Source organism: Haliotis rufescens, unplaced genomic scaffold, assembly GCF_023055435.1.
Source record: "Haliotis rufescens isolate VD_foot unplaced genomic scaffold, xgHalRufe1.0.p SCAF_3, whole genome shotgun sequence".
Lineage (NCBI taxonomy): Eukaryota > Metazoa > Mollusca > Gastropoda > Lepetellida > Haliotidae > Haliotis > Haliotis rufescens.
The window spans coordinates 12,944,904-13,057,871 of NW_025964001.1; the positions used below are offsets into that span (position 1 = coordinate 12,944,904).

General features: G+C 40.1%; 3 protein-coding genes and 1 long non-coding RNA gene across 9 annotated transcripts; 1 reads left to right on the top strand and 3 right to left on the bottom strand.

Annotated features, from left to right (window-relative positions):
* Positions 1 to 18,112: 18,112 nt before the first annotated feature.
* On the bottom strand, positions 18,113 to 20,656 carry LOC124134768 (toll-like receptor 13). The gene has a single exon (XM_046499805.2). The coding sequence runs from the start codon at positions 20,654 to 20,656 to the stop codon at positions 18,557 to 18,559; it is 2,100 nt and encodes a 699-aa protein (XP_046355761.2). The 3' UTR covers positions 18,113 to 18,556.
* Positions 20,657 to 26,604: 5,948 nt separating this feature from the next.
* On the bottom strand, positions 26,605 to 83,606 carry LOC124134808 (zinc finger FYVE domain-containing protein 26-like). 2 transcript variants are annotated; one of them, XM_046499852.2, is made up of 43 exons: positions 83,258 to 83,606; positions 81,819 to 81,909; positions 80,663 to 80,752; positions 79,143 to 79,820; positions 77,947 to 78,114; positions 76,813 to 76,901; positions 74,966 to 75,144; positions 73,183 to 74,550; positions 72,339 to 72,562; positions 70,639 to 71,564; positions 68,378 to 68,481; positions 66,900 to 66,999; positions 66,515 to 66,633; positions 66,266 to 66,385; positions 65,291 to 65,520; positions 62,949 to 63,073; positions 62,168 to 62,247; positions 61,155 to 61,255; positions 60,093 to 60,185; positions 58,345 to 58,504; positions 56,874 to 57,838; positions 55,486 to 55,734; positions 54,910 to 54,978; positions 53,255 to 53,437; positions 52,759 to 52,854; positions 51,572 to 51,728; positions 50,930 to 51,061; positions 50,558 to 50,736; positions 49,340 to 49,470; positions 47,163 to 47,367; positions 46,489 to 46,649; positions 43,587 to 43,763; positions 42,537 to 42,702; positions 41,658 to 41,753; positions 39,451 to 39,510; positions 38,431 to 38,577; positions 37,678 to 37,875; positions 36,042 to 36,295; positions 34,988 to 35,162; positions 34,049 to 34,108; positions 31,241 to 31,423; positions 28,925 to 28,975; positions 26,605 to 28,391 (listed from the first exon to the last, which is right to left on the bottom strand). In XM_046499852.2, exons 1-43 carry the CDS (start codon positions 83,479 to 83,481, stop codon positions 28,230 to 28,232), a joined length of 9,525 nt encoding a protein of 3,174 aa, XP_046355808.2. In that variant the 5' UTR covers positions 83,482 to 83,606; the 3' UTR covers positions 26,605 to 28,229. The 2 variants fall into 2 exon arrangements, with proteins under 2 accessions (XP_046355808.2, XP_046355810.2); XM_046499854.2 differs by lacking the exon at positions 39,451 to 39,510.
* A 114-nt stretch (positions 83,607 to 83,720) lies between these two features.
* LOC124134809 (serine/threonine-protein kinase Nek2-like) lies at positions 83,721 to 98,988 on the top strand. Of its 2 annotated transcripts, none has more exons than XM_046499856.2 (9): positions 83,721 to 83,974; positions 85,008 to 85,110; positions 85,763 to 85,980; positions 86,912 to 87,149; positions 89,434 to 89,643; positions 89,955 to 90,150; positions 90,452 to 90,506; positions 91,288 to 91,394; positions 95,349 to 98,988. In XM_046499856.2, exons 2-9 carry the CDS (start codon positions 85,015 to 85,017, stop codon positions 95,642 to 95,644), a joined length of 1,416 nt encoding a protein of 471 aa, XP_046355812.1. In that variant the 5' UTR covers positions 83,721 to 83,974; positions 85,008 to 85,014; the 3' UTR covers positions 95,645 to 98,988. The 2 variants fall into 2 exon arrangements, with proteins under 2 accessions (XP_046355812.1, XP_046355811.1); XM_046499855.2 differs by lacking the exon at positions 83,721 to 83,974 and adding an exon at positions 83,981 to 84,271.
* Positions 98,989 to 102,044: 3,056 nt separating this feature from the next.
* Positions 102,045 to 106,032, bottom strand: LOC124134810. 4 transcript variants are annotated; one of them, XR_006861148.2, is made up of 3 exons: positions 105,894 to 106,032; positions 103,581 to 103,767; positions 102,045 to 102,367 (listed from the first exon to the last, which is right to left on the bottom strand). It is a non-coding gene; the product is annotated as an uncharacterized LOC124134810 (long non-coding RNA). The 4 variants fall into 4 exon arrangements; XR_006861147.2 differs by lacking the exon at positions 105,894 to 106,032 and adding an exon at positions 105,744 to 105,853; XR_006861149.2 differs by lacking the exon at positions 105,894 to 106,032 and adding an exon at positions 105,679 to 105,700.
* Between the last annotated feature and the right edge of the window lie 6,936 nt (positions 106,033 to 112,968).

Consider the following 112,968-nt stretch of genomic DNA (forward strand, 5'->3'; position numbering starts at 1 on the left):
GTCATATAGCTGGAATATTGCTGAGTGCGGCGTAAAACAAACAACCAAACCAAAACCATAAACCCGTCACATTCACGTAAAACGCCAGAGAATAATTAGCGTTGATTATCTGCCGAAACAGATTCCATTGGGCTCCCATGACCGAAAGCCATTAACACACAATACCATTTAGAAAGTGGTCAAATGTAACAAATGTTATATTTGGGATAACGCTTTCTGTGTGTTCATAGCTTTCGGCCATGGGAGCCACTTGTCAGAGGGATACACGTGATTTAGACTACCAGTTGTCGGACTTTCATTTTGTGGAAGTTTCGGTGGCTGAGTGGGTTAGATCGCTGACTTTGTGTGCTGGCGATTCGGTGCCTCACTCTGGCAGTATGGGTTCGAATCCCGGATGGGACTCAACCCCCAAAAGTACTTTACTAAAAAAGTGTTATCCCACATATAACATTTGTTACATTTGACCACTTTCTTTGTGTGTTTATAGGTTAGAGTTTGTTTGTTTGTTTGTTTGTTTGTTTATGGTTTAACGCCACACTCAGCAATATTCCAACTACTAGTATATGACGGCGGTCTGTAGATAATCGAGTCGGGGCCAGACAATCCATGAGCATCGATCTACACAACTGGGATACGATCACCTGATCCCGTTAATCGCCTCTTGCAACAAGCATAGTCGCCTTTTACGGCAAGCATGGGTTGCTGAAGACCTTTACTCTACCCGGATCTTCACGGGTACAAAAAGTTAGAGAGTAAAAATGAAGTGTCTAAATAGTCCTCCCTGCGAAAACAGGGAACCACACAGGACACCACCCTTGTCACCGATGCGTCAAAACGGAAATGTCCCCCACAATCCATTATTGCACACAAATGCTGAACTTATATACGTTTGAATCATGCTCGAGGTAAAGAGTAGTTTCCATATGCTCAATATAACGTTGTCGTCTAAAAAGAGCTGCAATTTGCCAAAAGTATGCTAAGTTGCGTTACATCTATGTCACCTGGTGATACTTTTAATCAATAATTTGACTTAGGCGTGATAAAATCCTGAGATCGTTGGTTCGAATCAATACCTTAACATACATACCTATGCTCGTGGGTTTCACCAAGTGTAAATGACTTAAACTATAGCTATAGCCGCATACCTTCAACACACACACACACACACACACACACACACACGCACACACGCACACACGCGCACACGCGCGCACACACACACGCACGCACGCGCACGCGCACGCACACACACACACACACACACACACCGCATGTTGTGCCATGCTAAGAATAGTTGCAAGATTATTGATGCCTCGTTGAGCAATAATCGCTCACTCAGTTAGTTGTGCCACACTGTTAACGGTAATATTAAGCTTTTATGTATGCATGTTTCCACAGTTCACCCTTATCGTGTATAACGCTGTCAACGTATTGATACGATAAGTGACGGGGAAGGATATCAGCATAACACCTAAGACCTGAGTTCATGCGCAAATCACAAAGAAGATCATCAGTATTGTGTTGTTTTCCTTGTGTTAAAGCATTTATCAAGCCATTGACAATGCCATCTATGTCAACTAGTGAAACTTTGAAGCAATGTGTTGAATTAGGACTATGAACAACATAACTGCAATTCATGTCTGGTTAGATACATTGTTACTTGTTACATTGTTATTTCCCGTTTGATGTCTGTGGCAATTTACCGTATAACAGCTCTATGACGGCGACCTGTATATTATCGAGTCCGGACCAGACCAACCAGGGATTGTTGTGAGGAGTAAAGAGTCACGCCATCCGGAACGATGACATTCAATCAATCAAGAAACCGAATCGGACTACCTGTTCCACAACTTGTTATGGACCAATTCTAACCTGGAATCCCTATGGGGTTGATCAGTATTTACAATCCTACTGTGCACAAATAGGGTTAAGTACGGTAGTAAAGACACATACCCACCTCTCAGATGTGTTTTTTTTACCTGTGTAGGGACCACACCAATATCCTCATACGAATAGTGTGTTCAAGCCATACATCACCTATCACAACGTACCGAATGATTGTGGTCTGTACAAGAGGATTTATCAGATCTTGAAAAAACTCAAGATTGAAGTGAGGATCTTTTGCAGTGAGTCCTAATTTATTAATGTTTAAAATGAATCATGGTTATATTCTGAACGCGATATTGTGGCAAGCTGTCATCAAGGGTGCTTAGGGGGTTGTTTTATTCTTACTTTGTTCGCTCCCCATGGAAATTCCAAGCAATAGGTCTTTAGTATTTCATGCTTAGTGTAACCACTGACTGAACTATAGATATGCTGAGTTATACTTGGATGGCGCGGGTCATTGATTATGGTAACAACCCTGTTTTTTTCTTGTCTTGACTCAATTATTTTCAGGCTTCCTTGGTATGAATGTACTACTCATGGCATTATTCTGTCATATGATAAAATTCACTGATGACATATCTCCTTGTCTATCCATCACGTTTCCAAGTGTTGCAGCCATGTAACAGAGGTATTAAGTTGTTGTTTAGACAACTAGCCAATGCCCTGGTCCTTGATTTCATTTTCCATAAGGTTAACGTAAATACCTAAAACAGTATTAGCAGATATGCAAAAACGGAAACAGTCTCATCACGTTTCCGAAACCTACCATCACTTTTGGTACATACTCTTTAAACATTAAGACACCCATCAGTAGTACAGACGATGGGGGTACGGTGACACCCCACTCTGACCAGTTCCAGGCCCTGAAAATCCTTCCATGGGGCATGAAGTTTTATCAATTATGCGATGACGAATATTGGATCGTCATGTTTCAAGATGCCGTCCAATATCGAGGAAACCAATGAGCTAAATTGTTATGAAAATATTCTCTATTATTTATTTTTTTCTCATACGCATACCATTATTTCGAATATATTTATATTCAACATTTCTACTAAGTTCTTAGTTCCTTTCACTAGAACACTAGACTGTATACTCTTCTTCATAATTGTAAAGAAACAATTGTTAACCATACTTGGATGCCTTGACATCCATGATAAGATATATGCCTTGTGGTAATTCTCGCCTTTTGATAATTTTGCCACGGTGTATAAATGCTTCGATACCCTTTTCCAATTCTTCTTTTGTTGGCTTGTAATCATCGTCTGTTGTTACACAATTATGGGAACACTTTTCCAACTGGAAATGTTTCATTGTTTTAAAGGAACATCAATATTAATTAATAATGGATAAAATTTACTATAGCCCGTGAGGATATTTGAAAGGTAAAGGAGCAATACAAAAACTAGCTGCAGCGGCTAAGGTATCTAATGATGTTGATAAGGACTGGTTAAAAAAACAAGCAGTATGGCACATATACCTGCCGGCCCCGTGTGATATATATTGTGGAAAAAGTTTGATGTTTCCATAACTAATGAAGTTCATCAGGTTTCTTCTGCATGAAAAGGTAAGACGCAAAACAAATAAATATGCTTTAACTGTAGTAGATGTAGCTAGTCAGTACAAAGAGGCTAAACCATTAATTGGTTCGGCCCATGATAATTATTGGAGGGATACAGAATTAGGAGGTCAACGTCACCAGATTGTCCCATGAGCCACCGCCGTCTGGGCATAGGACTCTAAGCAAGTTTATAGATTGATACATATATAGTGGACAATTAGAATACATTTATTTTATAATACCAAAAGTTTGTACGAAATAGTGTATGCACAAGGCATGACATGACCAGCCGATTGATAGAATCGGGCCCATTCTACCGCCCGTCTAGGCAAAGTTAGGGTCGAAGTGGTGTGTTAGACTAAGGAACACTATTGCCCGCTCCGACGCCCTCCACCATCAGACTCCCTTCCTCATCCGACTCAGGGTCGCAGCCCAGGGAAACAGGCTTCCCAATTCGATCGCCTCTTACGACCAGCAATGGGGTGCTTGGAACACATTCTACCCTGGGTCCCCACGGGGGGAATGTAGTGTGAAGGGATGTGTCTGTATCAGGTGAAAGGTTTACCTGGTATGCATTTGTTTGGTAGTGGTGCATGTGATGTATTGCCTAGTTTATGTATCAGCAATAAAAGGTGAGTTAAATATGGGGTTAATGAGGTGTTTCTGTTAAAAACATCAGTTTTGATTTATTAATGTTGTATTATTTTTAGTTGAGATTGTTTGATATATAGGGATCTGTTGTGCCCCGGCCAAGTAATTGAGGCTGATTTGTCGTCTACGGAGAAGGATGGATGGGTGGATGCCTGATACCATTAAGAAGGTAGTGAGGGAGGTACCAAGTCTGGTCCCCACAGCTATTTCTGAGGCATTAAATTAGATGGAGTTTAGTTTATTGTTATTAGCAATAGATATGGAGCTTAATACCAGAGCGGCATAGTCAAGCTAAGTGTATAAGTGGATAAGTGTATTGTATATATTTAGAAGTGTTTGTTTGTGGGCTCCACAGTCAGAGCTGCTGATGTCTCTCATGAGATTTAGATCTTTTTGGCAAGAGTTGACCAAATTAGAAATGTGGGTTGATCATTCCCGAATTGTGACGTCAGCAACCGATCCCTAGCGGCCTTCGCCCAACCTTCCAGACCATGACGTCTTTGGCATCACTTCCGGTTCTGATGACGTCACTTCTTATTACACAGTCACTTCCGAGGACCTTGACGTCATTCCCGTGACTTATGGTCATTTGCCGCTAACCTATGTCCTGTCCTACACCTAGTAGACAATATGGTACAAAAGGTTTTATTTAACATGCCTTCCAAGGCTGTCGCTGTGGAAAGCACCTCAACCAGACCCCCCTTTTCCCAGGCAAGGTTGAGGGAGCTCCTAGGTGATGTTCGACTGGGCAGCTAACACCCGACCGAAGCTGTACTGAGATACCCTGTAAATCCGTCCTGTTGTATGTGACTAGGATAAAACATGGTAAACGAATTGTGAGCGCGCCACTGACAACTGAAGATGACTTGTTCTACTGAGACAGCTTTCCATGAAGCAAGGGTGGTAAACTACACCCTGATGTCATGAGCAATGAAATAACCCAACACGGCAGTTGCCAATTCCATATGTCTGTAACTCTCGGAGATTGCAATTTTGAGCCATCCAATGACTTCTCTTTGGTAATGAGAAAACTTGGAGAGCCAGATAAGACAAAAATGCCGATTCGGTGCTTCCTTCAGCGATTGGTGGCAAGTCAATGCTACGCTTGGCAGTGGAGGACATCGTGGACAGCCCGCTCGAGGCAGATAAGGGCATTACGGCCGCAATCACAAGTGGGTTCAACGACAACACTGTCTGTTTGGAGTAAGATGTGAGCAGCTCCTTATAAACCTACTCACTGAAAAAGACTCCTGGCTTTGCCCAATCTCATTAAAATCAGACCTTAGTTCTCGCTACCGCTAAACAAAGATCTGAAGACATCCCATTAGGGGTCACGTCAGAACGACTTTTCATCCGACCAATCAGAGCGTCGCTTACCAGATCATGAAAGTGACAGTCGGAATGTGATTTCTAATCATACAACCTCGAAAACTTTAACACAGGGTATTCCGAACGATAGTTACGGGTTAAACGACTGAATCCATACAATCTAGACCATCTCTTAGCCATTCCGGGATGTTTTTTGGTTCAGGTTTTAAATTTGTAATCGAGAATTTGTCAAAATATGTTGCGAAGCGTAGTCGCCAATTTGAAATTAGTGCCGTAAAGCACGAGAAAGCTGCCTTCTGATTGGTCATTCCGTTCGTCAGTCAAAGTTCGCGCAAGATCGGTCTGGCGTGACTCGTAATGGGATGTCCTCAGATCTTTGTTTAGCGATAGCGAGAACTAAGATCTGATTTTAATGAGCTTGAGCTTTGCCAGAATGTCAGAAACAAGAACAAAATGTAGGAACTCCTCTGGAAACTGTGATTGAACGGAGACTGGCAGCTGAATCCCACAGGTCATCAAACGAGGAGCCTGGTCGTTAATGGCTGTCAGGCCTAATACAATCTGATGAGGCAAGAGGAAATGAAAATCAGTTTACTATGGCCTTCACTATAATAATGACAATACTTCTCAGCTGTATTTGATGATTAGGCATTTAGGCAGTGAGATAACGAAATCTCCTAAATCTTAGACCGCTAAATATATTTCATGTACAGAAGTGAAGTGAAATAGCTGTGACAGCAGGCTACATGATCTAAAGGTTAACACTTGAAAGCAATCATGTGCCAACCTTCACAACTTACATCTACAAATTCAAATTTTGATGTTTGGAAGTCAAACACTTTGTAGCAATAAAATTACGGATCCTGACAGATGTTAACTGACATAAGTCTCATGGACTGCTGTATTCACAAACCCTGGTCATACTGTAAAAGTTGTCACTTTTTCCTTTACCGAAAATTATGTTTTTTCCCTGTCCACTGTGGAGTAGTTACATAGAAATATTCATAACTGCTTAAATTTCTTCCGTTTTGCAGATGCTTGGTTGGAGTTGACATCAGCCGCCTTCTGCCAAAACAACGAAAAACAACAGGTTGAAACAACATTAACAACATCAACAACATCGTCAAACCAACGAAGGACCACAGTTTGCAGGATAACAAGAGGAGGGGCCATGTAGAGCTCACAGTAACACCTCCGGCCTAATTCAACAACCAGTTAATTCCAATGTCACAATGTCAGAAGTAAAACATTGAATTCTAGAACAATAATCATAGCGAACATCACTATGCAATGAACCATTAAACTGCCAACATATCTCAACTGTAACCTGGAGGCTATTTAAACCCATCAATGTACCACTTATAATCAAACTAATTGCCAAACCTTATCCGAAAAAACAAAGGAGTATTACTAAATGCAGGTTCAATATTATTCAAATATAACCCTAATATTATATATCTTTGTGTGAACAAGTGCAAGGAATGATAGTAAACGTGAAATCTCATCTAAGTTTGAACAGTAAGAGTTGAATGGTTGTGTTTAATTCAAACTGAATAAATTGTATTCCTCTATTTGATATTGTTTCCCTATCGATATTGCTCAGCAGGGAATCCCTTTTGGTAGTATTCAGATTATCGCTATTGGTAGCATTCAGCTATTGTTTCACCATTGGTAGCGTTCAGCTAATATTACCCTGTTTGTAGCGTTCAGCTAATATTTCCTGTTGGTAGCGTTCAGCTAATATTTCCCTGTTGGTAGAGTTCAATGAAAATTCCCCTATTGGTAGCGTTCAGCTAATATTCCCGTTGGTAGCGTTCAGCTAATATTCCCCTATTGGTAGCGTTCAGTTAATATTCCCCTGTTGGTAGCGGTTCAGCTAATATAGCTTAATTGGTAACATTCAGCTAATATTCCACTATTGGTAGCGTTCAGCTGATATTCCTCTATTGGTAACATTCAGCTAATATTCCACTATTGGTAGCGTTCAGCTGATATTCCACTATTGGTAGCGTTCAGCTTATATTCCTCTACTGGTAACATTCAGCTAATATTTCCCTATTGGTAGCGTTCAGCTGATATTCCTCTATTGGTAACATTCAGCTAATATTCCACTATTGGTACCGTTCAGCTGATATTCCTCTATTGGTAACATTCAGCTAATATTCCACTATTGGTAGCGTTCAGCTGATATTCCTCTATTGGTAACATTCAGCTAATATTCCTCTACTGGTAACATTCAGCTAATATAGCTTAATTGGTAACATTCAGCTAATATTCCACTATTGGTAGCGTTCAGCTGATATTCCACTATTGGTAGCGTTCAGCTTATATTCCTCTACTGGTAACATTCAGCTAATATTTCCCTATTGGTAGCGTTCAGCTAATATTTCCCTATTGGTAGCGTTCAGCTAATATTCCACTATTGTTAACATTCAGCTAATATTCCACTATTGGTAGCGTTCAGCTGATATTCCTCTATTGGTAACATTCAGCTAATATTTCCCTATTGGTAGCGTTCAGCTGATATTCCTCTACTGGTAACATTCAGCTAATATTTCCCTATTGGTAGCGTTCAGCTAATATTCCTCTATTGGTAACATTCAGCTAATATTTCCCTATTGGTAACATTCAGCTGATATTCCTCTACTGGTAACATTCAGCTAATATTTCCCTATTGGTAGCGTTCAGCTGATATTCCTCTATTGGTAACATTCAGCTAATATTCCACTATTGGTAGCATTCAGCTAATATTCCACTATTGGTAGCGTTCAGCTGATATTCCTCTATTGGTAACATTCAGCTCATATTTCCCTATTAGTAGCGTTCAGCTGATATTCCTCTATTGGTAACATTCAGCTAATACTTCCCTATTGGTAGCGTTCAGCTGATATTCCACTATTGGTAGCGTTCAGCTGATATTCCTCTATTGGTAACATTCAGCTAATATTCCACTGTTGGTAGCGTTCAGCTGATATTCCTCTATTGGTAACATTCAGCTAATATTTTCCCTATTGGTAGCGTTCAGCTAATATTCCTCTATTGGTAACATTCAGCTAATATTCCTCTATTGGTAACATTCAGCTAATATTCCACTGTTGGTAGCGTTCAGCTGATATTCCTCTATTGGTAACATTCAGCTAATATTCCACTATTGGTAGCGTTCAGCTGATATTCCACTATTGGTAGCGTTCAGCTTATATTCCTCTACTGGTAACATTCAGCTAATATTCCACTATTGGTAGCGTTCAGCTGATATTCCTCTATTGGTAACATTCAGCTAATATTCCTCTATTGGTAGCGTTCAGCTGATATTCCTCTATTGGTAACATTCAGCTAATATTCCACTATTGGTAGCGTTCAGCTGATATTCCTCTATTGGTAACATTCAGCTAATATTCCACTATTGGTAGCGTTCAGCTGATATTCCTCTATTGGTAACATTCAGCTAATATTTCCCTATTGGTAGCGTTCAGCTAATATTCCACTATTGGTAACATTCAGCTAATATTCCACTATTGGTAGCGTTCAGCTAATATTCCTCTATTGGTAGCGTTCAGCTAATATTCCTCTATTGGTAACATTCAGCTAATATTCCTCTATTGGTAGCGTTCAGCTAATATTCCCCTACTGTTTGTGTTCAGGTAATGTTCCCCTATTAGTTGTGTTCAGTAAGTAATCCCCTTTAGGAAACGTTCAGCTAATATTCCCCTCACTGGTACATTTCAGATTATATTCCACTAATTGGTAGCGTTCAGCTGTTGTCCTGTTGGTAGCGTTCAACTGACCTCCTGTTGGAAGCGTTCAGCTGTTCTCCTGTTGGTAGCGTTCAGCTGTTCTCCTGTTGGTAGCGTTCAGCTGTTCTCCTGTTGGTAGCGTTCAGCTGTTCTCCTGTTGGTAGCGTTCAGCTGTTCTCCTGTTGGTAGTGTTCAGCTAATGTCCCCCTGTTGCTAGGTAGTGTCTCCTACTGGTAGTGTTCCTAATTTACCATGTTCAACTGTGTTTTCAAACCTAGGCTCCGGACCAAAGCTTTGATAGTGTCAGCCATTTTTGGGTGTCTTGTGTTTGTATGGGTAAAAACCAACTACAGCGATGAAGAAGTGCTCAAATGGATAACGGTGTCAGACAACAAACTTAAGGATCCATTGCTCAATCACCACCAGTTCTCCTACTCACTAAACACAGACATCTGCCAGTCAAGAAAAGCAGACATAGTTGTTATTGTCCACACAGCCGTATATAATTCGCTTCGCAGGATGAAGTCACGTGATACATGGGCAGGCCATTCCATAGTGACTATCTTCATGATAGGGCAAACCATGGACTATTCTATGCAACGACTGTTAGTACAGGAGTCCCGATACCACAATGATATTGTACAGGGTAGTTTTCTAGACTCTTACAGAAATTTGACATATAAGCACATCATGGCATTAGGCTGGGTTAATACCCATTGCCCAGATGCTAAATTAATTGTGAAAAGTAGACGATGATGTGTTGGTGAATTTATTCAATTTAGCCACGTATATTTACAAATATGGATTCCCGAACGACTTTCTGTATTGTCTGTCAAACACTTTTTCCTTTCCGAAAAGAATCCCCGGTGACAAGTGGTTCGTGGGATACAACGATTACCCGTTCATGATGTACCCTGTGTACTGTTCAGGTGCAGCATACCTTATCTCGCCCAATGCAGCTATTAAGTTATTCCAAGCATCAAGTGATATCCGATTTTTTTGGATAGATGATTTATATGTGACTGGATTTCTGGTGTTGAAAGTGGGCCTACGACACAAGCAGATGATCCCCGGCCATGATTTTGTGAACACGTCAACACTGACCAAGGACTCCATGTTTCTGGATGCTCAGCATGTCTGGTATTCTCAGTGGGACTACATCATCAAGTCTGTTCCAAGCACACTCTTTTACAAAGCAGCATATGGAGTTTTAGACGGAACAACACAGGGGACAAAACATCTCCAGTGAGATTTCCACGATGATGATATTGATATTTTCACGTTGGATGTTTCCACTGCCTTAACTGTTGTTTAGTTTCTGTCAGATAGTGGTGAGCCCAAGGCTCATCCACAAAGGCTTTTGTTTGGCCTTAGCACAACAGTAGTATTGCTTGGGCACATTAGTTACGCATAAGTAAATGATATAGGTTCAAACATTCTTTTTCACATTAAACCTCATTTCCCCTCAGCTCACCTCTAATATTTATGCTCGAGACGCAGCAAGCCTGCCGAGAATGGAAGAGAGTGAGTTGGGTTTAATGCCGCTTTTAACAGTATTCCAGTTATATCACGGCATGTGACCTTTATGTGGAAGGAAAGCCCGAAATGGTGCAGGTCTAGACGTTTACCACTTCGGTGAAACCCACGAGCACTGGTATGGTGCTGACAAACCTAATAACATAATCGGGGCGAACCGGGATTCGAACCCACAATCATAGGTTTCTGCCGTGACCAAGGGACGCAACTCTGCACAGCGAATCGCGGGGCCTTAGACGACTGGGCCACCCGTGCTCCCCTAGAATGAAAGAGAGGTTTGTTTGGCATATATTTTTGACTTCATGTCAAACTGTCATATAATCACCGATCTTCCCACCGAATTTATACGTCTTTTGAAAAAAACATTTTATTATTCTATTAATTTCTACCATCAAACTCTGGAATACTATAAAAAAAAATAAAAAACGGAATTTAAAAATTGAAACTTATTTGTAAACAAGTCATTTTTAAAAAAACCTTACAAATTCCACACAAATTGTGTTTTTACGAGGTTTGTCAGCTAGTCTTTGTTGCAGCTAAGACAATTGCTGTTTTGCATGCAAGCAGTCCGACTTAAGATAACCTGTCATGTATTGATGTTGGTCTGATTGCCATTTGCTCAATTACAAGATGTACTTTTATATTTTAACATTCCTGCAAATAGTATTCCAGTAATATCACGGTTTGTCAATTTGATGTGGGAGGAAAACCCGAAGTGATGCAGGTCTCAGACGTTTACCGCTTGGGTGAAACCTGAAAACATAACAAGGTGAACCGATAACAGGTTTCTGATGTGCCTGAAGGATGCAATTTGTGGTGCCTTAGACACGTGCCTCCACCAGAGTGAGTGAGTCTGATTAATGTCAGTCATGCCAGTGAGTGCGAGTGACTGATTGTCATCACAAATTAATTAGCTTCATTTTTAGAAAAGTTACCTAGAAGGGTTGACAGTTTATTCACTTCTTTGCTTTCTTTCTTAAATCATAATGGGGAGTTGGGTAGCTGAGTGGTTAAAGCGTTCGCTCGTCACGCCGAAGACCCTGGTTCGATTCCCGACATGGGTACAATGTGTGTACACTTCACAGTGTACCCTGACTTCACACAGTGTACCTTGATTTCACACAGTGTACTCTGACTTCACAGAGTGTACCCTGACTTCACAAAGTGTACCCTGACTTCACACAGTATACCCTGACTTCACACAGTATACCCTGACTTCACACAGTGTACCCTGACTTCACACAGTGTACCCTGACTTCACTTAATGTACCCTGACTTCACACAGTGTACCCTGACTTAACACAGTGTACCCTGACTTCCCACAGTATACCCTGACTTCACACAGTATACCCTGACTTCAAACAGTATACCCTGACTTCACACAGTATACCCTGACTTCACACAGTGTACCCTGACTTCACACAGTATACCCTGACTTCACACAGTATACCCTGACTTCACACAGTGTACCCTGACTTTACAAAGTGTACCCTGACTTCATATAGTGTACCCTGACTTCACATAGTGTACCCTGACTTCACATAATGTACCCTGACTTCACACAGTGTACCCTGACTTCACACAGTGTACCCTTACTTCACATAGTGTACCCTGACTTCACATAATGTACCCTGACTTCACACAGTGTACCATGACTTAACACAGTGTACCCTGACTTCACACAGTATACCCTGACTTAACACAGTGTACCCTGACTTTATACAGTGTACCCTGACTTCACACAGTGTACCCTGACTTCACACAGTGTAACCTGACTTCACACAGTGTACCCTGACTTTACACAGTGTACCCTGACGTCACATAGTGTACCCTGACTTCATATAGTGTACCCTGACGTCACATAGTGTACCCTGACTTCACACGGTGTACCCTGACGTCACATAGTGTACCCTGACTTCACACAGTGTAACCTGACTTCATATAGTGTTCCTACTACATATGGTGTAACTTGACTTTATTTAATGTAGCCTGATTTCATATTGTGTCTCTGACTTTATGGTATAGCCTGATCATATGTAATGTACCCTTTCTTCACAGGATATACCCTAACTTCACACAGTGTAGCCTGATTTCACACAGTGTACCCTGACTTCACACAGTATAACCTGACTTCACACAGTGTACCCTGACTTCACATAGTGTACCCTGACTTCCCACAGTAAACCCTGACTTCACAAAGTGTACCCTGACTTAACACAGTATACCCTGACTTCACATATTGTACCCTGACTTAACACAGTGTACCCTGACTTCACACAGTGTACCCTGTCTTCATATAGTGTACCCTGACTTCACATAGTGTACCCTGACTTCACATAATGTACCCTGACTTCACACAGTATACCCTGACTTCACATAATGTACCCTGACTTCACATAGTGTACCCTGACTTCACATGGTGTACCCTGACTTCACATAATGTACCCTGACTTCACACAGTGTACCCTGACTTCACATAGTGTACCCTGACTTCACATAGTGTACCCTGACTTCACATAGTGCACCCTGACTTCACATGATGTACCCTGACTTCACACAGTGTAACCTGACTTGAAACAGTATACCCTGACTTCACACAGTGTACCCTGACTTCACACAGTATACCCTGACTTCACACAGTGTACCCTGACTTCACACAGTGTACCCTGACTTCACACAGTATACCCTGACTTCACATAGTGTACCCTGACTTAACGCAGTATACCCTGACTTCACACAGTGTATACTGACTTAACACAGTGTACCCTGACTTCGCATAATGTACCCTGGCTTCACACAGTATACCCTGACTTCACATAATGTACCCTGACTTCACATAGTGTACCCTGACTTCATATAGTGTACCCTGACTTCACATAGTGTACCCTGACTTCACATAGTGTACCCTGACTTCACACAGTATACCCTGACTTCACATAATGTACCCTGACTTCACACAGTGTACCCTGACTTAACACAGTGTACCCTGACTTCACACAGTGTACCCTGACTTCACACAGTGTACCCTGACTTCACACAGTATACCCTGACTTCACATAGTGTACCCTGACTTTATACAGTGTACCCTGACTTCACACAGTGTACCCTGACTTCACACAGTGTAACCTGACTTCACACAGTGTACCCTGACTTTACACAGTGTACCCTGACGTCACATAGTGTACCCTGACTTCATATAGTGTACCCTGACGTCACATAGTGTACCCTGACTTCACACGGTGTACCCTGACGTCACATAGTGTACCCTGACTTCACACAGTGTAACCTGACTTCATATAGTGTTCCTACTACATATGGTGTAACTTGACTTTATTTAATGTAGCCTGATTTCATATTGTGTCTCTGACTTTATGGTATAGCCTGATCATATGTAATGTACCCTTTCTTCACAGGATATACCCTAACTTCACACAGTGTAGCCTGATTTCACACAGTGTACCCTGACTTCACACAGTATAACCTGACTTCACACAGTGTACCCTGACTTCACATAGTGTACCCTGACTTCACATAATGTACCCTGACTTCACACAGTGTACCCTGACTTCACACAGTGTACCCTGACTTAACACAGTATACCCTGACTTCACACAGTATACCCTGACTTCAAACAGTGTACCCTGACTTCACATAGTGTACCCTGACTTCCCACAGTAAACCCTGACTTCACAAAGTGTACCCTGACTTAACACAGTATACCCTGACTTCACATATTGTACCCTGACTTAACACAGTGTACCCTGACTTCACACAGTGTACCCTGTCTTCATATAGTGTACCCTGACTTCACATAGTGTACCCTGACTTCACATAATGTACCCTGACTTCACACAGTATACCCTGACTTCACATAATGTACCCTGACTTCACATAGTGTACCCTGACTTCACATGGTGTACCCTGACTTCACATAATGTACCCTGACTTCACACAGTGTACCCTGACTTCACATAGTGTACCCTGACTTCACATAGTGTACCCTGACTTCACATAGTGCACCCTGACTTCACATGATGTACCCTGACTTCACACAGTGTAACCTGACTTGAAACAGTATACCCTGACTTCACACAGTGTACCCTGACTTCACACAGTATACCCTGACTTCACACAGTGTACCCTGACTTCACACAGTGTACCCTGACTTCACACAGTATACCCTGACTTCACATAGTGTACCCTGACTTAACGCAGTATACCCTGACTTCACACAGTGTATACTGACTTAACACAGTGTACCCTGACTTCGCATAATGTACCCTGGCTTCACACAGTATACCCTGACTTCACATAATGTACCCTGACTTCACATAGTGTACCCTGACTTCATATAGTGTACCCTGACTTCACATAGTGTACCCTGACTTCACATAGTGTACCCTGACTTCACACAGTATACCCTGACTTCACATAATGTACCCTGACTTCACACAGTGTACCCTGACTTAACACAGTGTACCCTGACTTCACACAGTGTACCCTGACTTCACACAGTGTACCCTGACTTCACACAGTATACCCTGACTTCACATAGTGTACCCTGACTTAACGCAGTATACCCTGACTTCACACAGTGTATCCTGACTTAACACAGTGTACCCTGACTTCGCATAATGTACCCTGGCTTCACCCAGTATACCCTGACTTCACATAATGTACCCTGACTTCACATAATGTACCCTGACTTCATATAGTGTACCCTGACTTCACATAGTGTACCCTGACTTCACATAGTGTACCCTGACTTCACACAGTATACCCTGACTTCACATAATGTACCCTGACTTCACACAGTGTACCCTGATTTAACACAGTGTACCCTGACTTCACACAGTATACCCTGACTTCACATAGTGTACCCTGACTTCACATAGTGTACCCTGACTTCACAGTGTATCCTGACTTCACACAGTGTACCCTGACTTGACACAGTGTACCCTGACTTCAAACAATGTACCCTGACTTCACACAGTGTACCCTGACTTCATATAGTGTACCCTGACTTCACAGAGTGTACCCTGACTTCACACAGTATACCCTGACTTCACACAGTGTACCCTGACTTCATACAGTGTACACTGACTTCACACAGTGTACCCTGACTTCACACAGTATAACCTGACTTCACACAGTGTACCCTGACTTTACACAGTGTACCCTGACGTCACATAGTGTACCCTGACTTCACATAGTGTACCTTGACGTCACATAGTGTACCCTGACTTCACACGGTGTACCCTGACTTCACACAGTGTAACCTGACTTCACATAGTGTTCCTACTACATGTGGTGTAACTTGACTTTATATAATGTAGCCTGATTTCATATAGTGTACCCTGACTTGATGGCGTAGCCTGATCATATGTAATGTACCCTTTCTTCACACGATATACCCTAACTTCACACAGTGTAACCTGAGTTCACATACTGTTCCATGACTTTCACACAGTGTAGCATGATTTTGTATACTGTACCCTGTTACGTGTCGAATTCCAAGTTGAAACCATGGGTTAACCCAGAAATCTTCACGCCGAAGAATTCAATGTGAAACCAACAAATAACAAAGAAAATTGATATAATAATAATGTAACTAATATATTTCAAAATTTACAAGGTTTACATATAAATACAAACTACTGTTAAGTAATTACAATTGCTGTACACAATAGAGTGGCAGTAAAAACGTCAGTGGCAGCACAATTGCAACGGCAGTATATAATATAATAGCAGTAGTAACAGCAATAAAGTAAATGATAATAATATTCACCTAGAGCAACAGTGGTCAAGCTTTTAAAATAGGCCCCGGCACAACCGCTGGTCTTGATGTTTTGTTTGTTTGTTGTTTTACGCCGCACTCAGCAATATTCCAGCTACATGACGACGGTCTGTAAATAATCGAGTCTGGACCAGAAAATCTAGTGGCTGACATGAACATCGATCGACGCAGTTGGGATCGATGACATGCATCAACCAAGTCAGCGAGCCTGACCACCCGATCCCGTTAGTCGCTTGTTACGGCAAGTATGGGTTGCTGAAGACCTATTCTATCCCGGTTCTTCATGGGTCTGGTCTTGATGTAATGTGAGATGAGAGAGGCATTCTCTTGCCCACTTACATAGTGTAAATACCTTCGAGAAAGTTCCAAACCATGCTGCATTAGCCTATAGCTGTTCTAGCAGATTCCATATTGCACTTGACTCCAAAATCATCAAAAACTAGTAACATTCACGGCAACTGCTTACATTAAATAGTAATACACTCCTGGCAACTAATTATTGTTAAAACACAATACAGTACACTGCCATTGGGGGTAATATACCAAAGGGTGAAAAGCGTACATGGAAAAACAAATTGGAAACAAAGTCATATTTTAGCACATTTGGGTCCGAAACCTCAGGGCCCATTACCCAATAAAATAAATATTATTCCACATCATAACTACCTCTGTTAATAATATAATGCACGTATGGTCGACAAGACACTTTTGGCAGAAAAAAACGAAAGAAATCGAATAAGTGTATTTCTGTAGGGGTGCCCATTTCATGTTGGCTTACGAAGTAGTTGTGCTAGAAAATACAAATGTCTGTCACATAGACGTTTAAAGTATAATGTGAAAAACAATGTTTGAACCTATATCATTAACTAATGTGTAACTATAATGCAACCTTTCTCAGCTCGCTGACGCTGTCTCCGATGACGTTATGTAAGGTGAGGTGAAATGGGGTTTAACGTCACGTTCAAGATTATTGCACTTTTATAGCGACGTGCATGCACATGTGTGGCTGCCTGTACTAGTCTGATGCCGATTTTATAGTGCTAGCCCACTGATATACCATGCCGCAGTTTTTCATGAATACCCCACTCAGACACAGTATACTGACAGTACACAGCCGACCAGTCCTTGTTTAAGCCTCTTAATGCCGACTTCCAGGCAGGATAACAACAAGTATCATCTTTTAACCTCTTTGGGCATGGCGCGGCCGGGGATCGAACCCCGGACCGTCCGCTCTCCGGGCGGACGCTCTACCACTAAACCACTAAGGCGGACGACTATACGTACGTGTCAACTGAGACATAGTGCATGTTTTAGACACCCTCTATTAGCCCAACTCATCGTCTGAGGCTCTGTCACTGACCAGGCTGAGTGGTGACACAACGTGTTCCACAGACCATCCTTGATTCAATATTCAGTGAGTGAGTATGATTTTACGCCGCTTTTAGCAATATTACAGCAATATCAAGAAGGGGGGGGGGGACCTGAAATGGGCTTCACACACTGTACCCATGTCGGGAATCGAACCCTGGTCTTCGTCGTGACGAGCGAACGCTTTAACCACTAGGCTATCCGACCGCCCGAACTCAGTATTCAGACTATATGAACTTAACATGCTCGGCGCACCTTTCAAACTTTCCAATACCAATTTTTCATTGGGTTCTCAAGACGATTTTTTTCATATAAGAAAGATGTTTGTCTCCCACACCTGCGTAGTTAATATTAATTGATAGTTATATAATAGTTAATATTACATATGTACACACAGTAAGATAAGGAGATGTTTTCAAAGTAATTTTGTTTTCTGCAATATGAAAGATATCTACTGATGTTCACTTAATTGCCAATCAGCCTTTGTCACAACGGTCACGATTGTTTGTTTTAGTAGTAACAGTCAGATAGACAACCTTTTTGTTACGTACAGCGAACAGTCTTTATATCTGACTTGGGTAAGTTGCCAAAGGTGTCCATACAAACTTCTAGAAATGTGAAATCAGTTTTTGAACTGGCAAACAAAATAGGGGCTGCACTTCATTACCTGACAAACTATAGGCATGTGTGAATCTAATTACGAAAGTGTCCTAGCAGTTGTTCCCAGAACATATCTCGAGCAGTTTCATCTTCTTGCGGCGCTGGCCATATTACACACGGATGTTCCTCAAGAATGGCGTTTATGGAGGATGAGAAAAGCCTCCCAGGGATGTCGCTCAAGAGGACCACAACGATCGTATGAGTTCCGCCAACGGCTCGTCTTTGGGCAAGGTTCATTTCAAACTGACACCATTCACTTTGGAGTGTATTGATAGACAGTACAATGAGGATCTTCCTACTCGTCTCCACACTCTCCACAATGTTGTCAACGATTGCACCTCCAACATCGAAGTCTCTCTCATGTATACACAGTTTTAGTGCATTTCTTTCCTCCATGCAGGGAATTAAGTGCTCAATAATCCATGTTGTGTCACTGGGGGAATAGACCACGAATCCGTCATAGGTGCAATTTTGGTCATCCCTCAACTTAGAGATTTCAAGGTGGTTGATGAGGTACAGAAGGTAGCGTAACTTCCAGCGACATTTGTAAATAATAGAGAGTACAGCCACAAGCACCACACCCAAAGAGACGAACCCAAGCAGCATTACATATACAGTCTTCCGGAACAGACAGTACTGTTCAGAGAAAGACAGATCAGATAATTGGGCATATTTGAACTCAGGGGGATATGCACATGTATAAGAAGATGGGTATCCGGGAAATTTGTAATAATCTCTCTGAATCCACTGAACAAACCATTCCATGTCACATGAACAGGAAAATGAATTATTTCTAAGGTTAATATATTTCAGAGTTTTTTGGTTTTGTTCCGGGAATGTATCCTCGTGAATCGTGCTGATAAAGTTGAAAGATACATCAAGATGTGTAAGCTTGCTCAGGTGATATAACATGTTTCTAGGTAGGCTCTGAAGTTTGTTTTTGTTCATGTAAAGTATCTCGAGTTGGAACAAGGCTCCAGGAATAACAGTTGGTACTGCCTTAAGTTGTGTGGACAAAAGACCTAAATACGTCAATGAATGCAAGTCTCTAAACATCTGGTTAAAGAAGGAATCGTTCATGGTATGGAGCTGGTTGTAACCCAAGTCAAGAATCTGTAGACCGTAGCATCCTGCAAACGCGTTTGCATCAATCTCATTTAATATTATGCGGCTGCCTCGCAGATTCAGCGTACGAAGGTTGGTGTTATTAAAAGCATAGCCGTCAATAAAATGTACATTTTCCATGTGATGCATGAATACCTTTTGTAAGTTTGGTAAAAAGGCCAAGGTACCCGAGAAAATATGACGGATGGGGTTTCCGTTCAGGGACACGAGCTCCAGCTTATCTAGACATGCAAAGAACGAGGAATTTATTTTGGAGAGAAGGTTGTGATTGAAAAACAACTTTTTCAAGTTTGGAAAATAAGATCCATTTGCAGAGCAAAAAGTGGGAACATCTTGTATGTTGCAATCATCAAGCGACAGCTCTTCAAGGGCAGGATAATATTTCCACTGCACTGTCTTTATTCTATTATGGCCAACTCGGAGACTCTTCAGGTCATGAAACTTCGTAAGAATATCAAAATTCAATTGTCCCAGGCAGTTATGGCTTATATCCAAGTATTGAAGTGACAAGGTAGGCATATGTTCGAAGAAACCACTTGATATATTGTTTAAATGCATATCCTTCAGATTGAGGCTGGTGACATTGCTGAGGCCAAGGAAACTTTCTGATAAAACCCATATGGGAATTATGTTGCTTCTCAGACATAGATTTTGGAGACAGCGTAGAGTGGAAAACGCCTTAGGGGATATATATCGAATGTTATTGTCAGAAAGATCCAGGTCCTTCAAGTTCAGATGACTTATATTTGAAAACTTTCCTTCAGTAATTGACGGTAAACGATTCCCTGTAAAGGTAATATTGTATATACCTTTCGATAATCGAGGTATATATGTAAGACCTAAATTGTCACACAAAGCAGTACCGTTCTCACATTTGCAGGGGAAACACGGTTCTTGAAGCCTTAGAGATTGGTCACTGATCTCTGGGTGGTCACTTCTGCACACGGTCAGCCTGGCAGACCACAGTACTATGAATGGTAAGGAGACGAAAATAATCCACGTATCCATTTTGCCTGTATAAAAGAATGAATATTTTGTACAAAAAACGTTACTTAGCGTCAGGTCATATATACATACTTTATGCAAATTTTGTGAATGGCGGGTATTACCGGTAGGGCAGGGCATGCTTACCCTTTTCGCGAACACCTGGCGTCATCACTGATTTTAAGTGGTCCATTCATATTATATACTTTACACAACTATTTTGCCCTTTACGCCAAATGGAATCTGTTTCAGCGGATAATCAAGACGGTTATTCTCTTGCATTGACATTTTAGCATTTTTTGTAACTAAAATAAGCAAGTTAAGTTCTAAATAGAAACAAAAAGCAGATTCTATTATTGAATATATACTTTCAACAGGTGTTGTTTTTGTCATTTACAGGCATTATTACATGCGACCCTTTAATAGATGGTATAAACATGATAACTATCATGGACATTGATAACATTTCAGGATCTTATGGCAATTCAAAATGTTGAGGGAGGGTGGCTTTAAGTTGGAGAAAATTGTAATTTTAAGAATTTGAAAACCGTTTCTTGTAACTGGACAATTTTAATTTGTTTGGATATCACCTATTTCAGATAGTGCAATTACCCTACACGTGTATACCATGCCTTCACTGCAAAACATTCACAATCTAATGTCAGGCCAAACGGGAAAATATGGATTGTGAAGTAAATAATAATGTTAAATAGACGTGTCATGGGTTGTTTTGAATAGAGGAACAGCATTATACAATAGTTTATCAGAATACAATTTAACATGTCTACGGTTCCAATGTAAGCCATGCTAATGAGAGGCATGATCTGATTTGAATAAATCAATTATCATTCAATATTTCATCTATAACGCAGCGATATCCCTTGGTTTACGAATCCGCCGACATAAATAAATTAATGTGATTTTTGTTTTTAAAGCATTTGGATTTTTATTCCGCCGACCAGAAATAAATTAAATGGTTTCAAAATCACTAGCGCTATCAATATTTAACAAACTATTTAAAATACTATATTGAAACCTGTTGAAAACCTCTTGCAAACTTCAAAACACAACTAATCAAAAGCAAGTTATGAAATTGGATTGTAATTTTGTATATTCGACCTACCGTCCTTAATATTTAGGCAAACATTCTGTCTTAACAAAGCATATTCATATTGTCTTAGATATATTAAACAGATTACCTCTCCGATCAGTTCTGACGGCAAACAATGTGTATCCAGCATTCCAGTTGAACTGACGCCATGTAGCGTGATAGTTTTCTCAAACCTTCCTTTCGATGCAAGCGGGACATATTTCACTTTCGAAACGGAATTATTCTGACAAAATCCACTTTTGTTGGTATTTACACTTAAAATTAATAAATAGCAGTACTAACCATCATATATTCACTCAAAATGACATCATCACAAGTTCAGTTAAAAAGCCATCATTTGTAATACTCAAAGGTTCTGATGCACTACCAGTTCTGAAGTAGGATTCCCTTTACAACAGAATCTCTTTGAGAACATTTTCAACATTTTCACAATCTCGTTTTTTCTTGGGTAGGGCTCTATCCTGCACTGAACTTTTCAACTGCTTCCGAAACGGAGTTCGTCCGTCAGTCTGTCCGTCCGTCATTCCGTCCGGTTCTCAAAGGGGACAAATTTAAAATCAATTTAAGTCAGAGAAATGAAATTTTCCATACTGGTGTTACTGGTCATAATGTCAAATGAGTTCGAAAATTGATGTCGTAAATTCAATTTTTACAGAGTTATGACCCTTGGTCCGTGATTTTCAACTTCGTGCATAGTATATGTGTGCGCAATGGGAATATGTTTTCTCAGAGACTAGTGAAGCTACATTAATGAAAGTTTGCATGCTTACCTAAGAGATACTTGTCAAGACTGAGTTCGAAAATTGGTCCCGTAAATTAATTGTTCACAGAGTTACAGACTTCAGACAAATGTTATTTGTGCAATGGGGGGGGGGGGGGGGGGCGGCGCAAGTTTTTTAACAGAAACAACTGAAGTTAGCTTATCCAAAGACATATAGCGAGAATACTACACTCGAATTCTCGTTAGATACCACAGAAAGTTCACGGGTTTCGTAACAATGGTATCTAACGAAAATGAGTGTGGTATTTTATCTATTACCCACCTTAAATATATATTTAAGTGTGTAAATACATAACAACTTTCATTCGTTGACAGACCAAATTGAAACCGGTTGCTAAATTTGGTTGTGCATGAATATTGATATATGCCCAATCATGGGCATTGTTGACATGTTTATGGATACGCATTAACAACATGCGCCTGCAGTTGTGTTTGCAAACAAAACAGCACCGACTCAAATTCAAACACTAGAAATCTCTGGAAATGCGATAAGAAAATACATGAAATATCAGATAAAACAGTTTAATAATGTTCAGAAGGATGACACTTGGACACATGGTATAATGTAACTGGACACACAGACATGTAGTACAGGAACTAACCTTGAATTCACAACATAAATGTTCTCATTAGGACTTTCCTTCAGTCAACTTAATGATGCCCTTTCATTATTCTATATATAATGTAATGAGCAAAATCACAATAAAAGTACCTTACTGTCCTGAAAATTTCAAATTCAACACTTCATAGTGCATGATGCAGACTTTTTGTCTTAAAACAAAATGATACTTTTACTTGAGCAAACATTATGTTGGTATAACAGGTTTTGCGCCCATTTCATTGGCTGTGGCATGAATTGCTTCTGATTGGCTACATCACAATGTTATCCTAGATTTGATGTTCAAACATTGTGATGTCACAAAGGTGACGTCAGCACACACGTCATAGGCAAAGTAAGGATTATGAATTAAAGGATATAGTCATGTTAAAAAACATAAACTTCATCTCTGGAAAAGGAAATTACCCTTGTCAATCAGAATAATAGATTATCTTTTGTGAATGTAAATATAATGTGTATTTCCTTATAGTTGTTTTTGTCTGAATCAATTATCAACACACTTGTAAAAGGTAGTCATCGCAGTACGTATGAAATAAGCCTTATCTCTTAAGTGAGTGAGTGAATGAGTGAGTTTGGTTTAACGCTGCTTTTAACAGTATTCCAGTTATATCGCGGCGTGTCAGCTTAATGTGGGAGGAAAGCCTGAAGTGATGCAGGTCTCAGATGTTTACCACTTCGCACAGGTGTGGTGCTGACAAACCTAGAAACATAATCGGGTGAACCGGGATTCAAACCCACAATCATAGGTTTCCAAAGGGACCCAACTCTGCACAGCAAATCTGCAAATCGCAGCACCTCATACTACAACTTGTTATCTAAGATATATCACTGGATCACTCATATTCAAACTTGTTATCTAAGATATATCACTGGATCACTCATACTCTATTTTATTGAAATAGCACTATCAAAAGCATTTCATGCATTAACACAAAAAACATGTGCTTCACATGCCTGACTTAGATATGAACTGTTAGCAGTACAGAAATAAAGTGCTAAAAATTCATATCGCTATTCATATAAACAATCCCTGCACAACCTTGCATATCACTGCATGTAGGAATCACGTGTGTCTGTGTGTCTGTGTGTCTGTGATTCTCCCTGAGTGGCATGCAACTATCATTAGCTGTGGATTCGACCACACAATGACGCTGGCTATGTCGGCATCGTGCAAGTCTTTGTGGGTTGCACCCTATGGCTAATAACCCAACCACTAAGCTGACACCATGATATTAACTGAAGTACTATGGCACTGGGGTTCAACACAACTAACTCCACTGTGATTCTCCCAAAATGCTATAATATTCCACAAAAATAATTCTTTCTGTTTCTATTGAACAAACTAGGCAATAATGGCACTAGATTCCTACGAATCATCTACAAAATGTATTCATTAAAGTTTTACATTAATATCCTCACAAAGCGTTCAAAAACCACTCAAAACTTATGCATCTGATTGGTTGCTACTGACATACCATGAAACAAAAGCAAACTCATACATACAAATAGATGTCAGAAAAATAACTACATTTATATTGTAGTCACCTTGATGTAGACATCAATGGACCTACCAGGCACATGGAATTTAGGCTTGGCCTTTTGAGCTCTGCATGAAATTCAACATTTCATAGGTTTTAAAAGAATTATGTGTTCTAACTACCTGTACCAAAAGCATATCGGGATGCCATCAATTATTTAACCTAAGATGGTGTGATGTACTGGCCCTCCCAAGCCCATGACTCTCCGACCAATGCATTAAAAATGAGACATCATAAAACTTTGTCAAACAGGGTCTTGTCACAAGTTCAAACAAGCTGAAACAAACACGCAGCTCAATCCATCAGATGCCTGACTACATGAAAATGGAGAAAATAAAATACTTACAACCCTCAACCTAATCAAACACTGGTAATTATTTTCATCTTCAGCAATTTTTACATAAACGCCTCATTCAAGCATTCATTTGTCCACCAGAATTATTTTTTTCAGCATTAATTTTTTTCAGCAATGTTAGATAATGACACAAGTAGGGTTAGAACTTAACACTAGCACACTAGCCTGCTAGTCCGGGGCCAGTACAAATTCATGAGGGCCAGTACAAATTTCCCAGTGTCCCTATTGTTTTAACATTACAGGGGGATTATATCTTTACCCAGGCTAGTGAAGCTTCTGAGTTTAGTTCTAACCCTGACAAGCCGAATGTAATGAATGGTGGTGTCGCTGCACACAAAGAACTACAATGAAGTCATGCCATTTGAAATCTGTTGCCGATTTATTACATCTCTGCGTGTGTATATATAGATATATATTGCCACTATTTCTGTATCACAAAATAAACTTGTCAAACAAGCATAATTTGATTCTGCACTTTTAAATAAGGTCTTGCTTACCTGGTTTATTTATGTACAAAACTATCCCTTGAATTATGTCAACGATACGTGTGACATTCAGTTAATGTACAGAACATAAAATATACACATCACAAGTTTCAAATGTGTTTTTTAAATGATAAATACAATATATACAAGCCTTTTCTTTCATAAAACAATTAAAATATATGAACATATAAGTCATACTTAAAACAAAACTTCACAAAAAGGAAAATCGATTCAGGACCTAGACTTGAACCTGGCATAAAATATTTATTCAGTAAACTGAAAGCAAGAAACTGAAACGTCTATATTATAACTTCAAATAATAGTTCAAAATTAGCACACACAAACTAAATGACAGCATTGGAAAAACTTGTAATGACTGATGCCACCTTGTCATTGAATTGAAAGAACATGGAGTTATTGTCAAAACACACGAAATTGAAAAATCAAAAGATTGTTCTTCAGAGTCATATTTCTGCTTCATATCACATATACGGCCTCCGTGGTCTAGTGGTAGAGCGTCCGCCCGGAGAGCGGAAGGTCCGGGGTTTGATCCCCACCCGCGTCATACCAACAGACGTTAAAAGATGGTACTTGTTGTTACCCTGTCTGGCGCTCGGCATTAAAGGGCTAAAACAAGGACTGGTCGGCTCGGAGTCAGTATACTGTGTCTGAGTGGGATATTCATGTTAAACTGCGGCATGGTATCTCAGTGAGCTAGCACTATAAATCGGCATCAGTCCGGACTAGTACAAGCAGCCACACACACACACGTACATGCACGTCGCTATATAAGTGCAATAATCTTGGATGCAACGTTAAACCCCATTTCACCTCACCTCATATCACATATTACATGTTCTCTTTGTACAAGCAATCATTATTATTTACAAGTCATGTATCTATAACATAATGGACATTTTACAAATTGTAGATTTAAACTAAAATCTACCCACAATTTAAACAAACTTTTTCTAAGCACAGGGACAGTAAGGAAGTTTAGAAAATACTATTTCCTCAAACAATTGCATATTTTTACATATATTTTCTGTTCCATAAAACACAAAACTTGTTTTGCTTTTTTTACAGCTTAAACACAAGGAAACATTTAGTTACCCTTTCACATGATAGTAATTTCTATACAATAAAATTAGATATTTACATACATCTTCAATTTGTTTGTACAAACAGATTACAGGCAACATACATATTTTACCTCAGAATTGGGTGTTTTATGAAAGCCTTTGCACATAAAAATCACACAAATGTACAGCAAATATTTTAAATATTCATGAATGTGATTAGGCATTGTGAAAGTGAAGTGAAACCTTGCTAACTGCATTAGCTTGATGTCCCATAAGACAATGTAACTTTCTGTTGGTGACAACATACTTCATTATTTATCCCTGTGTAATCCTGCTCAAGTCTAATATGTCGACAAGCGAGCATTAGCTTGATCTCCGATAAGACAATGTAACTTCCTGTTGTCGACAACATACATGTATGTCGATAAGTCGGATAAGTCACAGGCTGCAACTGTATGATGCTCTTCCTTATACACTTAATTTCAGCCACTTCATGGAACAGTCACAGGGCCACAATGACATAGTTATTAGATATTCATTCAAATCTTATAACATTGCGAAGCCGGAAGTATTTCATGTTTTACTTTCTAGAAACTGCACAAGGCATCTCTATACGTTAACAGTGACTGAAAAGTCACATGAAGCAGCAATGTTGGGTAGGACGATGTGGTGGAGTATTTCATTAAGTACAGAAACAAAACTTCAAACATAGCAATTTTCTCCATATAAAATACTTGCATATGAGGTGTGTGTTTTGTAGTGAGGCATTTGGGGATGAAACTTAATAATTATTTTATACAGGCCTGATCCAGTAAGGTATAGTTACATTACTTGGGGTTGAACATGTCTGAGTAATTAATTTGCATTAATTAATGATCTTATGGCATAATAGACAATTTGGTCCCTCATTATATTCTTACTTTGTTCATTTTCTTGCTTGATACACAAAGTTTGTGTCAAATATTAGCACTACTAGTAAGAAGTCTCTAACTTTGAACAACAAAAAATACTTAAGTTAACAAAGTTTCACTGAATTTCAAATATATCAGATGAAAAAATATATAAGTATATAAAATACTTTACCTATCTCTTTTAATGTTCAACTCATAACCGGACGATAGCCAACTTTCCTCAACCAGCAGAAACTAGATGTCTAGTGTTGGAAGAAGGGCCTATATCCGTGCAATGTTTGTATACTCTGACATACACTAAAGACAACCACAGCACAAAGGAAGCCTGGGACATGAGTCATCCATATGGTAGGGTCATCAGTAACAAAGCAACACATTGTCCAGCTTGGGCCTGAAACCAGGGCCTCCAGAGATATCACTTCTTCTGTATGACTCTATTATTGTGTAGCAACTGTACCAACAAGAGATCTCTTGTACTACATTGTAACAATGAGAGATGTCTTGTACTACATTGTATCAATGAGAGATGTCTTGTACTACATTGTAACAATGAGAGATGTCTTGTACTACATTGTAACAATGAGAGATGTCTTGCACTACATTGTAACAAAGAGATCTCTTGTACCACACTGTAACAATGAGAGATGTCTTGTACCACACTGTAACGAAGAGAGATGTCTTGTACCACACTGTAACGAAGGGAGCTGCCTTGTGACTACTTCCTCTGCTGCAGCCACTTGTTGCAGATGTTCCTGACTGCGCCCTGGTTCAAGCGCTGCGCAGCCCCTGCGATTCGCTGCACGTCTTCCACTCGCTCCCCCTTCACTGCCAGCAGGTATGCCGACCGCAGTTTCCCACAAAGGATAAATGCATTGATCTGAATAATAAGCCAATTTGTATTACTTATTAATGATCACAAAATACTTTCTCCAACAGATTTCAACGGTGTGTTTTTTCAAACTATGAAAACATATTTATTTTTAGGTTATTTACTTGAAATGTGATTTGGTTGGGACAATTCAAGGCAGTCATTAACCCTTTCCAAGGCCTTGTTAAGACAGATCTCAATTCAAGGTCTTTTCAAGCCTGTGAAAACAAATCTGGAGTATTTTGTTCTGTTCAACTGACATTCATTGTAAATAATGGCATATTGATCAAACACAAGTGATGGTGGCCTCATGTTATAAGACAATGATCATACATTCTGCTTATCAGACAGTAGGGACTAATAATGGGGATGCTATTGTGTAAAGGTTAAACAGATTCATCTTCAATTCAGGGAAAACTAGGAATGGGAATAGATATTTAAAAATTAAAGTCTGTACTGCTGCTCTCAAATTCACAATTCTTTCTCTATTCAAGTGAATTTGCAGGGGAAGAATCTTCTCAGAACTAGAGCGAGACACAAACCTTGTTAGAATCCTTGCGCAGGAGTTTGATCAGATTGTCAACTTCTTTAACCTGAGAAAACGTCAACCATGTCAAAAGTGATTCCTTGAAAGGCATTTAGAAGCGATACACATGAGGAAAAGAATTTATGGATGTCAACTTCTTTATTATGAGGAACACAATGTTTACTGATGAAGGAGTAAGTACATACGTTGTGTTCCTCATAATAAAGAACGGAGGTGGGGTGGTAATATTAGTTAAAGCGTTGGCTTGGCACGCCAAAGACCCGTGTTCGATTCCCCACATGGGTACAATGTATGAAGCCCATTTTCGTGTGTCCCCACCAAGATATTGCTGGAATATTGCTAAAAGTGGCGTAAAACCATACTCACTAACTCATAATAAAGAAGTTCACATCCATAAATTCTCTTCCTCATGTCACAAGTGCACTGGGTGTGTTCTGACAATATACACTAATAAAACATTGACAGCATGGTTTCTTTCTAGTGAATCAGAGAACTAATTTTCACTTACCGTATTCGACATAATAAGTGCCCCGCTCTAATAAGCACCCACGGCGATATTTGCTAATATATTGGCTAGTGAACAATCCCAATTAGCACCCCTTCCGATTGATCAATGTACACAACACTTATTTATTCGCGTATAATACGCACTCGTGTGTTATATGCACCCTTAAAGGGGAAGTGTACACGCAAAAATCACTTTCTTTCTTTTTCTAAACAAAACGCAATTTTAGAATTAATTAGTATCTGTGTTTGAAAATATACACTCATTTTTTTCACAGTGAACGTAGGAAGCTCACAATAGTGTGAAAATGATATGCCGTTATGAGGCCTTCGTTTTTCGAGCTAAACAGGCCTGAGTTATCCCCCTTAGATTATGACGTAATTGGTGCCAATTCAACTGGGTCCCTGTCTATTCTCAACGCAAAAGATATCAAGTACCAGTTTGCGGTAAAACAACATGGCCTACGACACACTACGGCGCAGTGGTGACTCAGCATAACACTATGCTGGCTGGCATCTGAGACGCTAGAATCACACACCTGGACATACACCACGTGAAGCGGCTCTAACAAAGCATGATGACGTCATAATGTTTATCAATTGGCACCAATGACGTCATATTGCAAGGGGCATAAGCCATGGTGTTTTTGTTGTGGAAATAGAACACTTGGTAAATGTGAAAAATATAAATCGTTTTAATGCGAAAAATATGTTAATTAATTGTGATATTTTTATATGTTTGTCTATGACACTTCTATGTTAACACTTTTAATGTGGAAAAAGTACAAGAAAAATAGGTTCATTTCCGTGTGAACTTGCCCTTTAACTATGGGCAATTGAATTCTGGAAAAATGTATCTCTCGTATATAAACATTTCAGGCTTTCTGCATAAAGCACAAAATTTATCTTTCAACACTGTTTTTCTTTCCCCGAAATAATATTCTCATAAGAGCCCCCTATTTTTAATTTTGAGAGCGCCCTTGTTGCTTATTATGTCGAATACGGTAGTCTTACTAAGAAGTAGTTAATTTCACTTCGAGATGATTGTCTCAGTCATGTCTATTGTCCCATTGCTTGGTTGTTTGTGAAGCAGCCCTTAGAGTCCAGGGCCCACTTGCACAAAGCAATCTTAGCGCTAAGACTATCTTAAGCCTACGTTAAAGAATGGGAGTTACGATCATCTTGGCGCTAAGATCGCTTTGTGCAAGTGGCCCCTGGTGTCATATTGTTGATGACTACACAGGCATTTCAACATGACTTTGTCAGAACAATTGGCTTACTTAGCCAGTCTCCTAACGTGAGAAATTTTCTTCAGTTTCTTATAAAACAATAATGGGTCATACATAGGATATACACAAGAAAATATGGTAATCAAAATTCAGACTAACACTTTATAGGTCCCCTGTGAATTATTGTTGAAAGTCACCCACGTTTGGGATTTACAAAATTAAATAATTTCAGACGTAATGCATAATTTGTCTAACTAGGAGTGAGTGAGTTGGGTTTAATGCCCCTTTTAACAGTATTCCAGTTATATCGCCGCGTATCAGCTTAATGTGGGAGGAAAGCCCGAAGTGATGCAGGTATCAGACGTTTACCACTTCGGTGAAACCCATGAGCATGGGTATGGTGCTGACAAACCTAGAAACATATTCGTGGCGAACCGGGATTCGAACCCACGATCATAGGTTTCTGGTGTGTCCAAGGGATGCAACTCTGCACAGCGAATCGCGGCACTTTAGACGACTGGGCCGCCCGTGACCCCTGTCTACCTAGGAACTAACTGTGAGGCAAACAGTTCACCTACCTCACTCTCCTTGTCTGCCAGGACAAGTAATGAAGCCCTGATGATCTCGTCAAGCGTGTCATCGTTGCCGATCCCTGACCGCTCCACACAGTCCAGCATGCGTTTGATGAGGGCATAGTGCTTGTGCTTGGCCATCTCACGTGCAGTGTGGGTGAAAATACTGCTTGATGTCAGGCGACATTCCTACACACAAACATGAAATACTGTATTGTCATATTAAGCCCCCTGCTCTACTGCACCTCTTGACCAAACTCTAGACCTGTCTGTAAGTAATCTTCATAAGCACACCCTACTAACAAACAACATTTACATAACAGTCCATAGTTCTTTGTCTGTATTGCAGATTTCTCTCACAAAAAAACAGAAACATAGAAGGAGAATATAACTGCCTTATAACAATAATCAAAAGCATTTTAGTTCCATCAGCGTTCGAACACTACTGCTCTTTCTCTGGAAGCAAATTTAACTTGTTTATGGTCATAATAAGCACCCAGGCAGCTATTACAGCCAATATGTTGTTTTACAATGGTAGACAAAATGCTAAGCAATATGGCGATTTCTTTTATATACATGAGGGTACTAAATTAATACAAAACGCCTCTATATGTACAGGGTTGGTACTGATTTGTCCTCAACAATTTCATGAAGGCCTTTTCAAGACATTTCAAATACAAGGCAAACATCATCCTGGACTGCAATGGCATCTATTTGGTAAACCAAACAATAAGGCAAACCAGGTATGCAAAATAAACTACGGAGTTATAATTTTCTCATTATCATTGCATACAGGTGAGGACATCCATTAGCATGTTTGTATTTCATGTATAAGTAGTAAGAACAATTAATGTGTAGTTAGGGTGTAATTCAAGGTCTTTTCAAGTTTTATTGTCTCTTTCAAGGCCATATCAAGGCAAATGCCAATTTCAGGCCTTTTCAAGACTAACTCGAAAACTTACGGTAAGTGTTTTTAAGCCCTGTGCACACCCTGATGTAAGTGATTGTGCTTTTTCTCATGGCATTCCATATAAACCTTTTTACCAATGATATTTACATATTGATCATATCAATATTTTAACAGTAAATTCATAAACAAATGTCCACCACCATGACCCAGGTTATCTCCCATTAGTTGCACACCTCCATATTCCCATTTGTCACACACCTCCATATTCCCAGTTGTCACACACCTCCATATTCACACTTGTCACACACCTCCATATTCCCATTTGTCACACACCTCCATATTCCCAGTTGTCACACACCTCCATATTCCCACTTGTCAGACACCTCCATATTCCCACTTGTCACACACCTCCATATTCACACTTGTCACACACCTCCATATTCACACTTGTCACACACCTCCATATTCACACTTGTCACACACCTCCATATTCACACTTGTCACACACCTCCATATTCACACTTGTCACACACCTCCATATTCCCACTTGTCACACACCTCCATATTCACACTTGTCACACACCTCCATATTCACACTTGTCACACACCTCCATATTCACACTTGTCACACATCTCCATATTCCCACTTGTCACACACCTCCATATTCCCAGTTGTTATAAACCTCCATATTCCCACTTGTCACACACCTCCATATTCCCAGTTGTCACACACCTCCATATTCACACTTGTCACACACCTCCATATTCACACTTGTCACACACCTCCATATTCACACTTGTCACACACCTCCATATTCACACTTGTCACACACCTCCATATTCACACTTGTCACACACCTCCATATTCACACTTGTCACACACCTCCATATTCACACTTGTCACACACCTCCATATTCACACTTGTCACACACCTCCATATTCCCACTTGTCACACACCTCCATATTCACACTTGTCACACACCTCCATATTCACACTTGTCACACACCTCCATATTCCCACTTGTCACACACCTCCATATTCACACTTGTCACACACCTCCATATTCACACTTGTCACACATCTCCATATTCCCACTTGTCACACACCTCCATATTCCCAGTTGTTATAAACCTCCATATTCCCACTTGTCACACACCTCCATATTCCCAGTTGTCACACACCTCCATATTCCCAGTTGTTACACTGGGAGGAGGCCAGGAGGGGACTAATTAAGACACCACCTACTGAGTAATGGACTAGTCCTAGCTGGAGTACATAGGATTACCACAGAGACCAAGGTATATAACTAGAATGTCAAGACCATGCCCCAGCCCGGGCTAGGTTAAAACAAGAACTGCAGTTAGATCCGCTATCTGTCATAGATCTCCTAAAGTCAAGAGATGCAATAGCGAAGGCCAAACTAACTCTATTTCTGAGAGATGGACAGCTACTCAAAAGTATATAAACAGAGCAGCCAAGGATAAAAATGAAATCATATCAATATAAGAAAATAGAAATCATATCAATACAAAAACAGAAATTATGTGAACACCAAAATCACAATAGATATGTGTACCCTACTCACACACAGGAGTCCCAAAGAGGGACAGGTCAGCCGAAATTGCTTAGGCGACCTCTTAAACACTTAATGCAACAACAACCAAGGTATACATGCTGATTGCCAAGCTGGAGTTTTAGCACAAATGTTATTGTGAAATGTTATGATCTGGTTGAAAGGCATAAGATATCACTCCATTCTAATGCTTAGGTAACATAGGGTAGACCAGTCAGCGCCTCCAGCCATGACCTATGTTGTTTTAAGGAGAGTGACAATTGGGACATGTTACTGATGGGAGGATACCATGACCCAACCAAAGTGAACAAGCTTTAGAGCCTTCTCACCTGAATTATTCTTATTGCCAGGTCAAAGCTGACTGAGATGTCGTTTCCACTCAACAGAATCTGTAACAAACATATGTCATATTACCTTCACTAATCTTAAATAAAAAAACTGAAAATTTGAATTCATGGTTTCGAAAATGAGCTACATGTTTTAGAAGCTTGTGATAAGGAGACAGGTAACATAATTGGAAGAATGACCATCTAACATGCAATTATTAGGCCAATAGCAAACAAGCCTAGTGAGCGAGTATGTGAATTAAGAAATAAAAGAGGGTGGTTTATTGTACAATAAAACACTGCAGGGAGAATAAACCATTAAAGGTGCAGCTTCAAGTGGTTTATTCTCCCTGCAGCATTTTATTGTACAAAAAACAATGACCACAAGTCTTTTATTTCTTATATGAGATATCAACATTATGTACAGCTTCTTTGAGGATGTTAATAAAATGTACAAGCTGTAAAATATTTACCCATATTTTAATTTATCTGCACTGCCTAGCTACAAGTATTGGGAACAACACACTTGACACTCCCCACTCTAAACAGTGTCAAATATACAACGTCATCAAGTTGCAAGTGCATGTTAGAATCTCAAGAAATGACGTCATGATAGAACAAAGTTTTATCGTGAACTAAACCACGCTTTGTTTTTTATTGTTCTTTGCTATTTATCTTGCTTGTAGCCATCTAATATTACTGCATAATGCATTAACAGCAATGATGCAGCTGTTCATTGTGACAATGGGGTCTACGAATAGAGTTACATCTACACAAGTGAGAGTATGCGTGAAGGGTCTGATGCCAATTTTATAAATATTCCAGCCACATCACGGCACGGGGGCATCAGAAATGGGCTTCACACATTGTACCTGTGTGTTTGGCATGATGAGCCAAGGCTACCCCACGAGCCCAGGGTTGTGATAAGTGCTCCCAACTCACCATGCTGACTAGGTCAGCTCTAGCTTTACTGTTACCAAACATTGTTGGTAGATTGCAAGCCTGGGACTCCACTACATAGCTGGCGGCAAGAGCTGTGGATTCTCCCTCCTGGTTGGTCAGGCACTGTTCCAGGAACTTTGTCACCTCAGTTTGAAGTGCGATAGTTCGGATGTGTCTAAAATATAAGAATGTACACTTAATATCTTAGAATATATTTTTTTAGTTTGGCCCAAACATTTGTTAACGCTATGTACCCTGTACATTACTCATCTTAACCTTAAAGTGCAAGTCTCATGGGTATATACAACTTTGCAGATGTGGATGGACTGTAACATCATTAATGCAAATATTGTTTTCAAAACAACGAAAGCGGCATGTAAATAATCTTATTTGCACTATATAATATTACTTGTCCCGTCTTTCAATTTCAAAGGCTGAAATGAAAATACATCGGAGGCAGGCCTTTATAGACAGACGCTTCATATATAGTCTTGTTTGAGGGAATTACCTCAAAACTTACAGGCTTGATCACACAAGCCACCCAAAAATGACACGCTTGATTGCACAAGTCCACCCCTCCGTTCACACCTTTGCAAGGCAAGCATCCGTTCACAGTTATGGTCGGCTGCACACGTTTTTGGCAAAGGTAACCTATTCCTCGCCCTTTTTAACCCTTAGACATTCTCCTTTCCACAATTAGCAGTGACAATTTGAACACTTACTTTCATCCGTATGAGTGAAAGGATTAAAATGTAAACCTTTTCCTTCCTTTCAACAATGAACATGTGAAAAAGGCCATTTACTATTCAGTGAGAAAATGATGTGCAAATACATGTATACTATTTCCTCAATACTCATCAAGACTCTTCTTTGTTTCAAATATTGGCTGATTTGTCTATAAAATGATGAAGAAAGGTACTTTTCGCAATATTGTGAGCTAAAATCGATCATAACGTCTTTATGACGGCACAGCATAATTGTTTCCTAGCACCCATAAGGTCCCTTTTCTCCTGGTGGGTCACATATGTAAGAGCACATAACCCTTGCAACTCACTTGGTGACCTCATCAGGGGTGAGGACAAGCCTGACAGCCGATTCAGTCGAGTGTCCACTCCAATCTGGTCCCTTCCTGATCGACGGGCTGCTGTTTGGGTGGCGGACACTGTCCCACTTGGAAGGGTCCAGGAACGCCTGCATGTGCTGCTGGGCCATGAACAGGAACTGTAGACGGCCAGCAAGGTCAACATAACTCTGAGCCCTACGTTGGTAGAAGTGGGTGATGCAGGTCATGGCGGCTCGTATGTAATCCTGGTCAGAAAACAAACATCAAATTATAATGCATTCGACTGAGAGATTGATGAAGTCTCATAACAGACAGTGTCCATGACATGTCAACCTCATTTACTTAGTGTATTGTATCACCGTTCTATCAAACACCCTGGAGAAATTCAATACACATCTTCCTGAGGCAAGGGAGTTAACTGACTTTAAAAGTCCAGTTTCCACCCTTGCCGAACTTGGCTGGAATTATGGAGTTATATTTTGGCAGGACTATCGAGTCTATGTATAGTCCAATCAAAACTCCGTAACGAAATCGACATCCGGTTCATAAATAACATGGCAACTGCCGTGCTGAAGTCGTTTGACTGCAGGATTTGCAGAGCATGTGTACTGTCAACTGGGTGTTGACAGATATTTTCCCAATCTTTTCATGTTTCTAATAAAGGTGATTTGATGCACTTCGTGAGGCAAAACCCCTTTTAATATCCAATAAAGATCTTAATTATAATGACATCGTCTTGACTGGATACCACCATTTTGTTTGAAGCAATGCAAGTGATATGAGAGATGGAATTTGATTGGTCAGTATGGGGGACATAGAAGGGACATAATGCATAATAGCAACCGGTGGCTCTAAGATCAAGATTAGAAATTCCAGCATATTTCAGCAAGGGTGGAAAACTTGACTTTAAGTCAGTTAACTCCCTTGCTTCAGGCTTCAGGCTGAATCAAATGGCATGACTCTGTGAAGACATCAATCAGATTATAATTAGAAATTCTGTACAAGCAGGAGACACAGAGATGCTGACATCACTTTTAAGGGGAAACTATGAAGATGGAAGGGTCCAGGGTATTTATTATAAAAGAATGGAGATAAAATATCCTGGATAAGGGAGGATGGTGAAATTTATGAAGGAACTACACAAACCTGAAAGTCATCGACGTTAAACAAAAAATAAACTCCAAAGATAGACAAGAAGCATCTGAACTTTCAACTTGATGAGGAAAGGAAGTTGCTTAGTTCTGTCATTTTATTTCATTTGGGAGCGCAGTCAAACATTGCCTCATATATTTAGAAGTGACGTTAACAATGAGCCTACTCAATGATTGTCCACAGCATCATGAAAAGGACATGTCCATTGTTGTGATAAGTTGAAGAATATACGATGCGGATTTACTGCACATAAAACTCGATAAACCTTTTTCTACACTATAAATCATAAACAACTACAATTCTAGGCTCTGAAACGTGGGGCGTATATCCTGTTAGGTAGGCAGAGCATGTACTGTTGTGTTGGTCATCTACCCCCTACGACACCACCTAGGTTAAACCGCTGATCGTCTATAACGCTCATCAATTATTTGGACCCCCAAGGCAGCTAGGGATCGATCACTGTAGATTGTGTCACCTTCATGAAGAGCTGGACTTGATGGAGGGCATTGACGAGCTTGTGCTTCAGGAGATATTTGCAGGTGGCAGTGAGGTAAGGATTCCACTTCTCCAGGCTAGCATCCAGCATCAACATCTGGTCCAGCAACTTGCCCAGCTCCCCGGATGTCAAGGCCGAAGTCAGCAGGGCCTCGACAAACACCTCGCTGGAGCATCTCTGCACAAATATACAGCCAATATTGAATTAAAGAAAGAGACCAATTTTATCTATTATTTTCTTAGTGTTTGATAAATACATTCTAATGGATTTGTCAAACAGTAGATCATATCCAAACAAGAATTCATGGGAATTATTATTCATCAGCATTTCAAAGATCATGATAGATTTTAGAAAAGTCATTATAGTATAGGAGTTTGTTATCGCCAACATTTATCATAATCAATACTTTTGAACCATAGGTCTTTACAAAGACAAATTTACAAACAGTGCTGACAACATACAAAATATCTTAATGAAACTTACATAACCAGGTTAAGAAAATGTTTTTAAACTGAGCTGCCTTCATCCAGTAGCCATGGTGACGGAGGAATGTCAGATGTTCAAGGAATATGTCAGGATAACTACCAGTAGTCACTTACACACTGACTCTACTCACATATTTGAGGACAAACTGAGCTGCCTTCATCCAGTAGCCATTGCGACGGAGGAAAGTCAGATGTTGAACGAATGTGCCAGGATAACTACAGTCACTCACACACTGACTCTACTCACATATTTGAGGACAAACTGAGCTGCCTTCATCCAGTAACCATTGCGGCGGAGGAAAGTCAGATGTTCCAGGAAGGTGCCATAGGTGCGGAGGTAGAAGAGACACTCCTGGAACTGTGTTGTCTCAATGCTTCCTTCCTCGCTGTGACTCTGTGACCAGACATGACGAGCACATGGAATAAACATCATCTTGTATGTATATATCGGAGAATTCATCATGTTACTTTCATATTGAGGGGTAATTTTAACATCTTGTATTTGTGTTGGTGAACATGTGCCATCTTGCAAGTTCACTGGGGAACGCATAATCTTGGCATACAGTGGGGAATATATATCATCCTTTAATTATATTTGGGGACATATTATGTATGAATAACCTTTGGGAATAGATTTTACATTTAAATCTGCAAAAACATGACTTCTATGACACAACCACCTCATTCACTAATGATTATGTAAAAAGATTGCAATCATTTTCTCATACAAGAAGGCAGTCACAGAGGTAATGAACCCTCTGATAAGAAGAAATGCTGTCAATATGTGAGACAAAAGAATAGTCCAATCCTTAAATCAATCAATTTACACACAATAATGAGTGCATTTTTAAAGTATTTCATCTTCATATTCTACTCAAAAAAAGTTAAGGATCACCCGATTCTTTCATATTGGTAATGTTAATCTGTCATGGCATGAGAGATTAACCATTGTAATATGGAAGAATCAGGTGAGCCTTAACTTCTTTTGTGTAGTATATCATTCTTACTTACATTAAAAACAGTATCTTGAAATATACATTCTTTAAATGAACACAAAAATTGTTAATTTTTTATCATGATTATGCAAACAAAATTTTTGTTTGTTGAAGGTGCTATTCAGCATGAACAAATTATTTATCAGGCAAATGCTCAACAATGGAAGTTAAACAATAATGACCTGTTATTAGTAAAGCAAGGATTAAAGCATGGCAGATATTGAGGCGAGGATCCACACTAACATGCACGTGGCATGAACGGTAAGACTCACAGCTGATGGCAGGTTGATGAGACTCTTCATGGAAGCAGGACTGGACAAAAGCATCTGGATCTGATGAAAGACTCACACTACTCAGAAACTACAGACACATCTCGGTCATACTTCTCCTCATGATGGTTGGAGGGAAGAGGACCATGAAGTTAAACGCTTGGTTTTGACCTTTGTTTTCTGCCCCTTTGTTGTGTACTTTTCTAACCCATTCAAAATAAACAGTCGGTCGAATAGAGATAAATTTGAATTATCACAAGTATCATCATTTGGGTTGGAAAGCTCTCATGCAAAATGTGCATATATTTCTCACGAGAGCCACTGAGAGTTTTCAACTATTGACATATAGACTATAGAAATGCACCATGTTGAAATAAATTTTGTTCAATTTGTTCCAAGTTGAGTGACAAAATGGCCTAGATTGCCTGGACTAAGAAGAAGAAATTACTGACACTTACACAACCACGTTATACTTTATCATCATATAACAATCACAATGAGCTGTAATACTAGTAGCATACATGCCACTTTTAACATGCATACTGACTGAATATCAGTACAAGACATCAAAATATCATCCGAAAACTAATGCCTTCAAATCATGATAAGGACCAATCTGATTTAGATATTTTCAACAAACTACACTACAGTTGCATCAAAACCACACTTAAACATTCTGCCTGTAAAACATCATGAGGGGAAAGACGGTGTCATATGGCTAAAGAAAGTCCCATGTTTCCCAACAATGAGGCGCACCAACCTTCCACACACTTATATGGGTATTAGCTGCCATGCTGTAACTAGAATATTGCCAATCTCATTCAAATCAGATCTTAGTTCTCGCTATCGCTAAACAAAGATCTGAGGACATCCCATTACGGGTAAAGTCAGACCGAACTTGCGTGAACTTTGACCGACCAATGGAATGACCAATCAGAAGTCAGCTTTCTCGTGCTTTACGGCACTATGTTCAAATTGGCGACAACGCTTCGAAACATATTTTGACAAATTCTCGATTAAAAACATCCTTGAATCGCTAATAGATGGTCTAGATTGTATGGATTCAGTTGTTAAACCCGTAACTATTGTTTGGAACACCCTGTGTTAAAGGTTTCGAGGATGCATGATTAGAAATCACATTCCAACTGTCCTTTCATGATATGGTAAGCTACGTTCTGATTGGTCGAATGAAAGGTCGTTCTGACGTGACCTCTAGTGGGATGTCCTCAGATCTTTGTTTAGCAGTAGCGAGAACTAAGGTCTGATTTTAATGAGATTGAGAATATTGCTGACTGCGATGTCAAACAACATTCTGTCACTATAGAGGCACTGGTTCACCATCCAGCAGCATATCAATCATGCAAAGTCAGCCAGAAACTAAAATGCTCAACAAAAACCATCATGCAGCCAGCTTAAATAACATCTTTCAAGTTCAGTGCCACCAGAAGAACCCCCTTTCCACCAAATGTTTAAACTAAAGGCAATCATCAATTAACTGTTTGTTTGTTTGTTTGTTTGTTTGTTGTTTAACGCCACACTCAGCAATATTCCAGCTATATGATGTCGGTCAGTAAATAATCGAGTCTGGACCAGACAATCCAGTGATTGACATCATGATCATCGATCCACATAATTGGGATACTATGACATGCATCAACCAAGTAAGCAAGACTGACCACCCGATCCCGTTACTCATCTCCTATGACAAGCATAGTCGCCTTTTACGGCAAGCATTGGTTGTTGAAGACCTATTCTAATCCGGATCTTCACGGGTCATTTGATTGGCATTCTGACAGTTGGTGAGTAAGTAAGAAAATGTACAACTTTACGGACAACAACTTCTGGTTTATTGCATAAAGCGACATTTTGATGTAGATCAAACTTATTAACTGTGTAAGAATTTACATTGAAGCGTCGCTATATGCAACAAATCCATAATGTTGTACGTTTTCTTAGTTAATCATAAATTAACCATGGAGGCTTTCACTGGAATTATTAATAGTGACAAGCAATTATAAAATGACAATATGTATTGCAAGTACATGCCATGCATTTAGAAAAATAATTGTCAATTATTAATAACAGTTATAAATAAATAAAAGATAATCCAAGCCAAGTGCAGTAGGTATTAGGAACAATTAAACCATCTCCAAGGATACATTCTAGATGATGCTGTGTTATGAAGGTTGCTTCAGTATAATGTGACCTACCTCTGTGGTACCAGTGATGGGCATTGATTCCAAGTAGTCAACTATCTCCATCAGCAGACGTGATGAAGTGGTCAGCTGATTCTTGTCATTTGGACACTGTTGGAAAAAACAGATAACTTTCAATGATGGAGTGCCCAGGAAATGTCTTCATGCATTACATATGATTAAAATACTATTGAAGACGAAATAATATTAGAAATATTTCAAAACGTTACCTCTGTACAGTGATAGATATTATTTTATTAATACACTGCTTTGCAAAAATATGTCATTCTCAACAAATTGCTCAAACTATGTTTGAGATACATTGGCAATGCGCTCTTTGTATATGTGAGTTAAAAGTTAACGTCACACCAGCACTATCTCAGCCATGTAGTGAAGAGCTACATTAAATATGCCTCTGCCTCAAAAGACTGTTATATTATACTCTATATGTGGTCCCTTGGCCTTATACTATGATTGATTGATTGATTGATTGATTGATTGATTGATTGATTGATTGATTGATTGATTGATTGATTGATTGATTGATTGATTGATTGATTGATTGATTGATTGATTGATTGATTGATTGATTGATTGATTGATTGATTAATCCATTGATTAATCCATTGATTGATTGATGCCTTTATTACACCCATCTACAAAGTTTATTTGTTTGTTTCTTTGTAGTTTAACACCACACTATTCCGCAATATTCCAGCCATATGATGGCGGTCTAAAAATAATCGAGTATGGACCAGACGATCCAGTAATTGACATCACAAGCATCAATTGGATTACATGACATGCATTACCAAGTCAGCGAGCCTGACCACCCGATCTCGTTGGTCTCCTCTTACGACATGCATAATCGCCTTATTTTCAAAGTAATGTTACCTTGAGTGTGTGGGAGAACTTCTCCTTGGCCCCAGCATAGTCCCCTGTGTGCAGACGGGCCAAGCCCCACGCAGCCCACACCCCGCCCGTGTCCAGCCCACACTTGGTGGACACCTCCATAGCCAGACGCAGACGCTCATCTTCTATAAGCTTGTCACGCAGACGTCTAAAAACATCAAAGATGGATGTCACAACAGACTAAAAAGAAGTGAGCTCTGAAGCGACTGTTAAATACCAACCGTACTGTCCCCCAAAAACTGTTTGATGTCATTTTATCATCCATGTTTTTTTCAGGTGATTTCAATATCCTCAGACATTAGGTGCATGTCAACCTGTGCATTATAAATAAACAGAAACAACACAGCCAGTATTCACACGATGAAGATGCTCAACATTCAACACTTATTATTGTCTATGTATCCATGAAACTGTACAGTCCTTCTCTGTCTTTAGTTCCCATTATCGTGATTATACATCTCTTTGTATCCAGTGTTCCCTCCCTATTGTGCCCTTCAATATACCGCTAACTCAGTTATAGCGCGCAGTAACGTATGGTTCCCAAAATTTACTTACATTTTAATAAACTCAAGTTTTGCACTGACACAATATTTTTTTCCCCATCGCATGTTTTTATACTTCTCGACAACATGTTCAATATGATATTGTTGATTTACCACTGTCTACACTTAAATTTGCAAGTCCTCCAATGGATAATAGTTCATGTAGTTTTAATCTTTTAAACATCTGGATTTTCCTTCATTTTTGAGGCTTAACAAACAATAACTAAACTACATAACAGCGTGTTCACAAGTTGTCCTTCAAATCAATGCTATTGTCTTTCCAATTCAATTAATATTTATGGAGGGTGCAGCAATTCAAATAATGTCCCTTAGGACATACATAGCATACAAAGTGGTGCAAACTACAACTAACTCTTGATTTTCAAAAGAGGCTTGTTTGAGGTAAGCACTCATCAAATAAACATTTTCCAAATCAGATTGTCTTCAGCATATAATGTTCTACAGTCTTCAAAAAAATGTTTACACTGACCTGACAGTGTCGACCTTGGTGAGTTCCTTGATAGATGGCAGATCTTTATAGTTGTCCCCAACTAGTATCTTGAGCAGGTCGACCCGTGTCTGGTACATGTCACACAAGCCCACGCCCTGGTTCTCTCCACAGTGGAGGAACTTCAGTTTGGCTTGGAACAGCAGCTGCCGCATCATGCTGAGAGAAGAGTGAGTGAGTGAGTGAGTGAGTGAGTGAGTGTGGTTCAACATATCTTATAGCAATATAGAAATGGGTGTATCCATAAGACCCATGTAGGGAATCGAACTCAGGCTTTCGGTGTGGCGTGCGAACGCTTTAACCACCAGGCTACCCTACAGCCCTGCTGAGGGGAGAGCATCCATCAGGGTTGACATGTCTAACTTGATGTGTTTATTTATATGCAAAGCTGCAGATAAGCTATGTATTCGCGTAAAATATGTAAAATAAACCCCTATTACCCAATTAACTGAAAGTATTTTGCAAACAAATACACATGAAAAATTTGAAAAAAACAATAGTATAACAATGCTCTGTGTAATTACCCAATGTAGCCTTTTCAACTTGTGTACCTGTATTCCTCTACAGATCTTAATTACCTGACGGAATGCAGGCATCACACATACCTGAACTCAACAAACAGGGAGGTATGTCTCACATATTGTTAACCAGACAGTTATATCACTGTCGTGAGTTCATGCAGCATGTTACACACTGGGGGCATCACACATACCTGAACTCAACAAACAGGGAGGTATGTCTCACATATTGTTAACCAGACAGTTATATCACTGTCGTGAGATCATGCGGCATGTTACACACTGGGGGCATCACACATACCTGAACTCAACAAACAGGGAGGTATGTCTCACATATTGTTAACTAGACAGTTATATCACTGTCGTGAGTTCATGCAGCATGTTACACACTGGGGGCATCACACAAACAGATACAAAGTAGAAGACACCTGATGCATTAAAGCAGAATCATTAAAAAATGTCCACTCACTGCTATGAAAATACACAGACTGGACCCAAGGGAGTAAAAATATATGGAACAACCAAGATTTGTTTGTTTGACTGTTTGTTGTTTAACCCCACACTCAGCAACATTCCAGCCATATGATGGCACTCTTAAATAATCTGTCTGAACCAGATAATCCAGTGACTGACATCATTAGCATCAATCTAAGCAACTGGGACACGATGACATGCATCAACCGAGTCAGCGAGCCTGACTAGTTGCCTCTTACAGTAAGCATGGGTTGCTGAAGACCTATTCTAACCTGGATCTTCACGATGACATGCATCAACCGAGTCAGCGAGCCTGACTACCCAATCCCGTTAGTTGCATCTAACGACAAGCATAGTTGCCTCTTACAGTAAGCATGGGTTGCTGAAGACCTATTCTAACCTGGATCTTCACGATGACATGCATCAACCAAGTCAGCGAGCCTGACTACCCAATACCGTTAGTTGCATCTAACGACAAGCATAGTTGCCTCTTACAGTAAGCATGGGTTGCTGAAGACCTATTCTAACCTGGATCTTCACGATGACATGCATCAACCAAGTCAGCGAGCCTGACCACCCAATCCTGTTAGTTGCATCTTACGACAAGCATAGTTGCCTCTTGCGGCAAGCATTGCTTGCTGAAGACCTATTCTAACCTGGATCTTCACGATGACATGCATCAACCAAGTCAGTGAGCCTGACCACCCAATCCTGTTAGTTGCATCTTACGACAAGCATAGTTGCCTCTTACGGCAAGCATGGGTTGCTGAAGACCTATTCTAACCTGGATCTTCACGATGACGTGCATCAACCGAGTCAGCGAGCCTGACCACCCAATCCTGTTAGTTGCATCTTACGACAAGCATAGTTGCCTCTTACGGCAAGCATTGCTTGCTGAAGACCTATTCTAACCTGGATCTTCATGATGACATGCATCAACCAAGTCAGTGAGCCTGACCACCCAATCCTGTTAGTTGCATCTTACGACAAGCATAGTTGCCTCTTACAGTAAGCATGGGTTGCTGAAGACCTATTCTAACCTGGATCTTCACGATGACATGCATCAACCGAGTCAGCAAGCCTGACTACCCAATACCGTTAGTTGCATCTAACGACAAGCATAGTTGCCTCTTACGGTAAGCATGGGTTGCTGAAGACCTATTCTAACCTGGATCTTCACGATGACATGCATCAACCAAGTCAGCGAGCCTGACCACCCAATCCTGTTAGTTGCATCTTACGACAAGCATAGTTGCCTCTTACGGTAAGCATGGGTTGCTGAAGACCTATTCTAACCTGGATCTTCACGATGACATGCATCAACCGAGTCAGTGAGCCTGACCACCCAATCCTGTTAGTTGCATCTTACGACAAGCATAGTTGCCTCTTACGGCAAGCATGGGTTGCTGAAGACCTATTCTAACCTGGATCTTCACGATGACATGCATCAACCGAAGCAGAGCCTGACCACCCAATCCCGTTAGCTGCATCTTACAACAAGCATAGTTGCCTCTTACGGCAAGCAGGGTTGCTGAAGACCTATTCTAACCTGGATCTTCACGATGACATGCATCAACCAAGTCAGTGAGCCTGACCACCCAATCCTGTTAGTTGCATCTTACGACAAGCATAGTTGCCTCTTACAGCAAGCATTGGTTGCTGAAGACCTATTCTAACCTGGATCTTCACGATGACGTGCATCAACCGAGTCAGCAAGTCTGACCACCCAATCCCGTTAGCTGCATCTTACGACAAGCATAGTTGCCTCTTACGGCAAGCAGGGGTTGCTGAAGACCTATTCTAACCCGGATGTTCTCGGGTCCAAAGACAAATGTGAAATAGATATGACATTACTTTGGTGTAAAACATTTGTTAACTCATAACAACTATACCTGATGATAAGGCTGTAATCTACTTCAGGGTTGGGGACGCCGGGAGATATGGGCTGCAGGAACTCCGACAGATAGTCACACATATTCAGCATTTGCTGCCCACACTCTTTCTGATGGCTATGGTTACCCAGGATGGAGATGCAGAGCGAGACACTCGGCGCCTTAAAAACAGAAATGGATACTATAGGTGATATAGCTTATATATCCATATAGTTTTAGTTGTTGAAAAATATTTGGAGTCGGAGATTGGGGCATTTTTATATAGATATGGATGTACTATGGCAGCCAAGTTTAGAAGTTCACAACCTGAAAACCATCATATTTTTCAGAAAATACCCATATCAAAATCAAACTTTGCACTGCACCTCTTCTATTAGTATGGAAACTGTTCTCTAAATTGAAAAGAATCCATGCAGTAGTTTTCAAGTTATAGGTCGCAAAAATGTTTCAGAAAAGAAATCTAAGAAAAAATCTGAAACAAATCTTTATCTTTTTAGAAAATCCAAATACTGAAACCAAACTTCGCACTGCACTTCTCCTTAAGGCATAAAAAGTGTTCAAGTTTGAAAAGAATCTATGCAGTAGTTTTCAAGTTTTAGGTCGAGGGTATAATAAAAGTACCGGGTACATCTTTTATCAAACAGCAGTTTAGCAACACATAAGGTATGACATACCTGTTCATAATAGAACTCTTCTCTGAGTTCATGGTCATACGTTTCATCATTACGCAGCATCCAGCTGTCAGCTGCCACTAAGTCTGACTGCCGGCCCCCGCAAGGGAAGGTAACTCCTCCACTGCTAGAGCCATACAGTGAGCCCCCCGGACCCATCACACTCTCTCTGCGCTGACTGTAGAACTCTCCCTGGCTCTTGGAATCACTGGGCCAAACAGAAAATACACTCTAGTCTACATTTGTGAATTTCAAGGGAGGATGACCAGAAGTGTCTGAAGTTTCTGATATTTGCATACTGCATATCGCTGTGTATAAAGTGACTTTTTCATACCTAGAATTTTTGTAAAAAAAAATTGGGGGGGGGGGCGCCTTATTCATAGGGTTGAAGAGTTTTGATTTTCTTTTTCTTAAATTAGCACTGATTTTGAAGGCTTTTACAGGGTGGTCACCTAATAGGCTGGCTCCCTTTATAGACTGCGATATACGAGATGTGCAAGTGATTCCCATACCAGATGGTCAGTTGAAAAATGTCTTTTGTTCTCTTAAGACCAGAGGCAATATTCCCTAAGATATGGTCAGTGAGTGAGTGAGTGAGTTGGGTTTAATACCGCTTTTTAACATTATTCCAGTTGTATCATGGCATGTCAGCTCAATGTGGGAGGAAAGCCCGTGTACCTCTTCAGTGAAACCCACGAGCACGGGTATGGTGCTGACAAACCTAGAAACATAATTGGGGCAAACTGGGATTCGAACCCACAAGAATAGGTTACTGGTGTACCCAAGGGAAGCAATTCTGCACAGCCAGTCTTGGCGCCTTAGACGACTGGGCCACCTGTTCCCCCTCACCTCGACAGAGTTGATCATATCGGATGTTATCAACCACTGTTTTATCAACCAATACTTGATTATCCAAGAAAATTGTGTTTGTTTGTTTGTTGTTTAACGCAGCACACAGCAAAAATCTGCCTATATCACTGAGGTCTGTAAATAATCAAGTCAGTGATTGACATGATGAGCATCAATTTCCATCGATGAAAATGGTACGCCAAACGTTTTGACAGTTTCAGCATGGTTGACAGGTTTGCTGGTCCCCAGAACAGACAATGTTATAATTCATTTCTAAAACATTGAAATTTGATAGGTGCGTATTATAATGTTAATGTTTGTGTCATGCAAATATAGATTCCTAATGGTTTTTGGCTCTGTATGAATGAAATTGTCAGACTATTCTAACAACATAATTTATACTTTTACATGGAATAAGTGTAGAAAATATTAGTTAACTTGATCTTTGATAAATTAACATAATCTACACAGTCTTATACAGAAATGAATTCTGGAGACTGGAGAAGAAGTATGCTGGAAACATGAGCAGTTATTAAATTAAATATAATGTATAGAAAACCTCTTGTGTTTGGACGGTCGGGTAGTCGAGTGGTTAAAGCATTCGCTCTTCACACCGACAACCCGGGTTTGATTCCCGACATGTGTACCGTATATCGCTGTGTATAAGGCGAGTTTTTCGTACCTAAAATGAGGGGGTTAAGAAGGGGGGTCGTCTTATACACGGAGTCGAAGATCTCACATTCTTTTCCACTGGCGATGTCAACCGGCGTCCGATAGCCAGCCCAGCATTTGACAATAAAACTTCGCATTTCGTCCTAAATAACTGTTCCAATAACTATTTCCATACATAAACATGATTTGTATCTCTTTTCCTTGAATAAAGTTTAATAATTTCTGCAAATAAAGTTGAAATGACCCTCGCCTCGATGCAGATTGTCAAACCACCTGACACGGTAAAACAATCAACATCCGTGTGTAGAGACCCGGAAGTACCGGTAAGCATTTGCATATTGCACATGTGACCTAACATGTGATAACCGGTGAAGCTGAAATCAATTCCCGCTGTTTTTCCAGGTCGCCTTATACACAGAGTATAGGATTTTGGGTTGATTTTGAAGGCGTGTACAGGGGGGTCGTCTTATACGTGGGGTCGCCTTATACACAGCGATATACGGTACATGTGAAGCCCATTTCTGGTGTCCCCCGCCGTGATATTGCTGGAATATTGCTAAAAGCGGCATAAAACCATACTCACTAACTAACACTAACTAACCTCTTGTGTTATTGTTGTTATCATTGTTGAAAAGCCAAAGATATGAATAAGTTTTCACCTGTAACCAAATCTCTGCTTGTAGCATTCATCACAAGTCCTGGAAGATTCACCATCAATGATTGTACGCTTGGTGGAGCAAGTAGCACAGACCACCCGGCCACATCGACGACAGTGGTGGCGTCGGTTAAACTGATGGAAAAAAATGTAGGAGAGAGTAAATATTGTCATCACTCTCCCATCATCCTAGGCTCCCAAAGACAAAGGACTATCTTAAATACTATAAATCTTGAAATTAACGAGAGCGTGAATTAAATGCGAAAAATGCAAGTGGTCTTTGCTCGTATTATTATAAATTAACTTCGCATTAATGTCTCTAAAATGACTATCAACAATAAGACGGCCTCACTGCACACTTTGGATAGCAGAAATACCAACTTGAATATTAACACACACTGGTGCACTGCTGGGGTCAAGAGTTTTACCCACTCGTGTCAAGCTTGTTGACACCTTCTACGCATACCAATCAGTGAACCGTTTTTGGTTCATTTATTTTATTGCCTTTGAACTTCCGTAATGCCAGTCAACAGAGTAAACATGAGCATTTCTGATTAAATGCAATGTTTTTATACTTACCTGACACTACACAGTGCTAAAGCAGAACACTGTGTAGCGTCAGGTAAGGTAAAACATATAAACTGCGTGTTGTTTTTAGGAAAACACTGTTTATTTTATTGATATTGAGTCGCATTTTTGGCTAGGGGTCAGCAGTCGTATTAATTTGGAGACCCATTAACTTCCAGATTTACAGTATATCATCAAAAGTATATCAACAATAACAGCTGTTGTACATAAACTTCCAAATGGAATGAGTGATTGGGTTTAATCAGTGTTTCATTCACTTTACTACATGTCGGTTTAATGTGAGGGAAAATTAGCTGAAGGTGATGCAGGTTGTAAACATTTACCACTTTTGTGCTTTTGTATCAGCAGATAATGGCATGGCCATGACACAAGGGATGCAACTCTGTGACATGCAAACCTTGGATCACTGGGCCAGCCGTTCTCCCAGGTACCAACTAACACTGACATTACTTGATTAAGGGAAAAAATGAACTTCAGGACTACTTCTTGCTACTTCAACAGGTCAATGAATCAAACAAGGCTTCTTCACAAGAAAGTCCATCAGCGCCTTGCACTAGTACACAACTATCCAACCCATTGATTTGAGCTCAGCGCCTCACCAAGACCTGGATAATACTCAATGGGACATACGTACCATACTGAATCGCTCATTGCACACCATACAATTGGATGCTGCTGAGTCTGGCACCCAGTCTTCTTTGGCTGGAGGATGAGCAGGCATCACAAACTTGCTGGGTGCTGCTGGGTGGGGCAATGCCGACCGTTTGCTGGGGCTTGTTGCTATAGGGGATTGTCCTCGTGGCTTCGGTGACACTGAAAACAGAGCAAAAAAGACATGGAAGGTGAAATGGTTGTTTCAGTTTTAGAGATGTATACACATTGCCTAAGTAATAATCATTCAAACATGTAAAGTGACCTTTGTACTCTCTACATATTCTACTGCACACTCATGCCTCCCGACTGACACGGATGGACTCTCACTCACTCACACATCAGATTAACGTACCTGCCCCCTCAATACCCCTTCTCCTGACACGGATGGACTCTCCCAGGAATCTCTGGCCTGGGGTCAGGGAGGCATCAGTCTCATCCGTCCTGCCAGAACTACCAGATCCTGCACTTTGACTTCTTTCCTTGTCTGTAAGAACACAAACACACACCAACTACAAGTCACTGTTCAAAGCGTATGGATCCAAATACTCTATTGTAAACATGGCGGGCTGTCACATATTTTACAGGGTTGCTACCATGAAATATTCAGGACTTGATGCCGGCAAGTGCAGTGCCAGGACATACATCTAGGGCCCCGTTCCACTAAGCAGTTGTACGACTGTCGTAAGTCTATGTTAAAGTATAGGAGTTACGATCAATTTAGCCCTACAATCACTTTGTGGAACCCTGGCTTCTATTACTCTGAAAATGTCAACAGTAACTGTTTGACTGGCAATCTTTAGGGATGTAGAATTAAAACGTAGCTAAATGCAATATTCCAGAAGTTGTTGTATGTTTTCTTGTCAACAGTTGGGTTTAATCAAACTTTGCCATCAGTCCTTTTAACACTGAGGTATCTACAGGACATAGCATTTTTCAAATTCTTTTTGCATTAATAACAAAACAACATTGCTGTGCTGAAACAGTCCACTCATACCTGACTCCACACACTGGACTACCATGACCTCCACAGCCTTCGTGGCATACGTCTCCAGCAAGTGGTTGAACTGGTCCACACTGTAGCGAAGAGAGGCAGTCTTCACAAGGAAGTAATCATGTTTTATCTTCTGAAAGACTTTTCCTGCCAGGTCCGACTGAAACAGTAATGTGAACATTCACTTAAAATAATTTTCTATACAAATCAGACATATTTAAAACATTTCAACATTTTCAGTTATTTCCACTATTAATTTCTTTTCGTGGTATACGTTATGATTTTGCAGTCAGTGAGCATATTGGTCTTCATTCCGCTTTGAACACTGTTCCAGCTATATCATGTGGAAGGCTCAACATCACTCTGCTTGAAACCCACGAACATGATATGGTGCTGACAGACCAGGGAGCATAAGTGGGGGCAATTTTGGATTCAAACCCGCAACCAGTGCATCCTGGCACAGCTGGGGGACACAACTCTTCATAAATAAATGTATTGCCTTAAATCACTGTATATTGAGTTAGGACTGCCACAGATAGTGGAAGGTTTGTGGTAAATCCCTTGGTCGTGTCATGCCAAAACATGTTAAAAGATGGTACTGGTACTTGTTACCCTACCCGGCAAGTCAGTATAATGTGTGTGTCTGAGTGTCTGAGTGGGGTATCCATTAGGACTACATTGTGTTACCGGGATACCAGTATACTGCAATATGCTTTTCAAAAGAAGTCTTGCAATATTTTTTTTCTGTTCCCGAATATTGGGTAATAAAAATATGACAAGTTTTGTAATTATTTGTATCGCTTAACCTAAAATCTTCTCAAACGTTAATTTTCAAATGATGTGTCCCTTCGTAACTGATTGTCAAAATGGCGGAAATGCGAAAGTAATTTTTCTCTCACATTATTACCTCCAAGTATCCATGAATACACAATGGGGGCGACCGACCATGCTGACTCTGACAATAGGATCTCTAAGTACTGGTACCTGCTTCCTAAAATATTGCAACATAGTGTTTTTTGCTCGTACACAGCCCTAGTATCCATGTTAAACTGTGGCACTGTATTTCAGTGGGCTCGCACTATAAAACTGGCATGCACCTGGACTCGTACAAGCAGCCACAAATACATTTCGCTATATAAGTGAAGTTATCTTGAACCCCATTTCACCCAACCCCTCACTTGTATACCTACTTTCATGTTCATGAGGAGCTGCTCCAGGATCAGGTGAGGTGTTGAGATCAGGTGAGAGTACTCGTGCCTTATTGAACTCGGTAAACACAACAAGGCCTGAAGGAACAAGAAATCAATACAATGTTCATAAGTTGCAATTAGAAATGTAATATCAATGAGTGAGTGAGTGTGGTTTAACGCCGCTTTTAGCAATATTCCAGCAACATCATGGCGGAGGACACCAGAAATGGGCTTCACATACTGGACCCGTGTGGGGAATCGAACCCGGGTCTCCGGCGTGATGAGCAAACGCTTTAACCACAAGGCTACCCCACCGCCCTGTAATAGTGAGTGTGAGTATGGTTTAACGCCACTTTTAGCAATATTCCAGCAATATCATGGCGGGGGACACCAGAAAGGGCTTCACACATTGTACCCATGTGGTGAATCGAACCCGGGTCTTTGGCGGGATGAGGGAATGCTGTAACCACAAGGCAGTTAGGCAGATTACCCTCACCTTGGCCCCAATGTGTCTGAGTCTGAGGTCTTCTGTCTGGCTGTCTGAGAGCTCTGTCTCCAGCTGGTTCAGCATGTAGCTGGTGAGGAACTGGATGTCAAGATGGCTGGTGAGCTTCTTCAGCAGGCTGTTGCAGATGGACAGACAAATCGATGACTGTCTTTCTCTCATTTCCTCCAAGATCTGGAAGTACAAGTTCCAGCTGCTACAATACATAGTTCTCATAGGGGAAACAGATACATGAAACGCATACCATATTTTCTTGTGTTTAGTGCACACTTTTCCAAAACACAGCTGTGTAGAGGAGAGAGTGCATTATACATGCCATAGTGAGTTTTGATGTTTTTCCCAAAAAACACAAAGACATTACTGTGAGCACGTAACACCGGAAATACCATGTCAACAAATCCGTACTGGAGTACACAGATCTTATCGTGTAATTACACTGTCTGGTTATAAAATGTGTTTATTGCATGTCCGGACATGATTGTAACCTATTTTATTAATTTTACATAGCTGTTAAGTACTAGTACACTTACAATAGAAACTGTTTTGTGTGACTGTTATCATCAGATAATTCATTTATTGAACTGAATGATTGCATGTACACATTTGGGGGGAAAAAACCCCTGCTCCAATGATATGAGCAAATATTTGTAAACAAATGGACATATGCATCAAGTATTTAATTTGGATGCCTTGAAACAACAAATAATCTTAATTGATCAAAGTCAAATGTCTTATTTCTTTCCATCAGTGTGTAATGTTACATTCTTTTGAGTGAGTGATATTTTGAAAGGCTTTCAGCAATATGGTGGCATATCATTAGGGATTGGTATTGGAGGTTTAAAGTGTATCAAATATTTTGTGGTGCACAAGGCAATACTGCGATATGTTTCACGATATATTGTAATATTTCTTAATTTTGAATTCAGAAGCAATCAGATACATTAAGGTATGAATTGAAGATCCGGGGTAGAAATGGTCTTCAGCAACCCATGCTTGTCGTAAGAGGCGACTAACGGGATCGGGTGGTCAGGCTCGCTGACTTGGTTGATGCATGTCACCAATCCCAATTGTGTGGATAAATGCTCATGACATCAATCACTGGATTGTCTGGTCCAGACCCGATTATTTACAGACCGCCATCATATAGCTGGAATATTGCTGAGTGCGGCATTAAACAACAAACCAACCAATCATAAATGGAACAAAACAATATGTTTACTCGGTAAATAAATACGCAGCATGCATGCATGCTCCAGGTCAACGAGGGCATTTGGTAAGTGTATAACATTAAACACAACATAAAAATCGTTATTTGAAATCACCTGATGAGCATGAAAACAGGGACATCGTGATACATTTCGTGGAAAAAATGTACCTCAATTTACCGATAATACCTCTCACCCTCATATCATATCATATATTGCACATCAGCATGAGAGAGAGAGAGAGAGAGAGAGAGAGAGAGAGAGAGAGAGAGAGAGAGAGAGAGAGAGAGAGAGAGAGAGATTTACCACTTTAATGAAACCCACAAGGAGGTGTATGGACGTTTATAGAAACATAATTGGGGTATATAAGCATGCTAAGTTTCACAGATTGCACCACAATGTGGGGAATGAAAGGTGTGAAGGTGACATTTGAGGATGTACCTGAAATGCCTTGGCTGTGTTTGGTTTGTCTGTGCCAAGTAGTGACATCAGGTGTTTCTCCTCTATCTCCTGTAAGTACAAACATGTCACACATACAGCAACACAGATACTTCCCATGGAACTGCTTCACACAGAACATACAGTCACACACATGGACTGATTTATGTTTAATACAGCTTTGAACATGAACAGAACTTCAGTCTCACAAGAAGAAAGTGAAGCAGGTTGTAGTTGTTACCATGGTTACCACTGACAGGTGACACCCATGTTTAGTTTGTTGTTGAACGCCGCACTCAGCAATATTCCAGCTACATGACGGTGGTCTGTAAATAATCAAGTCTGGACCATACAATCCAGTGATTGACATCATGACCTTCTGATCAGAGGTCGGACGCCTTGTCCACATGACAAAGAGATTAACCCTGTCAGGAAGCTGACAAGGTAAGGATGAAATCTGTTTTATGACTCCACGTCCTGCTACAATATAGGGGAAGCAACTTTCAAACTCAAACACTGGTCTCACATACAGAATAAATATATTAAAGCAATGAAAATTTCTAGACACTGAAAACGTACCAATTTAAGATCCTGAGGAAGAGGATGGAGTTTACTCCAATCTCGGATCATTTCAAAGTCACCAGTCTGAAGCAGGATGCTCAGCACTTCCTTTGGGGAGGTTCCAGAACATGTGACCACTCTCCTCCAATCAGTGAATTTTTCTAGAGCAGAATGATTCTCCCTAGCTGACTCAATGTCTTCTCCTCGAACAAACTCTGCTGTCCGCTTTGACAACTTGAACTGCAGGTTCTTTACACTGTCTGTCATCTGTTGGGAAGAATTTATACAATCTTACTGGTCAGCCTACTCTTACTTTTGCAACAGTTTCACACAAAAAAAGTTCTGACATTATTCTTATTTCTAGACGTTCTTTGGGAATATTTTCCTCAAATGAAACTTGAGAGTATTTGTTTCATATTTTACCTTCAGACCCTACATTAACATACTTAATGAAGAAAATGTGTAAAACAATAAATTATACTGATATGGCCTCACCATAAAACTTACATCAGAGATCACAATAATGGTCCGTTTGGATTGTTGTTTTACGCCGCACTCAGCAATATTCCAGCTATATGACGGCGGTCTGTAAATAATCGAGTCTGGACCAGACAATCCAGTGATTAATATCATGAGCATCAAGCCACACAATTGGGATCAATGACATGTATCAACCCAGTCAGTAAGCCTGACCACCCGATCCCGCTAGTCGCCTTTTACAGCAAACATGGGTTGCTGAAGACCTATTCTACCCCAGATCTTCACGTGTTTGTTCATATAGTAGTGAATATAAACTATATTTAAAAAAATTGTCTTATAAAGCCTTAATAAGAGATATGCACTAGGCTTGTTTTGTGTCATCAGAAAAAATGATTAAATGCGATATTAATACACACAAAAGGTCCCTTCTCTGGAAAATATAATTTATGGCCCCAATTCTTGAACTCTGACAAAACTTGTCCCCAATGCAGGCACTATGCACTTTGTAAAATAACATGGGTCAAGGGCAGTAACTGTGTATGCTCAAGCAAACTCATGCAAGCTTTCATTTATGTATCTTCAGTGGTTTCTGAGAAAACTTGTCCCCATTTCATGCAGTATGCACTAATTTGAAAAGCACAGAGCAAGGGCCATAACTCTGTAAAAAATATATTTAAGACACCAACACATTTAAGAACAAGACCAGTAATATCAGTGTGTAAAATTCATTTCTCTAACTTAAATACTTTTTGACAAAATCTGTCCCCTTTGAGAAACAGACGGCCGGAAAGATGGAAGGACGAACTCTGTTCTTATATATCCCCCGCCCTACTACGTGGCAGGTGATGACAACAATTAAGGAACTAACATGTCTGGTGGCATAACATGTACAAAGCATGCAACATGTCAAAAATCAGATTACTCACCCTAAGATATACTTTTAGTTCCTTCAGCTTGTTTGTCAAAGCCGTCTTCAGTTCTCCACTCACTGTCTCAACCATGCAACTCTCCACAAGATCTATACCATAATCCACCGGGAGGCGACTGCACACCGACAGCACAGAGCGAGCATGTGAGTCCGGACAGAAGAACCGCCTCAGCCTATTGACGATGTCAGGGCTGTTTGCGTTGTGTTCCGACTCTTCTTCTGCCCAGCAGCCTAGGACAAAGTCATGGAGAATCTGCCAGTCACGGCGCTGCTTCATGGTAATCTCAGGGATACTCTTTAGGATTAGCAAGATGGCTGACCACTTGCGTCCAACCAGAAGCCTGTTGATGATATCCATGACAACCTGCTGAAACTGTATGCTGTCATGAAGGCTAAACATACATGTCTTGACACTGTCATCAATCTCATTGGTCACGAACTTCAACACCCGGTCACTACTGGACAGAATATCTGGGTTATCTGCCGCTGCTAGAGGAATGATATAGTTGAGCAGGTGGCGCTGTAGGATGGGGTAATCGTCCATCAGTCGCTGGTAACGGTAACTGCGGATGTCGACCAGACTGATGTCGGACATGCTCGTCGTGCGACTCTTTACACTGCTGGACTCAAAGTTGTCGTCCTGCAACTGATACTCAAGGTCGTCCAGTTCATCAGCACACACCAAACTGACCATGGTTGCCACCAACACCGAGTCCGTTTTCACATAGTCCAGAGTAATGGGGGTGAGCTGGTACGAGGGTGTCTCCACCACGAAGCTGCGATCACTCTGCTCCAGCAAGCTGTCCAAGGAGGAATCCAGCCCCCGGGGTGGGGACAGAGAACCGTGAGGCGTGGAGTGCACAGAGTCCTTTGGCAGAAGGGACATCTCAAATACAAAGGAAAACTCAAAGACATAATCACTGACTGTGAGGATAAATGGTTGATCCCCTGGTCCCATGTCACCTGAAAATGAAGACAGTATTTATCAATTGATTGTACCCCTGGAAATTAGTCAACAAATATTTCCAAATAATAGTATAATGTTTATTTTGCGATTAAAATTTAAAGTAACATAAGTTTACCCATGCTGGATGATTCTGCAAGAAACTCATTCATAGATTGGTTAAAATCAGATAAGACTACAGTAATTAGCTTTTTAAATGTTTCGACTTCATGGATATAATTTTGTTTAAAATGAAAAGTGAGTGAGTGAGTGAGTATGGTTTTAAGCTGCTTTTAGAAATATTCCAGCAATATCACTGCGGGGGACACCAGAAATGGGCTTCACACATTGTACCCATGTCGGGAATCGAACCCCGGTCTTCGTCGTGACAAGCGAACGCTTTAACGACTAGGCTACCCGACCGCCCTCAAAACGAAAAGAATATCAGTCATAAAAAATGACACCTTGCAACTTCATGTTAATTATTTAAACTACAGAGTCAGTTCCTTTCTGAAGTTCTGCCCACCTGTGCTCTCATCATCCAACAGCTGTTGAATATACTCTCCCTTTGTTTCCTCCAGAGTGGATACAATGAAGTTAATGAGGCCGTCTATACCAACAGTGTCTTCATCAGAACCCTGGCTGAAGTCCTGCTTGTACCATGATAACAGTGAGGGTATTGTCACCTGTAACAGAGTGAGCTGGGTTTATCACCACCTTGGTCAGTATTTCAGTTATATCACAGCTTGTCAGCTTGAGGTGGGAGGAGAGTCCAAAGTGATGATGTTTACCACTTTGTTGAAACCCATGAGCACGGGTATGGTTCTGACAATGTGACGACTGAATCACACGTGCCTCGTAACAAGGGATAAGAAACGCTGATCACCCAACTTTGTAATAAATGTAATGGGGGTGTTGGTATAAAGAAATATCGTTTAATATAATAAACAGCATTCTCCCGAGGCAAGGGAGTTAAGTGACTATAAAAATCCACTTTACACCCTTGCCAAACTAGGTTGCAATTATGGAGTTATATCTTGGCTGGACTAACAAGTCTATGCATAGTTCAATCAAAATAGTGTAATGACATCCGTTTTGTCAACTGTCATGCAGATTTCGGTCAACAGCAGGATTTGTAAAACATGTGTACCATCAACATGCCGTCAGCAGCAATTTTCCAAATCTTTTCATGTTTTCAATCAAGGTGCTCACATGATTTGATAGACTCCGAAAAGTAGGACCCGTTTTATTACAATATAGAACTTGATTATCAATCAGATAGCCTTGACTTGAAGGTGCCATTTTGTTTGAAGAAAATGCAAGTGACATGAAAGGTGGAATCTAATTGGTCAATAGGAGGGACATAGAAGGGACATAACTCGTAAAAGCCACTGGTGGCGGTACGGTCGAGACCAGAAATTCCAGCTTAGTTCAGCAAGGGTGGAAACTGGACACATTCAATTAACTCCCTTGCCTCGGGATGATGAATAAAAAGTAAATTGTAGTTTAGATGGGACCCGTTCCACAAAGTGATATCAGTGACACAACCAATTTGGAGGTGTGAGTGACAGAATCATGTGTCATGCAGAGGAAGCAAATAAACAATCATTAATAAGATAAATAATTAGTCTGGGTCAGGCAATTCAGAGGTTGATTGCATGAGCAATGATCCATTCCATTGGGTACAACGACACACAAATCAGCCTGGCCACACATTATAACCACCCTATTCCTATAAGGCTATTTTCAAGACAAGCATGGAGAACTGGAGACCTATTTTGCCCTCGAATCCTCATTGGGTTGTTGAAGGAGAATGTTGAGTCAGGTATAAACATTGCATTTAGTAGGTCATTGTGTTGATGGGAAAACATCATGCAATATTTAAACTGAGGTGAAATGGGGTTAACGTCACGTCCAAGATTATTGCACTTATTCAGCGGCGTGCATGCATGTGGTTGCTTGTTCTAGTCCGAACTGATGCCGATTCATACTGCTAGCCCACCGAGATACCATGCTGCAGTTTAACATGAATACCCCACTCAAACAGAGTATACTGACTCCAAGCCAACCAGTTCTAGTGTTAGTCCCTTAAGGCTGAGCGCCAAACAGAGTAAAAACAAATACCATCTTTTAACGTCTTTTGGTATTACGCAGCTGGGGATCGAACCCCAGACCTTCCACTCTCCAGGCGGATGCTCTATCATTTGACCACGGAGGCGAACAGCATTATATAAAGGGAGGCATTTGCCAGTAAGGACATCTTAACTTTGGTACCTTTCGAGAGTTGACATCCACTTCCACTGTGTGACTCAAGTAGTCTTTCATGGCAGACTCCAGCTGGGAATCCATAGACTCAGGACTCAATACCTGTGAGCACACAAACAGGAGACAAGTCAGTTAGGACATTTAATATATCAACTTCAACACATCAACAAAAAGCACAAAATGTTTCACTTATAAATGGCCTGTACTAACCACTTGAGTAACTCGTGTGTTTGTTGTTTAACACCCCATTCAGTAACATTCCAGCTATCTGACGGCGTCTGGAGTCTGGACCAGACAAACACTTGACTGATGTCTCACAGTATCAATTAAGAGGTTCATAGGAACCTGGGCCAAAAATGTCGATGAGGTCCAGCTTGTCTTTTTTAACATTTTCAATAAATAGTTATATATGGACTAACTGTTCTTAGCCACAGCATCTGTTGTTGGCCACAGGCAACTGTTGTTGTCCTTCAACAGCTTTATGGAAACTACCAGCTGTTGTTGGCAACTTGAAGCTGTTTACCTGGTCCTATTACACTTTGTAGGCTACTGTGAGTGAGTGAGTGAGTACGGTTTTACGCCGCTTTTAGAAATATTCCAGCAATATCACTGCGGGGGACACCAGAAATGGGCTTCACACATTGTACCCATGTCTGGAATCGAACCTGGGTCTTCAGCGTGACGAGTGAACGCTTTAACCACTAGGCTACCCGACCGCCCTTAGGCAACTGTGACCCAGCCAAGTATATTACAGACTATGTATGTGACACTCCACTCACTCACAGCAAAGCTTGCCACTGAAATATACCTGTTTTGTTTGTTTGTTCAGCAATATTCCAGCTATGGGACGGCGGACAGTAATTAATTGAGTCAGGACCAGACAATCCAGTGATTGACATCATGAGCAACGATCCATGCAATTGGGTTACGATGGCATGCATCAACCAAGTCAGCAAGCCTGACCACCCGATCCCAATAGTTGCCTCTTACGACAAGCATAGTCGCCTGTTACAGCAAGCATGGGTTGCTGAAGACCTATTCTACCCCGGATCTTCACGGGTCAAGACATACCTGTATTGGTGGGGAGGAGACACAGCCTTCACTCAACACATACAGCAGGCGAGATTCAAGAGGAGGGGCAAACTTCATCCATCTATCATGAACATCCAAACCTGGCAATATAGGAACACATATATAAACCGGTATGCTAAAAAGTAGACCTCACGTCTGCCATTCTTTACATAGTCTGGCTGAATAAAAAATTCGGAATAGAAAATTCTAGCATAGAAATCCCTCTTTGAAAGGTGCCTGGGGTGTGTCATGTAAATTAAACAATGTATGGTGGCAAGACAGACTGATTTTCTTGTTTGACTGATGAACCTTCCAGAAATGAAACAGTAGCAAGGATGAATGTCTGATATGCCTGCTTGTTAGGAGAAGCAAATGAATTAATGTTGTCTAATGTTAATCAGCATATCACAATGGCCAGGTAACAATCAAGTCTGTGACAGGCAAACCGGTGGTTGACAGCATGAGCATACATTCAGGCCCTCAGTGCATGTCACACCCTGAACCAGCAACAAGCTAGGGTACTGGGATCTAGCCTGTCCAAGAGTCCCCACAATGTATAAGAAATCATCTTTGATTGACATTATGAAGTTGGCAGGAAGACATGACACCTTGTGTGATGACACTATCTTTATTAGAGTGCATGTGTGTGTGTGTGAGTGTGTGCGTGCGTGTGCATGGCTGTTTGTACTAGTCCGGACTGATGCCAATTTATAGTGCTAGCTCACCGAGATACCATGCCACAGTTTAACATGAATACCCAACTCTGAGCCGACTAGTCCTTGTTTTAGCCCCTTAATGCTGATTGACAGGCAGGGTAACAACAAGTACCATCTATAAACGTCTTTTGGCATGACGCGGCCGGGGATCGAACCCCGGACTTTCCGCTCTCTGGGTGGATGCTCTACCGAAGACATGAAAGCTTAGGTGACAACAATATCATTATTGTTTCTAATTAGGGCTCCTTGTTTTCCCTCCATCAGATGGCAATTGAAAAGTCCTGTTAATCTACTTACTTTTGTGTGAAATGAGTTTTCTCCAGTTGACAGGTGCAGGTAGTCCGATGCGGCATATCACGTGCTTCAGCTCAAACAAACTATTAGACAGATACATATATCATTGATAACGATACCATATAACATGGTAACAACAAATAATTCATTTTGCCAATGCAACTTAAGCCAAGATTGAACTGGCTTAGTCTAGAACACTCTCATTAGAACACAGCTAAAGGCTTTGGACACATAGATGTGTGACACATAGGTCACAAGTAGTACAATTATATAGAGACAGGGCTTAAAAAATAAGTCTTGGTTCTGAAGCACCGCCTGCATCATCATAAAGTCTGCCAAACTTTTAGTTTTTATTTCCATTTTTTTTTAAAGTAAAAAAATCCTAATAATATATGTGTTATTCCTGGGATTCCAGTAATTGGGTATGCCATTTCAGTTTCATATGCTGAAACAGCTCTGAACACCAAGATTTGTTTAAAATGTCTTAGCCCAATATACAGGAACAAGAAAATACACTGATCTGGCCTAGAAATGTTCACAAATATAATGTTTATGCATGTTTGAAGTAGTTTTGATGAAAGTGTAAACTAAATCAAATAAATAGAGTTTACTGGAATAAAATAAACACAAAAAATTCATTAAATATTTTTAATCCTGATATCTGAATAATAACCTACATAACACAGACTAAACTCAGAATGACAAGCACATTTTATTCAAGGGGGATAATTCGTTAGTTTGGTTTGTAACAGAAGCAGTATGTGAAACATGTTAGTGAGCTCACCTGACAACTCCAAGCTGTCCTACCCTGTAAGTGAACTGTTCCAAATGTACGATACTGTCTATTGTAGAAGCCAGGACAAAGTCATTGATGGTGTGGGAGGTATCGTCACTCACATCACTGGCAGACTGAAAACAGTATTCTCATGTCAGAGTTGCTGCAATTTGTTAAACATACTTTTCATTATGTGGCAAACGTGGTATCTCCTTCATAAGACTTTGTACAAAATGTGATTCTGTTCATCCAGCAGTGAATGAAAATATATGAGCACTAAACAACATGCCTAGTTTTATACTTTCCATGCAGCTGAGAATGCAATTTGAGTGAGTGAGTGAGTTGGGTTTAACGCCGCTTTTAACAGTATTCCAGTCATATCACGGCGTGTCAGCTTAATGTGGGAGGAAAGCCCGAAGTGATGCAGGTCTCAGATGTTTACCACTTCGGTGAAACCCACGAGCACGGGTATGGTGCTAACAAACCTAGAAACATAATCGGGGCGAACCGGGATTCGAACCCACAATCATAGGTTTCAGGCGTGCCTAAGGGACGCGACTCTGCACAGCGAATCGCGGCGCCTTAGACGACTGGGCCACCCGTGCCCCCCGAATCCAATTTGAAAGCATGTTGATTTGCTGAAAGGGTAAGGACATGTCTTACACCTTGAGAACGTAAACAATAAAGCAAGATCAGTAATTCCTATTGACTTTGGACAGAGATTAACTTGCTGTGGCCTTGTTCCAAATAGGAATCTTAATGCTGCAACAATTGTAAGTCAATCCCAAAATATTTGAGTTATATCGCAACTCTAAAATCCAGTTGTGGAACAGCACCCCAAATTAAAATTAAAGAGACTGAAAGCACTGTGGGTACTCTGTGGTTACCAAATTTTCTTTTTCTGATGTTGTCTATTTTTGTTTGTTTGTTGTTTAATATAGCACGCAACATGCTCAGCAATAAATATCCCAGCAACATGATGGTGGTCTGTAAATAATCAGGGTTGCTGAAGACCACTTCTAAACCAGATATTCACTGGATTTAACCTTTGATGCTATCAAATCTCACAAAGTGGAATTATAGTGGAGTGAGTGAGTCAATGTTGTTCTGCGCTACTGACAATTGTAACACTAGAATGTGCTTTTACTCAAAACATATGCCTCCCCCTCTTTTTTGGATACACTAGCTAAGATGTTACTGTAAATGTGTTTTCAAATCTGAAAAACAATAAAGCAAATCATAGCCTAGAAAGATAATGGTTTCATGCAAGAATATTCATTAACTGTAGAGTTTTGAGATGAAACAAACACTACTTGTTTGATACTTAATCCACATTGTTTCCATGGAAACACAACAAATTAAAAAATTAAAAAGGCCAAATTGAGCATATGGTCATTGCACATGCATAATTTCATGCAAAAATATTCATTAGTTTGAGAGTCATGGCTCAGAAAAAGCCAAGAATTGCGAGACACTGAGTCTAAATTGTTTCCATGTAAACATACAAAAATAGAATAAAGAAAAAATTCAAAATAGCAGAAGGCACCAGTGAGGCTTATGTTCAGTTTTGTAGAAAAACATTGAACATTTGTAAATTTTCTCCCAGAAATGAACCATACCCTCGTTTGAGACTTAGTCGTAATTCTTTCCATGGAAACACACAAAAAATAAAATTTTGACAGATTTCAAAATAGCAAAAGGCACCACTTAAGCTGATGAGCAATTCATATCCCAAGATTCATTGGAAAACACCGAACAGTTTTTAAGTTATGGTTCAGAATAGGATGTGAATGCTGAAACCAATGCCAATGGGAACCAAGCCAAAAGCACTACCGGTTTGTCTCCCCTCATTTGGGGGTGGGGGGTGACATAACAAGGGCAAGAAAAACCAGGGGTTGAAAGCATGAGCAATGATCCATGTTGAGGCACAGTGTCCCACAGTTGTAACATGTCACTCATTGTAACCATCTGGGTCAGTTTGGATCATGTCTGTCCTGGAATCGACCAGTGAAGATTCCGGGGTAGAATAGGTCTTCAGCAACCCATACTTGCTGTAAAAGGTGATTATGCTTGTCGTAAGAGGCGACTAACGGGATCGGGTGGTCAGGCTCGCTGACTTGGTTGATACATGTCATCGATCCCAATTGCGTGGATCGATGCTCATGCTGTCAATCACTGGATTGCCTGGTCCAGACTCGATTATTTACAGACCGTCGTCATATAGCTGGAACATTGCTGAGTGCGGCGTTAAACAACAAACCAACCAACTGTCCTGGAATCACCAACAGGCATTTCTATGATTTCCAAGACACAGACAATATTTCTTCTGACCACAGACGTGGCTGACATACCTGATTGAGAGTCCTCTGCCAGATCTGATGCAGGAACAGATGGATGGTCATGAGGTTCTGGAGATTGGCATAGAAGCACAATGACATCTGCCTGGTGTGCAGCTGCGAGAGGTCGACCTCCTGTAGCTGGCTGGTGGAGGCCAACAAGTCTCGGTACTCTTCTGATTTCATAGCAAGCTTGGCACATGATGTGTCAAATATACTCTGTGCATTGGACTTAGCAGCAGTATCTACAAAGAAAATCGGGAATTGTTTAGCTAAGTCTGACAGATGATCTCAACATTTCCTGCAGCTACTAATCAAGTCTTCATGAAGCCAGGTAAATATGTTGTCAACATGGCCAACATGGAATGTGTTGCACCAAGGTTGTGGAACTACAACTTTTCTATTAGAATTGATGTATTGTGTTTCACAGGGCCTATCTAAAAAAATAGAAATGTTCTTATAAATTGTCTTCTTATATACTTATCCTATCTCACAGTATGCATTTTTTTTTCTTATTCCTACCCGTATATGGAAACATGCAAGTTCCCAGCTTCTTAAAAACACTTCAAGAAAAACACATCCCAGCATGACCATGTTTACTGTTTTATTATTCAATTTCAACCTGTAGACACTATGGAATTACAGCTGAAATGTTTGTTAGCATTGGTAACAATGTTAACGTAAAAATATAATGAACAAATGGAAGTTTACAAACATAATTCGTAGGCCAGTTGAGTATTTTTAACCATTCAAATTGAGAATGATATTGCAGTCTACAAGAATAGGTCAGACACAGTTATAAAATGCAGATTGGAGTCAGAGGTTCTTTTGCAAGCAATGATACAAATCTTGATAGTCGTTATTCCTAAAGATGCCATGGCTAAGTGTAATTCCATCAGGTGAAAATCCAAAACATGCACTGTGTAATTTCATGAGCAAATGCGCTAAGGTTAACCTGGTGAAGGAAAATATACTCTCCAAGTCTTTCACCTTTCATTAAAGTGATAAGCTTGTCCAATAGATGGCGTACAATCTCTTCAGGGTGCGGTGGGGATTGGGGTGGAGGCTGACTGGAGTTGTAAATTAATCTTGGTCCAAATACTTCATAATCTGAAAATAAGCAGAGTTCCATCTTACAGTAACTTACAACAACAAAATAGAAGTCAGAATAATCATATCAACATAACTGAAAGAAACACAAAATTGAATTGTGGGATACAATGATAGGATGACCTTCACCTTGGTTCAGTTGCAAGGCAAGCAATGGTGGCAGGTGTTTGCTAGGGATTCGGGGGCAGCAGCTGTGGACTATGATGTGTGTTAGGTTGAGGCTCAACTTTTGGGCCACAGTCTCCAATCTGGAACAGAAAATACCAGGATGTATCATTGAAAACAAAGTATATTCCATCCCAATATCACAACAAAATGAACTCTCTGCTAGTGCTTACCTTTGACAATATTACGAATAAAGAGTACAGAAGAACAGAAGGACAGACAGACAAACAGACAGACACGCACACCCACAAACACACACACGCACAAACACACACACGCACATGCACATGCACACGCACACGCACACGCACATGCACACGCACACACACTATTATCATGTATCAATTACCTAGATGGAATCATTCTCTTGGCAAACATCAGCCTTCCCAAGATGGTGACTGGTCCTTCCCGCAACATCTCAAAGTAGTTCTGTGGCACGATCAGTGTCTCTGAAAGATGCAAAACATGTCTCTACTTTAATACCACAATGAACACATGCCATGGGCAATTACCCAGACAGCAGTTTCTTCTTGTGCAGATCTCCATCAAACATAGTGTTCCCGAATATGAAATTTTACAGAGGCTTCTGATTTACAAGACCGCCTCCGTGGTTGGCACTAAGGGGCTAAAATAAGGACTGGTCGGCTCGGAGTCAGCATGGTCAGTATAGTGTGTCTGAGTAGGGTATTCATGTTATTTCAGTGGGCTAGCACTACCAATCGGCATAAGTCCGGGCTAGTACAAGCAGCTGCACGCATGCACATCGCTATATAAGTGCAACAATCTTGAAGGCGATGTTTAACCGCATTTCACTTCACCTCACCTCTGATTTACACTACATGTTCTCATCCTTGCACATATAATGAAATCATCATACTTAAATTTAATACCTGCTGCTGCCTTTACTACTAGTAGTGAGTGAGTTGTGCTTAACGCCACTTTTAACAGTATTCCAGTTATATCGCGGCGTGTCAGCTTAATGTGGGAGGAAAGCCCGAAGTGATGCAGGTCTCAGACGTTTACCACTTCGGTGAAACCCACGAGCACGGGTATGGTGCTGACAAACCTAGAAACATAATCAGGGAGAACCGGGATTCGAACCAACAATCATAGGTTTCTGGCGTGCCCAAGGGACACAACTCTGCACAGCGAATCGCGTCGCCTTAGAAGACTGGGCCACCCGTGCCCCTCTACTACTAATACACTTACACAGCATTGTAAAATAATTACAGTTGGTTGGCGCGTGTTGGGTTTAACAATGTGAACAACACTTTGACTAGTATCATATTTCAGTTATGTCACCAGATTTCAGCTTGATGTCGAAGGAAAGATTTTTGTGAAACATATGAGCAGGAGTATATGCTGACAACTCTAGAAACATAATCAGGGCAAATATGGGATTCAAACCCACGACCATAGGGTTCTGGGCTGCCTAAGGGACACAACTCTAGACAACAAATTGTGGCTTCTCACATGACAGGGCCACATGTAACCCCATCATTACAATGAATCATATATACATCACTATTTCATGTCATAAATTATCATTTTAAATAATGTTCAAAACACATGATCAGTGAAGTTGAGTATCAATCATGCCATCAGGGTATGTCACTTGACCGCAGCCGTTTCGGTCATTTAATCCATATCTAAATTGCTGTTACCATTAGCATTCAGTATTTGGGACCAATTCTGCCCTTCAGAGCCACATGTAACCCCATCATTACAATGAATGATATATACATCACTATTTCATGTCATAAACTATCATTTTAAATAATGTTCAAAACACATGATCAGTGAAGTTTGTTGACTGTCGATGCTCACCTTTGGTTCTGCCGTCACATTCTGCTACAAGTATTGCAAGTTCCCGTACATGTTCATACAGACTATGAAGGTAACTCTTGTCATGAGATGCCTCCACGCCATACCTGGAAGGTGAAGCAGCCCATGACATCACTGCTATAAACAGGCAGCAAACAAACGGAAGAGGTTTACTTCCATAGCAACAATACAGACACATCTGAGGTCTGCAAACTACTACCTCTAAAAGTACCAGGGCCCTGTTCCACACAGCAATAGTACGGCTACGGTAATTCCCATACTTCAACACAGACTTACAACAATTGTAGCACTATGACCGCTGGGTGGAAGTAAATGTAACGTGAAGAAGGAGGAAAAGTTGCAATAGTCAATGTGCAATAATTGCTTTGTGGGAGTCAGTAAGATCAGGACCCACGTGCACAATTTGTTTGTTTGTTGTTTAAGGCCGCAATCAGCAATATTCCAGCTATATGACGGCAGTCTGTAAATAATCTAGTCTGGACCAGACAATATAGTGATTGACATCATGAGCATAGATCCACGCAATTGGGATACGATGGCATGCATCAACCAAGTCAGCGAGCCTGACCACCCGATCCCATTAGTTGCCTTTTACAACAAGCATAGTCACCTTTTACGGCATGCATGGGTTGCTGAAGACCTATTCTACCCCTGATCTTCACAGATGAAACCGATCTTAGCGCTAAGGTAATCGTAACTCCCATACTTTATCATAGGCTTACAATAGTCTCAGCGCTAAGATCACTTTGTGCAAGTGGGCCCTGATACCTGGACCGTAGTCATCCATCCAAGGACCAGAGACCCATTCCACAAAGTGATCTTAGTGCTAAGACAATTGTAACTCCCATACATCAACTTTAATGGAAAAAGCAAGCAGATTCAATTACAGGTCAAATTGAATTGGTCCCCAGTACCATGCTGTAAGGATGAGGGAGTTGGGTTTAGCATGGCTTTGAACAGTATTTCAGTTACATCGGAGTGTGTCAGCTTCATGTGGGAGGAAAGCCCAAAGTGATGCAGGTTTTAGATGTCTACCATCCTGTTGAGATCCACTAGCACGGATATGTTGCTGACAAAACTAGAAACATGATCAGAGCAAACCGGAATATGAACCCACGATCATAGATTACTGGCAAGCCTTAGGGACACAATTCTGCACAGCAGTTACAACAGAGTCAACTATATCCCCTGTGACAAAGCAAACTTAGCGCTATGATAGTCATAGAAATAAGATGGTATTGTACCCGCCTACAAAGTTCCATCCAAAGAGATGAAGCAGGGTGACCTGTGGTTGAAACTGAGCATCAACATTGCCATCTGGGTATGTCACTTGACTGCAGCCATTTCGTCCATCTAATCCACCTTTAAATTGCTGTTACCATTAGCATTGAGTATTTGGGACCAATTCTGCCCTTCCCAAGGCAAGAGCGTCAAACAGCCTTTTTTATCAAAGACTTGTTTCAACCCTAGCAACATCAAGCCCTATTTCCTGTGCTAAATATGATTAGACTATTGCACATAGTCAACATCCACAACTGGTACACATTTGTATGAAAGTGATTTACCAATGCCTGTCTTTGTTGACACAAATATTCCATATTTAAAACCCACAGAGCCTATGTTTTGTGTCAGGGGTGAAGTCACAAATGTTTTCGTTATCTGATCGACTAGGTCGTCGCCTATGGTAGTCGCCATCTTTGTGAATCATACGAGATCCGAGAACAACGATCTGATTGGATATCTCATTTTCATTACAAGGGGCACAACTCTACGTAATGTGGCACCTGGACCGTGCTAAGAAAAGTGGCCTTGATCTGGCAAGGGTAGAAAGTAGGCTTTGATATAGGCTAGTGGACACGCTTGCCTCAGGTAGAAACTAGACTTTGATATAGGCTAGTGGACACGCTTGCCTCGGGTAGAAACTAGACTTTGACATAGGCTAGTGGACACGCTTGCCTCGGGTAGAAACTAGACTTTGATATAGGCTAGTGGACATGCTTGCCTCAGGAAGATGATGCTGGTAATGAGTTGTGTTTCTGGCAGTCTCTTGTGGTTTCAATCATCAAACAGAAAGTAACACATACACATACCAGACACACATAAGTGTAGTTAACTTTCAAAATCAATTTTACAATTACGAAATATTTAACTACAAAATGATGACAAGCATACCACACACAAATATTAAACATACAATGGAGATCTTCTGTGTCTGTGATGACACTAATGGAACTAGATCTCACCGTTTGAGGAGGTACACCAGGCCACCTTTCGGTGCACATCTCTCTAGTGCTGTACAAAACTGCTTGTAGGCAATGTGTATTGGAGATGACCTTGGAGTGTCCTTGGCCTTAGGTGATGAGTCCTTGAACTTGGGTGATGAGTCCTTGGGAGACACCTGAGGCGAGGTTTCTGGCAACTGCAAACTATCACGCCTGTTCACATTTTCAAAGGCCCTATTAATTTTGTCAACCCACCTTCTAACATCCTCAACAACACTAACAAAAGTGTTCACTTTTTCAGATACAAGAGGACAAGTTCCAGTTCTCATTTGCCTCTCTAGGCTTGGCTTTGATGATGTCATTGGCCCACCGTCTGTGAATATTTTCCCAATATTAGAATCATCTGCAAAACTATGCACTAATTTCTCAACTTGTCTAAGGAATGTTAGTGCCCCTTTCAGCCCACCGTCGCTCTTTGATTTTCTACTTGAGGTACTCAGACCAGCACTGTCCCTCCAACCAATGTCTTCACTCATCTCATTGTCAATGGTTACTTTAGTCTTGATAATATCAAAGAGTTTATTACACAAGTCCCATGTCCTACATGAGGTACACACAAGGTCTAAAAGTATTGCAGTACTGACATCAATTTCCTTGAATAATCTCATAATGTTCTCAGGCATGTTTGAGGTGGTCTTTGGCTTTGGCAAGCTGGGGATAATCTGGCCAGACAACAGCTCATCTGTCACATTTGAGAGCGAGGCTGAAGCAACTCCTGCAGCTGCTACTTTAGCCAAGGCCTTCATGCTAGGTCTGCCTAGGTTAGATGAAGCACCAGTTCTCTCCCTTGTTGAACTTTCTAGGGTTGCCACTTTGTTTGCAGCTTTGTGATACGCCTCAGAAAATGACACCTCTTCTGCTGCTTCTGACTTCTCAAGCTTAAACAACTGAAATCAGAATGAATATTTCTTCTACTGTGACCTTCGAAGATACTCAAAAAAGGACACTCTGGAGTCTATAACCTACCTCTGATTGAACTGAAAGCACCAATGTGAAAGAATATTTTGATAAGAAAACACTTTCTCAAGCACGATTACTAAAAGTTATTGAAAACTTGATATTGAAGTTTTTCCTAGACTATATAAAGCATCTTAGGCATATTCCTCAGAGAGAAAATATATGTGACTAATTTCATGTATTGTTTTATTAGCACACAATTTATCAATACAGTTATTTAATGCTTTGTTGTAGCACTTGTGTTCATAATGAAAAGGAAGACCAGCAGAACAGAATCCAGTTCTGTAGTCTAAAGAAAACAAGAGTTTCAGTGCATGACCCATTTGGGTGGTGACCATGGTGATGCTAGGATGTGTTCGCTGATTCGTTTTTAGAAGCTGGAAACCTTGTTCAAGCATGTTTTCCACATAAGATCAAAAGAAAAAGAAAGAAATGCATAGTGTGAGATAGGATAAGTTTAAAAATTTAGATCTAACAAGACACCCCCTTTGACATCCTCAGTCTGCAGCATTGACTTCAACCGTTAGCTCATCCAGACTTACAATTCACAGTGAGTTGTTAAACATTGTGGGACAATCTCCCAGTTGTCTAGTTGACATATCTATTAAGTAATACAGTTGATTTGTCTGTTCTTCAGACAAAAACAGTTAAAATTAATTCTTTCCATCACAGATTTACTTCAAACATTTCCAACAAGAACTCACCTTGATAACTTGGGCTGCCTGTGCAAAGTTTCCCTTTGATAAGCTCATAGTCAGCAGGGTGTCTGGTGTTGACAGCATCAGTGGAATTATCTCCAGACCTGCTTGCACTAGCCTGCTCTGAGTGCCAAAGCTTGCCCTAGACACACCAGACGATCGCCTATGTCGAACTTCAACATCACCTGGGCTACCCTGCATCTCATTCTCTCTGTTCAACGTCGGTGATGCTTCAAAATAAAAACACCTTGTCACTGACTGCTAATTTTTGTGAAAGTAGGTTATTGATCAAAACAATACTTTCTTTCTGTGGTATGCTGGTAATCTATCAGTTGCTGTAAACAAGGTAGAAAGCCATCCAAACATTGCCATAATAGAATACAATTGTATGCCTCTCTGCTTAAAATATCCAACTTGGCAAGTCATTGCTATGAGTTTAAAGGGTTCCTATAGATTTGAAATATTCAAAATGGAAAACAATTCAAATTTAATCAGTATCTACTTTCTTTATGAACAGAGGTCAATATTGAAAATCAAAAGAAGACACAGAGTAAAGCCAATACTTGAGCAATAAAAGTATTCACCGATTTAAAATTATAAAACTCCTTAAATTTTTTTTAAATCCCTTTTTTTTATTGACTGTTATCGAAGTGCTGAAACATTACCTGGGCCCGCTTGCACAAAGCGATCTTAGCGCTAAGATAATTGTAACTCCCATTCTCCAACATACGATATCTCTTACGATAGTCTTAGCGCTAGATCGCTTTGGGCAAGTGGACCCTGATCTTGAATTTCGCTAACCTGCTCTAACCTGTGGAAACCCTCATCTTGAGAATGCTAATACAAATACCTGATCTCTTGTCCTTATTTGGACTTCTGGATCTTCCCTTTCTCCATCCATCTGACCTGCATACATCAAAGTTATCATCTCCAGGAACAAACACCGGCCTCTGAAGAACCTGACCTGGTTGCTTGGGCAACTGGTCATGTGACACCAGCTGGAAACGCCACTGCGCCTCATGTATATACTGGGTGAGTCTGGTCAGCCTCTTCTGTAATGTTTCTGGAACAACACTCGACTTGACAATCTGTGTAAGAGCCTCCTCCATGGCAGGAGTAACATGCAGTGTATCTGAGTTTCCCTTCTGCTCCGACTTTTTACCTAAATCTGACTTCTGTCCAGTCAGTTTATATCTGACAGCATTGATATTAAGAAGGGACTCCTTCAGCATTGCAAGAAGGTCCCGTACAAGATATTCATTTGCTAGAAATCCTAGCTTGAAAACCTCACATTTATCTATTTCCTGTCCAGCCACAGGAACTCTTTTCCCAGTGGAGTTGATCGTCATCTTGGTGTTGTCTGAGTTGAGTAGAGCAGATGCTGACTTCTTCACCTCCTCAACCAACTGATCCTGAGGAACTCGGACTTTCTTGTGGACAGACTGAGATACTTGTACAGGGGGATCTTCCCGGAATGGTTCATCATAACCTGACCCACGTGCAGGGACACTTTGACTACTTAGTGGCGGTGGCTGGCTTGAGTAAAAATCCGTCTTCAGGGCCAGTGGTGACGTATCCTCCTCTGAAATGAGTGAAGTGTTGAGGGACATATTCTCCTGGCTGTTCCTCTTGCTCCCATCCTCGCCTCCTTCATCACTATCAAAATCGGCTGTGTTGGAACATTCCTGGACATCCCGATGTGTGGCAAACAGTAAAGAAAATATATCCTCCAGCACTTCAACCCTGTATGTTAACGGGTGTAGTTTCTTCAGGTGGTTCTGGGTGTCCATCAGTTTCTGAGTCACACACTGATCATACAGATCCTGAAAGCTGTCCTTATCAATCACCTGACTGATGTTTTCCGAGGTAGACCTGGTGAAGTTGGCCGAGACAGACCTGCTGATGTTTTGAGGGTACTGGCTGCTGCTGTCTTCTCCCTCACTGCTGCTGACACTCACTTCGCATGTGAAGGATTTCGAGAGACTCCGCGGCCGAGGGGCTTTCCTCACACAGATAGGGTTCATTAATTCAAGATCTGCGTTGTCAGAACAGAAGGCGATGGCATCCATGATGTTCCTGATAGCACAAAAGCTGCGATAAATGGAGAGATCTCGCTGCTGCTCAATACTGATATCTGGTCCGTCGTCTGCTTCACTCTCACCATTCTGGTCATGTCCAGCAATGTTGAAACGTACACTCTTCTGCTTCTTATTGGACTCTGAAGGACATAGAAGGTAATAGAAATTGCAAGCATTGTCGCAATTTATCCAAAAGTTCACAAAGCATTACATAATGTTCGGACAAGAATTAGATCTGCCGAAAACCATCAAGGCTGCCATGGAGCACCATGGCAACATTATCATAAACACTGATTTTCAAATTTAGGATACACAAGAGAAAACATTCAGTCAATACCTGACATTTTATCAACTTTGTACAATACAATTTATCTCGATGTCCTCACAGATTCTTTTATCCTTATCTCTCTCATTCTGTCTGGTGTCAAATGAGATGACATCAGCAAAATAGGTGTCATTTTTATCTTATCTTTCAAAATACATATATCAAGTAATGTTGTATTCGGTTCCAGTAAAACGTCACTGGGTTATGGTGTATGTCCAGTCCGGACTGACCTGGGTCCTGCCTCCTGGCCGTGTTCTGGAGCAGCTGGAGCACCTCCTGCTGGTCAAGGGAGGCAAGCGTTGTGGACTGGTGCAGGACAAACAACACTGAGTGGGCCTCCAGGCCCTGCAGGAGATGTGTGGCTCGCTCCTGGTTTGTTACACCAACACCGCTCGACTCCAGCAGGGGTCTGACAACACACACGGCTCATTCACAGCTCGGGAGTACTTATAATTGAGGGGGTGGGGGATGGGGGTGGGGGATGGTGGTGGGGGTTTGTCTGTTGTTTATCGCCACACTCAGCAATTTTCCAGCTTATGGCGGCGGTCTGTAAATAATCGAGTCTGGACCAGACATTCCAGTGACTGACCTCGTGAGGATCGATCTACGAAACTGGGATATGGTGACATCCATAAAGCAAGTCAGCAAGCCTGGCCACCCAATCCTCTTACGACAAGCATAAGAAAACTTTTCAAGAATAACATTGAAACATGTGAGAATTCTTACTCTTAAATAACAAAACCTGACACAAAATCACAGGTAAGGTCAAATGGGATTAAACAGCACGTTAAATATTATTTCACTCATGTAGCAAAGTGCAAGCATGTGGGTGTGTAGTCGTTTGTCAGGTATAGTGTGGAGTTAAAGACGGTTTTAAAGTGCTAGTTCGCAGAATATCATGCAACAATTTCACATTATGCCAACCAGTCCTTATTTTATAAGCTTATTGCCGAACACCAGGCAGGGTAACAACAAGTACCATCTTTGAACATCTCAACAAACATAGAAATAAGAACTGTTAAAACTTCATATTTTATTCCATCGCCAGGAGCAACTCATGTAGTCAGTTGGTTGGTAGCAATCTCATCCTTACTAATCACTTCATTTACACAAGAATTAGTCATTTCTTGAAAGTAAAGCACCTTCCTATTTCTGGGCATCAAAAACACTCAAAGACTGATTCACCATACTCCAAAATAATAATTATGGATAAAAACTGAAGTATTTAAATAAATGTAAACCCTGACTGACAATTGTATTACATGTTACTCAGCCACAGTGCTCATCTGATGGCTTTCCACAACATCACTTCAGGATGAACACAAATATTTTCACAAACCAGCATGGCGGATTTTCTGTCTCTATGTAGTTATCAAGCCTCAATACACACAAATTATCTCCCATGATCAAACACATATTTACTCTTCAATTCTCAAGAATATCATTCACATCATTTGACTATCAAATATAACCTGTTGAGTCATCTAAACACAAGCATGAATTACAATTCTTTCTCTACACCTTGACAATTTTTTGTTTCATAAATTTTGCATCAGACATGTAACCAACATTTGTGCTTACACCACAGGCTAACCTCAAATATTGTTATCAATACACGCAGCAGTGTGTATCATGGCTAATAACCAGCGAAGGCACACATATCGGGGTTCATATAAATCATATGTGCCCTAGGGTCATATCACGTCACAAGACAACAGCGTATTGTTTCTGTCATCCGGACGGGATTGTTGACATCATTCGAATCTTATCTTATTGTGACGTGAGGTCGGAATGACGTCACACTAGACACAACGTCATAGCTGAAGATTGTTGACGCCATTCGACAAATTGTGGTTCCACTGCTGTTATCACTTGCAACACTAAAATTTATCTCTGTATGTAGACATCTTCTTCGGTAAAAAATAAAACATTATTTTTGTTTTCACATCATACTATGTTTACGACATTCGTGCCCAAATTCCAGTATTAAAAGTCTTGTGTCGTAAACATAGTACGGTATGACACGAACACTCATAGAATATCCTGTATGTATGGAACGGTTAACTACTCCACCTACTTGGTTCTATCAAGGCACCACTGAATGAGGTCAATCTGGTATGCCAACTTGCGGCAGCCAGCAGCCAGGGCAGGATGCCGACACGGCGTCTGGAATATAAACAATGAGTTGATGGAGTTCTAAGATATGATAACAAAAATCAGAATTCAACAAAATGTCAAAATCAAACATGGGTTGCAATTAAACACATGGAATCAATACCCGGGACAATCATCATAAGGATCAGTAATTCTAAACAACTTTAATTTTCAGAAAAAATATATATCATTTTCTGTAACTTTCCCTTGATGATTTTTGATACAATACGGAATAGGAAGAAGTATGCCTAATTGTGACAGTATTTCCATAGATCTAAAAAGGCAGTAGGGCTGGGACGGGTAACTCGGGTACTAGGGTCGTGTGGGTCCTGACTAGGGACCTGGGTACCCACAAGACTACCTGGACCCGTGGTTAGTCATGTGATATATGGTTAAATGACAATAAATAAAATTCCATGGTTACACTAGTACAAGTCGCTATAAATGTTCACAATTCTTTCTGACTATGGGCACATTTCTTCTGACTTTTATATGTTTGAGGAAAGACAGTATGTTTGAGTTTCAGTCAACTCAAGTGTATACACAATCAGATCATTTTATACTATATCTAAACACTTTTTGCCAAGGCTCCAGTAAAACAATTCCCAACTGAACATTTTGTTCCCAACTTATGACCTACAGCAGGTACCCGGGTAGGGGCGGGTAATAGGTGAACAGGTACCCACGTAGTAAATTTGGACTCACCCAGGCCCTAAACATGCTGAAAGGCAGGATATTGGAACTGAACATCATTTGAGACATTCAGGCTGTTAATGAGTGAATGAAATTCCTGACGATTTGCTTACTTCAAACTGAATCCATATGGAGTTCAATTTCTTCACAATTATGCCCAAACATGTCAAAATAACACAAATGGACTATCTAGGCATTATCTGACGCTGATATTCAAGAAAGTCTGCAGCAAATGTAAAACTTCTCAATTGGAATTAGTATATGAAAAATGTTAACTGTAGTAGCAACTAATAGCCAAAATATGTTTTTCCCCACTATGCCTTGTTCACATACCATTATCTAGAACATTGTTTTGTGTAAATACCTTTTCATCCCAAAGAACATCCAACAGTTTCCTGGCAACTGTTGAAGTTGTACACAGTGACCAGCCGAGCAGCAAGACGACTGGCTTAAGGGGGTGTAACTCTGTCGGTCTCAGTAAGTCCTTAAGCTCTTCAAATTGTCCACATCGTATCAAGCTAAGGGAGGTTTCCTTAAAGAGAAGCAAGGGGATATTAAGTTTCTTTACCATGTTTACAGAGTGAGTGAGGCCCCTTTGAACAGTATTGCTGTTATATCACAGCATGCGGGAGGAAACATTAAAGTGATTCGGGGCTATAATGTTTACCTCTTTAGTGAAACCAAGGACCATAGGAATTTCATACAGATATTAATATCAATACACTTTTCTCAATACATTTATCAGAGGTAAAGAAGTATTCATAAAAATAAAATATTTAAACTGAATGATTGGTTTGTTTGTTGTTTAACACCACACTCAGCAATATTCCATCTGTATGTCAGTGGTCTGTAAATAATTGAGTCGGGACCAGACAATCCAGTGATTGACATCATGAGCATAGATCCACGCGATTGGGATACGATGACATGCATCAACCAAGTCAACGAGCTTGACAACCCGATCCTGTTAGTCGCCTCTTACGACAAGCATAATCGCCATTAACGACAAGCATGGGTTGCTGAAGATCTATTCTACTCCGGATCTTCACGGGTATGAACTGAATGAAGTTCATTAACAGAAATTGAAATTCATTAATACCCCCAATTCTAGAAAAGAACATTCACCATCCAAATTGGCTGCCACAAAAGATATCACTTGTGTGAGATCAAGTGACATCTCTCAGGAGATATCGCTGAAATGAAATTGCATCACAATTCCTTTCAGACTATAATAACGTCATGACATCACAATCAAATGACATCACTCATCTCTCTCACTCAGACAGGTTAGCTGTACTGTTTACACTCAAGAAACATTTTTGATGATACTGTAGCACACAAAGAATCTTACCCTCATGTCTTCCGATATTAAATAAATCAAAACTTATCTATAATGTTTAAAACTCCTTGGCAAGCTTCAGGAGTTTTAAACTGTTATTGTCTGATGTTGATATATCAATATCAAAAGACACTGGGGTGAGATTCTATATTTGCGACAGTACATGACCTACAGCTAGAGAAGTCAAATAAGAATGAATGTTTAGTTTATAAGATACTGACCAACACCATCTGCAGGAAATGCCTCTGTCTCTGAGTGGAAAGCAAAAAGAGGTTCCTCCAACACTCTTCACTGTCGAGACCTCGAAACAAGTGAATCACATCCTTCTCACTATCAGTCAGACGATCAGTTCCACCATGCTTGACTTTTGATGCCAGACTCAGTTCATGGTCTAACTTACAAAATGTCTCCACCAGATATGGGCAATCCCTGCCCAGCAACACAGAGAGTATCTTGTCCTTCCTGATGCTGCAGTCATGTTGATGAGACAGCTGCAGCAACCGTGTGAACAACTGCTGCAGCTGAGAGTAGTTCCAAAACGGTACCGGGTTGTAAAACGACAGCAGGGTGTATACCTGGACAAAAATCTGTTCACATTTTGTCCTTTCCTTGCTGGAACACTTAGACAGGGTGTCAAGGTGTTTGTTGATACAGTCGAGGTAAACACCTTGCAGGTTTTCGCTGTTGCGTTCTTCATTACTCCGTTGTTTTTGTTGTTTCTGTTCTTGTCTCTCATGTGTTTGAGGAGGTGTGAGGGCTGTTATGAGGGCAAACCCTTGTGATGGCCAGGTCAGGAGAACATGCTGAATGTGGGTCAGAGTGCCCTTGGGCAGAGGAGATGCTCTCTGTGATGAGGTTGGTGGAGTTGAGTGGATGTGCTTGAACCACAGATATAGTTCCTGCAACATAACATTTCATGTCAAGCTGATGTAGCAGTCATCAATGTCCTAGCTCAGCATAGAATTTTGATTTCCAATTACATGGCCGTGTTCAGAACCCTACCGAAAATACAAACTTAATTTGACACATAGCTATGTTCACGGACATACATATACGTCTTTGCTATGTTGAAAATTAAGCATGAAAATCAAGGGTTCCTTGTCCTAACCCTAATGTTAAAAGTTAAAGATTTGGGGCATTCACAGATTAAAATATACTTCTCAAAAGAAGTTAAAGGACACAGGATTTTTCCATATGATTATTGTCATTGTAACTTCTTTTCAGGAGTATACCACACCAGCAAACCTCAAGGACACTACCCCCCACCCACCCACCCACACCCCCACCCCCACCCCCACCCCCACCCCCACCCCCACCCCACCTACAGTATAGGTATAACTCTATTTCATTCTATCATATAAACATGATAGACAATGAAACAAAAGCTTTGAAAGAACCAGAGGAACTCAAGGATTACAATACATTTCTAAAGACAAGAAATAACTTGAGATAGTCTTTTGTGATTGAGTGAGTTTGGTTTTACGCTGTTTTAGCAAAATTCCAGCAATATCACGGCAGGGAACACAAGAATTGGCTTCACACAATGTACCCATGTCGGGAATCGAACCCGGGTCTTCGGCAAGATAGTCTATAGAAAATTAAGATATGAATGGTCAAAAGTTTCATTTAAACATTTCCAAACAAAAGCTTCATTAATAAATCATGAAATTCCCCAGTTGCACAAATAAACAGAATTACCCAATGAAACTAATTCCAATGAGTTACAAGAAAGATCACTTACTTTAATGACTTCTGAATCTGCCTCCTGACATGTTTGGGTCAGAAGCAATCTAAACTGGATCTCTTTGGACAAGTAACTGGGGGATTCATTCTGAAAAGGGAAAAAACACAGCCCAGCATCAGTTGTCACCATCTAGTAAGGAAACTGTTACTTATCATGATTCACATAAAAGAAAGGAATGTAGTACCCATCTTCCCAAGGAGGGGGTCCACTAGCCTATACCAAAGCCTACTTTCTCCCCTTGCCACATCAAGGCCACTTTTCTTGGCTCGACCCTGGCGCCACCTCACGAAGATCATGAGTTGTGCACCTTGTAATGAAAATGCAATATCCAATGAGATCTCTGTTCTTATCCCGCATAGCTTCACAGAAACAGTGACTACATTAGGCGACGACCTCGTTGATCAGATAACGAAAACATTTGCCATTTCATCCCTGACCAAAATACATAGGCAATCGTTGAAAAAGATGAAAAAGACATATTCGTGTCAACAAAGACAGGCAGCGGTAAATCACTTAAATACGAAGGTGTACCAGTCGTGGATGTTGATTTTGAGAAACGTTCCCTGATTGGACTATCGATATGTGCGATAGTCCAATCATCTTTAGCACAGGAAAGAAGGCTTGATGTGGCAAGGGTGGAAACAAGACTTTGATAAAAAGGCTAGTGGACGCACTTGCCTCGGGAAGATGTGTAGTACCAAACATTCAATTACTTCAATTCTAGATGACAACACAAAAGATTTTATCTGCATTTTTATTGACATCATTATCAACATAAATGGCAAATACAAGTTCCACTTAATATACAGTGACATATCACATGCTACAAAACATGCCAAATGACCAAAATGTTGAATTTAATGCAAATGAAACATTTTTGTTTTAGACCTCATTACACATGTTACATTAGGTAAACTAGGCATTGTTATGGTGTGTAATATAGTGGAAAAGGCAGGAAATGATTGATCTATCTAACAAGTCTTACACATGCTAAACTGGGCTATTATTACTATACAAAAGACTACAGTTGCTCTAACAATCAATCACTTAGTTAATACATATGCATGATAAGAGGAAAAACTATCATCTAGATAAAACAATCATTGACAAACTCAGGCCAATGTTGGTCAAATTGAACGTGCTAATTGTGTACCTTATCTTCACTCCAGTCTTCCAGTTGTTGGCATTCAAGAAGACACAACCATGACAATTCATGAGGACTGCTGAGCGACGCTGAACCGTAACTGTAGATAAATAAACCTTGCGAATAATACAAACCTATAAAACTATTGTTTCATTGAATATTCTAATGGTGCTAACATTATCACAATTGAAATAAGGTAGGTGATCATCAATACTATCTTGCCATTAGCATGATTAGTTACTTCATTTGTGTCTGAGAATCTCATATTTCCACTTTCCTCCTCAGGGATATGTTTTTCTTTCAGTGAGTGAGTGAGTTGGGTTTAACGCCGCTTTTAACATTATTCCAGTTATATCACGGCGTGTCAGCTTAATGTGGGAGGAAAGCCCGAAGTGATGCAGGTCTAAGACGTTTACCACTTCGGTGAAACCCACGAGCACGGGTATGGTGCTGACAAACCTAGAAACATAATTAGGGCGAACCGGGATTCGAACCCACAATCATAGGTTTCTGGCGTGCCCAAGGGATGCAACTCTGCACAGCGAATCGCAGCGCCTTAGACGACTGGGCCACTCGTGCCCCCTGTTTTTATTTCAAACTACAAGAACCTGAGAAGATGTACAGGGGCATGAGTCTCTAGTCAGTAGGCAATCCTAGCAGGTTGGATTGAAGTTATTCAATAACAGCTTAACAACTGTCTACTAATTGAAATCCTATGATCAATCATGCAGTTACAGAATATGCTAATTAATGTATACAGTACCAGTGTCTCAGTTTCACACATGGCACTGACTATGATGTCTAGGCTGTGGATCCACTTACATTGAGCATGTACATATGGATCCATTAATACTTGGCTAAATGTGAAATATACTCACCGCCAAAAGAAAAACGAAAAATAGAAACACATAGAGAAGTTTGTATGTTAAGAAGAGATGTTTCCAATGTGTGCCAATAATGACAAAACTAACAATCAGTCAAGTGTTACCACAGAGTGTCTTTATTCTTATCACGATATGCTGCACGTGATTTCCAAACTTTACATGCTAATCCTGTACAAGACAAATGGTGCACCTTGAGTCAAAGATCTATGACATCACATGTGATGCGTTCATGAGCATCAGTTCATACAACATACCAGTCTGTTCGTTTGTGCATCAAACCAATTATATATCTCCGAATATGAGTAAGTCTTCACATATGAACCAACATGTATGGTATTCCCATTTCTTTTGGCAGTGAGTGTGTAAATGGAGAAGGTCATTGAACAGTTTATCAAAGGTTCATGCTTCATGTGTATCACTAATTAACACTTATCAACAACAGCATATAAAGGTGTATGTACAAATATCATAAGATATCTGCCAAACTGACAGTTTGGAACTATATTCTTTGAAATATAATACACTTCTCTGTATCAATATGTTAAATTCAACAGCATGAAATACCTTGAATCAAATGGATATGCAGCTACTTTGCGTAACACATCCTTGATGTTAACGCCAATTTGATGACAGTCCTTGCTAAGTTGAGAAAGGCAGGCTCGTGCCAACTCCCACTGTCCCAGAAGTAAATTGTTGCTGAAGCTCTTGTACAACATAGCAATAGTTTCCTCCCCCTCTCTGTTTATGGAGGAGGGGTGTGATCGAGAGGATTGCGATATTGAGGCCATGCTTCCCAATGAATGACTCTCGATCGCACATGTCTATTACAGTAGACGGCTACGGGTTATCTTGTAAATTTCAAAATAAAAACATTTCTGTTATGGTTCTTATCATGTGTGCGCTGCCATTTTGACTAAATCACATGACCTCGAATAAACTTTGCCCTCTACTCCTTCAACCAATAAAATACGTCGTTACGTTTAGTCAGGTGACCAATCAGAAAACGTGTTAGATGAGTGCGGCAGTTTCGAAGCCAAGAAGTGAAAATGATACAGCGATATCAAAACAAATCTGTCAGCACTTATGCACCGTATCCCAAGTTTTCTCTTGATTTTGTAATCAAAACAACAATTATCGATGTTTCATACCATGTGGTTTGTTGGTGCTAAATAGTCAAATTATGAAGTAGCCCCGCTTCTGGCTGAAGCGTGTTCAGACACAACATCACAATCTGCATGATTGGGTGTTCCATTGGTCGAAAGTCACGGCAAGTTGAGACAGGTAGATCAAGAGTGTCCGTGTATCGATAGCTGTCCCAATTTTATGACAACATGGTGTACCTGTGTTGTTTTTTGTTTGGCCAGATTTGTTTAAGTCCTCATATATGAGTTCAGAAATGGATACTATCAATTCAGTAAAGCAAGAACAAGCTACATCTTCCGGGCATCATGTGTCTGGAAAAGCAGAAAGTAAACATTCTAGGCAGAGTAAATCTGCAGAGAAATCTAATCACCAGCTGGTAGCTGATGTGGTGCATAGTAAAATTGTACCAGCGCAATCAATGAATTTGTTAAAAACGTAAGTCATAATATCACTCCAGGAATACGTCTGTGAGCTACCTCCTAGATTTTGGATGTTATGTGTTCATGTCATTCTGAGTAATAAAGATTACTGACAACATGAGAGTGATGTGCTGCAGATCAGTGCTGTGTCATTTGTCACATCATAGTAGGTTCTGGCTTCATCCAGATTAGATTTAGAGAAGACTAGATACAGGACAGCTTGTTATCCTGCATGACAGTCATGTTTGTTTTATCGTGTTTTGAAGGGGAAAAACAGACATTGTAATGTTACTGTTAGTAGATGCAATTGCATGGAATAACACTGAAACCCATATTTATTTTAGTATATGAAAATTAGTTGGAAACGTTAAATAAGCTTCAGACAAGAAGCCTACAACATTAATAGTGTGTGTTAACCCATTATCATTTTGTACATTCTCTATTTTGCAATTGTAAAAAGTAAATTCTTTGCATGCATATTTGATACTGTTGATTACAGTTTACAATGTTTGAACATGTTAAAGTTTTGAGAAATTGAAACTTACTCCTATGACTATCATATAATCCTAAATATACATACTAAAATATAAAAATGAATCACTAAGGCCTTAAAATTCCAAGAAGGCCAACAAATCTACCCACCCAATTTACTAAAATCCCATACATATCCATTTATCCAGGTTTCATTGCTTTTGACAAACTTTTATCTTCTGTCAGATTTGTCTGATTATCCAACATTCTTTATCCTTTAGTCCTAGGATGCCCTCAACTCTTGATGACTTTGAAGTGGTCACAACAATAGGAACAGGTTCCTATGGAACCTGCAAAAAGATCAGGAGGAAAAAAGATGGAAAGGTATAATGTCTGTTTGTCACTAATAACTTATCACTTGAAACAATTGGTTCACAGGCAATGACCTTGCAAATTTGGGCTTTTTAAGGTGTGAAACAGTGTGTTTCAAGACATGCCCGTGGTTCACAATTTTATGTTTTCTTTTTCATGCCTGAGAACCAAGAACCAAAGTTTTCCTTTTTTGCATAGTTTGGTCACATGAAGATAATCAAGTATAATATTACACAGTAAACAGGGATGGTAATTAGCACCAGCCGTATAGCGCAAACCAGTTTTGTTAATGTTAAAGGTATCTTAAGAGTTAGTTGAATTTCAAACATTTCTGGGTTTATTATTATGTGTGATCACAATTCGTGATAGTAGACATTCTTGGTATTGCGATATGTCATCACTATTCAGACTACCAGACCTTCTTGGTTAATTTCCATCCCTGAGTAAATGACTTCATTTAACAGGTTTAGTGACATATCTTGAATGTTTCCTTGTAGAAACTTATGATCAGATTAACCAGTTCTTTTCTTGTATTTTTACCTGAGACTTGTTTGAATTGCTATATATCATCACAATTCAGGCTACTAGACATTCTTGGTTAATTTCCATCCCTGAGTAAATGACTTGATTGAGTTTAGTTTAAATTAACACTGATCTATTTCAGGTACTTGTGTGGAAAGAGATGGACTATGGTTCCATGACAGAATCAGAAAAGCAGATGCTTGTGTCAGAGGTCAACTTGTTACGTGAACTTCGACATGAACACATTGTCCGTTACTATGATCGCATCATTGACCGCAATAACACCACCATCTACATCATCATGGAGTTTTGTGAGGGTGGGGATCTTTCCACACTCATTGCTAAATCCAGAAAGGAGGGGTGAGTTATTTGAAGATTGTAATGGCAGTAACAATCTCCTGTTATAACTTGAACAAAGTGAAATGGAAGTTTGGAATTAATATTATGAAAGCTTTTAAGTTCTTAAATGGATATTCCTATTTTGATTTCACAGTAATGTATGTACTTGTACCCGATTGAGCCATCCACTCAATTATTTAGACTGGTACTAGCTGCACAACGATACAGAACCAGTTTTGTATGCTACTTTGTTAAGTAGATGTTATGCAGAAGCAGAGACAAAGTAAATAAAATAAAGGATTTGTTTACTTGAACATGCCTTTCCTCATTCCAAACACACTAGACAGAATACCAATGAGAAACAGGAAAGTAGTTTTGGTAAGGTTAATAGAACCAGCAAAACAGAAAATGGAACTATGGCATGAAAGTAACGTCACAGTGGTCAGGTGTCGAAGATATGACTAGGCCAAGCCTTTTTTGGCTGACTGCTATTTAACTGTGCCCCAGGCCTGGGAACATATGCTAATAATGTTTGGTCTTACGAGAATTACTAATTATTGGTCCTGGTGAATGAGTGGTGTAAGTCCAGAGCCAGCGAGCCAGAGTTTTGAGTCGGCTAGCCCATATATTACCCATTGTCAAGAGGGAAAATTAATTTTAAAAATATGACATGACAGCCCTGCAAAATTAACCTGTTAAAAAATGATAACATGATGAACAGTTGTTCACGTCATATATTTTCTTCAACAATGGAACAATTTGACATATCAATTAGCCCAACCAACTAGCATTGAGAATCGCTGAAATGCACATTCTGGTATCAAAATGTTAAGTCCTTCCCTTTTACCCCTATGGTTAATTTTGTGTGTAATATGTGTGAATTAAACATATGTTTTTAATATTTAATCTATTATGTTCTTCGTGTAGTAATATGAGCTATTTCGATTTGCAGTTTGCATGTTGACGAAAACTTTGCATGGAAAATTCTCATACAAATGACTTTGGCTCTACAAGAATGCCACAGACGAAAAAATGGCAAAGCTGTTCTTCATCGTGATCTCAAGCCTGCAAACGTGTTCCTTGATGCAGACAGGAATGTAAAACTTGGAGACTTTGGACTAGCCAGAGTACTGCATCATGAAACAAGTTTCGCCAAGACCTATGTTGGAACTCCATATTACATGTCTCCCGTAGGTATTTTGACAATGTTTAATTTTTAAACTTATCCTATCTCAAACTATGCACGATGCATTTCTTCCTTTTTTTCAATCTTTCTGTGGAAACATGCTTGAACAAAGTTTCCAGCATCTAAAAACATTTCCCCAAAACACATAGCATCACCATGTATTGATTATCTTTGTTATAACCTGAGGGAAGATGGGTACCGAACATGAAAATCGCCTGGCATGTCTCATGTGATGACAAACTTTCTCCATTCGGATCCTCTCTGTTGTGATTGTCGCGGCCATTGTAGTAAAGACAAAAGATGTACCCATCTCACATAAAAATCCTTTACCGTCTACCTACGCAACCGCCACAAGCGGGATGTTGACCAGCAGTCTAAGTCCAAAGACGTGGAACATGGTTTTCCTCTACTAAGAAGCCTAAGAGGGTGATCGAGCCAGTTGTCCCCTTCTCTGTGTCTGTCATCAAACCATCTTCAGTGTCCCCCCGGTTCAACAGTCTCTGTCCCCATTGCGTCTGTTCCCACCTACGGTGGAGCAACCAGCCGCCTCAGACGTCCGCATGGTTCTACAGACGACTCATCCAAGCCAGCTTCAACCCTGCTAGCGTTCCATGATCATCAGCTACCAATCGATTGTCTTCCCCTGCTCCTTCATGCGATGTTTCCGTCATTGTCAAGCTCACCTCTTCGTCTAAACGTACAGTCATTCCTAAATCGACTGAAGGATTCGACTATGCCTCAGAATGATCGTACACGTTGGTCCTCTAATCTTCACAAGGATCGCCATAGCTGGGATTGCTCACTCGCAACTACCAGGGATTGCCGTTCTTCATCCAGGAATCACAGCTCCAACTGGGAACTTTTGCCCCCAGTTGTACCAATTGTAGAGACTCCTGTAGGTGGCAGACTTAGTCTATTTGCAGCAAACTGGTCCATCCTTTCATGATGGTCCTCCTGCAGAATGGTTACAGTCTGCCACTGATTGGAACTCCACCGATGACGTCCACACCCATTCAGTGAGTGTATCCGGCCAGCCAACTTCTGGCACTGAAAGAAACCATTGGTACGTTGCTTTCAAAACATGCTAAAGAATATAGAAAGTCCAAACCCAAGTGCCCTAGGATTTAACTCCCTGATCTTCCTTATCTTCCTTATCTTCAATATGAAGACAAACAACGCGGTGTATCGAGAGGATTTTCACGTGACATCAATCATGCTCCCTCAAACTTTCATCAAACCCACCGACCACATGTCTGGTCTCAACCAGCAGGACGTGTTTCTACACATACCCATCCATCAGGAGCATCGCTATTTCCTTTGGTTAATTTTCCAAGGCCGCCTCTACCAATGAAAGGTGCTCCTGTTTGGAATTTCTTCGGCCCTATCCGTATTTTCAAGCCCATCATGAAGTTCCTACACATTCGAGGGATTGTGTTAGAGTTAATCATCGTTGATTGTATTCAGGCCCACACAGATCCAGACGTTGTGCGCTATCTTCCCGAGGCAAGAGAGTTAACTGACTATAAAAGTCCAGTTTCCACCCTTGCCGAACTAGGCTGGTATTATGGAGTTACATTATGGCTGGACTAACGAGTCTAAACATAGTCCAATCAAAATCGCGCACCAAAATCGAAATCTGGTTCGTAAACTGTCGTGTAGATTTCGATCGATTGCAGGATTTGCAAAGCATGTGCACCGCCAACCCGTTGTCAGCAGATATTTTCCAAATCTTTTCATGTTTTTAATCAAGGTGCTCACATGATTTGATGCATTTCGCAATGTAGGACCCGTTTTATCACAATATAGATTTTGATTATCGATCAAATAGTCCTGACTGGGCACCACCATTTTGTGTGAAGCAAACGTAAGTGATACGAGAGGTGAAATCTGATTGGCCCATAGGAGAGGCTTAGAAGGGACATAACTGGTGATAGCCACTGGTGGCACTACGATCGAGCCCAGTTATTCCAGCCTTGTTCGGCAAGGGTGGAAACTGGACTTTTAAAGTCAGTTAACTCTCTTGCCTCGGGAAGATGGGTGCACATGGTGATGCTGGAATGTGTTCGGGTGAATTGTTTTTAGAAGCTGTAAAACTTTGTTCAAGCATGTTTCCACAGAAGGATCGAAAGAAGAAGGAAGAAATGCTTAGTGTGAGATATGATAAGTATATAAATATACTGGGTTTTTTAAATAAAATTTACAGTTGTGTATTAAATGGAACCATGTTGTAGTACACAGCTAAATGTAAAAATTCAAAGGCACAAACCTATCCAATTCTGTGGTTCCAGGAACTAGTCAACAATATGTCGTACAACGAGAAGTCTGACATCTGGGCTATGGGGTGCATGCTGTATGAGCTGTGTGCCCTCTACCCTCCATTCACTGCCACAAGTCAAACAGAACTTAATCGCAAGATCCGCATTGGTGACTTCGCTCGTCTTCCAATTCGGTACTCAGACCAGCTGGACCAAGTGATTAGGAAGATGATTAGAGTTGAGGTGGGTGGTATGACAACATCATGCCTTGCAAGGTTTTCTTCCTGTCGAGTGTTAAATTAAGTTGAAATATGAAATAAATTCAAAGTTGATGTGTGAAACAAAGAAATCATTTTACCTGCCATTCCGTAAAACACTTCTTAATGTTTTTCTTTATTTCACCTGACAGACAATTCTTGTAAGAAATCACTTTCAAAACAATATCATTATATTTTTATTGTGACGAACAAACTCTACATTGTGGAGGGATCTGTGAACCAAATTATCAATAGAATCCAAGGTGCTAACTAATCTAAATTGTATGTTGTTTGTAGGTTGTTCGAAGGCCAGGCATTGAGGATATTCTGAGTGACAGTCTTGTGGTGTGTATGAGAGATAGATTATCCCGCCGCAGTTCTCGCAGTGAGAGTGATACCTCAGCACCACCACCAACAGATAGAATCTCACGCCAGGAAGAGGAACTACGTGCTAAGCTCAGACAATTGGATCTTCGTGAGAAGGAGCTTGATAGTAAGTCCAATGTTTTCCTGATGTTTCATTTCCTTAAAGATAAAGCATAAAACCAATATGTTTCAGTGCTGATCATGATGTCCCCAGCAGTTTTATTGATCTTTTACGTCACACCACCAGTATTGTTTTTCTTGATGAATATATTGCTTTTTCAAGTCGACGAAATTGCCTACTGATATAAAAAGTTGTGTACGAAATGGAAAGGCCCAAAGGGGATCAACTGTAAAAGGTTTCCAGATATGTTCATATATATATGTGTAACGTTTGGTCATAAACAAGTATATAAACATGATTCTTTCAGGTAGAGAGAGAAGTCTTGCATTAAAGGAGAAACTTGCAGATGATAAACTGAAAAGGTAAATCACATAAGCTTCAGATACTATTAGTTTATGAGTGACTATTTTTTTCAGTTATTTAAGAGAGTTATGTATGCCCTTATGACGTGTGATTTGTGCATACAACGTTAGACTGATGGTGTAAAAGCTTACAATCTTTCATTGGGGTACAACCACCTCCGTGGTCTAGTGGTAGAGTGTCTGCCTGTAGAGCGGAAGGTCAGGGGTCATACCACAGCATGCATGGCGCTATATGAGTGCAATAATCTTGAACACAAAATAAAACCCCATTTCACCTCACCTCACCTCACCTCACCTCACCTTATGGGGATAAATCTTTTTGTCTAACGGGATCGGGTGGTCAGACTCACTGACTTGGTTGGTGCATGTCATCGTATCCCAGTTGCATGGATCGATGCTCATGATATCAATCACTGGATTGTCTGGTCCAGACTCAGTTATTTACAGACCGCCGTCATATAGCTGATATATTGCTGAGCGCGGCGTTAAACAACAAACAAACAAAACAAATGATATGAAGTTCTGTGGTACACAGGGAAACTTGATGATCAAGTTGTTTTATTCACTCACACACACCGTACCTTAAGCATGGGTAAATGCTCTCTTAGTCTTTACTTCTCATGCGATATATATATATATGTGTTGCAACTAAATGGTAAAACTTCATGTCAACAAAAAGCCAATTCGCCAACTATTCATATGACTTCATTTACAGACACTTAAAACTTGAATCAAACAGCTTTATGCAAAATCAAGACACCAACGATGTTTATGTTTTCAGAGCTATGGATCTCCTGTCTCAGTGTAAACGTCAAGGAGGGTCTGTGATAGACGAGAATCTCTACTGCAGCCCCAGGGTGGCGGAGGGATCCCCCACCCCTATGCCAGGTAGGAAATACAGCCTACAGAATGGAGAGAACATCTCACCTGTGTGCCTTCCTGCTGGCTTTGTTGTGCCACCCCCAAGACTGCCCACTAACAAGCTTTGTCATGTCCGCTCTAAGCCATCTCGCTCTCCACTTCAAAGAATCAACTGACTGTCTGACATGTTCATACATTTCTGATCGTTACTTGATATGCATGATATTTGGTCCATGATATGGTTTTCATCACAATGCAGTGCATCTTTGTATTCAAAATTTAACACAAGATTGATAATGTTTTGTACAGTATAGATACCTTTAAACTATGTAATACGTATTACATTATCATATCTTTGGGGTTAATAGTAAGCGTTAAGCATGAAAAGTCTTTGGCAAGTTCGACAGAATTTTAAAAAAGCCAATTAAATGGTCTGCTTTTTCACTTCAGTCATAACCAAATGAAACTTTATCTTCTATCATATCATGGACTGATGTGATGTATACATCCTGGCATTATGCATCATTTCATCCTATGTCTGTGGCTCCTGAATGTGCAATATATAACTGTCCTGCTTTGTAGAATTTAGCATCACCAGTCAAGAAAAAGGACCCACCTGGCAAATTCTTTATTCTTTCAATATGACATTTTGATATTGGAGCTATTACCTCTATCAAGCACCTTTCACATAGTGTCCCAGTGACCTAATAAAGACCCTGAAATCCAGAAGTCAACTCTCCACATCCGTCTACAGGTTCTACAACATCAGATTGTGGCAAGGAGTCAGTAATGTCCTTCTTCTTGACAGATGACAAGTAGCTAAATTATCAAACTATCCACTTTTTCTGTAGATGCTTCTAGTTGTTTCCTGTCATGCTCTTGTAATGTTATGTGATACAGATATTTATCATCAATGTCTACTTCAATGTGAACCCTACTTTTTTTATGTCCAAAACAACAAAAATATCACTGGTTACCCTTTGCTGATCATTTGTGTTATGTTTATTGGTCGGGGCGGTCGGGAAGCCTAGTGGTTAAAGCGTTCGCTCGTCACGCCAAAGACCCGGGTTTGATTCCTGACATGGGTACAATGTGTGAAGCCCATTTCTGGTGTTCCACGCCGTGATATTGCTAGAATATTGCTAGAAGCGGCATAAAACCGTACTCACTCACTCACTCACTCACTCACTCACTGTTTATTGGTCATGCCTAGCTGACATAGTGCCTTCCCTTCATCAGCAGTGTTTGAATTGTATGATCCATTCTGTAGTTGATCTTGTCATAGTGGAGCATGATTGTACATGCCATTCAGCAAGTATCAAACCTCACTATCCTAAAGCTTACATAATGCATATGGATTGTAGTGCAATCCTGTCCACATGATGAAATAGCATGAGATTTATAAAACTTTGCTTAATGAACAAATATCTGTAACATACAATGTCTTAGTCTCATGAGAATGGTGTTACTTCTTCAGAGCCACAGTGTCAATGTTTTGAATTTTTTATTCTCTCTTCCAACTTCTGATCTTGATTTTAAAAATCTGTGATCCAACATATATATTGAAATAAATTACCTAAGTGCATTTCAACAGCACTGATCTGGTGACATCATTCAACCTGGTGTCATGTCAACTTGGTGTGCAACAGATACAAATCATGAGACATTAATAATAAAGAAAGATATATCTCCTTTAAAGTGAGTGATTACGCTATTGCGCTGCTTGTAGCAATACACCATCACGAGCAAGTACTTTGACAGTGGCGGTCAAGATTGAAGTACAACTAGTATGCATTATGTAGTCTTCTGACACTTCTTTCATAGTCACCCTTCATATCAATCTCATTAAATCAGCTACCGCTAAACAAGGATCTGAGGACATCCCATTAGGGGGCACGTCAGAACGACCTTTTATCCGACCAATCAGTGTGTCGCTTACCAGATCATGAAAGTCACAGTCGGAATGTGTTTTCTAATAAAGCAACCTCGAAAACTTTAACTCGGGGTATTCTGAACGATAGTTACAGGCTTAACGACTGAGTCCATACAATCTAGACCATCTTCTAGCCATTCCAGAATGTACTTTTGTTCAGGTTTCACTTTTCAAATTGAGAATTTGTCAAAATATGTTTCGAAGCGTAGTCGCCTATTTGAAATTGGTGCCGTAAAGCACAAGAAAGCTGCCTTCTGATTGGCTAATGTAGACTTCTTGTCAGTTATTCCATTGGTCGGTTAAAGTTCGCAATAGGTTGTTCTGACATGACCCAGAATGGGATGTCCTCAGATCTTTGTTTAGCGGTAGCGAGAACTAAGATCTTATTTTAATGAGATTGGCTTTCATATGTATATACCAGTACATTTAATTGGCATGTGTGTCTGTAGAATGTGAGTGTATAGCACTTGTAAACAGTCATCAGAATATATCACATCCTTCACAGAGATGAAGTTCTTTTATGTCTCAGGCAGCTTGGATGTATAAATATTTTCACAAACAAATATTTAAGACAATGTTGATCATTTACTACTGGTATGTTTTAAAGGGCAAGTAAAGTGAAAGAAATTATTGCGATTGCTTGCTTGCTTAGAGGGAATTCCAAGAGAGTATCTAAAGTGCTGAAATTACAAAACAAACATGTTTTGGGGCATTGCATACATTGTTGAATGTGTGAAACGTCAACTTTGATCTTGATATTGTGCATAAAAATTATTAACTATTCACAATCTGTAACTTGCATTTTATAACTAACATCCTGTTGGGTACCTCAGACAGTGACTTCTTACTTGTCCAGCAGCTGACCAAGGGATAATCCCCATCGTGTTCGTTTAAGCTGGGGGCTCCTATCAAACACTGTATGGGACCGATGGATGCTTTCAAAACATAGATAATGATTTGCGACCCAACAATGGGCATGGTCTAGATTTCGAAACTTCTTTCAGCCCCCTAAGTAGCAACCATTTTGGTCACCAATGTGTCTTAAGTCTATGATTGGGGACCATAAAAGGTGTTTCATTAATAGCTAGGGTAGTTTGTACCCTGTTGCATTTGCATGAAGTGATAGTGCACCGAAACGAAATATTTACATAATTAATTTACATAATTAAGGTTACCGGTCTATTATTACAACAGAATACCCATCTTTAGATTTCACACATTGAAGCATATTACAATCTGCAAAGTTGGTATGTTGACTTTACTTTCCCTTTAAGACCATCTGACATCAGATACAGCAGCAAGAATATTTTTATACCGCAGGTTCGGTAATGTGCCAAGATAAAAATAATGTGTGTGTTTTTTGCGCTATTTTTAGGCATTAAAGTTTCAGAAAAAATCATTGTTGTGTTGTTTGTACTGTCAGTAGTACCATTTGTATAAATAATCTTCAGAAAAAACAATTTCACAACAGAGAAGGGTAAGTATCGGAAAGCATTGTAATACCACATCACTTGCAACTCATATTGTAGCATCTGTATATGTTTCTGCTTAAGGTGAAAAATATTCTGCATTTGCGTTTCAGATGGGGTTTGTTTCAGGTATACCTTGGGGAGACCATTGATCTTTATATGTTAAGCAATATGACAAGAATATGTTTTTGGACCCTGATTGGTGGTATCCATGATTGCATCTTGGTCTCCAAAACCACTTGATCTATACTCAAAGGGTCACAGGTGGCCCAAACATCCGAGGCACCTCAATTCACTGTGCAGAGTTGCGTCCCTTGGGAATGCCAGAAACCTTTGATCATGGGTTCGAATCCCTTATTCGCCCTGATTATGTTTCTAGGTTTGTCAGCACCATATCCATGCTAGTGGGTTTCACCAAAGTGGTGAATGTCTTTAACTTAAATTCCTTTAACTTGATGCATCGTAAGGAAATGAAACATGGTCTGTGCAAAATGTAACAGCACCTTGGTAAAATCTCAACACTCTTCTTGTCTCAAACCTCATGCCGTAATGTCTAACATTGTCATTGTATATTTTCAGAGTTAACTGATCTAGAGTCTCCTCAATCTTGTCTTTCCAAAGGAAAGAAGGAGGCAGACACTCCAAAGAAACGTGTTTCCTTCGACATGTACGGCAAGGAGAATCTTCGTCAACGCCAGCGTTTCCCTGACTACGTGACTGAAGTGAAAGATTATGATGACATGTACACAAAAGAATTGGTAAAGCGCCAAGAAATCAAGGACCGATTGATCAAGGCAAAAGTTAGGGCCTTTGACTATGGAGGAGTTGATTTAGATACAAAATATAAGACCCGCAATTTGTTATACTTCCGTTAATATCTATTGTGTGAAATTAATCAGGTTGTTAGCCATCTTGAATCATGTGTTTTTAATTGTGGCCTAGGGCTATTTATATAGAGAGAGAACTATCAGAGAAGTCATCTCAGGAATTTTGATGATTTGTAAATCTGATGCTTAAACAGTTCTTTGTAAGCAGAATCTATATTAGAATTTGCTTGCCGAGGCCAGCCAGTTAAAGTGATTTGAATGTCGTGTGATAATGGCTGCCATATTGTTATGAGAGCTTTCATTCACTTGTGATAATTTAGTTTTGCATCTTGTTTTTTAAAAGTAATGACAATATCATGCTGTTGGAATTCCTTATTCCAAGTTTAAAGATCCAAGGCTGAGCTCTTCTTGGGACTACTTGTTTTTGTATGTGAGAGTACAAATACATGTTTAGTTCTATCAAGAATTTCAATTAATTGGCATTAGAAAATGTTTGGCTTGATGTTGGTGTATTAACATTGTGGACAGTGTGGTACAGGGGTATAATTTGAGATGGGTGAAAACATTATTAATTATTCACAATGCTAACTTAGTGCTACATGAGTTTTGAAGCATAACAGTTGCAAATGTCAGCACAAAGACCTGGAAGTCTGAAGTTGATTTACCTGTGTTTCCAAGGTAGTTTTTTTGTGTGTGTGTGTTCCAGACGTCAGGAATGGTATTGACTCAGTACAGCTGTTAAAGAAATCCTACTTTCATGTGTTAGATATATGAACTGCTTCATGTGAAGTGTTAATTTCACCTCACTCGGAATGCTGAGTTTGTAAGATTGAGGAACAGAACACAATCTCATTAGAATCAGGTCTTAAGGCTGGCTACTGCTTCCTAAAGGTCTGAGGAGAACCCATTACGGGCTATGTCTACAGTCAGAATGATCTTCCGCAAACTTTGACGGACCAATGAAATGACTATTACAGGAAGTCGACAGGAGCCAATCAGGAAGCAGCTTTCTGTAGCTTTATGGCACTAGTTTCAAAATGGCAGCTTCCATTACAGACTTTGCTTTGAAAACAAATTGACAAGGTTTTCAATTCAGAATTCAAAAACTGAACAACAGGAGAATCTGGAATGTCTAATTGATGGCAGATATTGTATGACAGTACTTCCACAGACCATGGAAAGTGTTTTGTTTCACATATATTTATCCCATTGAAGCGAGAGATAGACGATGATTTCGTTTGGAATGCCCAATGTGAGGTTACAGGATCAGAAAACACATTCAGACTTTCACTTTTGTGATGTTTAAGCAATGCTCTGATTGGTCGGCTGAAAGGTCGTTCTTGGATGACCTGTAATGGGATGTCTTTGTGTCGCCGTAGCGAGGACTAAGATCTGATTTTAATGAGATTGAAACAGAACATTTCCCAAACTAAATTTGCAAATGATTTTCACAGATTTAGAAAGGATACTAAGATGGTACAGATAAAAACAGTTCTGAAAAATATTGTTCTCTTTCTTTCTGAAATAATAAATTTTGAGTTATAGATAATGAGAATTTGATATGAAAAAGTGAATTTTGAGTGCTATTCTACTTGAGTTTTGTGTTTCTGGGTAGTACTGTAGTGTTACCAGTTTAGTGTGATAGCGGTAGCCACTACTACAAGTTGTGTTGCGTGTGTTTACAAAGAAGTATTTTAGATTCATCAATCAGTATTTCCTTTTTTTTCATATCAAAGTTGAAACTTCCTGTGAAACTATTTGTTTATCATGTCTTTCGTTTTTTCTAACGTTTGTTAGAATTGTCTGTATTGAATGAGTAGTGTTGTTTCCCAAAGAAAGGCCATTCACTTTATAATAATTAGTTATTGCTTCAGTCAAGTACACTGTCAAGGGACAACAACATAGAATATAGATGTTTACTAGTGAGCTTATTAGGACCTATTTACCACGCTTGAACTTTTCTAATGTAGAATACCATCATAGAACTTGTCTTTTCAAGCTCTAGTCAGCTTTTCGTGGCATTTTCATTGTGTCAATGTTAGTAGTAGAAAAGTTCAAATTTGTCTTGTTGATATCAGATACTATGCTTCATAACAATGTGTTTGATATTTGAACACCTTCGATATTTCCAAGAAGTCTTTTCCTTCATCCATTTTCTCAAGTTCAGACAACGAAATATGTAACTAATAAATAATATGATTGATGCGTGAGTTCTCTGTAAACCTGTAAAGTGCTCAAGGTTGATTTCAAGACAGTTATCAAGTACATTCATTTTCATGGTTATTGTTCATTGATACAAAAGAAACTTGGATTCCAAGTTTTCAATAACAACGAAAGGAGTGTAAATTATGAGTATTGTTGGTACCAAAAGGTACGCTTTGTCTGTATTGTAAGCTGTGATCTCATGTTGGCTTTGATTTGTTAGTTTGTTAGGTTGTTATGTTCATTGGTGGTTGTGATTTCAGTTGATCAGTTGTAATTTATTTTGTGTATGAATGTTATTTATTTATATCATCATGTGCATTTTTTGCTTCCATGAAATGTCCATAATTTACGCATAGTTTTCAGGCCAAACCTTTTTTTTAAAATTGGTTTACAATTCTGCTGAATGCAAACTTGTATTTTAACAATGAAAAACACTACATATATGTTTCAGTCCAGGACTGACTTAATGAACACTTCACACATTGCATACTTATTTATGTAACTGTATGAATTGTATTTTTAGTTTTTAAATTATGATTCTTTGTCATGAAATTAACAGGGTAATTAACCAGAAAAACTTGTAAAACAAAAGGAAAAATGTGTGGCCTCAACTTCGCAGTCCTGACTTCCTTGTTTGAGCAGCAGCTTCCCATAGTGCCTTTAATCACCATCATTAGGACTGGAGAAAAGGGGCAACAGTTAAAACCTCTCTTATAGACGCCATGCAACAACGGGTGTCAAATGTAACAAGTCAACTAATCTGGGAGTTGTAAGAATCCATGGAGGACTGTTGATGAGAGTAGAGAGTGAGCTCTGCGATACATGATGTAGTTTAATTTTTCAGAACTGATATCATGCAGACCACATCTTCGAATGGGAATACAACATAAACAGACTTAGAAATTTACGTTTATCCCGTTGCCCTCCTTGTTAGTTCATACTGCTTTGTATGTTATTGTTATTCATATCATAATAATCATTTGAAGTCAAATGTGGCATTGATCTTATGACCAACTTGTTGGATTGTTTCTATCAGGCTTCCTGAACCGACTGTAAAATGTCACTGTTGACTACAATCCCCGCACTAGGGTGAATGGCATGTCTGAATGGCATGATGTCTTCCTACACTGTGATACAAGAAGACAGACATATCATACTGGTTTCCTTTTATAATAAACTATTAAAAAAAAGTATTTATTTTTTTTATTCACTCCTGCAACATTAGTCATACATCCCATTACTGATGATGCAGTGTTAGCAATAGTCACGCTCCAAAACAATGATCCACTCAGTGGATCCCGTGCTGAATGCTAAACATTGATCAACTCAGTGGATCCTGTGCTGAATGCTAAACAGTGATCAACTCAGTGGATCCCGTGCTGAATGCTAAACAGTGATCAACTCAGTGGATCCCGTGCTGAATGCTAAACAGTGATCCACTCAGTGGATCCCATGCTGAATGCTAAACAGTGATCCACTCAGTGGATCCCGTGCTGAATGCTAAACAGTGATCCACTCAGTGGATCCCGTGCTGAATGCTAAACAGTGATCAACTCAGTGAGTCCTGTGTGGAATGTTTGGTTGTTTGTTGTTTGTTTAATGCCTCACTTGGCAATATTCCAGCTATATGGTGCGGCCTGTAAATAATCGAGTCTGGACCAGACAATCCAGTGATTGACATCATGAGCATCGATCCACGCAATTGGGATACAATGAAATGAATCAACTATGTTGGTGAGCCTGAACACCCGATCCCATTAGTTGCCTCTTACGGCAAGCATGGGTTGCTGAAGACCTGTTCCCTATCCGGATCTTCACGGGTCCCTGTGTGGAATGCTCAACGTTGATCATTTGAATGGGTCCGTGTTGAATGCTAAACATTGGTCAGCTGCTCGTCATGAATTGTGTAATATAATCAGCAAAAGTTATTGACTGGCTGCACTGTCTATAACCTTCCAACATCAGAAAGAAGAATGGGAACCATGTCCTGCATGTCCTCAACGGTTACCTGTGTGGATTGCAGGGCAAAATATAGAATATTGTAATATAGGACATACTTTGAGTTATAACTCTTGGTATGGGCCGGTAAGATAAGACTATTTCCAGACTGAAATGGGGACACTGTTCCGACATGGTTATTTACAGGCTGCTGTTATGATGACTATACAGCGTGAAACAGCTTTCACTCACTCCTAACCTGCCTAAGCAGAGTACTGTTGATGAAAAACATCTGTTTGAAAAAGAAGTACAAAAGTGATTGTGTACTGTGGTGTACTGTGAATGGAATTATTGTTCATATGATGTCCATGCCCTTCAATATGTTCAAGCCTTTTAATTTAAACCCTGATGTCAGGGTTCGTGGTGAAAACGTGACATATCCCTGCAGAAATTCTTAGCAGAATCTGAAAATCTCATACTTGTCAAAGAAGCCAACTAAGAGGAATGGGTGGTTGATGTGTGTCATGCCATGGATTATGGTTGAAGATGTGGGGTGATGCTATCAACCACGGAGTGAGTGAGTATGGTTTTACGCCACTTTTAGCAATATTCCAGCAATATCACGGCAGAGGACACCAGAAATGAGCTTCACACATTGTACCCATGTCGGGAAACAAACCCGGGTCTTCGGCGTGATGAGCGAACGCTTTAACCACTTGGCTACCCAACCGCCCCCACTGACAAGATCAGTAACATCCAGGCAATATGTAGGTGTCATATTGTCAACTGCAGCATTCAATCAATCCTTCACACAAATTTTCAACTCTCTGGAACTCATGCTTTTTTCTCATAGTTACGAATTATTCACAACACTAAATGTTGACAATCTAACATTCATGCAAAGTTCCAACATATACCCTTCTCATTTTCAGACAAATAGTTTTGGACATGAAAGCACATGTCTATTTTGCAATACCATCGGCAACTTTGATAGGGGCCAAATTGAATTCAGATCATGAAAAGTATTAAATTACTTATCATCATTATCATTCACGTAGAGTCTCAACAGGCTGCGCTTCGTGGTTTCAAAATACTTACAAACTGTTTATTAAGTAGGAATATATTTTTTCAATTGATAAAATTCATCAGCAATGTGTTCAGAAAAATCTTTCTGCAGCACTGTCTACAAGTACAATAGCCAAGGTATTGGCCTGTGCAAATACTTGAAACCACTTCCAGCTGTCATCCTTTCCACAAAGTATTATCTTTAGATGTTTTGAGAAGAATATTAATATAGAATACTAAACTCGCTACGGTGTAATACCAATTTTATGAAACGAGTGATTAGTTGTGGTATCTGACGATACCACAACTATTCACGAGTTTCATGAAATTGGTTTTACACGGTAGCGAGTTTAGTATTTTATTTATTACTTGCCATTTAAAACGTTTTCAGAATTATACTGTCGAGTGTGAATAGGCTGACACCTACACGATCCACGGCATAATACAATTGAGTTTAACAGAATAATACTTCAAACACGTCAAAAGTTGAAACGTATGAATTTAATACCATACAACGGTCTACCTTTAGAATTCAGGCGTCCGTTCCTAAAAATTATCCTAGCGTTAAGGTTATCGCAACTCACATACTTAAACTTAGACCGACGACTGTCGTTGCGCTACAGCACGATCGCCTTGTGGAACGGGGCCTTGCACCTCAAAGTTTACAATCACGTCCCAATACCCGATGACGTAATTTGTGGAATTTTGTTGCAAGATCCTTCCGCGAAACAATGCCATGTGACGTCAGCCTAGCAACAAGGTTGCTGGGGTCATCGAGTGTGCTTAAGCTCCTCTCAGTGATCTATCATCTCCACATGCAATGTTGTTGAATAAGCCAAGGGATGTTGAGAGCTTTCAATATTTTTCGTGAAACGTGTTCCGAGAGTACATAAGCACGCGTTTTGGTATTACACAATGTGTAATACAGCTGTATGTTTATTAAACGGGTGATCTCTTCACGGGCAAGTAATAAAACCTTTTCCAAACATCGGAACAATTTTGAAGAAATATTTGGTGGCCACAGTGGTGGGTGTATGTATGCCAAGCTTTAGTGGAGAACATGTCTACAGATGAGAACAAGGACAAAAATGTCAGATGTGTTCAATACGGCTGCTGGTCCAGCAGTCTACTGAAAAAATTATTTCCAAAATGAATTGTCAGAAGTGAGAAAAAAGCAATGACATCAACTCCCTTGGGTGTATACTACATGGAACGTTAAAAAATGACCGTCGAACACATGAATTACTAAACCCTTTATTTCTAGTTTGTAGAAAGGATCAATAATTTACAGTCCAATTCAAAATACCGTGGGGTTATGTGATAAAGTCTAAGTCCCTGTTCTACACAGCACACATTCATCAGTCTTGCATCCATCACCACGCCTTCTCTCCCTCAGCTAATCTGCGGCCACCAAACAGTCGACTTTTGTTTCGATACAACGTCTGCGTCTCGTCAAGCTGCCCTTGGAAGTAGCTGCCAACAAAGTAGGCTGCTGGTGGTATCAGCAGTGCCATGTAGTACGGCAAAAACCTCCCTCTTAGCATGGAGAACTTCATCTTCAGTCTGAAAACATAATAGAGTTGATGTAGAACAGTGCAATTACAAACCATCCAATCATGACCTTCAATCTAGCAAAAGTAACATGCAAATAAATCAGCCAATGGTTGGGACTCGGGCAGCTTTGTAGCATCTTCGCGAGGCAAGGGCGTTAACTGACTATAAAAGTTCCTTGCCGAACTAGGCTGGAATTTCCAGGCTTAATTGTAGTGCCACCAGTGGCTATTAAGAGTTATGTCCATATCACTTGTATTTGCTTCAAACAAAATGGCGGCGCAAGGTCAAGATGATTTGATTTGTAATCAAGATCCATATTGTAATAAAACGGGTCTTACCCTGCGAAGTGCATCAAATCACTAGAGCACCTTGATTAAAAACAATAAAAGATTTGCAAAATATCTGTCAATACCCAGTTGACGGTACACATGCTTTGCAAAAACAGCAATTGACTGAAATCTGCACGTTGAAATCCATGTTGTTTACAAACTGGATGTGTACTTTGTTACACGATTTTGATTGGAATATGCATAGACTTGTTAGTCCAGCCAAAATGTAACTCCGGAATTCCAGCCTAGTTTGGCAAGGGTGAAAACTGGACTTTTATACTCAGTTAACATCCTTGCCTTGGGAAGATGGCTTTGTAGCTAACAAATAGAAAACTGGAAAAAACATTTACTTGCATTGCACTTTGATCAGTATGTCAGTTTATCAAGGTGTGTCAGCTTGATGCGAGAAGAAAGCCAAAGTCATGCAGGCCATAAACCTTTACAACTTCGGTGAAACCTACAAGCACAGTTGTGGTGCTGACAAACCAAGAAAGATAAGGGCGCTGTTCAAGTGATTCTGCAATATTCCTGCTATTTCATAGTGGCTTGTAATGGCCAGTCAGGCCATTGGAACAGAATTATCCATGACCAACAAATGTTCCACAGTAGCCCTATATATTTATATTTAACAAAAGGGACATTAATATGCACCCTTCATCTAGATATTTGTTAATACAATTGATTTCTGGAAAGGTTACGAGTTACATTTCATTGTGGATTACCCTTTATCAACAGATAGATGGCAAGTCTGGACCGTATCATTTTGCGGACAAGCAAGATTATATATTAGGTTCTGACCCTGTTAAGAGTGACACACTAAGATGTAATATATTTGCCAATGTGAGACATACCAAATGCAGCAACATTTCAATGCCATTTCAGCAGATACTCACCCTGAGCTCTGATCTCTGCTTGTTTAGCTAGAAGGGCTTGATTAACCTTGAACCGCCTTGTCCTTGACAAATCTAACAGGATGGCGGTTGATGCAGCTACTGGGAAGAAGAGTGACCAAAAATTTCTCCTTAGGAATTTGCTGGACTTCTTCCAAAATGTCAAATTTCCTGAAAGTCCATCCATCAACTAAAAAAGAAAGAACAACAATCCTTAGACTTATTTTTGTTTTAACTGAAATGTAATAGGCAATAGGACTATAACTTGGACATGTTAGTTTTCTAACTTGATATCAGACCTGGGGTATTCGTATTCAGTATTTGTACTCGAATATTATTCAATACAAAAATATGAGTATTCAGTATTCATAACAACTCATGAATACAAGTATTCCTATTCGTATTCAATACAAAATTAATGTATTCACCCCAGGCCTGCTTCATATGACACCTGTTTGATCTCCTTAAATTAACAGTTTGTTGAATAATAATCTTGTTTTTCTTGTTTATGTTAAGCTTGATGACATATAAATATGGAGCTTTCTTAACTTAACACAACATCATAAGAGATGAAGAAAAGGCACAATGTGCAGGCGTCACTTACTTGACCAAAAACAACAGCAAGCTTTACATAACAAGATAAAAGTATATATATTTGTATCATGTTTAGAGGTAGCCCACAGGACCATACAGTATCAAAGAAACACAATGACCCCACAGACAATCTGTTTCATAACAACACATCCATTGTAAATAATTTTATAAAGGTCTTTACATCTTTGGAAATATAGTCAGGCATTTTCCATTTGTTTTCTCTGCCACAGGTAAACAATTTATAAATGGAAATAATTTCAGATTTTTAACTGGTCGGTTAGACCATCTGAACAGTATTACTCACATAAGTCAAATTGTCTAGTCTATTTCTTCAAAACTCAATGCATATAGATGGATATGTGGATATATCATTGTGTAGGTAGAAGTTATTTGTATCTGAAACAGTCAAGCACACGTGACTTGTAATAAAATTAAAGTCACAGTTTCCAAAGGTGCCTTTGGCAACTGCAGATAGATTATAGCTGTGTTAACTAGATCTTGCTTTTGATTACCAGTTGTTGAAATTGAGCATGAAAGTCATGGGGTCCTTGTCTTAACACTAATGTCAGAAGGCAATCGGGGCAAACTGGGATTCGAACTCATGATCATAAATAGCTGGCATGCCCAAATGATGCAACTGCACAGCGAATTGTGGCGCTTTTGACAACTGGGCTAATAAGAGTTATTGACCCGTGAAGATCTGGGGTAGAATAGGTCTTCAGCAACCAATGCTTGTCGTAAGAGGCGACTAACGGGATCGAGTGGTCAGGCTCGCTGACTTGATTTGATGCATGTCATTGTATCCAAAATGCGTGGATCGATGCTCATCACATCAATCACTGGATTGTCTGGCCCAGACTCGATTATTTACAGACCGCCGTCATATAGCTGGAATATTGCTGAGTGCGGTGTTAAACAACAAACAAACTATACCCAATAAGTACTGTATATACATTGTATCACTCAAGAATGCAGTGTCCAACATTATGTGGGGTCATAGGATCCATGAGGTCTTTCATTGTCTCTCAATCTGAATCTTTATCTAACATCAGGGTTGTGACCAGGGCCACTTGACGTTCTTCATAAATATTAAGTGCACTTCAAGAAAGGTTCTCCATCCGGCATTGTTTTTGTTCTAAAGTAGAATCTAACATGCTTGTCAAAATTTAATAACATCCTTCACATTTCATAAGGTTTATATAATTAAAGACCTTCACAACTATTTACAAATGATGAGAAAGATAAATCATTTCTATATCTCTCCTACATGTATACAGCAGATAATGTATCCTTTTGAGATTAGTCGGACAACACGTGATGTCTCTTTGTAATTGTGATTTCATGTGAAATGATCTTGACTTGGGAATGGAAACGAGAAACGAAACAACTAGGCCTATATTGAGCACTGTATGTGCCTGAAGTTCACTGAAAACAGTGGAATTGGCAATGCCATATTTGTTTTGAAATAGAAATATGTTCTAATACACAAAATATGTTTACCGCATACATTTAAATGACACAACTAAGTTAAAATCAGAAAGTCATGAGGTTTAGATAGAAATTGTGAACAACCTCAATGCATCTCCAGCCAGGTGAAGGTCATATGAATCGTGTGTTTTCGGCAAATGTCGTTTTCAAAACTTCCGGTAAGATAACACGTGCGGTAAGTCGCTGAATTTCTGAATATTGGACATTGAACAAAGTTTGCTTTCGTTTACTTACGTCAGCTCATGTAATTATTTCCTAGGCAAAGAGTAATTCGACACAATCATTCAGTGACTGTCAGTGTTGGTAAGCTGCTGATCACGAATAAACTCAATCTGCGATTGTGAATCGGACTGACGAAGATCAAGCTTTGCTGCTCGATTTGCTGTAAGTTTGACTTCGTTGTTCTCAAACTGACTACAGTAACTAGAGGTCATTCACACCCAAATTCTCATAATCACTATGGCTAGTAATGGATGGCGACTCTGGGGCTTAGCAAAGCCTGGGTTTCATAACTGCTAATTCATTTGATTGTGACCGTCATCGAGAGGCCCTTTTGAGGTTGACATTAATTCAAGCATATGTTGAATGAGAGCAGATAGCATGAAACTTTGTCTGAATATGCATAGTCTTTAATTAGAGTAAAAATAAATAAGTTATAACTTCTTGTAGCATTTTAATAAATGTTGAACACATTATAGGAATCTTGTGTATGATTACGTTTTCATAACCATGCAGTCGAATCCGTGAAGATCCGGATCTGAATAGGTATTCCACCACCCACGCTTGCCGTAGGAGACGACTATGCTTGTAAGAGGGATCAGGTGGTCCAGCTAGCGGACTTGGTTGATGCATGTCATCGTACCCCAATTGCGTGGATCGATGTTCATTGTGTCAATCACTGGATTGTCTGGTCCAGACTCGATTATTTACAGACCGCCGTCATATAGCTGGAATATTGCTGAGTGCGGACAAAGATAACCAGTCGGTCAAATATTGCGGCAAATCGTATATCTGCACATTTATGCTCTCACACAGACAAGGAATCTGTTGTTTTTTTGTTCCGATTAACTATAGTTGTAAAAAAGGGAAAGGAAACATCGAATTCCTATTTTAGACAGCTAGTTTGTAGGAAGATGCAAAAATATTGTACACGTGCTGTCTATGCCAAACTGGAACTACATGTATATTACTTGGAAGAGCTGCAAAAGACACTGCGTGCAGTTGTTGTGAATTACTCAAGTCATTTCTGCATGTAACATTGTGAACATGGTGAAATTGTATGTGCATTGAACATGTAGAGTCATGCCCAATAACACTTTTTTACCATTTTTATTGTGTATTTTGATTTCTAGCGTCGTAAAAATCGTCAAATCTCCACTGGTTTGTGATGATAGTATTAACGATGCGTCTTGAGCTGTAGATGTGTGGTGTTGTTGCCATGATGTAAAATGTCATTCTGGCTTACTACACTGACATTTATTCATGTCACAGTGGCTACATACTAATTTAAGGTACACGAAGTTCAAAGTATGGTGTATTCCTGCTATACTTGTATGACTTTTCGAGCTCGATCTTGGCTTGTGCTTTTTTTTTCTTGAAATATCAGTGGCTCATTTAGAGCGCAGATATGGCACAATCACGTGGTAACGTTAGAAACGGGGACTGAATTCAAGAATTAAGAAATTATGCTAACAATTTAACAGTGTGTATAAATGATTAATGTGTAATATGAAACACAAAACCAAGTCTTTATTGAAAACCTGTTTAATCAATGTTGTTGTTGTTTTCAGAAGCGATTGTAAATATTATACAAATTTTCCCAATTTGAAATATCATGCCTGGGTCATTGCTACAGGTTAGAGTAGAAGTGAATGATGTTTATAATGATATGAATTATCATTGTGTACGGATTCACTTTTTGGGGTATGAATCATCCAGTTGATTAGGTACGAGTGGGTACACGTTATCCAACATTTGTGTACGAGTCCGCTAAAGGAATACAACTGGGTACAAATTGTCCAGTTCCTCATGAGACGCTTCATGGTATGGGTGGTTCAAGTAATTTTCAACACACATCATGTATGGAACATGTAATCATTAGTCTTTGTAGCTACTTGAACAAAAATACAACTCTCACAAAATTATTCCATTTGCTTTTATTGAATATGTAGCAGGGCGTGGAGTCATCCCACAGATGGCATCCTTACCTTGTCAGCTTGCTGACGGGGTTAACCTCCTTGGTCATGTGGACAAGACGTCCGACCTCCGTCCGTGGTTCGAATCCAATCACAGGACTCGGAAATTTTATGGCCGCTACATTGGCGCCCAACGTGGCGCAAGGTAAGGATGTCATCTGTGGGATGACTCCACGCCCTGCTACAAATACATAATACCATATAAATCTAGTGTCACTCATCACTCATCTTTTTTGATACATGTTATTTAATTGATTGCTTCAGAACATGCATATGCGACCTATACTGGGCGTGGTGTGACAGGACGCAACGACGATGTCATCCCTCAAGGTGAAAGGCATAGCACATTTATGTTTCACAGAAAATGGATCAACATTTTATGGACTCCTTGTAACCGAATCACGAGAGCAATATTCAGTTAGAGGGCGATGTCACATCTCGCATGACCACGTGGACACCCACGAGTGTTGTTTTGACGAACATGCATCTCTCATGGAACTGACTGTCACAGATCATATGAACTTTGACGACGAATACGTCATACCTGACGTCATGAAATCAGGGGGAGACAACTGTTCTCTTACATCAAATCACGTTGAGTTTCATACAGATCAACTCTTAGTAGATGCCAAAGCTGATAAATGTATAGAGAAGTTCTTTTCGAAGTCATTGCTTGGGAAGAATTGTGTAGTGTGTGTTGGTGAAATGAACATCACTTATCACAAGCCTGATACAGACATTGAAGTTGATAAGTAATATTAATATGATGTGGCTACACTAAAACTCATACACCTGCACACGTGTTTTACCTGTTTCATTATTTCTTCCTGCCAGGTCACAATAAATATGAACTCTAACATGGGTAATGTTTGTTATATATATTTGTTACATGAAATTAGTGTTATTACCTTCAACATGAAGATCTGGAGTAGAATAGGTCTTCAGCAACCCATGCTTGGCGTAAAAGGCGACTATGCTTGTGGTAAAAGGCGACTAAGGGGATCCGGTGGTCAGGCTCGCTGAGTTGGTTGATGTATGTCATCGATCCCAATTGTTTGGATCAATGCTTGTGATGTCAATCACTGGACTGTCTGGTCCAGACTAGATTATTTACAGACCGCCGTCATATAGCTGGAATATTGCTGAGTGCGGCGTTAAACAACAAACCTACCTACCGTCAACATAGATATGAACGTTTTAGATCCTCTGGTGCTATACCGGAAATGAATTATTGTTGGACGTATGTTCTGTAATAGTATTTTGTGCGCACCAGGACGTACTTTAAGAAAGTCGAATCGGGAGTGAGGCTGACATCAAGCAGGATAACTTAGACATTTTTTTTAAATGCACTCAGAAAGGATTTTTTCTGGATAACAACTTTGTTCTTTGTAACGCTTCAGTGCTACTTTTACCTATTCACTGACAGGGGCGGTCGGGTAGCCTAGTGGTTAAAGCGTTCGCTCGTCACGCCGAAGACCCGGGTTCGATTCCCGACATGGGTACAATGTGTGAAGCCCATTTCTGGTGTCCCCCCGCCGTGATATTGCTGGAATATTGCTAAAAGCGGCGTAAAACCGTACTCACTCACTCACTCACTTCACTGACGAAAGCCGAGCAAGCTCAACAACGTGCTACCTTTGACATTGATACAACTATGAGGTGAAGTGGAGGTTTAACATCGCGTTTAAGGTTATACATCCGAGCATGTACGTGGGTGTGGCTGTTTGTACCAATCCGACTTATGTCGGTTTTAAAGTGCTAGCCCACTGAGATATGCTGCAATTTAACATGGATACCCCACTCCGACACATTATACTGACCCAAGTCACATGTCCTTGTTTTATCCCTTTAATGCCGAGCGACAGGCACTGCAACAAGAAGTGCCGCCTTATTACTTTTGTTGGTATGACGAGGTCAGCGGATCGAACCACCGACTTTCCGTTCTCGGGGCAGAACACCTTTAAAGTCCTAGTCTCGTCGTCAATACTTCACCGGTTTGCCTACATCACGGATGATGTAGAAAGAACGTGGTGAAAAGCATCCTGTGAAGTGTTGACGATGCTCTTGTCTAGCGTTGTAGTGAAATCTGGGGTATTGGATGAGCCGGATCTGGTGTGAATAATTTTATTCCACGTTGCTCAAAAGACCAAAAAGAAAATGCTGCATCAAAATGTAGCCGCAAATAGGCATTATAATTATTTGTTTGTTGTTTAACGCCGCACTTAGCATTATTCCAGCTATATGACGGCGGTCTGTAAATAATCGAGTCTGGACCAGACAATCCAGTGAGTGACACGATGACATCCATCAACCAAGTCAGCGAGCCTGACCACCCCATCCCGTTAGTCGCCTCTTACGACAAGCATGGGTTGCTGAAGACCTATTCTACCCCTCATTATAATTACGTTTGACACAAGGTATAAACATGGAAACGTTTCCTTCCTTTTTGGATTACACTGTACTCTTCCGTTTGTATAATAACACACGACCTTCACGTGAGAGGCCGTCTGAATCGATGGAAAGTGAAGGTGAGTGGAATTGGTTAATACCTTCCAAACAGTAACAGGACCCTACTAGATTCATTCATACTACTCAAAACAAGTTAAGGGTCAAACGTATATTTCTGCACGACCGTTAATTTGACATAGAAAACATAGGAATTGGACATTTCTGATCGCAAATAAGGTTGGGTTTAATGTGTCTTAAAGCTTAGCATTGTGTGCAAATCAAATGTTTAATTCCTATGTTTTCTATGTCAAATTTACATTCGTGCAGGAATATACATTTGCCCCATAACTTGTTTTGAGAAGTATACAAAAGACACAAAACCTTGTTATTTGTGCAAATCGCCCCAGAGCAATAGACAGTTTTGAGAGATAAACACTTGAAACAAAACCTACTCACGTTCAAACTTTAAGCCCATTTCTCAAAATGTGAAGGTATACACACATTCTACAAATCCCCCCAAAGCAGTACAGAAAATGTTGAGACCTATACTACTGAAACTAAATCTACTCCCTTTTAAACTTAAACCCAACTCTCAAAATGTGAAAGAATAATCTCATTGAGCTTATGCTTCTTTCTGTCTTTGTTTTTTAACACCGCGCTCAGCAATACTCCAGCTATATGATGGCGGTCTGTAAATAACCGAGTCTGGTCCAGACAATCCAGTGATTAACCTCATGACCATCGATCTACGCACCTGGATTACGATGACGTGCATCAACCAAGTCAGCAAGCCTGACCACCCGATCCCGTTTGTCACCTCTTACGACACGCATAGGTTGCTGAAGACCAATTCTAACACGGGTCTTCACGGGTGTACGCGTCTTTGAGAAATACCGAAAGGTGAAAAACATGTTTCTGATTGTACGGCTATCAACTATCACAACAGACAAACAATGTACAAATACCACGCAGATGTACAAATACGCACAATTCAAAATGTTTTTATTTCATCTATTAATCACTTTGATATAATGTTTGGCAATATCTGTATTAAATGTTTTTAAACATGTCGATGGGTTATCGCAGGTTCCCTTTTAAGACAATCGTGATGACTTTTTTCATATGCGTATATACTTAACTGAACTGTTCTATACATGATACAATCAAATAGGTTCCATAAGACTAAGTTAACAATCAATACCAACTAATACAGGGTAGAATAAATTATGGATCTTTTTAACCAAGCAACAAGTTCATCAATACTAATGATTATCCGCTGAACGGTTTTACAACTACCTGATGATTTTAACATCACTTTCACAAGCTAGTACAAGATTTGCATACACCTTTACCGTACAAGTGTCTATTTACACTTCTCAAGGATACACGCACGAGTCATTGTGTTACCATCGTCTCCATTTCACTGGTACAGGATTTACACACGCCTTTGTGCTACCACCGTGTCCATTTCACTAGAACAGGATTTACACACACCTTTGTGCTACCACAGTGTCCATTTCACAAGTACAGGATTTACACACACCTTTGTGCTACCATCGTCTCCATTTCACAAGTACAGGATTTAAACACGCCTTTGTGTTACCATCGTGTCCATTTCACTAGTGTGGGGTTTACACACACCTTTGTGCTACCACCATGTCCATTTCACTTGTACAGGATTTACACACATGCCTTCATGCTACCACCGTCTCCATTTCACTAGTACAGGATTTACACACACCTTTGTGCTACCACCGTGTCCATTTCACTAGTGTAGGATTTACACACACCTATGTGCTACTACCGTTTCCACTTCACTTCTGTTGGATTTACACACGACTTTCTGCCACCACAGTGTCATTTCACTACTACAGGAATTACACACACCTTTGTGCTACCTTTGTGCTACCTTTGTGTCACCCGATCCCGTTTGTCACCTCTTACGACACGCATAGGTTGCTGAAGACCAATTCTAACACGGGTCTTCACGGGTGTACGCGTCTTTGAGAAATACCGAAAGGTGAAAAACATGTTTCTGATTGTACGGCTATCAACTATCACAACAGACAAACAATGTACAAATACCACGCAGATGTACAAATACGCACAATTCAAAATGTTTTTATTTCATCTATTAATCACTTTGATATAATGTTTGGCAATATCTGTATTAAATGTTTTTAAACATGTCGATGGGTTATCGCAGGTTCCCTTTTAAGACAATCGTGATGACTTTTTTCATATGCGTATATACTTAACTGAACTGTTCTATACATGATACAATCAAATAGGTTCCATAAGACTAAGTTAACAATCAATACCAACTAATACAGGGTAGAATAAATTATGGATCTTTTTAACCAAGCAACAAGTTCATCAATACTAATGATTATCCGCTGAACGGTTTTACAACTACCTGATGATTTTAACATCACTTTCACAAGCTAGTACAAGATTTGCATACACCTTTACCGTACAAGTGTCTATTTACACTTCTCAAGGATACACGCACGAGTCATTGTGTTACCATCGTCTCCATTTCACTGGTACAGGATTTACACACGCCTTTGTGCTACCACCGTGTCCATTTCACTAGAACAGGATTTACACACACCTTTGTGCTACCACAGTGTCCATTTCACAAGTACAGGATTTACACACACCTT

Bases quoted from the DNA above. Each gene is read 5' to 3' on its own strand.
- LOC124134809 (XM_046499855.2), top strand. From the start codon at position 84,078: ATGAGTTCAGAAATGGATACTATCAATTCAGTAAAGCAAGAACAAGCT. The intron at 90,151-90,451 runs GTAAGTCCAATG...TGATTCTTTCAG, and splicing joins TCGTGAGAAGGAGCTTGATA to GTAGAGAGAGAAGTCTTGCA. The intron at 91,395-95,348 runs GTAGGAAATACA...GTATATTTTCAG, and splicing joins ATCCCCCACCCCTATGCCAG to AGTTAACTGATCTAGAGTCT.
- LOC124134808 (XM_046499852.2), bottom strand. From the start codon at position 83,481: ATGGCCTCAATATCGCAATCCTCTCGATCACACCCCTCCTCCATAAAC. The intron at 68,482-70,638 runs GTGAGATCTAGT...TTCACCTTCCAG, and splicing joins CTGGTGTACCTCCTCAAACG to GTATGGCGTGGAGGCATCTC. The intron at 31,424-34,048 runs GTGAGAAGGCTC...GTTTGTGTGTAG, and splicing joins TGGCAATAAGAATAATTCAG to GAATGTCGCCTGACATCAAG.
- LOC124134768 (XM_046499805.2), bottom strand. From the start codon at position 20,656: ATGGATACGTGGATTATTTTCGTCTCCTTACCATTCATAGTACTGTGG.